This window comes from Eumetopias jubatus, unplaced genomic scaffold (genome assembly GCF_037043125.1).
Source record: "Eumetopias jubatus isolate StellerSeaLion01/CBP00866 unplaced genomic scaffold, mEumJub1_p1.0 scaffold_17, whole genome shotgun sequence".
Taxonomy (NCBI): Eukaryota; Metazoa; Chordata; class Mammalia; order Carnivora; family Otariidae; genus Eumetopias; species Eumetopias jubatus.
Genome location: NW_028274823.1, coordinates 10,605,288 through 10,749,466, shown reverse-complemented (window position 1 = coordinate 10,749,466; position 144,179 = coordinate 10,605,288). Strand labels below are relative to the sequence as shown.

General features: G+C 48.2%; 1 protein-coding gene across 2 annotated transcripts; it reads right to left on the bottom strand.

Moving 5' to 3' along the window:
• Positions 1–34,789: 34,789 nt before the first annotated feature.
• Positions 34,790–130,113, bottom strand: FGFR2 (fibroblast growth factor receptor 2). 2 transcript variants are annotated; one of them, XM_028121757.2, is made up of 17 exons: positions 129,945–130,113; positions 107,933–108,199; positions 106,963–107,040; positions 96,945–97,114; positions 85,575–85,698; positions 69,796–69,986; positions 68,496–68,643; positions 64,865–65,061; positions 55,954–56,105; positions 52,951–53,072; positions 50,570–50,680; positions 48,702–48,892; positions 42,311–42,433; positions 41,684–41,754; positions 39,749–39,886; positions 38,095–38,200; positions 34,790–34,954 (listed from the first exon to the last, which is right to left on the bottom strand). In XM_028121757.2, the coding sequence occupies exons 1-17, from the start codon at positions 130,111–130,113 to the stop codon at positions 34,790–34,792; spliced, it is 2,523 nt and encodes an 840-aa protein (XP_027977558.2). The 2 variants fall into 2 exon arrangements, with proteins under 2 accessions (XP_027977558.2, XP_087876214.1); XM_088020088.1 differs by lacking the exon at positions 107,933–108,199.
• Positions 130,114–144,179: the final 14,066 nt, after the last annotated feature.

The following is a 144,179-nucleotide window of genomic DNA, read 5'->3' as shown; positions in this document are numbered from 1 at the left end:
CCAAATGTTAATCGACAGACAGATGAATGGGGAAGCAAAATGTGGTCTATCCATACAATGGCATGTGATTTGGCATTAAAAGGAAATGAAGTTCAGACACCTGCTACAACATGGGTGAAGCTTGAAAACATTATGCAAGTGAAGAAGCCAGACACAAAGGGCCACGTAGTGTATGATTTCACATATATGAAATGTCTGGAATAGGCAAATCCACGCAGAAGGAAGGAAGATCAAGGGTTGTTGGGGGCTGGGCAGAGTAGGGCTCAGTAGTGACTGCTTAATTGTTATGGAGTTTCATCGTGAGGTGATAAAAATGTTCTGGAATTAGATGGTGGTGATGGTTGCAGAGCTCTGTGAATGTACTAGAAGCCACTGAACTGTATATTGTTAAATGGTTAAAGCAGGACATTTTAATTTATGTAAATAATTAAATTTTTTTTAGTTGAACTAAAAAACTAAAAAAGAGATGAGGAAGTCTCTTATGTACTAAAAAAAGGATGAGGAAGTCTCTTATGTACCAATGGAAATAATCCCCAAGGTATACTTTTAAGTAAAAAAAAAAAAAAAAAAGGCAAGTACTCCACTGCAGAACAGTGGGTATACATTAGGGCTGTGAGTTCAAGCCCTGGATGCAGAGCCTACTAAATAAATAAATAAATAAATAAATAAATAAATAAATAAATAAACGCATTAATTGACCAGGTCTTTTTTATTTGGTTGGTTTCCTTTTTTTTTTTTTTTTAAGTAGGCTCTACACCCAGTGTGGGGCTTGAACTCACAACCCCTAGATCAAGAGTCACATACTCTACTGACTGAGCCAGCGAAGTGCCCCTAAATGACCAAGTTTTACTATAACTTACCTCCCTGGGAGTAGCAACAGAAAAACAGACCCACACCTGGGCCATCTCCAGGCTTCAAAGAGAAACACACCCTCCTCCAAGGGCAATATAGCTGCAGACAGAGGCCTTGCCAAGGCTGGTCGGTCTGGTGTCCGTGGGTGCACCATCAGTCAGGTTGCCCCTGCTCACCCACACTCATGCTGGGCCAAAGCAGGCAGCGCTGACCGGGCCTCACGCCCTCTGATAGAGCCCCAGAGAATCCATCATAACCAGCCAAGCAGAGGGACCTGGCAAGCTAACAAATGTGGAGCCTTGTTGTGTACATTTTCCTTCTCCGAAAGCAAAGCTGACAGCCAGACAGCCAGTCTAAGCCTCCGCAGTTGGCTTCAGCTCGGGAAAGGCACATACAGCTCTGTTATAGATGGCATGTTTTTACCCCCACCCCCAAATTCATATATGGATGCCCCCACCCACAATGGGATGGTTTTAGGATGTGGGGCCTTTGGGAGGTGATTAGGTTTAGATGAGGTTATGAGGATGGGGCCCCATGATGAGATTAGTGGTCTTATAAAGAGAAAGGAGCTAGAGTTGCTCTCTCTACCCCATGAGGACATGGCCAGAAGGCACCTCAGGAAACAGGCCCACACTAAATACAGAACCTGCCATCACCCTGTTCTTGGACCTCTAGGTTCTGGACCAGTGAGAAATAAATGTCTGCTGTTTAAGCCACCCAGCCTATGGCATATTGCATCTCAGCCTGCGTGGACCAAGACAATCTCTAAGAGTGGCCCAGAAAGAGAGCAAAAGGGGCAAAGTTGCACCTGTCCAGCACAGGTGTGGAGTCAGCATGAACTAGGAGCCCCAGCCCTGCCCTCCATTCCTGCGTGTCCCTCTGGTGTGAGCGTCCTACTATGCCAAGTGCCATTTTCATGTCAAAAGAGAAGCATTTTTCATATAGCATGACCCAAAGTGCAAGCCAACAACTTCACCTGGGGCTCAACTGCAAAATGAAAAATTCGATCAGTCCCAACACTGGAGGAAAAACCGGCTAAAGGGAACTTTTTGAGAGGCAGCATAGTACTATACTTTACAGGCACTTTGGGGGTATTTTCAAGGATAATTTTGACCCTATGTGATCCTGCCTTCATGCGATGGCTTTCGAATCCCTGAGTTAGATGTGACTCCCCTGTCATAAGAACAGAGTACAACCAACTTCTCTGCACATGGAAGTTGAGAAGTGGGGACATTTGCTTCTCAAAGTTTCCCCAAACACCTCTCACCAACCCCTCCTACAAGTACCTACTGATCGCTTTCGTCATTCGCGTAGCTCAAAGAAGAGCCTGCAGGTGTTCAAAATTTACTATGTTCCTGGTGATCTATAGACAAATCTCATCCAGATGACAATACCTATCGGAGGGAGGACATATTGTCCTCATCTTATAAATGGGGAAACAGGCTCAAAGAGGCTAAGCCATTAATTGAAGGTAAATGGAAGAGTCAATGATGGTCCCCACTCTGAGAGATCCGAAGCCCTCCTTCTAGCTACTTCACTACTTTGCCTTCTTATGCTGGTCAGATCACACTGATTATCTACTTAGCTGCTTTTTCCCCCTATGCTAATTTACTTCTTCAATTTACATGCAATTTAGCTCCTTCTACTCAGGCAACTTCCTTGTCTGCAAATGCTCACTGGGGAGATCTTAAGACCCCACTTACCCAGAAACTCATTACCATACATACCCAAGCCGACCTGCTGGGTCCCTGAAATGATGCTACTTCGGCATGGATCCCTTTCTCTGGTAGCTTCTAAGCCATCCCACTAACATTTCTAGTCTCCTTCTAACTCCCATGGTATTCCAAATACGGCTCGCTCCCAAGACTACCTGCGACTCTTATTATTTTCCTGTCATTGATTTCATGCTGGGGTTTCTAACTACCCAATACAGATCCCATGCTTTCATTTTTTTCTCTGTCCTTGGAATCTGAAACATCTCCCAATTTACTACCATCTGCTACCTTAATTAATAGGCTGTTTACCTCCCCGGTAAGACCTTGTAGTGATTCTCTTGGACTCCATCCCTAACTTTGTGCACATTGCAGGCTCTCATTAGTCTTGGTTTATAATCCAGCTTTCAGTCTATTTGACAGCTCTCATCTCCAAGCCAATTTGAATTACATTTTTCTCATAAGATTTCATAAGACACAAATACGCCTTTTCAAACCTGGAACAAATTACATCTACTACATTCCCTCTGTCCACTCCTTTTATATTTTGAAGAACACCAAAAAAATAAAAAAATAAAAAACTTCAATCCGGTTTGTTTGATACAAATTCACTGGTTCTTTCTGTTCACTGAAGTCTAGTTTGCATGACTGTCTCTAAGGGGTTCCCTCGGCCGCATAGCATGATGTGGCATCTTCCTCCAGCCCCTCTTTGCCCCGGCACCCTCATCAGCAGATCCGATCACACACAACGCAATTGTACCCAAATGTGTAACCAAAGATATACATGGATAAAGTGGACGATTTTATAACCTGAACTGCCAACACCACTTATAGCCAGAGGTGACTGATCATTTGAATTCTGTTGTTGTCACATGAAATGGTCATTGTTGCATAAAACGCAATCATCCTCTGTCCTTTCTTCATAGGTCCAGGGTCAAGAGGGGGAAGGGAGAAGAAGGGGGATGAGCATTCCTTCCGTTCCTCCTCCATATCAAGTCCTGAGGGAGGGGTTGGGTTCATGCACTTGATTTCAGTGATGTTTGAAATGTGGCTTCGTCAGCATCCCCTGAGGATTTTGGTAAAGATGCAGCCCTCCAGACCTCACTCCCAGATTTTCTAAGTCAGAGGCTCCAGGCCGAGGGTCAGAAACCTGCTTTTCAAAAGTGTTATAGGCACTTTCTTGGTTACTAAGTGAATTTGGGGTGAAGCACCGAATTCTCAAAGCAGCCCAGAAATGTCCACGTCAGCCTTTCTCGTCAGTCAGCTGTTGGCTGAGGAAACTAAAACCCAGCGAGCTTAAATAATGTGCCCCACGTCAGAGACTAGAAACCTTAAAGCCCAACGTTAAAGATGAGTCGATAGGATTCTGGAGCCCATCCTCTCTCCGTGAATCCAGAGAACCTCCATTTGGATGGGAAACTTAATTTTGGGTTGCGTAATTGGAGATACCACAGTCTCATTTTTATGAAAATGAATATTTTTTCAGCACTGCCCAAAGACATTTGGTGTACACGAATGTTCATCGCTGCATTATTCACCACAGCCGAAATGCAAAACAACCCAAGTGCCCCAAGATGAATGGAATATATATATATAATACATTGTATACATATACACATATATATTACATATTGTATATGTTATGTACATAATTCCTCCGCATAAAGGAATTTGTATTGTATATATTATATATATACATATTGTATGTATTATATATATTAAATACATGTAATTCCTCCATATATACATATATATTATATATTGCATATATATTATACATATATAAATTCCTCCATGTAAAGGAATGAAACTCTGAGACATGTTACAACATGGATGAACCTTGAAAACATTATGCTAAGGGAAGTAAGTCAGACACAAAAGGTCAAATATCATATGATTCCACTCCTATGAGGTATCTAGAACGGGCATAATTCATAGAGACAGAGAGAGGTTACTGGGGGCAGGAGGCAGGGGGATGGAGCATTACTACTTAATGGGCACAGAGTTTCTGTTTAGGATCATGAATGGTGGTGATGGTTACACAACACTGTGAATGTACTTAGTGTCATTGAATTTCACACTTAAAAGTGGGAAATTTTATGTGATGTGTATCTTATCACAATTAAAAAGCATATATAAGACATTCAGGAGCAATGGGAGGTGAAGCCATATATTTATGCCCCCTGCAACTTAGACCAAGACTGGGACTATGAAGTAAGCCCCTGAGACTGTCTTCCACTTACCCCTAAAGTTAGATGAAAAACATTTTTCTGGTTAACTGAGGGTTCCAGTTGGTCATGGCACCCCTGTATGTTACTTTTAGCCCATTTTTCCTAAGACAGAGAAAGGCGAGGAGCATTTTGGCACCTAGGGGGTGGAGTTAGCCTGTTCCTGAGGCCCTGAAGCTGCATGGCCCTTCAGTTCTGGGGGTTACCCCCTACCCTTTCGATAGTGTCTCTTTTTGGAGCAGGTTTACGGCACCTGCAACGCAAGGAATCCTGACGACTACGGTACATATTTGCTCAAAGGATTGTTAAAACGTCTTTTTGTAAAAAAAATTTTAGCTTTATTGAGATATAATTGACAAATGAAAATTATACATATTTAAGATGTACAACTTGGTGTTTGATATACATATACATTGTGAAATGATCACCACAATCAAGCTAATTAAAATATTCATCGCTTCCCATAGTTAGGTGTGTGTGTATGTGTGTCTGTGGTGAGAATACGTAGCATCCACCCTCTCAGCAAATGCAAATATACAAAAAAAGTATTAACTCTAGTCACCACATCCTACACTCTATCCCTGGGACTTACTCATCTTGCATAACTAAAAATTTGTACCCTTTGACCAACATCTCCCGATTTTCCCCCATTACACAACCCCTGGCAACCACCTTTCTACTCTGGGCTTCTGTAAGTTTGGCTACTTTAGATTCCACATATGAGTGAAGTCATGAAACATTTGTTGTTCTGTAACTAGTTGATGTCACTCAGCATAATGTCCTCCAGATTCATCCATGTTGTCACAAATGGCAAGATTTCCTTCTTCTATAAGGCAAATAATATTCCGTTGCGTATCCCATTTTCTTTATTCATTTGTCAACAGACATTTTGAAAATTAAAAAAAATATATATTTAAACCCTCTGATCCTGAGGAAAGTCATTCCACACCAATTTAAACCAAGTACAAAGTTTTCCTTTGTGAATGAATTGTCTCCTCTGAGATACAGAGTGGCCAGCACAGAGGATGCTAAGACCCTTTACAGCTCAAGACGAGACCAGGAGATAGAGAAGGGAGAATTATGGGATAATTCAAAATAATTAAATCACATTTTAAATTCAGTTTGAGGAGTTATTTAAGGGCATGTCCTTCTCTTGTTTTTCTAGATGATGTATACTTTCAGGGAAAATGTGATTGCATCCTCCCGATCAAAGCTACTGAAAAAGGATGCCTATAAAGAGGATTTTAGGTATAGGACAGTTACGGCTTGCATGCTTCCACAATCTGTTCTTTCTGAGAAAAAAAGCAAGCAAGAATCTCCTGTGCAGGCCCAGCACTTAGTTCCAGCAGACGCGTATCAAGGTGGAGAAGAAATGCAACGATTATCGGTCCCCATTTATCCTATGGCTGTGAGTCCATTTGGTCATAGTTAACATTGCAGTGAGGGACATCCATCCTTGGGGGTGGGGTGGGACGGAGAATGACCAGGCCATTTTAACATCACACCGAAGCAAAACACCATTAATCTAGGCATGGAATGAATCAACATTAGATCTCCTGAGAGCTGGGAACAGGGGGGCAGGCTCAAACCAGGGCCTGCTCAGGCAGCAGGCATGGCATAGGCTTTAAGTAAACTGCAGGTTTTGTTAGAAATACTTTTGTCCTCTTTTAATAGTTAACCTGACCCCAGCTCAGGAATCCAAGATACTGAGTCGTCTATTGTGCACCTGGACAAAACTTTCAAAACCTTAATTACTTATAATCTTGGTTTCAGCAATAATCTCAGCAATGCTGGTATAACCTTCCTCTTTTACTGCTCCCAGATGCTCCACACCAACATATATATCTTATCTCCCGCAGGAGACTCTGTTTTTTATGATTTTAAAACATGGCTTGAAAATGTCTCCATCTTATCTCGGAGCAGAAGTGGTGTCACTTGCCAGCCCAAATATTCGAGTCAGAGTTTCCCCTCTCACTCAGCTGCCCTGGCTGCTTCTTTCAGCCCAGCCAGACTCCTGCTGAGATAAAAATGCAACTCATTTAGGTCAATGATTAAATTGAAAGTTATAATATTACTAATTAAGTTTGAGCAAAGAGAGAACCCAAAAAAAAAAAAAACCAAACAAATAAACAAACAAGCAAATTCTTTAAGAGGGTCACTGCAGTACCTATCCTCACAAACAGCACCCCGGCCACTCCCCCACCCAAAAGCAGAAAGTATCCTGAAAGCGTTTGAGAAAGCCGCCCCCCCCCATGCCTTGTCACTAGGGTCTCCGCTTTCAAACTCAGAACAACTGCTTATTGTCTCCCAAAGCACATTTTCCCCCGCTCAGAGCCTGTGCGCTCATTGGACTGTGGAAAGAACCTTCCAGAGTCCAGCACATTTCCTGAGACTGCCAGCCTGGAAGGAGCTGGGGAAGGAGGTGGGTGCCGGGTGAAGAAACTGAGATCACACTGAGAAGGATTCATAACGCATGGAACTCAGGTGTGGTGGAGTCATGGGCCGCCTCTGGAGCTGAAAACGGCCATGAAGGTAAGGCGTGGTGTAGGGTCCGGGTCAGCATTCGGGAGCGAAAGCCCCTCACTGCAGATGTCCAGCCTGCCTCGCTGCTCTTCCCCAAAACCGGTGCCCTGGGCGCCTCTCTGGCCTCCCCTTCGGCCCCATCCTGGATCCTCAGATGCCCAGGGAACAAGGACAGCAAAAACAGGTTCCAGTCTCCCAACAACGGCTTGTCTAAAAGAAGACTTGGGGCGGGGGGTGGGGGGTGTCACAGCAAGCCCAGGCCTGTCTGCCTGAGTTGGAGATAAACTAGCAGTTCTCACACTTGGACCAGCCACGTCCTCCAACCCATCCCGCAATCACCCAACACCTTCCCGCTGTTGCCCGCCCCGAGTGGCCTGGAGAGAAGAGAGAGCCGGGCCTCCCCACCCACACCCGCCTCCAGGAGGCTCCCCAGCCGGAGACACAGTGTGCCCACTTCACTGGGCTTTCGAGGGCCCATTATCCCCCATGATGATGAGCTGATAGTTCTCAAGTAATTAAACAACGCCAGGAGTCTTTTACCCAATCCTCTAATTACCAGTCTTACCACCAGAATTACACCCTCCAAAGCCGAGCTGATGCTACTGTAGACTCGTGGGAGCTACAGACGATGGGAGAGAGATCCCAAGAGAACAGCTCATCTGGGGTCAGGATGCATGAGCGGGCGCAGCTTCCCAGCACAGAGCCATGGTCCGGCCGGCAGCCTGGGGGTGTCCATGGGACCCCAGCCCAGCCCCCAAACCACAGAGCCTCTGGCAAAAATCCAGACTGGCAGCGATGTTTTGTTTTCTATTGTGATCAGAAAAATGATCAGAAAGTACAGAGTTCCATATAACCACTGACCCTCCCTCTTTAATTCCCCCTATTATTAATATCTTGCATTAATGTGCTTCATTTGTTATAACTGATGCACTGATTAAGTCATAGTCCATTCACTTTAGGGCTCACTCTTGGTGTTGTATATGGCAAATGTGTCATGACCTATATCCACCACAAGAGAATCATACGGAATACTTTTAGTGCCCTAAAAATCCCCTGTGTTCCACCTATTCATCCGCCTTCCCCCCAAACCAACAGGGATATTTCTTGATTCCAAAGTTACTAGAGGAATGTGTGTATAATTTTCTTTATTTTTCCTTGAAAATAAATGTTGGTGATTCCTTCAGGTCATAGGATCATGATAAAGCTGAGCGGGCAAATTCTCGTGAAGACTGGTCAAGGATGCCCAGTACCTCCCGGGCCCCCTCTACGGCGTGGAGAACGTAGGCTGCTCGTCGGACCAGCGCAGCCTCTCTCCAGGAGCTCCCCAAGCTCCAAGGCTGCCCACATGCTAACCCTCCTGTTACCCAACAACAGACAGGAATACGAGAGGTCCAGACCATGCTGAAGACAAGTTGTACCCAGAGAAGTGAGCATGCCAGCAAGACAGAGCTTCCCAACTTAGAGCAGTGGTTCTTAAAGTATGGCCCAGGCACCCCTGAGGGTCCCAGAGACCTTTCCAGGGGCTCGTGGGTTCCAAATGATGTCCCTAACAACACTCAGAAGTTATCTGCCTTCTTCGCTCTTGTTGTCTCAGAAGCATATGGTGTTTTCCAGAGGCTCTGTGATTTGTGGTATTGTGACAGATTGAAGGCATAAGCAGAGAGAATCCAGCTGTCTTCTGTGGAGGCAGGTACTAAAGAGCTGCACAAATGCTAAATAATGCCACTTTTCACTATCTTTTTGTTTTGGACAACATCGTTCATTTTCACTTTAAAAAGTTACATGTGTTATATGTGGCAGGTTTATTATTGCTCTTTTATGTGAAATAAATACCTTTGTGTCTTTCTCAGTTTTAATTTCTAATATGATAAATATTGATAGCTATACCCCACGCTCACAGGAGTTTTGGGGAACCCTCAATGATTTTTAAGAGAGTATAGGAGTCCTAAGCGAAATAAATCAGAGAAAGACAAATGCCATATGATTTCACTCATATGTGGCACTGAAGCAACAAAACAGAGAACAGAGGGAAAGGGAAGGAAAAATAAAATGAGATAAAAACCGAGAGGGAGGGAAACCATAAGGGGCTCTTAATGATAGAGAACAAATGAGGGCTGCTGGAGGGGAGGTGGGTGGGGGATGGGCTGAAGGGGTGACGGGCGTTAAGGAGGGCACTTGTGACGAGCACAGGGTGTTATATGTCAGTGAGGAATCCCTTAAACTCTACTCCCGAAACCATACTACACTATATGTTAACTAACTTAAACTTAAATAAAAACCTGGAAGAAAAAAAGAGAGAGAGGGAGAGTCTAGGAGTCCTGAGATCAGAGTTTGAGAACCACTGATTTACAGCAAAGGATTCGGAGTCAGACAGACCTGGGCTGCAAACTCAGTTCTGCCATTTGGACGAGTTATTTACCCCCCACCCACCCACTCCCCCACCACCACCCTGCTCCCCACCTAGGGCCTTGGCTGCTTTATCTGTAAATGGTGACGATAATGTTTTACTTCATGGGGAGGTTGCAAAGATTAATGAGCTGACTCATGAAGGAGCACCCTGCCTGGTCCCTGGCATAGATGAGGCTGGCAACAGGCAGTAAAAGGAGGAGGAGGAAGAAAGTTTAAAACTTAGTTCTCATTCTCAGAATGCACACACAGTTCACAGACCACTCACGCTGCGCATGAAACATAACCAAAGGGGCTCTCTCCCTCTCTGGGTGCTACCAGCACTGGCAGGCTGAAGTTGGGGGGCCTTGAGGGACAGCAGGGCTTAAAGAGCCAAAGGGAAGGGTATTTCTCTTCTGCTCTCACGGGGGAATAGCATGATGAAGGCTCAGAAGGAGTGGTGTGTAGAGCCACTCCAGGGGACTTTGAGCGGACTAGCTGGCTAGTCCGCTGATGCACACCCCCAGGCACATCCTTGCACACATGTCCACACTGAATGAGGTGATAGCCATGAAAGTGATCACATCCAAAATCAAGCTTCTCACACAATCATACCATAATTAACAGGAACTTGGTGCACCAGAACCTCATGAACACACGGTTACCAACCCTCCTTTCTGTTGCTTTTCAACCCTTGTATGGAAATCCCTGGTCCCACCCAGAGACCTGGATAAACAGGTCTGAAGCCGAATCCAGGCTTCTGTATTTTTATACATGCTCCAGATGTGCGACCAGAGAAGAGCCTTCCATGCATTCTGGGCAGGCACCCAAGCAAGACCTGAGAGTTTCTGCTTTGGGAGCATATCGGTAACATCACTGGAAAGATGAGGAGGCATCAAGAGAGGTGGCCATGCCACTCTGCTCGGCGTATGGGAGGCTACGGCCACAGGAAGCAAGACTGGCAAGAAAAATCACAGGAAGCAAGAGAGAGAAGAAGAGAGGGCTGTGCATTGAGGCATCCTTGGGATCTCAGGAGGAACGAGATGGCACTCTTAAGATAGGATCATTCCAGAAGGGCTCTGAGCGGCATGAGGGGAACACCAAGGATGGCACAGGAACATGGCAACAGCGCCCCTTACCACCCCCCCCAGGTGTAGTTACTGTACCCCAGGGGAGCCTCATGTGGCGGGGCCACCTTGAGAGGTGCAGGAACCGGGGGTCAAGTGGCAATACCAGCCTAAGGGGACCTCACAAGGAGGGAGCTAGGGATATCAATGGAAGGACTAAGGATCCCAAATTCTTTCTTCCCTTCCTCTGGTCCCAAACTCAGTGGAAGACAATGGCCTGCTTGTGTATCCATACATGTCAGCCTCTGAGGCAGAAACAGGTGGACAGGTTGGGAGTGCTTCCTAGGGAGCTAATGGAAGATGTCAGCCCATCTCCAATGGTGAGAGAAGGATTCTGAGCAATTATTACACGTTTGCCTAGCTCCAGAGGAGGTGATGTGCGGCTACCCGCACTAAGAGGGCTACTAGCAAATCTGATCATGGCCCACAAGTGCGGAACATGCACAACTCATCAGCCTGTCGGGCCGGGCACCTGGAGCCCCACAACCCCAACCAAGTAGAAATTATCATGTGCGGACCCCGAGGCTCTGAGAAATTCAACAGCTTGCCTGAAAATGCAGAGCCAGACAGCCATCAGGTAGGATTCAAACCCAGGTCTGTACAACGAGAGCTTGGGCTCTGTCCATTCTGTCACCTGCCTCCTCCCAGAAGAGAAGGTGCATGAGGGTGAAATAAGGAGAATTTTCCTCGGGCACCGCATCCTAAAGTGGAAATACATTCGATCCACGAGCAACACGGGGATTAGGGGCACTGACGGCCGAGCATTAAAAATATGCATATAACTTCTGACTCCCCCAAAACTTAACTACTAATAGCTTACTGTTTACACGTATTTTGTATGTTATATGCATTATATACTGTATTCTTACAATAAAGTAAGCTAGAGAGAGGAAAATGCTATTAGAAAATTGTAAGAAAGGCGCCTGGGTGGCACAATTGGTGAAGCATCTGACTCTTGATTTCGACTCAGGTCATGATCTCAGGGTCGTGGGGTCGAGCCCCACATCAGGCTCGGCGCTTGGGACAGAGTCTGCTTAAGAGTCTCTCTCCCTCTGCTCCTCCTCCCGGCACGCCACTCTCTCTCTCTCAAGTAAATAAATAAATCTTTTAAAAAAGAAAGAAAATCATAAGGAAGAGAAAATACATTTACAGTACTATACTGTAAAAAATCCACACATAAGTGGATGGACCTGCCCAGTTCAAACCCATGTCGTGCAAGGATCAACAAATTGTTAGTGATTGTAGTCGTCAGGAGTAGTTAGGCTCTGATGCAGTAGAAAACAAACCAACTATTCTAGAGGCTTCACTCCCAAAACTTTAATTCTTGCTTCCATCAGGGGTCTAGTGCAGGGAGGCGGGGGGGGCCTCGGCTCCTTGTAACTACTGGGGAGCCCAGGGATCCATCTCAACAGGGTGCTTCCACAGCTGCTACAGAAAGGGGCAAGGGACCTGGCTACATGAAGACTTCTTACCTGCAGAGTTCTGCACATCACTTCTACACATATTTTATCGGCCAGTCACATGGCCCCACTGGATGTCACAGGTGCCCCTCCTCCCAGCTACGGTGTCCGGATGGCCTCCAGGGTCACTGTGGAGTCTTACTACTACATGTAGGCATTGTGCCGAGCAGGTTGCACGTATCATGACATTTGAACACGATGACCTATGACGTAGTGTATTTTTAGCCCCACTTGACAAGGCACAGAGAGGTTGAGTGATTTGCCAAGGTCACACAGGGAGCAGGAAATTTGAATTTGAACTTGAATCCAAGCAGTCCGACACACTTTACCGCTGGACTCTGATGGTTTAGTGATCACCCAACTGCTAAGGACTGGTGCGCGGCCTGTAGGGGAGGAACAGAGGACCCGGTGGAGGTCCAGAGAGCCAATGGCCCCATGTAGGAGGAACAAGAGTGTGGAGGACCACGGGTTCTGATGGACTTCATCTCTTTAATGCACTGTTAGGATTTGAACCCCAAATCTCAAAGCTGGAAAAAAATGAAGAACCCAAATCTAAATGCCCCCCTATCTCATCTTCATTTGATTTAATGGGGGGGGGCTCTCTGCAGCAGCCCCTCCTCCCCCGGGGGCCTTGCAGTCTCCGTGTTGATACTTCTCTCTGGGGACAGCTCAGTGGTCCATAGCATCGAGCCTTTGGTCTCTGCATCCTGGAGAGCATTATCATGTTCTTTGGATAGAATCAGATCAGGGGACCATGTTTTTGAAGGCCCCATGCTGCTCCAGGAAAGAATGAGTTTCTGTAAAGAAGACAAAGTTTGGCATTTCCCTGGCCTCGTCTGCCTCCACTGCCCAGGATGCCCCTCGGCCTGGTCCCTGCTTCTGTCCTTTGCGGCAGGCACACCCCATAGATGATATCAGTCGGGCCACCCCTCCAGGCTGGGTTTTTCCGTGTGTGGTGGGGGGAACATTCACTGAGAAAGGTCAACACCTTTGTTTGAGCCCTGTGATAACTCGTGCCCGCCCTCCTGGAAAAGGATTACAGACCCCCCCCTCGGTGAATTATCTAATCAGCTCAAGTTTGCCAGCTCTTTCTTCTGGTATTGTAACTGTCTTTAAGAGAAAACAGCCACCGACCACAGGTTACTAGATTTCTTTCTTTTCTTTTCCTTTTTTTTTCCTTCCTTTTTATCATTTGGCCCAGGCACTAAGACTTGAATTATTTTATCTTTCCTCAAACAGATAATATGTGTCAAAATAATAGCTATATTTGCTTAGTGCCCCGAGGTTTGCCTCACCCTTTTATATTTATAGTCTTTTATTTTATTCTCACATCCTCCTGGTGAGAATAGGCATCAGAATTCTATCCATTGCCCAGATCAGTAAACTAAGGCTCAGGGATGTTCCGTAGCTGGCCCAATGTCACACAGCTTTTACATGGGAGGGCTGGGGCTTGAACCTCAAGTTCAAACCAACCATGTTGCCACGGTCACTATGTGCTTGCCAAATTCTACTTCAAGGAAGCATCGTTTCCACTTTTAATGATTTTGTGGCCCTAAATGGAAGCAAGGTGTTTGCTCAACAGGTATACAAAGCATTTCTGGGCCAGTGCTATTTGGGAGTGAGCCTGGAAGGGTTAAGAGGGTGGGCAAACACGGGGGCCCAATGGAGAGAAGGTGCATCACTAGTTATCCTTACTGTGTGCGCAGGGGCCCCACTGAAGAGCTAACCCCCCGAGTGGGCCCTGGGCACTTCACTCTGCGCTTGCAGAGAGAGGGCTCCTGGGACAGGGATGCGGGAAAGGAGCAGGTCAGGCCTTCGAGCGGGGACTTTGGAGGGGCAGGATGAAGGTTCGAACAAGCGTAGAGGAAGGCAAGTGAGCTGCTGGGCAGACAGCAGCCAAGGCCCAGGTGGGAATGGCGCTGCCAGGGAATGTTAAAATTCTTCATTCTTCAAAACTTTGGCCAAGCCAAGAACATGAGAACACGTGACCCCAGAAAGCACCGCGAATATCTTCCGCCCACCCTGGAAACAGGCACTCCGCTGATAACCCCAGCTGCCAACAACACCTGACGGGGGCGGGGGAGAGAAAGAAAGAACTCAAGACCTCAGCCATGCTTGCGCACACGTGCACACACTTGCGCACGTGCACACGCACCAACTTCCTTCAGCCCTCTTCTGCAGGTTCTGTCTCTTTGGAATATTCTAGCTTGACTGTTTATCTTCAAAGATGCAAGGCCTTGGGTCTCTCGGAGGTCAGAGAGGTGCCCACCTGAGTCCCTTCACCCATAGCCTTCCATTGTGCTGTTTTGTGTCCTTGTCTCCTCCCTGTGTGCTGTAAACTCCCTGCTACGGGGAGTAGCTTCCGGAGCCCTGGTGTGACCACAGAGCTGCCATATAGTAAGTGCTTAACACACGGAGGCTGAGGGGCTGAGCGGAAGGGGGGCTGGCGAGAGCAGTGGCTGGGAGGACACCGTGAGTCAGTTGACGGGACCACCTTGGGCTCTGCCTTCCCTTCTCTGGCCTCAATTTCCCTCTCAAAGTAAAAATGTGGCTTGGGTCACCTCTAGGACCCAGCTCAGCTCAGGCCCCGAAGACCCCTCAAGTGTCTTCTTCCCGCTTCATCCCAGAGTGTTTCTTGGCGGGCTGGGGGAGAGTAGTTTTGTTTGGCTCCTACTCACCATCTCTTGGCCTTTTCTGCCCCAGAGCTCCAAAGTTTGGACAGTGGGCAGGGGGCCCTCGGGATTGGCATGAGTGACACCCCCACAGTCCCCACGGGCTGTGGCTTAGCAGGGTGGGGTCTGTGAGCTGAAGGGGGGGCGCCTGAGCTCTGTGAGGCTGCCATCTCCCAGCCCTGTCACCACCATCAGCCTGTCTCTCCATGCCACCTTCCAGGGTGACCGGGCAGCCTGCAACAGACCTGGGGCTTCAGGTCTGCCTACTTAAAAAATGCCTGTGGGCCCCCTGGAGGAGGAAGAGAAAGACCCACCCCACGGCCAGAGGATCAGAGGCCTTTGGGGCTCCCCAACACCCAAGCTGTGTGCTTTTCTGCCTTTCTGGCATCCAACCCAATATCCACCCCCTCGAGGCCCTTTCCTCCAGTGGCAGCGTCCTCTTAACCTCCTTTTGGAAACTTGGATGCAGTCTGATGAGATCTCATTCAAAATGGCCTTCCCTGCCCAAGCCAAGAGAAGGGCACCTGAGCCCAGCAGAGCCCACCGCACAAGTGTTCCTTGGACTCCGAATCATGCACAGAGAGACACAGAGTGGGACAGAGTGGTTCCCTTGGTACGGTGGCAGCACCGAGACAGATCCTCTACCGGCTTCCACCAAGACTCTTGGGGCAGCTCAGGATCCAATCTTTTGCCCTAACTCCTGAATCTTCTGTCTGGTTCTATCCCTCATTCTCAATGTCCTCTCCGGATGCCCCATCCAAACAGCCCTACCTGGTTCACTCTCCAGATCCCAAGGCAAACGGACAGAGGCCACATACCTCCCACTTACCTCGGAGTAGCCGAGCAAGACCCCTGCCTCTTCTGGGAACCAGGACCACCAGTGTGGCAAAACCACCTGCTGCCGCCTCCCAGCTGTGTGGCCTCAAGCTCCAGGCTTGACTTCTCTGAAGCTCGGTTTCCTCACCTCTAAAACGGGGAAGTTTGCCTACCCGGTGGGACTGGGGCAGGGGTCAGTAAAACGCACAGACCGCCTAGCTTGGGACTGGAGGTCAGCAGGACACCCTGGGAGGGGGGTTGTTATCCTCCCTGTCACTCTGATGACAAAGTCTTCTTGCTGCCCATCTGTTAACCCCAGGACATAAATACGGTCAACTTCTCTCTGATTCACGTGCGTGGAGATCATCCCATTTTTCGGTTACACCAATCCGTGGGGCACCCAGAAGAGCCTCCCCAAGTCCCTTTTGGGAAAGCGCTTCTTCTTCTGACTTGAAACAAAAAAGAGTCATTTGCCAAACTGAAATAGCACATAAACCTTAGAACACACAGATTTGAGTGAATTCTAATCTTGGCCAAAACTGGCGAGAGTGAGAGCGTGTGGGGGAGGGGGAGGATGAGTCAGAGATTCCACCCTTCAGAGGGGGCAGCCTAATATGGCATTGGGGAGCCATGAGAGACGCCTTAGGTATGCCTGGACTTTCAGACCGGAGCCACGACGCCGGCCTGGGACCAGCCATGCCCCCAACCCCCACCTACCCTCGCACACGCTTGGAGCGGAGCGTTGGGTGGCAAAGCAGCAGGGGGAGGCCGGAGCAAGCCGGAAGGAGCCAGCCAAGAAACCAGCAGCTTGACCCCAGAAATGACAGTAACCGCCTGTCTCCCAGCACGCCCTTGGTCTTGGACCAAAGGTGGGCCTGTCTCCTTGGGCAGGATGGGGTCCTTGCTGGCTCTAATGTCTCCTAAGTACAACCAATGTTGAGTCTGTGATACGGCACATAAACGTGTGAGTAATAGGGAGCCTTTGCCCCACGTATCCTCAGACTGCATGAAATTTCTTTGCATCTCTGGAGAAAGGGACCGGGTAGGGGAGGACCTTCAGAAGGTGAGGAGTGCTTTCTGGTGCTCCAATAATAGCTTCACAACTTAAGGAAAACACAAATACCTCTTACACGGCCAGCGGGGTAGAAGGCAAGCCCACATTCTCGTCCCAGGCTTGTATCCTTACCAGCTAGGACTTTGGGCAAGTCACCTCGCCTCTTTGAACCTGGTTTTTGTTTATTTTTACTTTTTCAACCATCTGTACATTGAATGAAGTAGAGAAGTGGTTCTCCAATGGGAACGTTCCTCAGAGTTATCTGGAAGGGCTGTCTCCTGGGCTCTGGCTCAGATACTCTGGATAAGGCCTAAGAATTCCAGCAAGCCCCCAGGGTTACAGGATTCCTCAAGTATATTCGGAGGGAAAAGGGAGTCCCACTGTCCTGCGTTCCCAGCGAAAAAAGCTCTCTGATCGGACTTGCTGAAGTCTCACCTCCAACTTGTTGACCAGGGACTGCGTCTGGGGGAGCCAGAATGTGCCAGTTGGCCTGCCTAGATCATGGGCTCCATCTCTGCGGCTAAGAGGTGAATCCATTTCCCTGGAATCACACAGATCATCAGAACAGAAGGTAGGGATCGTTAAGAAGGATCCAGAGTGGGAATTATACCGGAGAGATGCCTACCTTGGTCCTGGAGCCACCACTGAAGCCCAGGTGAGGCCTGCTCCCGTGTCTCTGTTCTTTCCAGCACACCTGGCTATCTACCGCTAGGCCCTCTATTTAAGAGGCCGACGCTTAGCATTGTTTGTCAGATCCAGCTTTCTGTGGCCAGATCTGGGAAAAGTCCAAGTTCAGGTCCCCACCTCCAGGGAATATTGTACCTAAACATTCCAGACAGATGAATCCCATCCAGATCCTTCTGGGAAGGAGGCAATTACCTTGGTTCTCCCGACCAGTGTTCCTAGGGAAACTTCAACCACACCGTATAGTCAGGCCAAGTCATTCATGTATGAGCCTGTGTCCCGGACAAACGTTCAGAAAACTGTCATTCACACTTGGGCAGGCGGACTGGCACCAAGTCTATTTGCTGACCTCAGAAAGACTCCCAAATAATGAGGGTGATGATGAGGACGATGATGAAGGGGTCAGTGTGTCTCTGCCCTTGTTCCTGAGGTTCTGACACTCCCGAGGAGGGTTCGTTCAGATCAGGATTTCAGGCGGGCCAGCAATATATCAACCTTCCTACCCAAGCCTCCTGAGGCCCTGTGGCTCACCCTGGTCTAGTGGCTAAGGAGATAAAGAGCAAAGAGATTAAATCTCAGGGCCAGGAATGGACCCTGGGTTTGAGTGACTACTATGGCCTTCACCTCAAATCTATCCGGTGGTTGATCAGGGCACTCAACTTGGCACTCATTTACCAGAAAACAGAAGAACGTCAGGATTCAGCCAGCAGGCAAGCTCTGTGCGCAGGTTAGCCTGAATTCAATCCAGGCTGGGTGACTTAGGTAACTCACATAACCTCTCTGTGCCCCCAGGCTTCTCATCAGCAAACAGAATTCCAGAGGTGCTTATACCTCAAAGGTGGTTGTGAAAATTGAAATGTGTAAAGCACCTGAAATGGTACCTGGTGCATGCTGAGCGCTTTATAAATATTAGCTCTTATTATTCAATTCACAAGACACTGATGGAGCACCTCCTATAGGCCAGACACTGTATTAAGTGACAGAAACTCAGAGATCAATAAAGATCCGGAACATTATCTTCCAAGGGCTCACAGTCTAGGGGAAGATGAGACCCAAAGAAAGATAACCACAATACGTTATGACAAATGCTGTTGTTGAGCTTTGTAAAAAGTACTAACTCCACCTAGAAGGGACCAGAGAGATTTCCAAGGGGTGTGACATTTGACCTGGGCCTTGAATGTGTCTGAGGGAAGCCATTCTAGATATAGAGAACAGAATGCTGATTTTAGCAAAGGGCCTGGTTCTCCATGGAATGATGGGTTCAGAGTGGTAGGAACAGAAGGTTCCTAAGGAGGGAGTCGTGCATGACAGGCCCGGAAAGTTGGTTAGTACGTCATGCTGCAGTTTGGACTTTATCCTGAGACAGCAGGAGCCAACAAAACCTTTTAAGCAAGAGAATGGAATAGAATGAGATGTGTCTTTTTTAGGATGAAAGCTGGTAGCAGGGCGGAGGTTGGCCTGGCTGGCGAGAGACTGGTACAGCCAGGCTATCAGGAGGCTGAGCCCAGGCAAGAGATGGTGAGGCCAGGAAGAAGGGAGTGGGAAGGAGGGAGACAAAGTCAGGGTGTTTTCATGGAGACAAGGGACAGGAAGCGGTGGCTTACTGGATGCTGGGAGGGAGAGGTGGGAGAAATCAAGGCAGCGTCTAGTCTCCAGCTTGGGAGACTGGGTGGATGGCCTGGACCGAGGTAGGCAACCAAGGAGAGGAGCAGGCTGCAGTGGGTCGGCATGAGTGGAGCAAACGGATACATATGGGGTGAGTTACATACGTAGGCCTCCTCTCCATACTTAAAATGTCAAGTAATCCTTGAAAAAAGAAAGTGACCCGGAGATACAGAGCGGAGTTGCAAAATTTGCCTGAGAACAATCATATGGAGTCTGGAGCCCTATTTCCTGATAATTAAAACAATCAAGAGAATCTTAAGTATCTGCAAGAGGCCGGGCAGGCATCACAACGAGAGCAACAAGCAAAGCCCTGCTAGGAATGCAACCCACCTCTTGATTCACAATTGAATCATGTCCACTTACTTTTGTCGGTTAACGTAAATTAGCACACTTAGGAGACATCCACCCTCGGACTCTGCCAAGGCCTCGTGGCAGTGTGCACCCCGACAAGGAATGAGAGACAAAGTCGCCTTTTATGTAACCCTCCTCCACTAGAAAAAAAAAAAAGAGAGAGAGAGAGAGAGAAAATACCAACTTTAACCAGGGAAATAAATATAGGGCAGGATGGCTTGAAACTTAAAGGTTGGAAAAATGTCATACAGCAAAATCCAAACCCCAGACGTGGTCCAGCGAGCCGCAAACCACACATATTTGCACTTCAAGAGTGAAAGATCTTTTGAAAGCGTCCTTGAAATAAAGAGTCCCAGGTTCCACTGGGGGAGGGCCCATTTTGTCCAAAACACATCTTTATGGCTGGGTTTTAAAGCCCAGGAAAGTGTTCCTAATGGAAATGCTGAGCGGTCTGTCCACACACTGCCGCCCCAGCAAGATCTCAGCTCCTGAAGAAAATAAGACTTTCCTTTACAACTAGGTCAGCTGGGAAAGAAAACAAGAATTTCTTCTGGAACATTTGCAGTTTGCAAATGGACATTAGAGAAATAACTCCATTGGGGAATGGGACGTCTCTTTGCCTTCACTTTTACCTACAGCCAGGTTAACTGCTCGAGAGAACAGAGGCAGAGAAACAGGATCCACCTGTTGTCTGGACGTGATGTCTGATGAGCGGGGAGAATTAACGATGCCGCATCAACACCTTCTATCCAGACGTCAGGGCCTCGGGTCCCCACTGAGCCCCGGTGGGCGCATCCAGCTGCGAGGCCAGGCTGAAGCAGACCGGGTGGAGCCCCTGCGCCTGGTCTGAAGGGAGCGAAAGCAAATCCGCTCCAGGGGCTGTGGCCAGGCAGTGCCAATGCCGCCAGTATCTGACCTTCTAAGAAAAGCTTGGAATATGCATGTTTCGGTGAAATCTTCTGAATTGTTAACATGGAGAAACAATTGCAAAAAATTTTAAAACACAGCCCAGGCCAAACACTGCACAGCTCCCTGGTGCTGAGACCTGTGCTCTGTTGTGCCCGATCACTATCCAGGCAGAATTTCAACATCAAGAGACGGAAGGAGAAGAGAGGACACGTTTGGTATTCACTCTCTCGATGCCTGCCGGAAGTCGGGAAACGTGGGTTCCTGCCTTCGGTCTTTGACCGACTCCGCTGTGTGTCATGGGGCCAGCCGCCTGCCTTCTCTGGGCCTTGACTCCCCCTTCTCTGAAATGAGAGGGTCGGACAACATGCACTCCCAGGCCTCGTCCTGCTACAGCCTAGGATTCTGAGCCCTCGGCTCATAGAAACCATTCAGTGAGTAAGAGGTATTTTCTGGAACGCAGAGGCAACCTTGAGCTAACGGTGAGTTCAGGTAGATGAGGCCCTCTTTATTACCCTCAGGTTTCCGGTGATTTCTTGTGAGGAAGGAAAAAGCCAACATGCTGAAGTCACACTGAGGTGTCAGGGATACGGTGGCCTGCTTTCCCAGGGGTTTCTGTAGGCACTGAGACTCTCCGTTCCACCACCGCACCTCATCCTCACAGTAAGCCCTGGTCCGCTTCTTTGTCTACATTTTTGAAGATGAGGAGAGGGAGGCTCAGAAGTGTTGAGCATCTTACCCAAGGTCACACAGCAAGTAGGAGGTCAGGGCCAACTGAGGCTGGTCTCTGGAAGGAGAGGCTACCCTTTTCTAGGCACTAGGAACCCATATACCGCAGGAGGCAGGAGCATCTGTGTGAAAAAAAACACGGGCCATCATCATCGTCGGTGCCTTCTACACCTGCCCTGGCACGGGAAGACGGCAGTGGGCTGTCAGCCCAATCCTGGGCCACATTCTGTAGCTTCAAAGGACTTTCTTCAGCCAAGTAGCCTGCCCTCCTACGTAACTCCGCTTAAATACAAATCAGATTCGTTACCTGGAAAGAGTTCTTCTCCTTTCTCTTCGATGATATTTTCTTTCAGAAACCCAGATGTGGGAGAAGACATAAGACCGCTGTGTCTCTGTGACGTCTGCAGGGCCCCCCCGCCTTGTCCCTGTGGCGCCCTGGGATCAGAGAAGAGAGAGCAAGGCTGCCTGTGTCTCCAGGGGAAGCAAAAGTCCCCTGGGCCCTGAGACAAGTGGGCTTCTCCAGAACCACGTGCCTCGAACAACCAGAAGGAGCTGGGCGGGCTGCCAGTGCTGTGTCTGCCACAGGAGCCACGGCGCATGGCCTGTGCCCTGCCCGCGCCCCAAGACGCCGCTCCCTCGGGCCCGAAGTTCAGCCATGGGCCTGGGTCTGGGCGGAGGCATCTCCTCTGTGGCCCAGACCCAGGGGCTTCTTATTTATTTACACACACGCTTACAGTTTACCCTTGAGACCCGTACTGTGTTCTGCCCCTTTCCAGGCCTTTCCCAAAGTTACCTGACAACCGCTGTGTCAGGGAGGCGGGGCCAGGGCTTTGAACACGGAGAGACAACCTGAGGCTCAGGGGGACCGAGTCACTTGCCCAGGGCCACGTGGCTGGGCAGGCCTGAGCTGGCTTTCAATGTCTGGCTTCCGATCTTCACTGGGCAGTCTGTCTGGCCACACTGTGACCTCTTCTCACCCCCCACCCCCCCCCGCCCTTGAAGGCCAGGGGCTCCCCCTGTGCTCTGGACAGGGAGGGCGGACATGGAGAGGTCAGGCCTGGCTTTGAAGCCAGTGGCTGCTCAGAGGCCACCCCACCAGCTTGGAGAGACTACGTTGGCGGCGGCCTGAGGAGAAATCCAGCCCTTTCCTCTGTGCTGGACAACGTCTGAGGGCTGCACGTGAGGCCAGGAAGACAAGGAGAGAAAGGGGGAGACAGGAGCTGCTATGGACTGGACTGTGTCCCGCCCAAACTCGTATGTTGACTCCCTGTTCCCTCACATGACTGTATTTGGAAATGGGGACCTTTAGGGAGATAATTAAAGGCAAATGAAGTCATAAGGGTAAGGACCCCCTCCTATAGGATTGGTGGGTTCATATGAAGAGGAAGAGAGTGCATTCTCTCTCACTCACTCTCCTCCCCTCCCCCCAGCTCCCTCCCGCTCTCCCTCCTCCCTCTCCCCCCCAGCTCCCTCCCGCTCTCCCTCCTCCCTCTCCCCCCCAGCTCCCTCCTGCTCTCCCTCCTCCCTCTCCCCCCCAGCTCCCTCCTGCTCTCCCTCCTCCCTCTCCCCCCAGCTCCCTCCCTCCTCCCTCTCCCCCCCAGCTCCCTCCCTCCTCCCTCCTCCCTCTCCCCCCAGCTCCCTCCCACTCTCCCTCCTCCCTCTCCCCCCAGCTCCCTCCCTCCTCCCTCCTCCCTCTCCCCCCAGCTCCCTCCCGCTCTCCCTCCTCCCCTCTCCCCCCAGCTCCCTCCCGCTCTCCCTCCTCCCTCTCCCCCCAGCTCCCTCCTGCTCTCCCTCCTCCCTCTCCCCCCCAGCTCCCTCCTGCTCTCCCTCCTCCCTCTCCCCCCCAGCTCCCTCCTGCTCTCCCTCCTGCTCTCCCTCCTCCCTCTCCCCCCCAGCTCCCTCCCGCTCTCCCTCCTCCCTCTCCCCCCAGCTCCCTCCCGCTCTCCCTCCTCCCTCTCCCCCCCAGCTCCCTCCTGCTCTCCCTCCTCCCTCCTCCCTCCTCCCCCAGCTCCCTCCTGCTCTCCCTCCTCCCTCCTCCCTCCTCCCTCTCCCCACTCTGCACAGGCACTGAGGAAAGGTCCTAGAAGAACATAGTGAGAAGGCTCCCATCGACAAGCCAGAAAGGGAGCTCTCACCAGAATCCGAATCAGCTGAAGCCCTGATCTGGGAGTCCCAGCCTCCAGAACTGCGGGAAATTCCTGTTGTTTAAGCCGCCCAGTCTGTGGTATTTCGTCGTGAAATGAGGTTTCGAGCTAAGATAAGCACAAACTCAGGAGAAGAGGGAGAAAGAGCAGCCTCGCTGGGGCTGGTCACCACCCAGGGTGCATGACGTTGCCCTCAACCCTCAGTTTTCATGCCTAAACACCCTCCCCCCAAAATCTCTTCCACCTTCAGAGGAACACAAGGGATCCTATTCCCATTCCACGGAGACCTGAGCTGAGGTCCATCCCAGTCAGCTCAGGTGACGATTTTTCCTTAAAAACTGACCTTCACATGGGCAGATGTGCTCAGTTTCCCTCCTGTGAGTGTGTATGTGTGTGTGTGGGGGGGGGTTCCTATTGCTGTTGCCCACCAGAGAATGACCCTCAAGTGTTCCTCTGACCTGAGGTCACTTTCGTCAGCGGGTTCTATCCTTTGAGAAAGTCGGGTGTGGGTCACCCCCTCACCCAAATCTCGCCCATGAGGTTAGGGACTGACTGTGGGGCAGTTACCAGAGATGCAGGTATTGAGAAGACTTCCAGATCTGGAATCCGGCCAGCTGGGATCCATACCTCCCTGTGGCGACTGTGATTGTGCACATGTTGGGTGACCCCCTGCATCTGCCTCAGGAGAGTGTTGTGAAGTGTGAGAAGATGCTCAGAAGACACCCTACCCCCACCCCGCCCCCCACAGCTGAGTTCCCTTCTCCTCAGGGCCAGGGAGGCAATGGGCCTTACTGCTCTCGCCTAGCCAGTACCTGGCACACCAGAAAGTGCTTGAATGAAATGGAAGCTCCCAGCAAATTATTTCATGAGTTCCAGCCTTGTTCCCTGCCAACTCGATTGGAACATTATTTGAGAGGGCCAGCAAGCCTCAAATAGCCAGCCCTCCACTTAGGTCGCAGGTTGAGTAGCATCCCCCCCCCCCCCACAAAAGTAGGTCCATGTCCTAACCCCTGAAACCTGTGAATGAGAATTTTGGGGGAAACAGGGCCTTTGCAGATATCATTCAATTAAGGGTCTCAAGATGAGATTCACCTGGATCATGTGGTGGTCCCTAAATCTGCTGACAAGTGTCCTTATCAGAGACACCCGGAGGAGGAGAGCCACCGTGAAGAGGCCACGTGAAGACGGAGACAGAATGACAAGCCACCAGCTAAGGAATTCCTGGAGCTACCAGAAGCTAGAAGAAGCAAAGATAGATTCTTGCCTTGCTGAGACTTTGATGTGGGACCCTGGTCTTCAGAATGGTGACAGAAGACTTCTGTTGCGTTAAGCCACCAAGCTTGTGGCAATTTCTCACAGCAACGACAGGAAAATAGAACACCCTTTAGGACTATTTCAACAATGGATAATAACTAATACATCCTCAAATCCCTAGCTCAGGACTGGCCCCATAGTACATAACTTGGGGCTGGCTGGTTCGGTCAAGAGTGGAAGAATGAGCCTAGAAATTGTCCCAAAGTGACTTCACAACCTGGCTTACAGAGCCATTTCTGAAGGTACTGTCCCCTTTTGTCCTTACCTAATGCCAACTCTACCCAAATGGCCTTTCCTCCCCCGGAAGCAGGGTGTGACTACACATTTCCAGAATGCACTGTGACCCTTGGCTCTGCCAAATGTCAAAACACCTGCCTCACGGGAGCTAAGTTAAACACCCCGCTGGAGCCTCCCTTTGCACAAACTCCGATAGCCTTTCAGCTTTCAGGACAGACGGTGCTCTGTGTTCATCACGTGGAGCTGTATCCAGCAGCCATGGCTCCAGGCAGCAAGAAAGGTGCGGTGCGACTTCTTAAGGGAGGGGGAAAGATACTCCATGTTCCTTCCTACCCGCCAGGGTGGGGGAGGCGGGGTGGTCAGGAGAGGTTAGAACGTGGGGGGTCCGGCGGACTGCTGGGGAGGAGGGCTTGGGAAGGAAACTACTCGGGCTAATAGAACTCTTGGTGGTGGTGGGCCAGCATGGGGTGGCTTGGTAGTTTGGGACACTCTTTGCCAACCTTCAACCCCTCAAATGCAGCAAAAACAACCAAACCACTGGATTTGCATAAAAGCAAGGTACTTGCTATGCATAAGCAGCTCCAAGTCACTTCCCCAGGTCCCCAAGCCCCCTTCCATGCCAACTCCAGACCCTTAACTCATCCGACGATGAAGAAATTCTGGAACCACCCAGGACACCCCCTTCTGTCTTAATAGCCAGCGTGCTCTCCTGTAGGTAAGGGGTTGATCTGAACTCTCCTTCGAAGATGCGCTTGAGTCATGTGGAGATCTTAAATACCCAGGGGGAGTTCTGAATGTTGTTATTGTTCTGAAAAGCTGCGAAAGCCGAGTCTACAAGGGTGCCTGTGCACACACACGCCACCACACGTACCCGCCTGGCTGCTGCCCAGGGGCCCCTTCTGGAGTTCTCCTTGGGTTTACAGGTGCCATGTAAATCAGGCCAGGCCAACAATGTGTACCTTTCAAGGAACACGACTTACACCATTGCCTTCTCCCTCACACTTGTCCCAGTGTTTGCAAAGGGTCTAGGCTTTCACCCTGGGGATCTGCCAGAAGCTCGGCTTGCCCAAAGCTGCTATGCACACCCACGCTGCATTTCCCCCTCATCTCTGTCTCCTGCCCTTGACTAAACTCACCTGCTTTCCGGTCAGAAAAATAACAGCTTAAGTGTTTGATTTGCTTTAACCCTCATTCAGAAGACAAGGGAAAAGCTGAAACCAGATCCACGCATTTTTATTAAAACTCTCCATTACCTGTATGCATGGGATGGCATATGTAGATTTTTCCGCGGATCTGCTTACGTAGGGGAGTTGCGTGCTGATGTACGGGGCGAGTGGCCCTGTCAGGTCAAGCCTGACCTTTAGAAATGTTCTGAGCTCCAGTTCTTGGGAAGCAAATGGAAGTCGTACTCAGGTGGTGTGGGCAGGTGAGCTAAGGCAGCCCCAACATGATCTGTCCGGCAATGGCCTTTGTGTTCAAAGAAGAGTTCGGACAAGGATGTGTGCCTCCCACCTCGTCCATGAAAATCCTACTGCACACAAGAACACCGGAGTGGGGATGCAAAATAAAACCAGGCCAATGAGATTGGGGTCATCCTGCCCCCTGAACTCGGTGTTCCCAGCCCCGCCGAGGAATACAGTGTGACGGTACAAAGGTGCTCCTTCGCTGGAAAAGATCAAATTTACTTCCTGCCAGACGAGCATCATTCAAATCTGAATGTCAACCTCTCACCTTCCCTGCTTCTGGAAGAGCCACACTATTTATTTAGCCTTTGGTTTGCGGATCTCTTTGGCAACCTTGTTTGGAAGAGCACCGGGCATGTTGCTACATGGTGCTCCAGGGGAGAAACGGCGCCAGGAAGGCTGGTTTAGACACATCACATTGGCCACTAACCATCTCCAGAGGATCTTAAAACATCCTGCTTGGCCAAAGGGTGTTGCTCATGACTTTCATCCGCACCCCCAGGCCTCTCTTTCAAGTGGACCCCATTCTCTAATGCGTCACCCATTTTCAGGACCTCTTTTTCTGCTGCTGTCCTTGCCCACAAGCCACCTGCGTGAGAGCCTGGCCTCCCTCTAACTGGTGTCTCATTATCTAAACCAGGGGTCAGCAACTTTTAGTAAAGGGTAACAGAGAGTAAATAGGTTCAGCCTTGTTGGGCCATGCGGCTTCTGTCAAAACTCCTCAATTGCTGTCATAGCGCTAAAGCCCCTATGCATGATGCATAAATGAATGTGTGTGGTGGCGTTCCAATAAAACTACGTATGGACACTGAAATTTAAGTTTAATGTAATTTTCATACGTCATAAGATACATCTTTTTTTTTCTTTTACCCATTCCCCCCATCCTCCTCGCCTCTAAAACCCTCAGTTTGTTTCTCAGAGTCCATTGTCTCTCATGGTTTGTCTCCCCCTCCGATTTCCCCCCCTTCATTTTTCCCTTCCTACTATCTTTCTTTTTTTTAACACATAATATATTATTTGTTTCAGAGGTACAGGTCTGTGATTCAACAGTCTTACACAACTCACAGCGCTCACCATAGCACATACCCGCTCCAGTGTCCATCACCCAGCCACCCCATCCCTCCCGCCCCCCACCACTCCAGCAGCCCTCAGTTTGTTTCCTGAGATTAAGAATTCCTCATATCAGTGAGGTCATAGGATACTTGTCTTTCTCTGATTGACTTATTTTGCTTAGCATAATACCCTCTAGTTCCGTCCGCATCGTTGCAAATGGCAAGATTTCGTTTTTTTGTTGTTGTTGTTGGCTGCATAATATTCCATTGTATCAAGATATATCTTTTTTATTTTCTTTCAACCATTTAAAAATATAAAAGCCAGGGGCACCTGGGTGCCTCAGTCCAAAAGCATCCCACACTTGGTTTCCATTCAGGTCATGATCTCACGGCTTGTGGGATCCAGGCGCATGTCAGGCTCAGTGCTCAGCTGGGAGTCTGCTTGAGATTCTCTCTCCCTCTCTCTCTACCCCTCCCAGCTTGTGCTCTCTCTCTCTCTGTCTAAAATAAATAAATCTTTAACAATACATAAATAAAAAATAAATAAAAATGTAAAAACCTTTCTTATAGCTCATAAGCAGTACAAAAGCAGGTGGTCGGCTGGATTTGGTCTGTGGGCCACCGTTTGTCCACCCCGATCTACTCAAGAGCAGGAAAGCTCTCCCACTAACCACACCCACAACCCTAGTGATATCACTGCCCATTTTGCGATTTAATGTTTTGACTTTGCCTTTTTCCTTCACAGCTCTGGCAGCTACTGGGTGATGGCCAGCAATAAACCAGGAACTTCTGCATTTTGGTTAAATCTAAAATCCAACCCAAAGCAACCACAGGGCTAGCTAGTCTTATGGGGAGTAACAATGATGCCAGGAAGGAAACTAGGTTCTGACTTCCTCTCCCACTGGGTGAGTGTATGCACACTTCACCTTTTTCCAGAAGAGGCAACCAAGTCACAGCATAATTTGAAAGGGTAGCTCTCAGGCTGCATAAACTATCCAGCCATTTTCTCCCATTTCCACTCTCCCAGTACTCACTGCAGGAACGAGATATGCCCATGGTCGACCAGAACGCTTAATGAACTGCCCCACGGAACAGAGCATCTTTCAGCCTCTCCAACCCTGTTGGTAACTTACATTCATGTCACAATTCCCAAAGATTCAGTGGAAGAGCCCCTAAACAATACACAACCCTAACCCTGGGAGAACACTGCGTCAGGCCTCCTCCACTTTTTCCATGTGATATTTCCTTTTGTCACGGAACCCATTTGGATTTGCTTGTAACAACATCACATGCAGAGCTGGAAAGGAGCATCCCTTGCAAAAACCCTCCTGAACTTTTGCTTCTGTTCTGGTCAGCCTTTTAGACCATGGTACTTCAACCATTCAGCAGCATGGTCCATACAGTTCTGAACATGTTGAATTGTCCCTTAAAGCACAGACAGGGCATTGCCTGGCAGTGTTTATAGATCAAATTCTTGTTTAAAAGGGGAACCTAACAGGTTGAATGTCGTAAGCATAATTTCATTTTAAAAATTTTTGAGCACTTTCTTTGACTTAAAACTTCAATGATTTTTTTTTTTTTACAAAAGTAGGAAAAGACATCGCCCTCATGAAAGTCACAGCTATCTAGCAATCTCATGAATCAGTTTCTTCAGTAGTAATTATAAACATATAGGGGGCGCCTGGGTGGCTCAGTCATTAAGCGTCTGCCTTCGGCTCAGGTCATGATCCCAGGGTCCTGGGATCAAGCCCCACATCGGGCTCCCTGCTCAACAGGAGGCCTGCTTCTCCCTTCTCCACTCCCCCTGCTTGTGTTCCCTCTCTTGCTCCATCAAATAAATAAAATCTTTAAAAAAAATAAAAATAAACATATATACACAGGTATACTTTCTGTCTTTAGATCTATATCTGTGTATGTTTACATCTATAAAAAAAAATGATAGATATAGAGAACTACTAAGGTGCTCCCGTGTGGCTCAGTCAGTTAAGCATCTGACTCTTGGTTTCAGCTCAAGTCATGATCTCAGGGTTGTGGGATCGAGCCCCATGTCAGGCTCCATGCTCAGTGGGGAGTCCGCTTGAGATTCTCTCTCTCCCTAATAAATCAAATCTTTAAAAAAATAAATAAACAGCTGTTAATATTTGAGGGCTATGTAGCAGGCACTGTGTTCAGTGTTTCCCAGGTAAAATCTCATTTAATTCAACAATCGTTTGAGAAAGAGATCATTTGTCATCCATTTACAGAATAAGAATATGTTTCCCTCTCTATTCTTAATTTACAAATCCGTAAGTGTTCTCTGTTCCTTTCCAAATACATGGTGCTGCGGACTTTGACCTGAAAGGGATTCAGGCAAGGTTTGGTTAAGTGCTCTCAACTAAGGAATTAGAAGAGAGAAAGAAACTAAAAAGACAGGGCCCAGAAGGAGGCAGTGTTCTGAGCCATAGGAGGAAAGATCACTTACCTGCATATGTATTTTAAGCCCAATTCTGTCACTCAGCTGCTACATACTCTAGGATTCAGCTTTGCAAATTAGAAGAAATCCACAGCCTTTTATTTCCGGCGTCCCTAGATAATGGCAAGGTGGTCAACACTCATGGTTCTTATAGCCACTGTCTTCTTTCTACAGCACCTCGTGTGACCTCTGAGCCAAGACCTTGAGGCAATTTTGAGCAGCTCATCAAAACCCCTGGAGCCCTGAGGGAGCAAGGACACAAGAGGGGCCCCTTCCAGAATGTCTCTTAAGCCGTGGAAGGCTTCTGCAGTCTGTGCCCCACCAAGTCATTTCAAGGCTTCCTGGGGATGAAATGTGAGAGACGATAAACTTGGCTTTCATCTTTAAAAACATCAAAAAATAAATAACATCAAAATGCAGGCTGGATAAGGAGGGCTCTGATGTGCATACGTAAGTAATGGTGCATTAATCAGTCCCAGAGAATTGCTCAAGCTCACCAGACTTCATAAAACTGGGGACACGGGACAGAGATACCCTCAAGGATCCCAGCCAGAAAGCATGTCTGTTCCTTTGCATCACATGTCAGTGCTTCCTTCCTTTCTCGGCCGAGAGGAAATGATCAATCTCAGCCCCCCACTCCACGAGGCTCCGCCGAAGCCCCCTCAGCTATCTTGGCCATTTTCTAAGTGCAAAAGCTGGCCAATTATGTGAAGTTAAGTATTTTGTTCTAGAAAACCCAGTAAGGTATTCTGTATCTTTGATTCATGATCAGCGTGGTATCTCTTCAGCTATTACATTCTTAGGAAGACAGTCCACACCCACTAGGATGGCTATAATAAAAAATACCGACAATAACAAATGCTGGCAAGGATATGTAGAAATTGGAACTCTCCTACATTGCTAGTGAGAATGTACAACAGTGCAACCACTTTGAAACAATGTGGCAGCTCCTCAAAAGGTTAAACACAGCTATCACATGTCCCAGCAATTCCTCTGCCAGGCGTGGACCCGAGAGAAGTGAAAACATATGTCCACACAAAAACTTGTCCGTCAGTGTGCATAGCAGCACTATTCCTAATAGCCACAAAGTGGAGATCCAAATGTCCATCAACCAATGAACAGAAAAACAAAATGTATCTATTTTCACACAATAGAATATAATCTGGCAAAAGAGGAATGAAGTGAGCACCTGGGTGGCTCAGTCAGTTAAGTGTCTGCCTTCGGCTTAGGTCATGATCTGGGGATCCTGCGATCGAGCCCTGTGTCGGGCTCCCTGCTCAACGGGGAGCCTGCTTCTCCCTCTCCCTCTGCCTCCACCGCCCCGCTTGTCCTCTCTCTCTCTCTCTCTCTAATAAATGAATAAACTCTTTTTTAAAAAATGGGAATGAAGTACTAAGAAATACTATAAAATGGGTGAGTCTTGAATACATTAGGCTAAGTGAAGGAATGGCCAAACACAGAAGACCACATATTGTACCATTCCATTTCTGTAAAATGGCTAGAATGGGCCAATCCACAGACGGGAAGCAGAGTGATGGTTTCAGGACTCAAAGGGAAAAGGAAAGTGGGAAGTGATTGCTGATTGGTACAGGGCTTCCTTTTGGAGTAATGAAAATGTTCTGGAATTAGATGGTGGCGATGGTTGCATAACCTTGTGAATATACTAAAAAATCACAAATGTACAAAAACAAATTCTTAGAACACTATTTAGAGTATGGTATGCCAGAGCTGAGCTAAGCTCCTGTAGGTAGTCCTCACTGTTAAGACCAGGAAGCTGGTGATAACTACTTTCGCAAGTGAGGAAAGGCCTGTCCAGATAGAATCTCTGACTTGCCCAACATCACCCAGCTTTAAGAAATAAACCAATCCAAATCTGTCTCCACCCACCATCCTCTACTGCATAAGGCTACATTAGACCATTCCCAGCCACGTGACCCTCAGCAACCTCCAGTTCCTGATCTGTAAGAGCAGAGACCTCTGTTCTCCACCCTTCTGGAGCCTCAACTACAGTACAAGCTCGAACGCAGACCAAGTTCTTGTTTCCCAATTGGTGGTTGGGTCCTCAAATCAGTGGCCCTTCAAGACTACCAGATATTTGATTGTAACTGCCTGTGGGATCAAGGAACTTTCCACAAGATCCGATGGAGGGAAGCTTCCTGAGGTAAAGAGGGATTGAGAGGCTGAGCAGTAGAGAAGGTAAACCCAGTCCAAAGGAATCCACAGAACTCTCTAGAAGGCCCCATTTCTCTGTCCTCCTCCTCCATCCTCCCCAGCCTGCCTGAGCCCATCACCAGCTACTTTCTGCCCGAGCCCATCACCAGCCTCTTGACTACCAACCTTCCCAGATGGAGACGGAAGAGCCAGACACTACCCACTTCTCAGGGAGATGCCTGAGATTTTTGGTTCTTCGTAAATGAACCGATCTCACCTCACAGTGCCAATCGCACTGTGGTTCAACTAATTTCCTTAGGTTTGGTGGGGGGCGGGAGGGGGCATAAGCTCCAGGATCCTATCACACCCTGCTTCCATCTATTTATTTGGGGGCAGGTCTCAAAAAAGAAGTGTTTCTCATTCTTCTTATGCACCTTACTGACTTCTCCCTCTGGGTGTCAAATCTTTCAAAATAATTCAAAAACCCAAACGGCCAACAGCCAGTACGGTATTCTAATCGACATGGTCTCCTAGAAAGCTGCTCCCTCAGTCTCAAAAGCATAAAATGCACACCAGTTATTTTCCCAGGACAATGGGCCACCCTCCAGTTGGCTGGCCAGACTCTCGTTCCACTAATGGCCTCCAACCCAATGAAGAGCCTCAACGTGGCACTTTTTAACCATATGGTTCTGAGAGCATGGACGAATTCGGGCTATTTCTGTCTCCCTTTCCTGGCTGGCAAGAAGATATAATGGGACCCTGAATCATAAATTCACATTGTTAGCAAGCAAAACATCATCTCCCTCTTCAGATTCTTGGTGGCCTGGAAACAGGTCCAATTATTTTAAGATTTGTTCAAGCTCTCTTTTTGAAATGTTGAAGCCAATTCTACTCCCCGTACATCAGGAGGAAGCCAGTCTACAAGGCTTCAAGATCCCTCCCCAATAGCCAGATCATCTGAACCTCTCCACTCATACCACCTGCCATCCGCAGGACACCTCCCTGTTTGCAAAGCTTTGCCCACGCCATCCCACGTTTGCTTTTCCAAAAGCTAAAACCCAGAAAGATACGACACCTTCGGGGTCCCAGGAAGCAACACAGCCAGAGCGGAAACCCACCTCCCCTGACTTCCCACCGGATCCACCTGTCCCAGGTACTGCTGGTCCCGGCCAATCCCTGTGGCAAGTCACCAGTTTGTAGCCAACAACGAACCTTCCCAGCCCTGCCTTTCAGGCCATCACACCAAACAGCACTGAGTCAACACCTCTAAGCACAGGAAACCATTTGGTGAGACACGAGTCTTAAAAAAATAAGCTGCGTGACATTTATTTTGTCTTGTTAACATTAATATCTGTAGAAACATTTTTTATTGTCAGTATAAAAATTAACAGGATTTATTAAATACTTTCTCCAATTTGTAACAAGTAGAATCAGTGTAATCTGCACGTGGCATGACTATAGCAGAGTGAGTAGGTGTTTCCAAAGCAAAACACAATCCTTTCATACAGAACGCACAACATGGCAACGTTGTGTCTGACGCTGGTATGAGGCCCAATCTTTTGGTGAGGTCCTGCCAGAATTAGACAGAAGCAATCCCTTAAAAAGATGGAAGTGTCTCCAAAGACTATCAGTAGAACAACTCAGGGTTTCAATTCTAAAAGCCTTCTCTAACGCCAATGAATCTGGAAGCCATGATCAAAATCCACTGAGGAGAATACAGGCTAATCTGATTAACGTGCAACTCAGCGCAGAAGACCAGCTGCCGGGGAGGACAGTCGGCTATCATCTCAACTAAGGTCCATCCTCAAGGAATGGATTAAGGCATCTTTTTAAGAGAACGCTGGTCCCATTTGTCTTGGGAAGTCCAGTTAAATGTTCCTTGGGCCCAATGACAGAGCTGAACAGCAAAACAAAATACTCTCTTATTAATGGGTTTGTTTCCTCTTGGCATTTTGGTGGTGTAAGAACAACCATCTGACAGCAGGGTTTAAAACAAATAAATCAAAACTTCATTTTCCCCAAATTAGTCATATTCTGTAAATACTCCTCTTTTCAAAGAATCTGATAACTAGTTAAGTCCAAGCAATAGATTGACTAGTCCGAGGTGCTGCTTGCAAAGAAACGCCACTTAAATTACAAAACAAAAACAAAAAAAACCCACAAAACTATAAATGATTAATTGTTTTGTATATTACCAATTCATTAATAAATTAATGTTATACCATTTTCCCTGAAAGCAAAAGTATTCTTCCACCTCTGCTCGGTGAAAATTAAGAAATTCTGTGTAAGAACAGCATTTAGGAAATAGCTATTACAAAAAGAGAGACCAATTTTCTAGGTGCATTGGGACATCCATTTAAAATCAATACAAAAAATAATTCCTTGTAAATATATAATATATATTTATACATAATTTGAATATATTTACATACATCCAGCACTTATATACTGCAGTTGTGCCGTTGTGTGTGCTGACATATATTTTCTCCTATTATTACAAAATTCACAAGGAAGGCAGAACCTAAGTTTGCCTCAAGTCCAGCTGGTCCACAGCCAGTACCCACAGTGGGTCGTGGGCGCGTGGTGGCCCATGGCAGTCCATGGCCCCAGAAACATTCTTCTTCTCCAGGTGAAGATTACAAGTTTCCAACTGTATAAATTCTTTACACGTGTGCCGATTACTTTTCCGATTATTTACTCCTCTGATCCATATATACAAGCGGAGCCAACAAGCTCCTGGAGGCATGGCCTCCCTGCTCGTGTGGCTAGCTCCCTGGTGCTGTCCTGTGTGGGAACGGAAGGACAAGCTCATTCATGTTTTAACTCTGCCGTTTACATGTGGGTACTGAGGAAGGCAGGGTTCGTAAGGCATGGGGTCCGGAGAGAAAACAGAATCGTCTCCTGAAGAACAAGAACTCCTTGTGTCAGGGTAACTAGGTGAATACTGTTCGAGAGGCTGACTGAGGTCCAAGTATTCCTGAAAGAAGGGAAGAGAGACGTTTTATTTCATCTCGGGTCAGGATAACAAGGTGAATACGGTTCGAGAGGTTGACTGAGGTCCAAGTATTCCTGAAAGAAGGGAAGAGAAGACCTTTATTTCAAATGCAGGCTCTCGAGACGCTCTATCGGAGCTGAAGACTCAGAGACCTAGCACCCCCCCGCTCCCATAAAGATCTCCTCGAGACACCCCCCCCTTTTATTGACTCTAGGCTGCCCTTAACCCTTCTCTTACAATCCATCATGAACAAACAAGAGGCAAGGAGGGAATGGGAAAATGCTGAGCACTCCAGTCCACTCACACAGACCCCCAAAAAGCGGCTTGCTACGCGCCTCCTCAAGGGGGAGCACACTGTTCAAATCCGAGCCCCCGCAAAATGAAAAACACGTAACGTGTTATGGATTCCGGGGACCCCTTAAAATAGTTGAGACCATGAATATTTATTTTACGAATTACATTTTACTATTGCAGTTTCTAGGATAATTTAGGGGGAATCTGTCTCCATTCAGCGGGTAATTTCACAGATGTAATTCATTACTCTCAGAAGCTCTCCGAGTGGAAAATGTAAACAGGTTCAGAAAAGGCTCGGAGGTACTCGTGTATGTTAAATCCATAATGGACTGTTAAAGAAGAGTTTGAAATTCAAAAGGGTCTTTTCTGCTCCCTACAGCCTCTGTTGGGGTTGCTATGGAAGAGAGCCCCCTGGATGACCCAGGATAACATCTCCTCCAACTTATGGCAGCGTGAGAGCCCATTGCCTGGTCTTGTGTGGCCCATGAGCAAAAACATGTTTTGAAACATGAGCTAAAATGTTTTAACATTTTTCAACGGGGGGCGGGGGGGGCGGGCAGGGGAATCAAAAGAAGAGTACTATCTCATGGCATTAAAATGACATAAAAGGACATAAAAGTCATACAAAATTTAAATGCTAGGGTCCATCAAGTTTTACCCAGAACATAGACACACTCATTGACATATTGTCCATAACTGTTTTCTCGCCTTGACAGCTGACCTGAATAGTTCAGCTCCCAGAGATAAAAAATGTTTACTATCTGGCCCTTTACTGATGAGGTTCGCAGACCCTTGCTTGGAAACTCTGGCAAGATTTCTAAACCGAGGAACTTCTGGGTGTCGCTGGCCCTACTGGGCTGACACACTGGGGTGGTTCTGCACCCACACCCTGAAGCCAGTGAGAGTCCAGGATGTGTGGTTTTGCTGAGACCACAGCACAGCCAGCCCGGGTGTTATCAGAAAAGAGCCCGCAGAATGTTGGGACCTCAACATTTTAAAAAGACACCCCCCCCAAAAAAAAACTGGAAAAAAAAAAAAACCCACTATAATTCATCACCAGGTTTGGCAAGGGAAAAAGTCCCCATCCAAGAATGGGGGATGTGTCAGTTCCAACAACATCAGCATTAACCGCACAACTGGAAACAAACACGCCCACCACATCAAAAGAGAACTTTTTGCTTACAATGATAAAAATGAAATTTTGTCCTAAATGGAACCATTTTTCTCAAGCATATGGGAATGATTTTCAGAAGGAAAGAAACTTCGATTTTTATATCCGTTAGACAATATGGCATTCTGCTTTTTTATTTTAGGATGCTAGATGTAAATTTCAGTATGAATGGACCCACTTTAAATTTAAATATACAAATAAAGAGCATTGAGCATGGACTTAGGACCAGTAAAATGGAACATTAGTGCTTTCCCAGTTTCTAAATGCAGCCATAAATGTTCAGATCTGATGGGGGGAAAAGAGGTGTATCAGTGGATTCCAAGTCTAGGGTTAAAGGAACTTACACTAGAAACAACAATTTTGGCAGGAGAAGAAAGTTGCTTTTTTTCCCCCTTGAACTGTTCCTTTCCTTTCAACTTCTGAAGGTCAGCTGTATTCATTTAAACGCAATCTCTCCTTTTATCAGCTACAGTTAGACACACAAGATAATGTTGCTGGCTTAAGGCTTCATATCACAACATTTGATTTAAAAAAAATCATTCTGAAACTATTAAATGTATTCAAAAATACATTAAATGTATTATTTTTATTCAAGCAACTTTAACATCTTTTTGTTGTTGTTAAGGTAACTGGGTTTGGGGGAGGTTTTTTTTTTCCTGTTTGAAGGAAGACTGCTTGCTGCACCCTCATTAAATATCTCAAATTCATTCATTAACAATTTTTTGTGGGATTCTTCTGACCTCGATGGGTTTCTCATCATTCCTGCTCAGATCAGACACTCTCTACCAGAGACCACTCTATCTGCATACTGAAGCAAGCACTACCATGACTGAAATCACGCAGTGAGGGACAGAGGAGTGTTTCTCTCGTTGGTACAGATTACAAATATTTTATAGAAAAATATTTTAACAAAAGGTAAAAGCTTTCACTTAAAAATCACAAGTCCCAGGGCGCCTGGGTGGCTCAGTCAGTTAAGCGTCTGACTCTTGATTTCAGCTCAGGTCTTGGTCTCAAGGGTCCTGAGATAGAGACCCGAGTCAGGCGCTGGGCTCAGCAAGGAGTCTCTGCTGGAGATTCATTCTCTCTCTCTCTCTCCCTCTACCCCTCCCCCGGTTCCCTCTCTTGCTCTCTCTCTCTCTCAAATAAATAAATATTAAAAAAAAATATCACAAGTCCCTCATTACACGGAACTGTGTGTATAGAGACCACATGCCCCACGCCATTCCCAAACAGGGTCACAGTGGACACTGCCGTGCGTGTGAAGCTAGACTGGCAGAACCTCACTGCTTCCAGCGAAGCCCGCCAGTTAACAGAACGGCAGCAACTCCTACGTTAGGAGCCGAATCCAAGCAGCACAGAAACCCAAGCTCCTCACATGCAAACCCAAATGCTGCTATTTCTCTTGCCTCCACATTGTCCAGCATACCACAACCTGGACCCACTACCCAAAGGCCACAGAGACGGGGGCAGCCTCAAGTAGGGCCCTCGGTCTGGTTTCATGAGTCAGAACTCTCAAAACTGCACATATTTTAACTCTGTCTGACCCCTGTGGAAAAATGATAATCTCTACCACAGACTCCGACAGGGGAGGTTGCATTGAAAAAGCCGCACTGGCCTCCCAAGAAAGGACCACAGGCTTCTGGAAGAGGGTTCTTACCTCATTGGTTGTGAGAGTGAGAATCCGATCCAAGTCCTCTACCAACTGTTTGAACGTCGGCCTCTGGGAGGGCACCGCATGCCAACAGTCCCTCATCATCATATACCTGGGGAAATGGATTTCCTGGTGAATTCATTTTGTAAGTACTAGGTGCACGGCTATAAGCCAGTGTTAACAGGCACTTGGGAGATAACGTCCTAAATTATGAACATGTATCAGAACTTTCCAAATTAGAAGGCAGTTATTTGCTTTCCCAAAAAATTCACTGCTTGGTTCCTCTGAAAGGCACTTTGAGCTACAAAAACATCACTTCACCCCAAACGTTTTAGGATAGTGGCATAGGCCATCAAGACTTATTTCTACGTCTTTGCTGCTGACTTGCGTCTGTGACAGTGACACACACAGAAGTAGCACATCTTTCTGGCACTTCGAGATGCTGAAGGAAAAACCTTCTAGGAGCAACCCGGTCTCCGGTCTCTCCCCAGCACACCCCGCCCCCCCCGCCCCCAACTCCTCCTCCCGACCAAAACAGCTACACATTCTTCTCCCTGACACTTTGGGTTTTATTTTAATGACTGCAGAGGACAAAGGTTCCTCAGTTTAAAAAAAAATGAAGTTTGGAAACCACAACTTTAAGGTAAGGTTTTTATGAATTAATCTGCTATCCCTGGGCTGCACATTAACTTCCTGATTAACTCCTGGACAGGCCTAGGGTCCCAGGCCTTATCTTGATTATGGGTTTCGACAGACCCTCCATATTAGAAAAGGCAATAGGAATGACAGGCAGCACAATAAATACCTTTATATAATATACTATAAAATGTGGCCATTCATCAGATGTCCACTGTACAGTGAAAAGCACCCATGGGATTACGGATATAAAATCCCCATGAAACGATACACAATAGACCACAGTCTCCGGGACAATCACTCTTCTTAGTTAATCCTGGGGGGGGTTGGGAAGAGAGACTCCCTTTCAAAGCACTGATTCTACTGCACAAGACGCATGTCACAAACACAACATAATTCCACTTGAAGTGTGGGGCAGGCTTTTCTCGAAACGAGCTCATGGTTTTATAGCCAGATCTGGGACCTGGGCACGTTCTTAATTCTCTGTGCTCAACTATGGGTAAAACAGAGGTAACCAGACCCCAGTTTGCTCTGAAGACGTGTGGTCAATTCCAATCTAGAAGAGCAACTTTCAGTGTTCGCCCATGCCCCCTGGCCGTGCTGGGGGCAGGCGTAAGCCGTGAGGAAAGGCCGGGCAGGCCCACGGCTTTCCAGCTTGTGTATGAGAAAAGGCCAGATCTTTCTCCCTGTCCATCTGAGAAGACAATAGCAAAGCACAGCCTGGTGGCCCAGGAAGATTGCTGCGTCTCGCTCTCGAAAGTCAGAAGCCCTCAGCCAGGGGGCCCAATGCCCTGATCAAAGCTCACTCCATACGCCTCGGGATGATGTTCTCTCTTTTGGACGGTTATGGCCATCAGTGTAACCATCCACCCCAGTCCTGGGACTGGGCCCAGAAAGCTTCAGCAGTAAATCTTCTTAGGGCCTGTATGGAAAACCAGGGGCCTTGGGAAACCCGAAATAAGTCAGGAGAAGAGTTAATGGCATGGTGGGTCCGCTGGGTATCAGGAGAGACAACGGTCCTTACAGTTCATTGGTGCAGTTTGCTGGCTTATCCATCCGGTGTCCTTCCTTAAGCAGCTTAAAAAGTTCCTCCACTGGAATCCCTGGGTAGGGTGAGCCCCCTAACGTGAAAATCTCCCACATTAACACCCCGAAGGACCACCTGCAAGGAAGACAGAAAACAGTGTTACCAACCCACCTGAATCCCCAAAACCCAAATGTGCCCAGTGAATAAAGTAAACGCCCACTCACTTCTCATGTTCAAAGACAAATGGACTGAACCCTCCTGCAGTTCATCCCACAGGCCCCTCCCTGCCCCGAAGGAGCATCCTCCCCAAATGCGAACGAGGGGAGGGACGTTCCCATGGAGTTTTCCATCAACAGACAACAGAGTAGGGGTGGGAAACCATCCCTCTTTTTTTCTGGTAGAGATTTGGGGTGGTTGCTTTTTCATTCTGACACTCTCAAATGAGGTGACTTGTCCTTAAATGCGGTGTTAGCAACGTGAGGATGTCAGCTCCTAAGCTGCAGAACTCTTCATGCTCCCGTCCAGCTCTTCCAACAGCCTCTGTGCCCGACGCCCCTGGACCGTGACCCACCAGTATGGGCTGCTGACCGAGTAAGGCCAGCAAGCCAACTCTGCAAGGTAAACAGCCGCCAAGTGTGGCCAGTTGGAGCATCTGAGAGCACAAAAGGTTCATGACTCACTAGGGTCATGGAGGGAGTGGGCATCAGGCTGGGATGGGGATGAAGGAATCCCGTGCCCTGGACGAGTTTCCTACAGCAGAAACTGAAAACCTCTCTCAGGGGACCACGGGTACCTGACCTCACGGAGACCCACGGCTGGACTTTCTGAGCCTCGTTCAGGATACTCACAGTTCCTGGGGTAATGGAGCCAAGACTCCTGCATTTACCTATGTCACTGAGGCTCTCTTGACACACACCCTTCCCGACTCTCTTTGGGTTTGGGGTGAGAAATGAAACTCTTCCCCAGTTTTGTGTGGAGCAAAAGTGGGGGCACAATGCAGGCAGCTGACTCCTGACATAACCGGGACTTGCAACACCTTCCTTCTAGGACTGCTAAAGGGGGCCGGCTGCGACACCAGGCCTATCCTGGGGAGCATCCTGGTCACATAAATAAAAATAGCTCAACTGTTGTTTTTTTTTTTAACTTTTTATTTTGGACTAATTATAGACTCGCAGGACCTTGGGGGAAAAAAGTACAGAAAGATGCTCTGTACCTTCCCCCCAGCTTCCCACCAGGGTGACTTCTTCCAAACTAATTTCCAAACCTAAAATTCTAAAATATCAGTTGGAGCCTGCCCCTCCAGCTGATATTTTAGAATTTTAGGTTTGGAAATGAGTATTTTTAAGTGTATCATAATGAGAATATTATAGAGTTTTCACTGTTCCTGTAATGTCAACAAGGGTGCCGGGCCGAGATCAGATCTTTTCAAAGGATAAACAGAAGAAGCGGGCCCGTGGAGATCACCTGAGCAGACTCTGCCCCACTCAGCCTGTCCCCACGAGGACAAACCTGAGATGGGGGGAGTATGACAAACCACCCTCAAGTAGGAAAAGTTTCAAAATTCCTTCTTTCGGGGAGCAAAGAACATGCCAACGGCCTGGCAAATGAGACAGCAGCTTTGTAGTCGTAGATCCGTGAGTAAGTTGGGGGTGGGGGGTACTTCCACAGCAGGACGAGGTTCGGGGCCGGGGGGGCACTTCCTCCCTGGCAGGACGACGTTCGAAGTTACACCTCCCGTGCACTTTGAAGCCGGGCAGATTAGTAACAGCGCATTGGTTACCAGCCTACCATAAAATCCGTCCTTTCTAAGGCTGGCTCCTGCACCTTCTATCAACGTGTGAAATACAACAGACACCAAAGAATGAAGAAAGATGAACAGTTATTTTCGCAGCTCAACCCGAGGGAGAAGCCGGAGAGAAGGGAGTTACTTACACGTCACTCTGGTGGGTGTACACTCGGTCAAAAAGGGCTTCTGGGGCCATCCACTTGACTGGAAGTCGCCCCTGCAAGTGTGGGGGGAAGAAAAGGTAAAAACCACTAGATTAAAACCAGTTTACTTTTGCTGGCTCGACAGGCTGTGCCCTATTTGAGAGCTGACGCTAATGATTTTCAATGGTCAGTCATTAGAGCAGAAATAAGGTCCAGCAGGGCCGACACGTAACATGCAAGATGCACAGATTTGGGCACATGAGTACAGTGCCGTCTCTTTGGACTCTCATCATCCTCGATCTGCCTCGCACACAGACACACCCTGACCACCTTCTAGGCAAAAATTAATCCAGAAACTCCCAAGCTCTAGTCTTGGCTAGGGAAGTTCTTGACAAAGAGCCTGATGAAGACCAGAGAGGCTGCCGATCATTCTATATACAAGGCTGTTTCACATTTACTAAAAGTATCTTAACTACAGCTGAAATTTGCTTATTGAGAAGTTTGTCAAGAATACAGCAAAAGAACAGAGATAAAGGGCAGAGGAATGAACGCCTATTATCTTTCATCTGGAACATTCCGTGCCACCACCACCCCTCCCTCCCTTCCACCACAGTGCTGCCGTAGACTTACGTTTGTGGTCTTTTTGTAATAGTCTATATTGTTGATATCCCTGGCCAGTCCAAAGTCTGCTATTTTCATGACATTGTTTTCTGTTACCAAAACATTTCTGGCAGCTAAATCCCGATGAATACACTGAAATCAAGAAAGAACTCATTTCAAAATGTTTCAAGAATAAAGAGAAAATATACTCACTTCTTACAATGCAGACAGAAAGTACACCTTAAGTCAAAAAGATGGTATTTCTTTTCTAATTCAAAGTAACTAAAAAACCAAGGCCCCAATCATTTCAAAGAGCAAAGAGACACCAAGCAGCCAATCCTCTTTTACCTGCAAACGACCAACAACACTGGCGTCCTTCCTAGCACGAGATCTGTGCTAGATTAATTCTAAAATCTTTTATCTCAACACTTAACTCTCCCGCCCTTTACAGCCAGACTTTCAGAAGAGCTGGTGGAACTCCCAACACCACAACGACCTCCTGGTCCACCCACAAACATTCTGTTTCCATCCCTGCCCCTCCCAAAAGTATATGAGGAACCTCTTGTCAGACCCAAGTGAGCTCTTCTAATGCCTCAATGTTTCCCTCTGCAGCTCTGGACACTGTTGATTTCGTGCTCCTTTTAAAAAAACGGTCCCCTCCCCCCCAACCCCTTGAGTTCTATCCCCTCCCTTCTCTTGGCTCACCCTCTCAATCCAGCTCCTCTCTTCCCCTATCCCTCAAAATAGGAGAAATGTCCCATTAATTTTGTATATTTCCACATATCCCTGGGGCTTCTATGCTTAGATACACGCAAAAGATTTGCAAATTCCTACCTCTCTCCTGGGACCCTCACTGTCATCTTCCACAGGTTATGGGACATTTCCACTGTGACATCCCTTTGGCTCCTCAAATTCAAGGTCTCTGCTCCCCTAATTCTTACCCTCTTGGGTCTCTCTCAGTGCGAGAAGTATACACCAGAATTCTCGGCACACTCCTCCCAAATTCTGTGGACGCTGACTCCCACCTGCCTCTGTAATTTGTCCACCCTGCTGTGTCCCCACTACTAACCACACTTAGCCCAGGACATCACCACTGCCCACCCCCAGCCCCATGGAGAGCCACAGTGCCTACCTAACCGGTCTCTGTGCTTCCAAACTCGGCCCTACTGCACCTGCTACGCTCCCCACAAGTTGTGTTTCTAAGAACTGACCATGTCCTTTCCCGGCTTATATCACGACCAACGCCTGTCTGTCCAGGCCCAGGCCCGGGCCCAGGCCCAGGCCCGGAGGACACCGGCTCACACAAAATCCCTGGGGGTGGGGGAGGGTGGTGGGGTGGGGAGTGGGGGGGGATGCAGACACGCTCACCAGAGGGCAGCTAATTTATAGTTCTGATACCCTTCGGTCTCAGAAAGGTCTGGTCATTGTAACTCCCATTTTTCCTTTCTACAAATGATACACTTTTGTAAAGTATTATACTTCAATATCACAAGATTTCATCATGACACATGGTAATGAGAATTCCCCAATCAGCAGCCCCTATTTTTGGAAAAGGCAAGGTCTAAGGAAGTGAACAAATATGGCTACGAAATGCTTTGACACAGGCTCATGTGTTAACTACTGGATGAAGGAGAGAGTCTTATCAAGCCACTTGACAAGGGTGAAATGGGGCTGGTTGTAGTTAGGGACTCCACAACATGGCCAATAAAAAGGAGCAAGCCACACTCTCTCTGAAGAATAAATTAGGAGTTATTTTTTCCTGCCCACCGCCCAACGATTCCTTGTTTTTAGACGCTTCTGTGGCCCCCTGGATGGGTGAAGACCAGGAAAGGGAGAGCAGGAAAACCCCACAAGTAGGTGTGCCTGTGCCAGAACGGAAGCAGGAAATGTGAGAGCTTCCAGAAGCCGCCTGGGGATCCGGCCGGGGCGGGAGCCATGTTCCTAGTTTGGAGGCCTCTTCAAATTGAACTTCCAAGCCCTCGGCCAAACTCTCCCGGCGGCGTGCTCCCTGCCGACACGAGCTCTGTGCATTTGGCAAGCTGTGTGGTCACAAGAATCTGGATTCCCACACGCTGGGCTCCCACCACACATGAGTGCTCCACTCAGAGATACCACGACAGTGACCTCCATCATCGTCTTGGCAAGAACCAGGATCGAGCACCAACCTCCCACATCCCATGATGCTAGCAGACACGAACGCCCACCCTCTGGGCTGAACAGTAAGAGACTTGGAACCAACACGCGAGAAAAAGAAAATAATTAACATCAAGCCAAATTCCCATCATCTGCAGAAATCAGAGCTGTTTTCCAGGGCAGAGCTGACCATTTACATAACTAGGGTCCTCAGACCATTTGGTATCCATTTCTTAAGTGGAGATCCATGGGTCACACTAAGGGAAGGAAGACTAACACCCCTATGGCCCAGACGATAGCGTGGCAATCTCATGGGTATGGTTGCACCCATTTCACAGATAGGGAAGCTGGAGCCTGCTTTAAATAACAAAAACAACACCCACTCAGGTTTAACACCTTGGACTGGTTTTGGGATTTGGTAAAAAAGAAAAATTAGTGTACTTTGAACTAAAAACAGCAAAGCTTTCATAATTTGTATAAGGTTCAAATGCCCCATATTACCTTGCTGTATTCTGTATACATCACAGTGTTTCTTTACTTGCCCACCCCCGAGTTCCCCACAAACACACTCGCACACGTGCATGCACGCGTGCACATATTTAAGCGGCTCAAGGACAGGCCCTGCGTGTTCATCTCTATATTCCCGGCACCGAGCACAGAGCCTGACCCAGTCAATGTTTACTGAGCCGAATTCATTATTGCATTCCATCAGTAATGAGCCAGAGAGCTCACTCAACAGTTCTTTAAGCAGGCCTCCAGCAAGCTCATCGCCGGCGGCTGTGAGGCGTGAGTGTGAGCAGGCCCTTGCCCTGCTTCTTCATACTCCACCGTCAGGAATAAGCCCTCTGTCTTTGGAAGCAAGCTCCCCTCAAGGGGACCATTCTTAAGATCTTCATCTACGGCCAGTTTCAAACCTGTTCTAGGTCTTCAACTGCAGGCCATCTTCTGCAAAGGGCTTTGGGACCGTTCAAGGCCCTAATGACATAAAGCTCCCTTTTGGCCCACTCTGTGTCTGTGAGCAACGCCTTGACACAAGGCATCTTGTCGGTCCCCCCCCACCCCATCCACTGAGGCAGGGATTACCTGAGAGCAGGGTGGGGGAGGCTGGGGCACAGGGTGGGTGAGTGGAGAATCAAAGGGCCAGTCTGGGACCAGAGACTTTTCTCTGTGGACCTAGAAGTCCCCATCCTGGAAATGAGCACAATGACTCAGGCACACCTGGCTCAAAGGTGTCCTGGCACCTCCCAACGGTCCTCAGCATCCTTAACCTAAAATCACACCTACTTCAGAAGTGTTCTGAGGTTATGGATGATACTGTACGTAAAACACTCGTCCTGTGCCTGGTAGATGTTGAGCTCTCAAAAACTGGTACTGATTAATAATGAGAATTGCCCCCTTTCACAAAGTTCCCTCTTCACTATTCTGAGTAGTTCCAAAAGAGGAAGGATCTCACAGTCCTTGGGGCTGGGGAGCAATGGGGAGTCCACACGGGCTCCAGGAGCCAGGTGCAAGGCACATTCTTCTCTCCCATTCTGAGGAGAATGACACTCCGCCTTCCTGAAACCCGTCCCGTGGCCTCCGTGAACCACATCCTGCCTTTCCTCTCCCCTCTCTACGTCCCTTCAGCCTCCACCGCCATCAGGTGCTTTGCGCCAAGCTCCAGAAATCGAGAGCTTTTTCTACTCCCCCTCCTCTCTGCCTCTCCCCGGCTAGATGACCTCCCATGCCTTGGAACTACACTTCCTTTGCTGGCTCCCAAGGTCTTAGGCCAGCCCCCAGAGCTTCCTGCCCCGCACTGGCCCTTGAATGGCTCTCACACGTGGTGAAAGTGCATCCTGAATTGTGCACCAGAATCTCTTCCCACCACCCTCTCCCACCACCTCCCACCCCAGAGTCTTCCTCATCCTGATCAGCTGCGCTACCGTCCAATCTCTCAGGCTGGAAATCACCAACCATCCCAAGAGCAAAATCTGTCCAAAATCAATCTTCTTATCCAGTGCCTTGTGGGAGCCAATAAACCCTAGCCCAAAACACCAGCACCAAGCTTGCAACCCACCAGTTGTGAGCAGCACAAGACCGAGGGAGCTTTGTAGCACAAACCTGACCCCATTCCCCCCACCACGGTGGCCTGCCACAGTCCGAGAGCACAGCCTACAGCGCAGTCTAGAGGCCTGGCCTGGGTCCATGAGGCCCCAAATGAGCTCAGCCACATCGCACACCCTGTTCCCGGCACCCTGTGTCCCTCCTTAGAAGCTGCACACAACTGTCCCCCGGCGGGGGTGCTCACCAGCCACCTTTCCCCCTGGACCCCCCACTGACCCCCCACAATTTGTTTCGTGCACAGCACGCCTCTCACCCTTTCCCATCGTTATTTTTATTCCCACGCTTATTGTTGATCTCTCCTGCTGTCATCCGAGGTTCCTGCTCCAAGAGGTCCAAGGACTCTGTCCATTGCAGCCACCCGCTACGGGAGCCTGACCTGGGGCACGAAGCACCAGAGTCAGGAGTGCTCCGGAATATTTGCTTGAAGGATTAATAAAATGACCAAGCCAGCCTTCCTACTGCTTTTGTATTAATAGCAGAGCCATGCTGCGTCCAAAAAACACTTCCCCCCTCCCACACAGGGAAGGGTACAGAGGGGCCGGACCCTGGGGGGTGGCCAGCCCTCCCCCCGCCTCAGCCCTGGGGGTCCCCTCAAGCAGTGCAGGCAGGCCACGCTCCCTAGGGTTTAGTTAGTTAGGAACACTTGAAAGCTACAGCAAAGGTGAAACAGAACAGTGATGGTCCGAGTGTGCTGGGATCGCCTGTCATGCAGGCTCCCTCTTTACACACAATCTCCAGCCCAAAACACATACTTTGTATGCCTGAACCATTTAAAACTGACTGCACACCTCACACCTAAACACATGAGCAAACATCTCCTACCTTAACACAGGACCGCTATCACCACCCCCAGATTTAATATCGATCCAATCATATTATCTAATGTAGACCCGATTCAAGTTTCAGTTGTTCCTAAATGTTCTTTACAAAAGCTGCCCCCCTAACCCTGAACAAGGCTCAGTCCAGGGTCACACATGCACACATGGTTTTCCACCTGTCTCTGAAGCCTCCCTTAATCTGGAACTGTCTCCCCAGTGGTTTTTGTCTCTTGTGACGCAGACATTTTGAAGCGATGTCTTGTCAAATGTCCCACATTCTGGATCTGATCCATTTCCTCACGTCAAAGATTTTTCAGTTGGCCTGTATTCCTGCACCTGTACACAATCTCAGGCACAAAACTGCTTCCTAAAATCTATAGGTTAAGTAAGAGCTTTTACGGGGAAAAAAAAAAAATCTGAAAAAGTCTTCAACTCTGGACTCTCTTGAAAATAAAAAACAAACAAAAAAGAAAATAAAAAGCAAACCAAAAGACAGAATGTTGTGGCAGCCCCCCTCCCTGATTCCTGATGCCCTGTGGTCAGATCCCTTACTCCTGTGACTGGGCAGAGCCATGACCCGGCCTGGGCCCCCCGGTGACAAGGGGTCCACGGCCACAAGAGAATCTCACTTCTCTGGGGACCCAAAGATGGGCATCAAGCTCCACCGCAGGTAGAACGGACCCCACCTCTGCCTAAGGAGGAAGTTATGCAACCCCCCGCCCCCGAAGTGTGAGCTACAGCAGGGTGTCTTGGGTCATCCGAGATGTCCTCTGGGGCATCGGGGCACCTGCCTAACTGCTTTCAGAATAACTCAGATGTTTAAAGTTCCATTGCAAGTGGCACGCCTGGAATGCAGACGGTTCACCTCAGGGGACCTGGCCAACTTCGAGCCAAAGGGTCACCCCGCTAAATGAGACAAAATAAACCCAGATGATATCCAGGACTCAGTGTTACTAAAATACCCCTTTGCCTGATCTTTATTCATAGAATACTGAAGGCCCTTTCAAGCTTAAAACCATAAACACAACACCCAAGTCTATGTCCAAAAACTCATCCCAAAACAAATAAAGCCCCCAAAACTCAGGAGAATTAAAGGCAGCATCCCCTAACCTAGCTGTTCTCTACCGAGAGCAGAATCCCAGGAGAAGAGACAGCTTTTCTGCTCATCTCCGCAGTGTCATGACAGGCTTCTCTGGCTTTTAAAGAGTTCACCAAACCCCAATGTGAATAACGCAATAAGTATTTTCCAGGTTGTACAAGACATGCAAGGGCTTGATTTAGCAAATGAGCACGTCCAAATTGCCTGTTTTCTTCACAGATCTTTTTAACTGGAGTCCACCCAACTGAGGAGAATGTGAAGGACTCACTTTCTGGGAAGCCAAGTACTCCATGCCTCTTGCCAGTTGGTAGGTGCAGGACACCAAGTCCTTGAAGGTCATCTGCTCCTCGGGAACTCGGTTAATGTCATAGGAGTACTCCATCCCGGGCGGCCTTCGGGCTCGGAGGTACTCGCGGAGGTTGCCTTTCGAGGCATACTCGACGATGACGTAGAGAGGCCCTGTGGACGGAGAGGGCAAGCTCACTGAGAAGACGCACCCAGATCTGCCCCGGGGAAGCTCAGCCACATTTTGTTTCTTTCAACCCGCTACTTTTTTTCTTTCTTTCTCTCTTTTTTTTTTTTTAATTGAAACATACAGAAAAGTGCACACAAAAATAGAACACCTACATTCTCATCTCCCCCAAAATGATCATCGACACTCGGGTCAAGACAGCCTCAAAAGTCTTAGAGGAATAGACAGAGATGCAGTGAGTGTTCTTCCCCTGTACCCTCCTGCAGAGCAATGCTTACTATAAATTTTGCCTTTTCCAGTTCATTTTAACCATTTTACATACATATATGTATCAATAAACATTATTATTTTTAATCGCATACATGAATAATAAAGCTACAGCTTTGCAACATTTTCCCCCTACACGTTACCGTCCTGGAACCCAGTCGGGCTGATAAAAATAAATCTAGATCATTCCTTTTAACAGCTACCTATGTTCCATCATGTAAACATGCCACATTTTATTCACTCATTTCCCTATACTTATGGGCATTTACATTGCTTGCAGGTTTGGCCTGTAACAAACTGCACGGGGAACATTCCTGTGTATGTCTCCTTACACACACGTGCAATCCTTTCTCCGTAGCATAGACCAGAGGCTGGCGAACTACAGCCTGCAGGCCAAATCCTGCCCACTGCCTGTTTTTGTAATTAAATGGTATTGGCACACAGCCAGGCCCGTTCACTTCTGTACTGTCTGTGGCTGCTTTCTCACTCCAAAGGCAAAGATGAGTAGTTGCCACAAAGACCCTCAAGGCCACAAGACCAAAACTACTGACAATCACCCTTCACAGAAAGTCTCCCGACTCCTGGTATAGACCTCAAGGAGAAATGGCTGAGGCAAAGACAGGCTTCTTCAAGTTTATTAATTATCATCAAACCGATTCCCGAAGTGTCAGTTAGCTCTCCAGTGAAGAGAAGTCAATGCTCCCTCTCCCCCAAGGAAGTTAACGTGTCCGTTCATTCTACCCTCTCCCTCCCCTGCACTATTCTTGGGAGCTCAGCCATTGCTGTCCATAGCAAGACATGGCTTCTTCAATCCCCATTTTAAGGGATTTGTCAACCATAACACAGGGTCCTTTTTTTTTCTTTAAGACTGTATTTATTTGAGAGAGAGGGAGAAAGAGCATGAGCAGAAGAAGCAGAGGGAGAGGGGCAAGTAGACTCCCCACCAAGCAGGGAGCCCGATGCGGGGCTCGATCCCAGGACCCCGGGATCATGACCTGAGCCGAAGGCAGGCGCTTAACTGACTGAGCCACCCAGGCGCCCCTCCATAGGGTCTTATTTTGAGAAATCCCTCTTAGCACTAGAAAAACAAAAACATAAGGAGACCGTCTTTTCTAAACACCCTCCAGGTTATGCCCTAAAAACAGCAGGACTCTAGAAGGTCCTCCCATCCAAAGCCACCCAACGCCGCCGACCCTTCCCCAGTCCCCCAGTATGGCCACAAAGTCCCCCTTTGTGTTCATGGCCAGGAACATCTTCCTAAGGGGATTTTAAAGAGAACTTTAAACATGCACTTGAGGTGCCCTAGGAGCAAGATCCAAAAGTCCAACCGTTTCTAAAATGATGTTAACATTCAAGTGTAAATTATTTGGATGAAAGCATTTTTTCCTCCTACTCACCGTCCTGAGTACAGGCTCCAAGGAGATTTATGATATTTTTGTGTTTTCCAATCATCTTCATCATCTCCATCTCTGACACTAAATCAGAAAGATCCTTCTCTGTGGCATCATCTACAAACATTAGGTAAATTAAAAACCATTTAGTTTTCTCTAACCCATCGACAGCCACTGCTCGTTGCCAAAAACTTAGTGGAAACAGCATGAAATTGAATTTTAGAAGCAGAAAACACTTTCCAAATCATCTCCCTCATTTTATTGGTAAGGGGGCAAAGGCCCAGACGGGGAACTGCCCTGATCCATGTCAAATAGCTAATTTGGGGTCGATGGGGTCAAAAGTCAAGACGAGAATATAGGTCTCTGATGCTGAGGCCAATTCTTTCCTAGCAACCGTCACGAGCGCGGGGGTGTTTAACTTTATCGTGAAGTCAGTCCATCCTCTGGCAGATCTATGGTGCCTCCAAAAAACCGTATCAAACTTCAAGGTGCCTTTAGCAACCGTGAGTAGAAAACAAAGGAAAAGGAGGAGAATGGGGCATTTCAAATCACTACAGACTTTCTCTGGACCAAATGCCGCTAACCCGAGCCCTTACAGAAGTCACAGACAGGTTCAGGGGGCACCTCGTAAGTGTTTACAAAAGTGTGTGTGTGCGCACGTGCATTTTGAGTGGGCAAAGGTTCATGCCTTTGTAGGCTTCTCCAAGGGGGGGGCTGTGATTTCCAACCTAAAAAACATAAAGTTTTATAAACCTCTGCTCTCTAATTTCAAGAAAAACAGCTTAGGTCTCACATTCGTGGGCTCACAGCTTCGGCAAAGCGGCAAGACTCTTCCCCACGTGCCTCCCTTTGAGTTAACTCGATATGGAAAACTGCATTTACTAAAAAAATGAAATAAGGAAATGCACAGGAGCCACGTGGCAAAAAGCTTTTTAACTTTCACAAGCAGAAGAGCAATGTAATTGGCTGGAAGGTGAGATGCACAGAGAGCCCAGGGAGGGCTGTCCTTCTGCGGTGAGCCACTCACTGGCTATAAAAATCGCCAGGGCCCCCACAGGGCTCTGGGGCTGATGTCCTTCTCCATCCTGAAAGGGAAGGCCAGCCTGTGTATATCCAGAGAAATAAACGCCCAGACTTCCAATTCTGAGCTCCAAAAACCAAACAAAAGTTCTTGCCAAAAGAGGCTGGAAGTCTGGGCCTTCCCCACATTTGCCCTGGTCCATGGCCAGGGGCTGCTGAGGTGGCTGTTTTGGGGCACGCAGCCCCCTACACCTGCCGCACAGGGGGGCGAGGGCACACAGGCAGACCCCGGCCACGCAGGACAAAAGCCAGAGGGCCACCTCTGTTGGTGGGGCACAGGCCTCTCTCCCATCAAATCCCAAGGTGAGGAGCTCAAAACACCCAAGCTTTCCTTGGGAGCCATTCAGATCAACATCTTTAAAAAAAATTTTTTTTTTTTTTTTTGGACTAGTTCCACCCTGCTACCTCTCCACTTGGAGAGCGACAGGACGACCATCGCACAAAGCCCACGAAAGAAAAAGAAAAAGCCTAACTCCGGGAGCATCCACAGTGGTCAGGCACCGGCATCCAAGAACACACAGGCATCTCTGCCCGGACACATGGGGAAAACTCCATCCTTTCTCAGCTCCCTACAATAGGATTTATAACGAAACCATTCCCTTAGAACTCCTCTCCTAAAAGAATACTACGGAGGAGGAAGCTGGCGTTTGAAGTGCTATAAGCTCCTTGGACACTGGCATGAAGCAGGGCTGGGCAGTCATCCCACGAATGCCATGCGATGCTCACATCCCAGGGAAACTGTCCACATGTTCCAGAAGTTTCTGCCCAGCCACCAACCCCACCACTGATCCTGCTCCTTCCCTCTTAGCTTTCTAAGGGCTTCTCCCGGACTAGTGTCAATTCTGCTTTGTTCCTCTTACAAAAGAGAAGGTGTGTCTTCCTCTCCCCACGCCTCCTCCCTCCCTCCCAGAGGCCAACCCTCCTTTATTTGTTAAGTTAAGGCTTGCATCCCAAATTCAGCATACCAGGACTCATCTAAATGAACCAATTATAGGTGAGTTGATATTTCTAAGCACATACAAATATAGAGGGAAAAAAAAAAAATCGCGGTCATCAACAAGGAGCTGACAAAGAACAATCTGGGAGGCTACCCCTTTCTAACCAAACTGGCTTTTCTTTCTTGTAAGTGCACGCAGCTCAAGATAAATCATCTGTCCAGGATGCTGATTTATACTGAAAACTTCTCAACCCCTAGGTCAACTATGTGCTCTCTGACCCCCTGCCACGATAGAGTTCACATGCCACAAAAGGAACATTCTTGATAAGACTTCCCCCACACACACCCACCCGTCCCCCTCCCCACGCACCTTTCAACATCTTCACGGCCACAGTGACTGCTTCCTTGGGCTTCTCTTTGTCAATTCCCACCGCCTCAGCCATGACCACTTGCCCAAAGCAACCTTCCCCCAGAGGTTTGCCCAGCGTCAGCCTAAATGTGTAAATAGGGGATTAGAGCACAGCATCTGGTGAAGGGGAAATTCCAGAACTAAATATAAAAATCTTTCAGCGGCTTGCAAAAGCATGGAGCATTTATCATATGGAACTAATGAGACCGGGGGTACACACGCGCTTGAGTATTTTCTTAGTGACGTTGTAGAGAATGTCAATTACGGGCGGGACAGCTATTAAGTTTCACGTTTGTGTTCACGATTTATTTTCTTTGTGGAAGGTATCCTTGCTAGTGAGGTGGTCAGCTTTCCTAAGTGCTAACAATGAGGAGCTTTTGATCTCGGGCCAGTTGAATATTCGTAATTTAGAATGTCTCAAAGAAAAAATGTTAAAGCCGTTCTTATTTTTTGGTCTCTGTGAAGTGATGTCTTTAAAATCACTATTATTCAAATACCAGTGGATTTTACGGTCACATTCCTGGCCAAGTTACATGATATGAATCTTTAAATGCATTTCAAGGAATCTCTAATTTTTCCCTAAAGGACAAAGAAAATTCTAGAAATTGAGGGGAATCTTTTTTGGCCTAACGGTTTAGAAATCCTTAACTACCCAAAATTAATAATGAAGAAAACCCAGAGTGAACATGATAAACCGTATTTCTAAGCTCAGGAGCTCGGTGCACGTCCTACTAATAGCCACATGTTGTCTTTGGACATTCTAGAAGCCGAAAGAATGGAGAAATCTTTGGCATACTCATGAATGTGGTTTTTTTTTTCCACTTAAGCATAATGCAGCAAAGCATTTAGCAGCCCTGAGTAAATAAACTGTATTTATGGTAAGTACACAATGGTTTACAAAAGCTAAGCAAAGACTGAGGGCAGTGTATATGCTAGGCTGAGGTCATTCTGTTTCTCTCCTGAACTAAAATTAAATTTAATATCTTGGCAGAAAATAAACATTTGCATTGGGAAAATGGCTAATTTATGTCCTACTGCCCTGTTACTACAAGCATAACAATCCTTTCTTTGTGCCACGTCTGCCTCCAATCTAATAAACTGCTTCTAAATAGCCTTCATTCACTGGAAATCTGCCCCACCTACATCTGTGCTCAACTCCGTTCTGAAACGCTTAGCACTCACATTTGCTGCACTGAGGGTGCCCCCCGGGTGGGAGTGGACAGTTAGGCACATACAGACATCCACTGTTGACCGAAGCATCGCGGGGCCCGAACATGAGAGCTGTCATTTCATAACGTGCGATCACAGGAGCCCAAGTCAGTCCTAGACGCACAGGAATGTGTGCCAGAGCCCTCCTACTTGTACCCCCAAAGGCGGGAGCTAGGTGGCTTCGGGAGAAACTACCCCGTTCTCTTTCCACACTCTCCAGGTAAAGAAACCATTCTTTGTGTTTTTCTCTGATGCCTCCCAGTTGTTGTTCAATAAACAAGTCCTGAATGAATGAATGGTCTTTCCACTACGGTGCACAGCTACACTGGAAATGGCCTCCACTAACTCTCCTGACAGAGTGATACCTGCGCAATTCTTTGGTCCTAGCTTATGATGCACATTAGTATCTCCAGACTGGCTCTTGGGGAACAAATCTGGTGTAGAGCTGTGGGATCAAAATCATGGTGCCCTGTAAGCCACCTCTCTTTCCAAATAGAGCTCGTCAGACCCAGGCTCTAGAATAGCTTAGCTTAGTACCTCTACATTTGTGGATGAGTTTCTTCTATTGTAATTAAACACCTCTCTGACCTAATCTCAGGGAGATACTGCCAATGTCAAGACAAATAGGGAGTGGGAGCTACATAGAAGCAAGGCAAGAGCTCATTCCGCTTGCTGTGATGTAGATGGACAGTCCGTGATTTCCACCTTCCACTACTACCAAGGTTCAGGTTCAAGGGACTACAAGTGGTACCCTGGAAGGGAGCTGCTGGCCTTCAAGGACCATCACACTTTATTTCAGAAGGTGGGTCTGGGTGCTGGTTCTGCCCAGAAGACAGAGAGCTGGGAGCACAGGATCTGCCTCACACACTCTCTGCCTAGCACCACCATGTTGTTGGGGTCTGTGGTTCAGAACTCCCAGCTTACCACTCCATGAAGGGAAACACAAGACAGGGAAACTCATGAGCCGAGAACTGCACTCGGTCCTGCGAGGTCTATACCATGGTCATCATTTTATAAACATGAAGTTCAGAGAATCAAGGTTGCCCAGTCGCTGGCTAGCTGAGCCAGGATTCAAATCCCGCCCAAGACAGCCCAAATACATGGACCTGAAGCCAAATCAAGAGATTAAGAGCTCCCAGTAATGCCTTCAACAGAGCCCAAGTGGTCATGCTCTGACTGAACGAACACTTGATTGGAACGCCTCCACATGATCCAGTAAAGAAAATATTATGGACCACAGGAAATGTGATGTCAGCTACCATATTCAAACCTTTGCAGCCCCACAGGACATTAACAACCCTTAAAAAAGAGCAACACTGACTGAAGATTCTTCAGGCAATTTGTATTTTATACCTAATTTCTCCCAAAGAAATGAACTATAGAACAGTCATGTTCTAATAACCAGCAGTTGGAATGTCATATCTGTTTTATCAATGAGATTTAGCCCTACGTTTAGTCCGTGTGACTAGGTTTGAATTATCCAAAAAGTAAAAAAGTGCTAACAAGGTACTATCTTGGTTGGGGACCAGCCGTGCCTAGCAGCTTTTTTAAAAGAACCAGTAAAAGAGAGAGAGAGAGAGAGAGAGAGAAAACCCATTCTTTTCTTTCTCATGAGTTGGTTATATAGAAATAGCATCTCACTCGCTCCTGTTGCATGACCCTTGCAGCTAAGGATCAGAAAAAGAACATGTCAATCCAACATCCCCATTTATGCCTACGATTCCATTCGGGGATGCGTCCAATAGAAGCACTCACTTATCTCTCGGGAACTCCCACTTTGGATCTTCTGGCAATTCATATTCGGAGACCCCTGCCAACATGGGGGTGTCTGCCGTCGAGGAGAGGCGCGTGGTTATCCTTACCAGCGGGGTGTTGGAGTTCATGGAAGAACTGGATTCAGCGGAAACCTGGAGACAAAACGCAAAGATGCAGATGTAATCCTGGCCCTACCTGAGAAGCCTGGCAGCCGGCCAGAGCCCAGCCAGATGTTTAATTCTGAGAAAGGAAAAGAAGTGGGAGCGCTGGCCAAAGTCAAGAATTTAGGACCCAAACCGCTGGATCCCAGCACCTCTGCCCTCCCTTCTTTGCAGTACCAGATTTCACCCATATCCTAGGTCCCTAAGCCCAGGTGTGCAAACATTTTTAGATGCTCCCGGAGCAACGTATGCCAGCCTTCTGACCCAATTCCTCCGAACAAGCACCTGAGGACGGGGCCACCACCCCATGGGCTTCATGACTGCCTTTTTGCCTAGACCTGTCCCAGAGCCCCACGTGGTCAATCTCCCTGCAGACCAGCTCAGACCATGAATCAATTCTGTGCCTACGAAACTCCACGAAACCTTCTGAGAAAATCAGCTCTTCGATATTTTCGTCTGCCTTTTGGAATGAAAAGCTCAGTGTCTCAAGGAACTAACTCGAGGATTCGAGTGTGAAGGGTGTTCCAGTAGCTCTAAGTGCCCTGATGCCAGGTAACCTGAGGCCCAGGCACTGGGGCCATTCTCTGCTTCTCCCCAGTCCTTCTGGGAACTGGCGGATGCCCAGGCCATTCAATGAAAATCCACAGACTCTTGTCAACTTCGCTTTCAGAAGCTAGTGGATTGAACACATGGGACGAAAAGTCAAGGAGCCAAAAAACTACACCCTTGATTCATAATCACATGGGAAAGCTCCTCTTCCACCTGCGGCATGCAAGGGCTTCCCCGAGTTTTCTCATTCACCCTCACCCATTTTGGTCTGCGTCTGATAAAATGGTTACTTCTTAAATATAGCACCTTCCCTGTGCTGGTTTCTGTAAAGGAAAACACACGCAGAGCCCACTTGAAGGCCAAATTTGAGAATAACTACACAATCCTGGAAAACCATGGGCTGCTTGACCACCCCCTTACTCTAAACCATAAACGAGTCTTGGGAATCAAGAAAGTTGGAACATGAGGTTTAACATGGTCCAACAAAGCGGCCTGCCCTCCCACCCTGGTTCTGTCCCCTGCATGACTGCCCAGGTCAACTGTACTCCCCAGCTGTGCTGACCAACACCTTTTAAATTAAGGTGCCAAAGACGGAATGCAGACGAACAAACTCAGTTGGGATGACCATTCACAAAATGGAGCCTGAACCATTCCCTCCGTACTTCCCTGGGAATGTTATTTGGAAAACCTTTATTCTCTCCTTTGTAAGCCCAAATGGCCCTTAAGGCAGACAGAAACCCAAGACGATGCCCAAGAATGGACTGGGAGGCGGAGAAAATCATTTTAGGAATAGGAAGTTGGTTTCAGTATTAAAATCAAGTTGTATGTGATTTTTAACCCAGAATCTCTATTATCTTTTAAAACGTACAAGAGAACGGGCACCTGGGTGGCTCAGTCGGTTAAGCATTTGACTCTTGATTTCAGCTCAGGTACCGATCTCAGGGCCATGGGATCGAGCCCCACACTGGGTTCCCCACTCAGCACAGTCTGCTTGCGGATTCTCCCTCTCCCCCCCAGCCCACTCCCGCTCGCTCTCTCTCTCTCTCTCTAAATACATAAATCTTTAAAAAATAAAAGTAAAACGTACAAAAGAACATTTCTGAGCCTTCTGAGCAATCCTTTGACAGGAAGACTCACTCCTAAATTTTACTATGCGGATAGTATGAGCAGTGCTATCGTGAACACCATAAATAATTTTTTCTTTAAAAGGGAGCTGAAGAATCAATAATTTTGGAGCTGAGAGAACTTCGTGAATAGACTGGGCTCCCAGAGGCTGAGGCCTCACATCCAAGTGCCCGCATGATCGAATGGCAGAAGCAAGGAGGAAAGCCCAAAAGGTAACTGTGTGGACTCCCATGGAACACACCCGTGCTCCCTACTAATGCCAGGGACTAGGCAGGGACCCCACCCTGGCCAAACAGATAACTTGGAACACCCCTCCAGTGTGTGGGGCCCAACACACTGCACTACACTGACTCAAGGCCATGTGCTATGGATACAAAAGGAGGCTGGTGTTTTCAGAGACAAAAAGGTCTTCCGGAAAGTTCTCCCCCACGAAGAGGCAAAAATCACCATTCACTGCAATGGGAACTTGTACTTGAGGATCACAGGCAACAAGTACCGACCACACTAGTAAAAGTCAGCCTCTTGCTGAGATGATACAGGCCCCAAATGGCCGCGGTCTAGCAGATTCTGCCGCCATGACTCTCTGCAAGGTCAGCCAGGTAGCCTGTCACTACCAGCCCCGCAGGATTTCCAGAATTCCACCATCAGTGCCTGGTGTGCTGCCATTGGTAGAGAGGAGTAGAAACCCAACGGGGAAGTAACAGGGGGGCATGGCTCTGAGTGAAGAGGCAGGTCCTCAAAAATCTCTGCTCTTAGTGGCAAGACTTAAGAGTATGATGGAAGAAAGCAGCCTTCCCATGTGGGGTGTGAGAACACAGCACTGTTTTTAAGCTTTCAGGAAGGATACAGAAGAGATTTAAGAGTGGCCACCTTCAAAGAGTGAGACTCAAACAGTGGCGGAATGGGGCAGAATTTGTCTTGCCTCAGAACTTTCCAAGCCATTTGAATTTTATTACCATGCCTATGTCGTTCTCTTACGTTTTAGAAAAAGCACCTTCTTTAACAATAAAAATATGTTTGAAACACGGTGACTTGACTTCTAAAATGAGTTAGAAATGACAAGAACCCTGCCCTTCTCCTTCCCCTGTGCTACCGTGCTGGGTTCTACGGCATCTCTGCACCCTCCCATGTGGGCACCCCACTGACCGGCCCTGGCCAAGCAGTCAACCCTAGCTGGTACCCTTCCCCTGCTAACTGTTCACGACACAGGGCCCGGTCAGTTCCCACCCCACAGAGGTACCACGAGGGTAAAATGAGGTCACACCCATAAGGCAGTTAGTGCTGAGCCTGGCACTTGCTAAGAGCTCAGTTAATATTTGCTACCAACACCACAACAGCTTTTCCTAGCACCTTTTCAGAATCCTGCACTGCCCGGATCCAAGAGAGCTTATGACCAGCACCTTCCTCTGGGGATCCCAGAAGATCTGGAGCCTGCGGTTGTTTTGTGTGGGAGATGCTAGCTTACTGTGTGCTCCGCAAAGAACAAAACCCCACTGGCATTAAGGGCTGAGACTGTCTTACTGGTTTGGACGATGAGACCCTCTGCTCACAGCCAGGATGGGCTGCGGCTCCAGCAAGTGAAAGAGCAAACCCAAGAAATAAAGGATCGCAGAGTCAGGGGTCAGTCCCAGGGCAGGAGGAAAGCTGGAACATAAGAACGTCCTCATGACAAATATGGCTCAGAGGTTGCCTAAGAACAGAAAAACCTAACGTTCAGTCAGACGTTAACTGCTCGGCGGCTAACCTATGACCCGAGAGCGATCTTTGCCCACAAACCCATGGCGAAAGTTCACATACATACACATCCTCCTCCAAACAACCTCGACAAGGTTTTCATGTGAAAGCTTTTAAAACGGAAACCCTTGACAAACTTGGTTGTTATCATTACTATTAAAAACCTGAAAATCGTCGTTTACGAAAAGGATTACTTTATGAAAGTTCTGTCCAGATTAAGCGTGGAGGTTTAGATTCAATGTATAAATCTGGAAAATACTTTTGTAAAAAGCAGAAAGGGGGAAAAGAGGTAAGAAAATGCCAGAAGTATGAGAGACTAGAATTTGGTCACTCTGTCCATGGAGGTGTTATCTTAATTTTACCTCCATGCTTTTTTATTGAGCTTTTAAAATCCCCTCTGCGACTGTAACTATGGCTGGCTTTCTCTTCACGCCATTTCTGCTGTGAGCCAACGTGTTTCCGGGGCTTGGCGATTCCTCCATGAAATGTTGCATCTTGCTGGACCTTCTTTCCTTCAGAACATGCCCCTCAAGTAATTCCCACTGCCCATCTGTGAATCCCTTGACTAACACAGCGCTATTGAATTATCACTGGGTTTGGGTTTTTTTGCACAAAATCATGATCTTCCCTTACCAGATAGCCTATCTAATTTAAAAATATTCCATGGGTGGCGATCATTAAGTCACTGACAAACGATAAATGGGAACACCCTAAAATAAACTGCCTTCCCGCTCCTCAATCCCCACAGGAACGCTTCTAGCGTGTATTTTCAGTCTCTACTCAACTCCCCACTTTCCGGAATCTCTTTAACACGTGCCATAAATCAAGCTTTTAATGAAATGTGCCTTTTGTATCTTTCTACAGTCTATAGGGGAGATTAAGCAAGGAAGTGGTTTTTTTTTTTTTTTCTTTTCTTTTTAAAGGGCCACCAAGAAATAGTGTTACCTCTGCATACTAGAGTAGACTAGATTAGAACCAAGGCAGGGGATCCCACAGAGAAGAAGGCAGGCAGAAGCAAGGAGGGGAGGGGTAATGAATGTGCACGCTAATTCCTGACTCTCAAGCTGTGGATCCACGTTCCCAAGCCAGAAGAGAAGGCCCCAAGTTAACATACTTTTTGCTCTAAGCCCCGCCCACCATTCCCTGATGTCCAAACAAAATGCTTTCACCACCTCGAACCAGGTGGCTGGGATAAAGGTTCAAGGGGTTTCGGGGGTTGGATTCAAAATTTAACTCATCAGACGAGGTGGTTTATCACTCTTCTCCTTTGCCAGGTCTCTGCCTCCCCCATGCTGCTCCCTGGACTCTGTGAATCAACCCATCAGAGCAATGGCTCATGGGTCCTGGACGGGCTGGTTCTTCCTAGAAGATCCCAGTAGCCAAAATCCAAATCAGATCGCACACTGCCCTGTCTTTGGAAGGCTGAGAGGAGAGAACAGCCAATGCGGGCACCCACATGGAAGGGCAGAATCCAGTTGGCCATGCACGGCCACTCTCATTACCCACGTGTGTTCTGGAACCAGGGAGGTCTCACTAGACCACCTGAGGAACCAAAACATGGAGACTATTTCAAGATCATGGTATTTTGCTGCTAGACAGTGAATGAGCTTCTAGGAGTGGAACCCTCCTTCACAGGGTTCATTGTGTTTAATAACCATTAATGCACAGCCCCTACCCAGGAGATGGGTTTATCTGTTTATGGCAAAAGGGAAATCTCCATCCTGCCCTATGGAGACTTTTGGCTCCAGAGAAGGAAGTCGATGTACTCACTGAAAAACTGATCCACCAAAGCCAGCAATAGCACATGCCTCCTGAACAAACCTCCTCAATTTCCCCTGTACCCCTCTCCCCACCAATGCCCCTGATGTGTGCGGCACAGGGAAAGTGAAACCCTCTCTTGAACTCATGGATGTGCAAAGGCTGCCTCCCAATGACTATGGCTATCCACTGGCAGCCCCAGAGACCTACACAAGAGCTGACAAGCTCACGAGGACACCCTCTCTGGGCCGGTCATGACCCCTTGATCATGCTGATTCCAAAGGAGCAGGCGCGCCAGGGGCTGGCATGGTATCCGAGCCCCAGCACTGAAAGCAGGATGAACCCCTGTCAAGGGACACAGGGAGACGCTGTGTGCGACCTGCCTCCCCCAACCAAAAAGTTCTCTTGTCTTTCCTCAAGCACCAAAATGCATAAAGAGCCTCAAAAAACTCCTGCTTACTGGGGCATGAACACAAGGAATTTCTTCTTAGCTACCCGAGAAGAGTATTTTTGACTCAAAAAAATAACAAACTGAAATGTCTGTCTCATAACGGTTAAGTCCAGGACAAATTAGTAAATGTCAAGAAGGAAAAACTCACAGTAGGATTAAAAAAAAAGGGAGAAAGAAAAAAAGAAAGAAAGAAAAGAAGGAAAAGAAAAAACACAACTCTTCTTGTTCTAAACAGAGAACAATGATGGATTGAGTTGAGTGAGATGTTGTGTGTATGTGTGTTGGGGGAGGGGCGAGGGTCAGGGCCAAGAAGATAACACTCGAACTCCATCATGAAGACGCTCAGTGTTACCTGTGTGGTATAGAGGAGGTTGGGCAAATACAGCATGAAAAGTGGCCTTGCAAATAACTAGGAAGGACACATCCTCAAGACATCTGATTACAGGCTCACCTGTCGCCAGGTAAAGGCATGCTTGGCATCCCTGTGGTATTTTCTCTGTCATCAACATATCTGCTGGCCTTTATGGGGCTTTTCATTCCAGCTACAGCCCAATAACCCTCTTTTATCCAGATACCTGATAGGCATCTCCTTCCCCACCAAAGGGGCCATGCTAACTGTCAGAGTGCTCTTTGTAAAGAATCATACATCCATTTTAACATATAAGAGGAGGTGAGGTGTGTCAACATTCCCCCCAATAAATTAATCTCCCAGAGATCTGTTTTTTTTCCAGGGCATTGCTATTTGCCCACCTTCCTCTGCTTCTCTTATTCTACTTGACCCTACTAAAACCCAAGACAACTACATCCCAAACGATGACTGCCAAATAACCTTGGAACCACTGGTGAAGGTGACAGGTCTTATCTTGCATGGAACCTGGGTTAGACCAAGCACTCGGGAAATTATGATAAGAAAAGAAAGAAAGAAAGAAAGAAAGAGAGAGAGAGAGAGAGAGAGAGAGAGAGAAAGAGAGAAAGAGAGAAAGAAAGAGAGAAAGAAAGAGACGAAAGAAAGAAAGAAAGAAAGAGAAAGAGAAAGAGAAAGAGAAAGAGAGAAAGAAAGAAACAAAGAAAGAAAGAAAAAGAAAGAAAGAAAGAAAGAAAGAGAGAGAGAGAAAGAAAAAGAAAGGAAGGAGAAAAAAGGAGAAAAACCTAATGTTCCCCTTTGTTATACAGGGGAGAGTATAACAAGAATGACCAACAGAGGTGGAGACAAAGAAGAAAGGCCAGTCAGTCAAAGAGAAATGATAATAAGATGACTAGGGTTGAGTCAAGGAGATTTTTAAGGGCAGCTATGTCTTTTATATTTAAGTTTAAAAAAAAGAGCATTGTAATAGTGGCGGAAAAAAAGATGATGACGTCATTATGGGCCAATGGTCTAGCTACACCAAATTGCAAGTTTCCTCCAGAAGGTAGCATTTTCCCCTATTAGAAAAAAAAAATTAATAATAGAGATGGGAACACCACTCCCTTTTCCAACTCCCTGAGGTCAGGTTCTCAAGATGGTGGCTGAAGAATGGCCCAGAGGTAAGTGGAAAGAAGGAGGGAGGGGGAAGGGTGGCCACAGCCCCTGAAGGTCACTGAAGGCACCATCCAGCCATGTGAAGAGTCACCTTCAGACTGGACTCTCCCAGAGTCAGGCAAGTGGCCCCATCATTGCTTCTCTAGAAGGCCCCAAGAATGATAGTGGTGTCATTTCAATAACAATAGCATTCTTGGTGGCAAAAGTCACCCCAATGGGCACCTTTATCTCCCTTGCTCTTAACATAATTTGGGCAATCACCTGCACTTGACAACACACTCCAAATGCTATCCTCAGTCTCTAAGAAGAATAAAGAGCTGCCTGATACGTGGCTTCAAAGGAGTCAACAAGGACCCATTCAGCCTGGAGCTTGGAGCTGGGTCGAGAACAGCAAGAGCCATGCCAAAACTGTGGCTGGCCGACTGGTTCCTAATCCGTGCTAACGCCAGATCCAGAAAATGTCATCGCCACCTGAAGTCCCAGGAGGGGCAGGGCTGGGATTAACCCAGAGTTTCTCGGAGTACATTTCAGAATCACCCAAGGACCCACTTAAAATGCAGGTTCTGGGCCCCATTTCAAGATCTACTGGATGAGAATCTCCGGGGCTAAGACTAAGGATTCTGTAATTTTGACAAACGCCCTGTAAATTCTACTAAAGCACATACTGCAATAGAGCCGGTGAGTTAGCCACTTTACTTGGTTGTCTCAAAAGAAATTCCTCGATCGGAACAAAGTTCCCAATACTTATTTGTAAACACTTCCCATTCATACCTGCCTTCCCCTTCCATCTTCACGAACACAGAAGAAAGAGTCAGGGCATACCCTGTCCCACTCGGCTTTGCAGCTTTGGGTTAAGACAAAGGTGTAGAGGCTCTATCTTGCCCTCTCCGCAAAGCAAAATGACACCAATCAGGAGGCACATACAAGCAAAAAGGAACCACCAAAGGCCAGTCACGGGGTTAAGAACAATCTGTTGCTCATTCAATATAAAAATCTTTCTACCACCAAATCCACAGCCACACTTGCGAACGATTAACAGTAACATCATATATGCATACGTTTCTATTTTAAGAATCAGAGAGGTCGAGCCAAAACCCAGTTAAGGAAGACATCATAGTCTGGTCTAAATCAAGCAGTAGTTCACTTTCATCTCCAGGGCATAAGTTTCTGACCTTGATTTAAAATATAAGTCAAAGAGAACTAGAGTCCCGCCCTTTCCAACTAGTGGCATAAGCCTGTCTCAAAAACAGTATTAGATCACAGGGGACAAAAGTGGCCTATGATTCAACAAGACCACTACACTTGAGCCTCAAACACACAAGGGCATTGCTGCCCCGTGTTATTTCCAGTCCTACCGATTAGCTACCAGAGTCTCACACCGTCATGCTTTCTTGTCCTTGGAACTTGACTCAGCTGACCCCACTGATGCACCAGGGCTTGACTCTCCGAGCCCCCAACACTAACTAGAGAGCCACTGAGAGGCATGTCGGGACCGCTCGCACAGCGAAGCTCACAGAAGTAGAGGATATCGTAGCCGAGAAACAGACCCAAGGGCTGGCTGGGGCGTGGGGGGAGGAGTAAATTTCTTCAAACTCTTTATCTACTTTCTGTTACCTGTCTCCGCAAGGGGATGCGCTTGGTCAGCTTGTGCACAGCTGGCTGGCTGCTGAAGTCTGGCTTCTTGGTCGTGGTCTTCATTCGGCACAGGATGACCGTCACCACCATACAGGCAATGAGGAAGACCCCTATGCAGTAAATGGCTATCTCCAGGTAGTCTGGGGAAGCCGTAATCTCCTTTTCTCTTACAGGAGCTAGAGTGTAGACCACAGGGGAGGAACAGATAAGCAGGCCACAGAGTTAGGACATGGGGTTGCTGCATCCCGGCAGAGCTAAACGAATCACAAGGGGATGACCATTCCCAAGGACAGGCTTCCCAATGACTCAATGCTGCAGAATGGCATGGGCTATGGGCCTGCCATGCACCTCTCCCAAATGAAGGTGAGTAACCAAGGGCTCCCCACTCGACCACCGGGGCCCAAGCAGCCACTAGCTCTAGCCTCAATGGGCCTCTGCAATCCAGTGATCGTGATGGATTGGCTGCCTCCAAGGCACAAAGGGCAGGCTACAGGGCCACATTCTGGCAGACATTTGGGCAGAATAGGACAGTTATCCATCCACAACTGCAGGAAAAAAAAAAAAAAAAAAAGGACTGTCTTCCATGGTGGTCTCTGACGCAAACCAAATCAAAAATTCGTAAATATAAACAATGCACACTTATGCATGTGAAGAGATGGTACCTCACTCTTATTTGGGTGAGCTCTTCCAAAGGAACATGTGACAGGGCGATTTACCCCAGATGAACACACTTCCATATGAAATGAAATAAATACTCATCTAGTAGGCTGGTCCAGAAAGGTTTCAAATTTCTTAATACAGTCCAGCATATTATTCAACCAAATAAACAAATTAACTGAATTTAAGGACCAAATTGCCTTTAATATACAATCATTATGTCTGTACCATGGAACGCTTCTAATATCCCTTAATCAATTACCATTTAAGATTTGTGTTCTCTGGTCATACTGAGGTCACTACAACTTTTCTCTCAAAGAAAAAATAGAAACGGTATTGACGTGAGTTTCCACATAATTACTTAAGGTAGCACGTTCTTAGATCAACTTCCAGTAATAGCTGCTCCCTCCTCAGTCCTCAATGGTCATGGAGCTACAAGCAGTGTATTTCCAAACAGTATTTTTCTCGCACTGCATTCTTAGTTAATGTGCTAGTACTGTCAGGCAAATTGGTTAAGAAGTGCCAATTAGGCACCTGCAGAATGCAGTACTACAAGTAAAAAGCAAGCTCAACATAAGAGGCATCTCATTGTTTCGAAGCAAATATCCACAGAGCAGACTCACAACAAAAGGGAAAAATGGATGCAATGGTATTATTTAAAGCTCATACATTTTAATCAGAAAAAATACTTGCAAGATAGTCAAAACTCCCAGCAGCACAGCACAAAATGAAATGATCAATTTCTTTTTACTAGGTATGAAAATAAGCATGCAGGTAGGCACCATACTCTAAAAATAAGGAATTAATAACTGGAGTGGAACATCATGAGCTAGCAAACCAGTCTATGCAGCTTCACAAAGGAAATGACAAAGAGACAGACACATCAGAGTAGATCGTGATTATCAGGAGAAGTTTGACAAGGACAGAGATGTCGGTTAAAGATTCAGACAGAGGCAGTATGTAGGCAACAGGGCTTCGCTGATGTTGATTTCTCCACAGGGAGGAAATAACATCAAGCCCAAGTTGGCGAGAACATGCTTTGCAGGAAAGGCAAACTGAGGGTCCATTTTATTGCAACATGCAGCAAGCCACCGATTCCCGAGGTAGGTAACACACTGCTTCTGTACGTCCTATGTGCCGAGGTGCTTCTCCCCAGGCACCCCAACATACATCCACCTATTTGCATATCATTAAAAAAGAGAGAGTGGAACAACGTAATAAAAGTACATATGGGGTTTTAGTGAAATGGAATCCGAGATGACAAAAAATTACTTTGAATTTTACAAAGTAATTTCCCCTTCTTTTCCTTAAAAGAAATGTGGATGGGTGAATTTATACAATGATTCAATGACTCACTGAAAATATAAGATCCCTTTGGGTTTTAAAGGATGAAATTTCACTTGATCATAAATGGGAGTGGGGGATCTCATTGTAAGTGAATTTCCAAAGGCAACTTTCTTATCCCCGGGGGATAATTTTCAGCATTTTTGAGAATCTTTATGCCAGGATAAAAGGGGCCATTTCTGAGAACAGAAGCTGTGTTAATTTTATAGCAATCAACCCAGAAAAGGGAAAAAACCATGGCGAGAAAGAGCAGTATATACCTGGCAGAACGGTCAACCATGCAGAGTGAAAGGATATCCCAATAGAATTACCCGCCAAGCACGTATATTCCCCAGCATCCTCAAAAGTTACATTCCGAATATAGAGAACCTCAATCTCTTTGTCCGTGGTATTAACACCGGCGGCCTAGAAAACAGGGAAGCAAGAGAAAAGGCTAGACAACACAGGGATGATCGTGGAGGGGGCCGTGGAACCATGAGGCATTGCACCAGGGGCTCCGGCAGGTGCTGGCCACCAGAAGATTCCGATCGCAGCCCGTCCACAAAGCCCACAACCGAGAGACACTGAGCAGCTCGCCTCCACAGGCCCGTCACCACACCGGCTTCACCACCTAGACATGCATGCAATCGGACGCATGGAAAAATCAACCCACAGAGATCCGTTTTCTCTTGGCCTTTGTGTTGCTTTGGATTTAGGGATGGTTTTCCGAAAATGTAAGCACCCAAAAGTCCCAGCTGGGTTCTGGTCCTGTTGGCTGCAGACTCCCACCTTGAGAAAAGGATGATGCTGTCTAAATTATTGTGCTATAAAAAAGCAAAACCCTGGAGACACGCCCAAGTGGACACCTGGCACATCCTTCCAGCCTGGTGGGGACCAACCAGGATGGAATATTGTGTCGGTTACCAGACTCTGATATTCACAGGGAACCATTCTGACTCACACTGCATGAAAGTACAATCTTGGTAGCAAAGAAACTGGGTCTTTTTTTTTTCCTTCGATATAAACATTTGAGTGTGAGTCGTGACAAAGAATGTCAACCGCTGCCTTCAACAGTGTCCACATCCACAAGATGGATTATGCTCCAACTTAGGAGCAAGGTCAAGGACAGTATCTCCTAAGCACCCATTATGTAACCAAGGAAATGATATTCTGTTGGAAAAATTATCGCACGCCAATATTTCTCTATCAATCTGGGGCAGAAGAAGGCATGAATTCTGCTGATGTGTAAATGTCCCAAATTCAACAGGCATGCCTGTGTGTGTTGAAACTGCCGCTGGTGTGCAGAAATGACAGGGAATGTGCAGCCTAAACAAGATAAACCAGAAGGAACGACTTAAAAACTGGGTGGGGGGGTGGTTTGCAGGGGGTGGCAGGTAATCTTTAGAGGAAACGAGAGCAAGCACTTTGAACATTGTGGGCATTTTTCCATGGCTGCTGGTATCCTACCAGCTGCATCACCGAAGAAAGATTATGACGAATATACCAAGGCCACAGAGTCATCCTAGAAGCTGCCTGCAGTCTCCCAAAGCACCAAATCTTTTCAGCTTCTAATTCCAGCCTTCTTTTAAAAAAAACAAAAACAAAAAACAAAAACACAAAACATTGTTACCTTGCTGTTTTGGCAGGACAGTGAGCCAGGCAGACTGGTTGGCCTGCCCTATATAATTGGAGACCTTACATATATACTCCCCAGCATCCGCCTCAGTCACATTGAACAGAGCCAGCACTTCTGCATTGGAACTATTTATCCCCGAGTGCTGGAACAGACACAGGAGAACAATATAACGGCCAACCAGGAAGGACTTTGCACTGTCTTAGGGACCCACCACCAACACATCACCAAAAACAAAAACAAAAACAAAACAAAAAAACAAATCTCCATTAGGTCTAAGGAGCTGCCTTACAGGGTTGTGGGCTTAGACAGAACAAAATAAGCTAACTGGTGAGCCACGGAAGTGACCCAGGGGAGACGGATAGAAGGTGTGATCAACACCGAGCAGAACGCACCCGCAGTTCCCCAGGCTGGTCGTCTTTTTCCAGCTCTTTTGACCACTGGGATTCTCAGCTGGGGAGAACACCTCATCGGCTGAGAGTTCTTAGTGGAGCTACCTATGGTTCTATGGGAAGACTGTTCTTTTTAAGGACGTTCTCCGTGAGCACCTACATGAGAGAGACGTGGTAGGCCGTGGCTAGGGAGAGGCTGTACAGACTTAGTTACCACTTGCTATCACCGTCCTGAAGAGCAAGACAGATCTAAAAATTAAAGAGGCCGATGCTATCACCAAGTCCCCTCTTGGAAGGAACCAAACACGAAATACAAGGAGAAAGGAAGTCTCCTTGTTCAACCTTTCACTGGTGCAGAAGCATTTTCTGAAGTTTGTTGTCTAAACCACATGCGAATGAATTTCAAAGGCCAAAGCCTTCTTTTAAAAGTAAAATGTAAATTGCCTCTGACAGATGGCTACTCCAATTTGATCCTAACGTCGTATTAAGAGAAGTCGACATCGGCGTTAACCGTAAACACTGGTACCACGCGAGTTCACAAAGCTCTTTCAGTGCACGCCATCGCATGGATTCTGCACAACCGCCCCGTAGGGGAGACGGCATCATGATCCCCACTTTTACGGTTGTGCAGCTAAGCCTCAATATCTCATATGAGATCTCAGGGCCAATAAGTAGCCGAATTATTCTGACCCCCACTTGAATAGCCCTTCCCTCCCCTCTCCCCCTCCCCCCCATCCCCTTCTGCAATTTTACTAGCAAGCCTAATAATCTGCTAATTCCCTACCACACTCTCTTCTGGCCGGTCAAGTGAGACCAACAGATCCAACGGGAAATCAAAGAACCTGTCCCCACGTCCACGACGGAGACCCCAGGTGTGGGTCCCTTCAGATTCAGAAAGTCCTCACCTTCAGCACCTTGAGGTAAGGCAGCCCGTCAGGCCCGTATTTGCTGCCATTCTTTTCCACATGTTTGATCCACTGAATGTGGGGCTGGGCGTCGCTGTAAACTTTGCAGACAAACTCCACGTCGCCTCCGACCACAGTGGAGGCGTTCGCTGGCAGTCCAGCTTGGAGGATGGGCCGGTGTGGCGATCGCTCTGAGGGAGAGAGGGAGCAGAGGGGAGAGCCGAATAAATAAGTTGTGTTGTCCAGAAGGCTGCTCATGAACACAAGCCAAAAAGGCCTCAAGTCTGCTGGCTGACTCCTTTGAAATAACACTGCGGCCCAATGCATAACAAAACCGACTTCAAAGGAGACTGTTGGAGCGCAACCCTTGTAAAAAGAATACTTATTTAGAAAACAGAGAGAAGAAACTTCTGATATCTCAAGTTATCGGTTGTCCGTGGCCACCTACCGAACAAGGGGTAAGATTTTATGTTGACAATCGAAAGGACAAACGGCAGGGGACGGGGGCCTCTTCACTTGTCCCACTTGGGATAATATCAGAGACTCACTCTGACCATAAGCTTAACACCACAGGCAAGGGACAGGCCTAAGGTCACCCGGAACACCAAAATGGCTCCCATACACAGTGTCTCCCGAAAATTCTCTAAGGTGCTCTGAGGAAACCTCCATTTCTCATTTTGGAAAGAAAAACCGAAAGCAGGAGCTCAGAGTGAAGAACAGACTGAATGAATAACTGGGTTCATCCCTTTACTCTGGACTTCACTCCTTTTATTCAACATCCATCCATTGATTACCTCGATATATATTAAGTGTTACCGTCTGCCAAACGCTAGATGCACCAGCAGACATTCCTTCTTCAGATGTGGCACCAAAAGAACCATAGACAGACACCAGTTCCCCAATCCTGGCGATGTTCTAGGCCGTGTTCAAGGAAGCCCCAGGGAGGGTATGCTAGCCATCACTCCCCACCCTCACTTGCCTTGCCTCTCTCTCTCTAGGCAAAAAGTTCTCAACAAAAGACACACTTCATTTTATGCCTGGAAAAGTTCCTCTCCCGTTTAGAGGGGGTCTCTACAGAAATCATATAGAGACAACCAGGTCAAGGTATATGAGAAACTGTAGGCAAAAGTCCTCAAGAATCTGGTAACACACCAGCCCGTTGTGTGATCCAGTCCACAAAGGCCCTAGAACCCCAGGCGGACTGCCATCTTACTACGTGACAATTCGGTCAAGAGTACATACCCAGTCATCCAGCCAGCCATCCACAAACATATCACCCCACCCCCACGTACCTGCACGTACAAGCCAGCCTCCCCCTCTGTCTCCCCACACTGTAGATACCACTGTCTTTAACTCCCAGCTTAAAAAATGGCCAAGGGAAAGAAGGAGATCCCAGCCAACCCAACACACCAAAGATGCCTCCACCCTACACCTGAGTATCCCTGTGCACTGGATTGGAAATAGCAAATTAGAATGATAGATATCTAAACCCTTCTATATTTGGGCCTTTCAGATTAAAATATCATTTGCTGGAATTTGTTGGACACAAGCCAAACCATGTGCAAATTGATTTTACTGCACAAGTCTGCTGGTCTTTAAAAATTAAAAAAAAAAGAAAGAAAGAAAGAAAGGAAAGGAAAGGAAAGGAAAAAAGTGCTAGTGGGTTACTCTTAACACATTTCATTCCAGAATCTTCCATCACTTCACAGACACCTACACTTTCACATTAAAAAGATAAGGATTTCAGAGCCTCCAAAGAAGTCATTTATTTCCCAACATTACGCTGTAGGCTGAGCGAAGAACCCAGAAGTCCTACTTTTGCGGACAGAAAATCTCAAAGCTAGGACCCCTTCAAACATAACCAGAAAGCCTCACCCTTCGGCTGACACACCATCCCTGTGATGCGCCACGGCCAGCCTCCCCGTCAGGTGTGGCAGCCAGCTGGATGCCACGGTCACCCGGCTTGCAGCTGGAAGGGGCAGGGCTGGTTTAATCCCAGCTAGCCCCATCCACGTGAGAAGAGCAGTCAAGTATACACACACACACACACACACACACACACACACTGTCCTCTGGACTGGATACTGCCAGCCAAGCTCACAAAATCCACTCCTTTACACATATCTCATATTGAGGGAGTTTACTCTTTCCTGCAGAGAAGTGCATTTTAGGTATCCATTCATTCCCTGGCTTGGTTTTCCAGTTTTGTGTGCGTGTGTTTGTGTGTTTTAAGATAAATATTTACAGTGGATCTAAATATTTATTCTTAGAAACAAAGGTCCTATAAAATCTTAAATGTCATAAGCCAGATCAACTGAATTTCAAACCAAATTCTCCTTCTTAAACATACTTGTTTCCAATAAATCGTTTCACAAGCAAACATTGTGCATGTAATACCAAATAATGATGCCCTGGGAACAATGAGTGCTTTCATAAGGCCGCCTTCTCCGGCCGGCGCCAGCCTTCAGCAGAGAACGTAGTCACTGGGGCAACACGGGCAGGGCCCGCTGCAGAGGTGCAGCCTTGTTTTACTTGTGGTCAACGTGCTGCTACGTTCCAGTTGTTAAGTTATTCCATTGCTATCCCGACTATTTTCACCAAGACGGGGAAAAAAAAAAAAAGCCCTTGCAATGGTTTAATGTTATTGCATTTGCAAATTACGGCGTACCAAATGTTACCACTTGCAGTCCTGAATGTATCCTTTCAAATTTTCTCACCTTATACAAAATAACCTCTTAACCACCCCCGCATACCTCCACCCTTTCTCACTTTGGGTACAAAAACTGCAAGTCGGGATCTCTCTGTAATCGAAACCTTACACCGTCTTCCAAAACTTATTACAGCTGCCTTCAGTATAAAATGAAACCTTAGAGAATGTTATTTAAAATGTTTTTAAAAAGTCAGTAGGCCTCATGTTTCGTTCTCCACATCAGGCTTTGATTTCCTTTGCAACCTTATTCTCTGCCCTTAAACAAGTCAGAGACCAGGCCCCAAACATCTTGGGAAAGGTCCCGGATGCCGGCATCCCCCGAACTGTGCCTCCTCTCAAATCCTTCAGCGATCGCTCTTCCCTGGTGTCTGTCAGACCCGAAAGAACAGGGACCAGCAGGAAGGGGGTGACAGAAGGTAGAACTCCTGTTCTAACTTCCGAAACACAGGGGTGAGAGCAGGGTGCAGGCAACAGCTCCCGCAGAGATGGGACCTCTGTGGCCAGCTCCCCAGGGGGCCCCGGGAACAAGGCAGTGATGGTGGGCACGAGGACCGCCCCCCAAAGGCTAATGTGCTCTCCCTGGAACCTCACCAGGCCCCAGGCAGAGCAAATCCCCCAGGTTCCCAACGCTTTGGGCAACAGGCCGATATAAAAAGAAGTCAATGAAATATCTCTGGGTCACGGACTAAAACTCAGAGCTGGCCCATCTCTCAGTCTTCTATGGGATAACAAAAATCACAGCCTCTCTACCAGGAAGGTTTTACAGTTTTAGGCAAGGTTCTCTTACTGCATGTTTAACTCTCAGATCTTACAGAAAACAGATTTTTCTCTTTCCAGGGGCAGTGAAATAAATATAAGGAAAACCGAAAAGCTGATGAGCAGCTCAACCCCTGTGTCCTTAGTGCGAAATACACATTCTGAGCACAACAGGTGGCAGAAGGTCACTGCGCAGACCCGAACCAGGTCGCGTACCTTTAAAGGAGTGACCCTCGGGCCTCTATGCGAATTCCAACTTGAGACAGAAGGGAACGAAGCCCGGAGGGTGCGGTTGCTGCCGATGGGGCACGGGCTGCCCGGCTGGAAGGAGGTTCCACCAAATTGATGCGTAGTAAACAGAGACTGAAGTGCTTTAAAAAATACATGCTCTCCCTCACGAGTTCTCTCTCTCTCTCACTCCCTTTTGTCAAGAGCTCCAAGTGAGTCCACTTTCCTCAAGCAGAACACCCAGCAGCTACGAGTCTGAATTTCGAGACTGACCCTCCCAAGTCCTGCTCTGACGCTGGGAGTCACAATCAGAAAGAACAGGCGGAAAACAGCCTGCTTCGTTCCAAGACATAATTATTGAGAAAAAGAAAATACCTGAGTGACAAAGAATAAATCTTTGTTAATTGACCACTGAAACTTTATAACATGCCAGTCCTCCTCTGGACATAATAATATGCTTGGCTCATAAGAGAGCTACAACTTTTGCTCTGACATAGCCAAGGCCATAAAAAACGTCCACGGAGAAGAGAGGCCTCATGCCTACAGGCTCAGTAAATACGCATCCCGGGGATCAGAAGGAGACCAGGTTCTTAAATTACACCTATAAATTAATCAAGCCCAGAGTTGCTGGTTTCCCAGCACACACTGGTCTCTGAGTATTTCTCCCCAAAAGTTCAGCAGTACTTGCCACAAAGAACCATTTCAAAGCTGTTCTCTCGGCAGCAAAACACCCAGAGACTCGAATCACACCGAGTGCCCAGTATTGATCTGGAGACAGCATGTTCCCTGGTCTGGGGCACCCATTCATGTAAGGAGTGTAGAGAACCTTGCCTGCTCTGTCCTTAAATTGAAATCAAAATTTAATTACCCTTCCTCTTAAATGGCAGTTTCTTAGCAACTCCAAGGGCCTGAATAGAGAAAGAACGTTCTACACGATTTGGAGGACAAGTGAAAACAACGGAGAATTCTTTTTCTAAAGCCCAGCCTCGCTTGTTTTCTAAAGAGTAGGTAGTGGTTGCTTTTGTTGCATAAAAAACGCATTAAACCAGTTAGCAAGAGGCGATCAAAGCCCTCTGAAGTCTGAGGAGCCCAATAACCTGCCAAAGACCTCACACTAATTACAATTAGTAGAATGAGTTCATTGCCTTGTCAAGACTCTACCTAATGCATTCAACACAGTCAGGAGAAATCAAGTTGGGTTCTGAGTTTTGTTTTCCCTACGTTTTCTCCAGCCTCTAGAAATCAGCACTGATCAGTAGGACTGATCTCTTTTAGACATTGGACTGTTTTAAAAAGAGCCCAAGTACCGGTAGCTGGTATTCTGACTTGTCATCTTCTAGAACAGATGCAGTGGCCTGGGGTACTGAGCACCCAGAATAACTTAAAAAAAAAAAAAAGGAAAAATGCCTTTTCGTAGAAGGTGACTGGTGTGTTGCTCTCTCTCTCTGTCCCAAGCTTAGCTGAGCCTCATTTTCCTCCCGCCTGGACATCTGACCCTGAAAGTCTTGCAGAACCGGGCTGAGTGGGGATCCAGCTTCCTCCAAAACATACACATTTTTCCTGCAGAAAGAGAGCAAAAAAGTCTGCAGACCAGGCCTGTTTGGGGAAAGCCACAGGGTCTCCCCTCTGGTGCTGAAGTCCCTTGGTGACTTAAGGAGGCTGCACCATGTGAAATGCTAGAAGCAAAACACCACTAATTCCTTTGTGCTTGCTCGATGAGGTGGAGAGCGGAGTGAAGTGCTTGCCGGGGCGGGGCGGCCTGGGAAGACCAAAGCAGGTGAAGGCAAAGTGCCTTCCCTAATTAATGTCATCGACTGCATTATGTGGCTGGGGGCTGAGTGGCTTCTACCAGCTGGGTGTCAATTTAGGTCTTCTTGGGCAAATTACCGAAGCCGGGCAGTGTGTTACTTACACCCCAAATGTTTACGATACCCTGAGCTCTGTGCCTTCAAAAGGTAAACCGGAACTGAAGACTCTTAGGTGACCACAAAGTTATGTCCAAGTGAGTTTCAAAAATGCCCTTCCTTTAGTTAAAGAGAGACATGGCTTCGGGGCGATGGAAAGTTCTGGGGATAGACGGTGGTGATCGTTGCAGAACCACGTGAATGTATATTTCATGCCACTAAAGTGCACGTTCAAAATTGACTAAAATGGTACATTTTGTTATACAGCCTTTATTTTTTTTTTTTAGACTTAGCCACCATTTTTTTTAAAAGGGAGACACGGCAAAGGTGACTACTATCAGAGAGCGAACAAGATCTATTTCTAGGGTCATGGAAAACCTGCCTTCTCAATTAGTTAAGTGTATTTACCTTGTCGAGTTTACTGAGAGCTTTTCTCTGTTCTGACACAAAGACTCCGCACAAGGGCCCTCCCTGTCTTGTGCTTGGTTTTCACGCTGATGTAAAACTCAGACGTCAGTCTCCCCAAGCTCGCTCCAGTGGCGCTGGGGTAAACACAGCTGAGAGTGGTCATGCTGGGAGCCACATCACAGAGCCTCAGCACCCCGCCACTCGCCATAGGGGGTGCAACATCCTTCAGGAATGTAAGATTATCAGCTGGTGTCCGCATAGCTGGGTTTTCTCCATGGAAAGAGCATGCTGGAGATGTTTTTTCAAAGTCCCGGAATGAAACATACCTTTCTGCTGAACTCCAAATCAGAATGCCTTCTCTCAAATGACTTGCAGAGAAGCTAAAAATCAAATCACCGGGGAGCCCCCAAAGACAGCAGCACACAAAATGAAGCTCTTTAGGTTGGAGATGTTTCAGTGACATCAAAGAGATCAGCTAGTCCAGCTCTAGAAATCCATCCCAGAAAAAGAGTCACCCAGGTGCCCAACAAAGGTGTGCACAAAACTTGCCTCTTTTGTAACTGGAAAACAAGCTAAACACCCACTCGGGGGCGGGGGGGGGAATGATGAAATAAATTATACACTATCCATGACAGAAGAGCATATGGGTCACGAATAAGAATGAAATCATCGATATGTACAGGCATGGAAAGAGGTCTACATTTATAATGTTCACAGGTTAATCAACTCCCACCATGAAAAGGCCTTCATTCTAGAGGAAGTCTAGAAAAATCTATCACACTAATCTCTTCGAAGCTTTATTTTGCTCCTGGGGTGGTTCAAGCAGAAGTTAAAGCTTTCAGCCCATCTGAGCAAACAAATACTTCCCCTCTTTGGTACAAACCACATGAGAAGTTAAATGATAAAACCTCATTCGTTTTCTTAGAGGCAAACTCAGACACTGAACCTAGAAGTGATTCTCGATACTCCTTACTGTCAGCGTCACCTACAGAGAAGTATCCAGATAGTCACCCAGCTCATGAGAGGCTCCACTTCTCATCATCTGAGCCTGCTGGGACGTCTCAAGCCAGCCTGCAACCCAGCCTATTCCCCACTGAACATTCGCTGATGGTTTCACACCCAGAATGGTTTTGTTTCTATTGGCCAAAACGTAAAACGCAAAGGACTGAATCTTTTACTTTTCAGGCCCAGTCCAGAGTGTATACTGAACCCAATAAAATGAGGACTTCCTTGGGGCGCCTGGGTGGCTCAGTCAGTTAAGTGTCCAACTCTTGATTTCGGCTCAGGTCATCATCTCAGGGTCGGGAGATTGAGCCCCATTTTGGGCTCCGTGCTGGGCACGGAGCCTGCTTAAGATTCTCTCTCCCTGGGGTGCCTGAGTGGCTCAGTTGGTTAAGCAACTGTCTTCGGATCAGGTCATGATCCCAGGGTCCTGGGGTTAAGCCCCACGTCGAGCTCCCTGCTCAGCGGGGAGCTTGCTTCTCTCTCACTCTCTTTCTCTCATTCTGTCTCTCTCTCTCTCTTTCAAATAAATAAATAAATAAAATCTTTAAAACAAACAAACAAAAAAGATTCTCTCTCCCTCTTCCTCTGCCCCTTCACCTAACCCCAACCGGCTCAAGTGCACTCTGTAAAAAAAAAAAAAAAAAAAAAAAAAAAAGGACTTCCTTTTTCAAAGAAGGCACAACTGTCAAATGATCCTTCTGGAATAATATCCAATACCTGTCTTGCAAAATATCACTTTCAACCTGATATGAGGGGAAATAGGTCTGATGCACAGTCTGACCTGTTGATTTGTATACTTACTTGATCTGTATACTTATGCGTGAAAGAACCCTCTTGAGGGGGATGCTCTGGGAGAAAGAAAAAGTAGTTCTAGCAACTTCCAGAAACCTCCATCCCTATCTATCATCATCCCACTGTGGCAGTTTTGGGGTCTTCTGTGTTATGACATGAGAACTCCAACAGGGCAGAGCCCGTGTCTCAGTCAACTGACTTCCACCCCCGTCCTAAGGGAGGTGGTGGCCATAAAGGCGCTCTGGTGGAAGTATCATTTGAAACGTGAAGAAAGCTCATGGCATTTCTATATTGACACTTCAATGACAGTTGACTTAATACTTCCCAACCGGGGTCTTTTGGTTTATAAAGGTGACTGGAAATCGAAGCTGTATTAAGTGTTTGGAGAGAAGCTCTGAAGAGGACTTGCTTGAGAACTCACCGTGCTAAGAACCAAACTCCAAATAGAACTCACGCGTTAGGGGCGCCTGGGTGGCTCAGTGGTTAAGCGTCTGCCTTTGGCCCAGGTTATGATCCTGGGGGTCCTGGGATCGAGCCCCGCGTCGGGCTCCCTGCTCAGCAGGGAGTCTGCTTCTCCCTCTCCCCCTGCCCCTCCCCCTCCCCCTTGCTCATGCTCTCTCTCACACTCTCAAATAAATAAATAAAATCTTTAAAAACCAAAGTCACCCATTAAACTGCTTTTCTTCTATTATTCCAATTCGGCACGCACCACCGGAGCTCTTACGAAGTTCTAGCCCATTCCTGGGCACTGTGACTGCCAGCAGTGCACTTAGATCCTCATGCCAGGACCACTTGCCCACACCCGGACAGCATCAGCTTTCTCCCCACCCCCTGCCCTGACCCATCCTACCACCAGGTATGTGAGGAGACCGTCTTCTTACGAAAAGCTGTAAGACCGTAACTTGTCTGTGACACTTCCACATCCTCTTTGCCCACACCATAGACTCAATGCCAAAGATGAGACAAGACATCAAATATTAGCCTAGCCTTCTCCCCGGCCACCTCAGCCAGGACCCCTGCCAGAATCTAAAGCAATCAATAAGGCTTCCTTCCTCAACTATGGGGCAGAGGGCAACGGATGGCTTGCAGAGAACACGGCAAAAATGCTGACGCTGTGAAGTCCTAACATGCTCCAACCCCGGCAGCGAGCACACAAGACACCACCTGCCTGGTGCCTGGAAGGACTAACTTCCGGCTGGTCTTGGTCCTGCGGGAAAGCACTCATATGCCCGTCAGTACCTTTGGAGTGACATAGCTACGCACTGACCAGCTTCTGCCCCCCAGAATCCCGGTTGTGAAACAGGTATAAAAATCTGCTCTGTAGTAACCCAAAGCCCATTAAACAGTAGCTCAAAGGATGTTTTGAAATCTCTGTCCCGGAGGAACGAAGAGGACAAACCAGACCACTCCTTTAACCAGGGCTGCGCTGAGTGCCTCACGATCCAAGAGGAGGTGTGAGACCACGTAAGGATAGTGACTAACAATCAAGCACGTGGTTCTATTATTTAGAAGCTCTGCCCCCTCCAAACCCCCCCCCGCCCCAGCTTTACAGACAAGGGAACTGAGGGTCAGAGGTTCCATGCCTTCCAAGGCCACAGAGCTCCCCAAGCTGGAAATGGAATGTGAAGCCCTCCACCATGTAACTCCCACGAGGACCTCCAGGGGCGCCTCCAGGCAGCGGGGGGAGTCCCAGGAGCATTGACACAGGAGCCCTGGTAGAGAAGGAAAGGGGGAAATGGCTCTGGAGCCACAAAAGCAGCGCAGGACTTTGCTTCCTACACAACCCTGCCCAGTTCCAGGATTCTATGGTAACTGAACAAGCTTACTTATTAAGGCGCTCGCTGTGACCTATTACCGAGCGTGGCACCCCAACCCACTGTCAACGGGTGGGGGGGGGGGCTTCCTATCTCTCCCGGGGTGCGATTTCACCACTCCAGAGCTGGCATGCAGGACCAATATCAGGGTAAACACACCAAGTCTTAAACCCAGAGCAAGAAAAGGAAAGAATTAGTTGGCAGCAAGAAGATGAAGATGGAAAATCAAACGGGGCCTGGCCAAGAAGCCTCTAGGTCGAGATGCTTTGAGTTCAGAACCACCACGGGCTCTGTGGAGCCAAGGCTGGTGGATGCCAGGGAAATGCACGAGTGTGGCAACTCTTGAACATGAGAGTCAAGTGTTTAAGGCGTTAAAAATCTCTAGATGTATGGTTTCATGTGGTTTAACGCAACCTACCACGACAGCCACCCCTTATCAGACAGAGAAACAAAAGCTTTGTCTAGAAGCCCTGGTGTAATGGAAACGAGGACAGACAGGGGGTCTTCCGTTAGGAGCAAGTGAGCAGGAATGATCCCAATTTTGACAGTTTCAGTAAGAAACCAACCAGTTAATTAACGAGGCCACCACTTCTTCATTTACTTAAATTCTACTTTGTTCCAACCCCCCCCCCGCCCCCATCAAAAAAAAAAAAAAAGAGTCCAAAATTCACCCTGGAGAAGTGTGGCTTGAGGGACTCTCACCTGCCTCAGTCCGTCTTCTGCTCAGGGATCATACTGGACGCTTTGTCCTCCCAGGACAGAGGCCACCCTGAGCAGTAAACAATTTATGCAATTTCTCCTTCTCCTGCTGGGGATGGGCTGCCAAAAGCTCAGTGCCAGGTGTCAACCCCACAGCCAGGCTTATCAGTCAGTGCCTGGAATAAAAGACTCTTCATTCCTCCTGAACACACACCAGAGGGGGGTTAGCACCAGGACAGATTCCTTCGTGCTTTCGGGCTCCGTCCCATCATGTCTGGAGCCCAGTTAGAGCAGATTTATGTCAAGGACTAGTCGACAGCACCATTCTGCTCTGCCGCTGAGCAAGTCAGGGCTGGTGAGGAGGCCTGAGTGACCCCCACCCAGCCAGAGGTGTGCTTGGCCGCTGACTGGCTCCCAACCATCCACTGAGACCCTGTCTGGAGCTTACAGCTCTTGTTTCAGGGGCGGACAAAACTCTAGAAAGTCAGATTGACAGAGGACAAGGCATGGCTGACCTCAGCAAATCCAGAGGCACTGTTTCCAACCTCCCCTGCACTCTGCCCCGCAAGTAGCCAACGCCACGTGAAAAGCTCAAAACTTATCTCATGGCCTCTGAGATTGCAGAATTGGGACACGCAAAGGGAGAAAAAGTTCATAAATCAAAGCCGATGGTCTCTACGAGCGAGGAGGACCAACTGGTCCATTAAATACTTTCATCTCTCTCTCTCTCTCTCTCTTTCTCTCTCTCTCTCTCTCTCTCTCACCTTGTTGTTTTGAACATGGGGCGGGGGTAATAGCAGCACCTTTCCAGAGTTTTGCAGTGGTCCCTGCTGGTCCACACCATGGGACAACTAAAACCGAGACCCCCATGTGCAGTGCATGGAGCATTAATCCAGGTTTCCAGAACACCTAGATGGAGGCCCCCGCTCTGGAGTTCTTTTAAGTCATTGGCAAATAAATCCCTCATCACCTCAACTATCAGCGGGGTGGAGAGGTGAGGGTGGACGCCACCTTCAGGAACTTAGAGCTCTCAAACACCACGATCCTCTCCTGCAACTGGACCAGTCCTGGGACGGCCGTGACGACTGCATTAACCAAAGGTATAAAGCCAGCAGGACGGCCCCCACAGAAGGGCCCCAACATGGCATTCAGTTTATTTAATAAAACTTCTGATGGAGTCTAATGAAAGCTATTAAAAATGCCTTCTAGGGGCGCCTGGGTGGCTCAGTCGGTTAAACACCTACCTTCGGCTCAGGTCATGATCACAGGGTCCTGGGATCGAGCCCCACGTCAGGCTCCCCACTCAGCCTGCTTCTCCCTCTCCCTCCGCTCTCTCTCATGCTCTCTCTCCCTCAAATAAATAAAATCTTTTAAAAAAATAAAAATAGCTAAAAATGCCCTCTAACTCTCCAGAAAGTCCAGGTTTGAAGGAAGAAAATCAGCATTTGTTGCTGGCCACCTGATGCCAATTTGGTGGAGGGTTTTTGTTTTGTTTAATCTGTTAACCCAAACAGATTCCTCATAACCACTGTAGTGGGTTGAACTTGGCCCCCCCCAAAAGATAAGTCCATGTCCTCACCCCTGGAACCTGTGAATGTGACCCTATTTGGAAACAAGGTCTTCGTAATTAAGTTAAGGATCTTGAGATGAGACCATCCCGGATGGAGGGCGGGCCCTCAATCCAATGACAGGTGTCCCTGTAGGCGACACATGGGAGGGTATCTGAGACGCAGAGACCAAAGCCACAAGAAGACAGAGGCCAAGACGAGAGTGACATGTCCACAAGACGAGGGCGGCCAGCAGCCACCAGAAGCTGGGGAGAGGCGTGAAACTGATGCCCCCTCAGAGTCTCCAGAAGGAACGAACCCCACCGACACCCTGACTTCAAATGTCTGGCTTCCAGAATGGAGACGGAATCACCTTCCGTTGTGTTAAGCCACCCAGTTTGTGCTCGTCACAGCAGCCCCTAGGAGACGGACAGAACTATCACGCGAATGAGCAAGTACCATCATTCCAACTCCCCCGATGAGGCCGGAGAGGCTCAGGAAAGGCTAAGGGACTTGCGACAATTCCCTCGGGGCCCTGCTGCTCTCTCCACACCACCCGGCTGCCTTTTGAGGACGTAAGTGGGTCTCGGCTCCTTCATTCGCAGACACAAGGGCTGCGAAACCCAAGGTTACGGGATCTGTCCCAGGCTGCGGCTTCTTGGTGGCAGAGCCATCAGAACCCGGTGCTTCAGCCTCATTTCGCTGATGAACGAGGGCCAAGACCCGCCACCTCCCAGAGCCAGCCCTGTGAGGGGAGCCTGGTTTCCGAGAGTCACAATTACCGAGATGCGGAGTCTCGTGCTAATTTTCCCTCGCAAGTAAATGGCTGAAAAGTAATGGTGTCAATTTTAATGAGGATCAAGCAAGGCTCCTAAAAGGGCTCCCCTACACGAGAGCATTTCCCTCACACACAACAATGGCTGGCTGTTTAATTCCAGAACACAAGAATGTCACTTAAATTACACGGCTTTTACGTGAAAGTGCTTATGGGAATGCCTTTCTGAGGAAGAGTTTCAATAAAAAGATCTCGCCCATTTTGATGCTTCGTAATATCTGAACCACAAACCTATGTATCATAGCAACAAAAATAAACCCTCGAAGAATGTGAATGAGGACAGGACTTCACTTTCACTGGGACAGAGTCTCCGATTTTTCTGAGACGCAGCTGTAGCTGGGAAGCTTGTTATCACGTGGCGGTATATTACACTTGGACTATGGGCCTCCAGAAAATCGTTGTTCAAGCCTGAATCCCTTTTGTTGCCTCTTGCTGAGATGTTCAGAACGCCTGCCTGCCAACCCCATAAGTCTACATGAGACTCTCGAGCTGACTCAATTCTTACTTTATTAGTGCTTCTCAAAGCAATTACTGGGGTTTTGAGCAAAGATGAGAGTATTTCACACCTCCATCTTTCCTGAAAATGTCTTATACTCCACTGACTTTTGGCTTCTATTTATAAAGAAGGTTCAAGGCTTGGAAAATTATTAGGGGTTGAGCTTTAATGGATATTCCCAACCAGCATTGTGTCATTATTGGCCCACGTCTGGCTGGGCAATCTCCCAAATTTGTGACATAATCGGGCCTTTCTCTGCATTACTCCATACGCTCTATGCTCCCTCTACATTACACCACTGAATCATACGCTCTTTTCAACAAGACTGATTGCCAGGGGATTAACATTAGACAGCACAATTCCATTATTCAGCAGCCCAATTCAAATCCAGCCCTAAACTGTAAGAGAGATTGCAGGGCTTCACAGAGATGAGCTGCCAGAAAGCTCAAAGGAGAGGTGGGGTGAGGGGCTTTTGAATGTTTTACATAACAACTCAACCTAAAACCTGCTAGGAGCGAGACAGCCCATGGCTGAGGTGGCCAAGCTGACTCCTGATGCCTAGACGGGTCTCCAGCCAATCCCAGCGAACAATCTGTGGACCTATGCAAAGCCAGAATCCCCCGCAGACTGCTACAACACAATTATTTTATTCACACAACTACTTAGTTTCAAAATTAAGTATTGAAGAACTTGTAGCCCCAAATCTTTCTTTCCTTAAATAGAAACACTCTCATGTCAAATTCAGGAGATGTGAGGCCCAACGTGAACTCCACATTGTGTGCTTAATCAACAGGTTTATGGTGCATCAATGCCACAATAAATGCTCGCCATTCTCTTCTCATATTTGAGTGTTACTTCTTTCTGTTTGATCTATAAGATATCTGTACATAGTAATTCCCACTAAAAAAACCTCCCCCGAATACCTCTGTGAGAAAAGAGGGTTCTGAAACTCAGTCTCTTATGAATGTCCACAGGATATACATTATGTAAAAGCTACCAAATTTCACATTAAGGCTTCTGAATAATAAAATGTCACAAATACTTTCTTTCACTGAATTCTAACATACATGTGGAAATAAACACTATCTCATGCTAAGGCAGAGTTTCTTATGGATTTATTTTAACTTGATAGAAAATCAAAATGGTTTTCTGTTTCATTTTCAGTTAACCTAAAAACTTCAACTAACCAAAATCTATGTAATTTGGTTAATCAAGCTTTTGGAAGGTGTTTTCATGGTTCTTTGGGCACTTCAAATCGCTATGGAGCCTTTCTTCAAAGAGTTTCTAGTTTCTTAAAGGAGAAGAAATGCCCACATATGAAATAATACTAGGGACACATGCATAGGAAATGATGGAGGAAAGCCTTTGTTCATAGACACAGAGGGTGGGGGCATGAGTCTGTGGAGTTACATAGGGTCACATTAAGGCAAAAATCCATCAGGGAGAGCCTGGAGTTGAGACCTCTTGCAGGCGCCAGCAATCCGCAAGAGAAGGGCAAACTGGTTAGCTGACCCTCAGCCAGGACTCAAGGCCAGGTGGTGATCCTGAGTGTCCAGGTAGATGACACGACAGAGAAAAGATGGATCACATAAAGAAAGGATCTTAGCACACCATCCCTGCAGCAATGACACACATCCTCGGCATCTCCAATCCTCCAACAAGACAGAGAAACCCTATTTCCTCATCAGTTACAACACAACCCATCACAACAGGCAAGACGGGAAGAAATTGAAATTCCAGGACAACAGGCTCATGGTCTTAAGATACTTATTTAAAATAGCCTACCTATCTGAGCACCTAAGAGATTTACAAGCCCATACACAGTTCCCTTTTCACAGAAGAAATCATTTCTAGGAACAAACGCTGAACCTACAATATCGAATGACTTTCTCCTGATGCAAGTGAAGGGTGCCTTGACCCCGACCTGCCCCAGCCAGCCATCAGCTCAGTCTTCGTGATACCTTTTCCTTTACTCTTCAGCTGGCATAATACAATTGCCCTTCTTTAGATCATGTTGCCTCTCTTTTAAAAACAAAGTTCTAGGGGCACCTGGGTGGCTCAGTCAGTTAAGCATCCAACTCTTGGTTTCAGCTCAGGTCGTGATGTCAGGGTCCTGGCATCGAGCCCCGCATCAGGCTCCACGCTGAGCGTGGAGTCTGCTTGAGATCCTCCCTCTCTCTCTCTCTCTCCCTCTGCCCTTCCACCCCCTGCACTCACTCCTGCTCTCTCTCTAAAATAAATAAATCTTTAAAAGTCCTCCTAGAGCGTATCTGTACCCTTTCCCTGAACACACTAACGTTCTTCAGAGTAATCTCAGCTTCCGGAATATCAGCGCCTTTCCTACTATGTCCATTTTGCACAAGATGCAAGGGAACCAAGACGATCACACAAAATACATAAAACATGGCTCATCAGGAAAAAGCACACTGTCAAATGATAGAAGAACCCTTCTCCAACGACAGCATGTATTTAGAAAGAAGAATGCATCAACTCTCCTTAAACCATGGGGAGAAACGGGACTTGTTTTCATGATGCCACGATGGCAAGGTGCTATACACCTGCCCCTCAGGGAGAAGCACACTCACCAACAACATCGAGGTGGTACGTGTGATTGATGGAACCATACTCGTTCTCTACCACACAGGTGTAATTTCCTTTGTCGGACGGGACCACGCTCTCCATAATAAGGCTCCAATGTTGGTTTCGCACCTGAAAAGATCAAAGTAAAGGTGCTTATTTAACAGTCTTTTAGCACAGAATACCAGGCACTTTGCCTTCTTGATTTAAAAAGAAGTTGAGGGAGACAAGGAAGGTAAAGAAGAATCACCTGAATTCTACATTTCCCATATAGTAAGGACTCAGAATGGAGACAAATGAAAACAATCATTACCATCAAGGTGACTGTCTGGCAACAGGATATGGACGTGTTCAGATCTGCAAGTGTGCGGGGTGGGTCTGTCTGTCACTGTCGTGGTGTGAGGGTTCCTCCAGGAGCTACCAAATGGCCGGGGGAACCTGCACATTAGCCTGCGACCCTATCAGTGCCCCAGAGCAGAGGGGTGGAAAGGCTGCTCATCCACTAGGAACCCTCAGGCCCCACGGCACCCACGGACCACTTAGGGCCAACGCCAATGAGCACTTACTATATGCCAGGCACTGCTCTGAGCACTCCATCCCGCCTTAGCTAATGCAATTCTCCCAAGGAGCCCACAAGCTAGATTCTCCATTGTTCCTGGAGCCTTCCAGTTCCTTTCCCCACGGCCCTCAGATGCTGTCTGGCGGTCTCAAGAGGTTTCAACTGGGAACACAGGTCTGCCCACCCCCCCCATCTCTGGCAGTGGCCAAATAGATGCTACATACTCCTGAGAGACATACCCAGAATTCCAAATATGGGAGCAATGAATCCTCAGGAAACCTAAGTTGTATATCCATCTGCTTACAAACTCCTTGAGACTTTTCAAAGATAAGCAGCACATGTGAAAATAAGCTATTGTGATTCCTACCCACAGTTCTGTCAACATGCAAACAGACTAGACTCTAACATTCCCACCTTGCTTTTAAAATATTTTCACCGACTCAAACTTTCAAGCAAGCATGACTTTTCCTTACTAAGACCAAAATACAGATTTTATCGGGGCGCCTGGATGGCTCAGTCAGTTAAGCACCTGCCTTCAGCTCAGGTAATGATCCCAGGGTCCTGGGATAGAGCCCCACATCGGGCTCCCTGCTCGGCAGGAGCCTGCTTCTCCCTCTCCCTCTGCCCCTCCCCCTGCTTCGCTCATCTGTGTGTGTATGTGTGTGTGTGTGTGTGTGTGTGTGTGTGTCAAATAAATAAAATCTTTTTTATAAAATGCAGATTTTATCTTGCAGGTTCAAGGCTTTAACCTTTTTCTCCAAATCCAAATCATGTTGTAAAGGTATTTTGGGCCAGGCACTCTAAAGACATGGAGAAAAAATAAATAAATAAAAAGCCAGGGCCCTACCAGTCTTAACTATGATTTCAGGAATCTCAACTGACCTTCTGAATGATTCCCTGAGCACTGCAAGTGTTTTCTGCCTTAATCACATAAAAAAACCGATAATACCCGCAGAGCCTCTGCAAGCACATGAGTGAGTCAAGGAACTAGAGAATAAAGAAAATCATCTCATGAATGCTCCATTATAAAAACAGGAGGGCAGAGCAGCTGTCCGCTTTGAAAAGCAGCGCCAACAGAGGTAAGAGGCTATCAGAGTCTGTTCCCACCCAACGCGTGTCACATCAGATGTTTAGCCTTGTTGCGAGCCACTCTCTGAGAGAGCAGCTAGACACCGAGTTCAAAAAACGAGCCCCCTGCTCATCACAGACAGTCTCATGCAGGATCCCGCGGGTGAGGGCTGGGCTCTTCCTCACTGAGTACAAGCAATGAAGTAAGAGTGAGTTCTGAGCAGACAGTCCCTCTGTTCTAGCTGCTGCCCTCTCACCAGCTCCCCTGTATAATCCTGAAGACTCTTTCAATCTACTGTCATGGAGCTGACGAAGGGACGTTGATTCTCACTGTCCCAGGCGAAGAGTCTGGCAGTAAAATGAATCTGAAGGCATCGGACCCCAGTGGAGAGAGTCTGTCTCCTCCCCTGGAGAAGACCTGCCTTCTGCTCTTGGCTGGGCCATAGACTTATAGGAGAACCCAAACAGGCTAGGTCTCCTCTTAGGAGAGATAGGCCTTCCGTGCACGGTGTGTAGAGGGAATGCTATGAAGAAGAAGAGGCGGTTGCTAAGGTTTCCAGGGCAATGAGAACTCTCTCCCGAAATCCTGGCCCCCTGGGTGTTAACCCTGGAGCTGTGTGCTAAAGAGCATGGAAGACTCCGGTACTAACTTCTTGATTTAACTTGAGGCAGATGGGCCCACGCGGAGACCCTCCCTCTCCCCAAGCTCTCAGGGGGTATCAGAAATGGGACTTTCCTGGACTCTGAAAAACTAATCACACGGAGGGTAACTTGGGGATGAAGCCATAGGCCCTGACGTCACCAAGCCACGTAATCCAGCATTTAGCCCTGCTGTAAATATTCAGTTCTTTGAGCCCCCGCTCAAATGTCATGCGCATAAGCCCTTAATCATGACTAGTGCCTGTCTCTGGACCCCGTCCAAACTGTCAATGTCTTTCTTGCGCCTGGATCCAGATTTGGCACACAGCACATTCCAAATGGAGCTGAACCTGAACTGCACAGGGAGGGCATCATCTGCCTCTGCCCAAGACATTAAATCTTGGCATATGCAGCTCGGCATACCACTGCCGTTTTTAACCCCCGGGCATATGGTCAGATCCAGTCTCTCGTCGGGGCTATGGCATTCCACGTAAGATCCCTCGTCAAGAGCCTGTGCTCCCTGAATATTTACTTCCTGGAGATGCACGACAAATATTAACAAGTTAACATTTATCAAATGCTTTCACAATGAGAAACACATTGACCAGACAAGGTGCTTCTGCCCTTTCCGAGACCTTGGTACTCAATCAATAGTGCCCCATGCAGGGCGGTTAATTTTTATTTTCTTACACCATTGCTCCAGTATTTGATTCCTTGACATACCACCAATCCCAAATTTTATGAGCTGTGGCATTTTCCAAATGGACGCCCTTAGAAGCTGCCAACAAGTGGGAACGTCTGACACTTTCATAGGGGATATCCCACCATTAATTAGTGGTTGCCTAATGACAAGCTGAGAGAGGACAAACAGTAACTATCAAGATGGGGAGCAAAGGCACAAAGACTTTTGTGTTTCTTTCCTAAGCACTGCAATTCTACACCCCGATTCAGGGTCAACCTAAAGACACTGCCCTTCCAACAAAAATGTCAGATGTCCTCTTCACAGTGTTTTTCTAATATTCCTCATCTTTTTAGAGCTACCATCCTTCTGCCAGTTAGATCAAATGTACATCTCTACTTTCACAGAAAAGGGAATGTAAATACCCAATAAACATAGGAAAAGACACTTAACCTCATTAACAATCAGGGAAATGCAAATTAAAACAATAATGAGACACTGTTATTCCCCAGCTGATTAACAAAAATTAGGTAAAGCCACCGCACGGAGTACTGAGTGAGAGTGGAGGGAAAGAGAGGCTCAAACTGAGAACAGGAACATGGAGAAAAACCTTTCTGTAAAATAATCTGGTAGCGCCTATTAAAATTAGCAGCACATTTTTTCTTTTTACCCAGTGAATTCCACTTCTGGAAATCTAGCCTACACAGAAAACAGCAGGATGACTTCAAGGCACATGAACAAGACTGTTGCTTCGAGCACCGTTCATAACAGCAAAACTGAACCCCTCAGGAAGAGAGTCATTAATAATACACAGTTCATCCTATGTGAACTAACGTAGAGTTAATTCATTCCAACAAAAGAGCATAGGGTCACTAAAAAGAATGAGGTATCCTTAAGTTCGGACCAGGTAAGATATCATGAACAGCTACTGATAAATGGGGGGGCAAAAAGTAGGTGGGATAAAAATATGTATATTCAGGATTCCATTGCATAGAAATACCACACGCACGCACACACAACCCTACCACTGCCTAAGGTACAGCCCCGAATCTATAAGCATGACCGTATAAACATAGCTAAAATCAGAATGAAACTGTACTAAATTGTTAGCAGGACATTTTGTATAAGTAGGTGGAGTTATGCACGTTGCTGCCTTTTTTCTCATTTTTGCTTTTCAAATTTAAACTGAAATCGCAGACATTTGACCCACAAAGTGAAATAAAACCGCTCCCCCTGCCTCCCCCTTCAGTGGTAGCTGCTCTTGTTGCAAAACCACCGCGGCTGTAAGTCTCTGGCAGCCTGAGCGACAGGGCTGGGGAGGACAGGAATCCTGCACCGGCAGACACACGCACAACCCTTTCTTCTCATTCCTGCCCATGGCCAAATCTTTGTGGAATTCACCATTATTTTTCGTCTGCCAAGGAACAGAATTAGACAGCATGAGGCTTCAAAACTATGTTCACTAAAAACTTGTAAAAATAACATTTCCATACTGAAACAAAGCAGATTGAAGCTAATGGCCTAAACTCTTTTACTCCTAATACAAAAAAGTGGATTCCACAAACATTCCACGCCCGTGGTCACAAAGACAAAAGATGGCCCAGACAGGTTTTTTCAGAATTCCTCTGCTACCTAAGTCTTCCGAGGTGCATGTTTAAAGCCGCAGCTATCTTCAGGTGACAACTGGGAATGTAGATTTAGTCTGTTACGATACTGAAACACGTAGGGGAAAGGGGAAAGGCCAAAGACCCAGGCTGTCACCTGGATGTTTGGTTTCCACACTGCAAAAAAAAAACAACTGGACATTTCCAAATAGCTAGGTGTTCGATAACAAGCAGAATAAACAACCAGAAGCTGGATGGAAAGTTTTGCTCTACGCCAAGTCAATGAATACTGTGTCCATGTGATGGCAAATACCCCCAACACTTCCTTCCACCCGTATCAGGGCCCAGTTTAAGGAGAAAGGCAGCAATCCCTTTGAACCCTGGCCTTCACAAAGGCAGCCCATGAACTACAGCTCACCATAAGCCAATTGTCATTAGGATGCACAGAGCCTTACCATCCCATGCCAGACCCCCTTTTCCGGCAGGTTCCTGGGTCTCTAAGCCAGGCCTCTGGAGGTGTGCACAAACTGAGCTTCCACATGTCAAGGGCTGTGGCACTCACGGCTGCTTAGCACCACGAAGATGTGGAGGCAAATGCCTGATTAATGCTTAAACTCCTTAAGTTTGCTTTTCAGGAGGTGTCCAGAGAACAGGGCGAGGCAAGCTCTGATCCCACCTAGCATGCAACTGCAGCAACTCTTCCCTCCAGTCCGTGAACAGTGCATGGATCTCCCAGGGCAGGGAAGAGAAAATGAGAAAATTCAAGGCTGTCCTCAGGCGCTGGAAGGGGCTCAGAAAGGCACTCTGGGGGCCGACTGACAGCAGGGTCACTGCCTTTCGAATTTCACTCTTTTAAAAATCTCATGACCTTCCTCAAAAAGCTGAATGAAAAATCATCAGATGACCCAGCAGTCACACTGCTCGGTTTATACCCAAAGGAACCGCAAGCAAGGACTCAAAACAGATACTTGCACACGCCATGCTCGAAGCTGCTTCATTCACAAGAGCCAAAAGGTGGAAACATCCCAGGGCCCATCAACAGATGAAGAGATACACAAAATGGGGCCTATCCATATAATGGAATATTATCCAGCCCTAAAAAGCAGTAACAACACATCCGAACCCAGGCAGCAAGACAAATATCCTATGATTCCACTTACACGCAATACCTACAACAGGAAATGCACACACAGAAAAAGATTAGAGGTTACTAGGGCCTGGGGGATGGGGGGGCAGGAGAGAGGAAAGGAGAATTATTGCCTAACGGATACACAGTTTCTGTTTGGGGTGATGAAAAATAAACGACAACTTTTATATTCTGTATATTTTACCACAATTTTGAAAAATCCCACGGATCATATGCCCAACTTTGCTCTCAACAGTATACCTTGGGCTGACTGATACTTACATGTTCTTGGGATGCCCTTACTACCTCCATGTTTCTGACTTTTCAAGTGTTTTTTATAAAAACACGGGACCACATTTGAAGAAAACAGTTTAGTAAGAGCATGAACTTTGGAGGAAAACCACCTGGGTCCAAATGGCGGCTCTGCCACCGAGGAGCCACGTGACAAGCCTCATCTATAAAAGGGGCGAAATGACAGTCCCCCTCTTTGGGCAGCACAGGGGACCCAGTGCAGTAACACGGGTGAGCAGTCACTGCATGCTGGCTGATGGCAACATACACCTGCTTCCTCATCACAGATGGCCCGATCTGGGATGAAAGCTGAAATGCCTTGGCTGAGAAAGAGGTCCGCAAAATATAAATGTATGAAGGACATTAGTCGCGATTTTTCCAAAGAAACGTACTTTGGGATTAAGCATAACATTTAATCAAAAGTCTCTCATATGACATCTAAGTAACCTGGAAAATGTAAACCTAATGAACCTACCCAGCAAAACCACCAGTTTCGTTGTGATTATGAAAAACAAGTTTTACCTCATCTTTTCTTGGGCCTGAAACATACCAGGAAATTGACAGTCCAGACCGGGTGATGCTTCGCCCTGCTCAGGGGTCCACAGGATCTCTCCCCTCCAGGAGGCCTGAGGCCATGTCCTCCGGTGCCCGTCCGCTAGCCAGATGGAGGGGAGTGCTGGATCCTGTGATCTCTCTTGGTTCTTTGGCAGTTACTAAGCGGCATGAAAGGCAGTTTTTTAAGAATACTCTTCCCCTCTACGCTTGAGTCACTACCTAGGAATGAAGTCGGGAACTGAGGTGGTCTATTTCTTTTTTAATTTTTTTAATATTTTATTTATTTATTTGACAGAGAGAGAGAGAGAGACACAGCAAGAGAGGGAACACAAGCAGGGGGAGTGGGAGAGGGAGAAGCAGGCTTCCCGCGGAGCAAGGAGCCCGATGCAGGGCTCGATCCCAGGACCCTGAGACCATGACCTGAGCCGAAGGCAGACGCCTAAGGACTGAGCCACCCAGGCGCCCCTGAGGTGGTCTATTAATTACCTCGGTCCTCTTGCTTTTCTGCATTAAATGGTAATTACTGTTCAGAGCCCTTTGAAATATCTAGCCTTTTGGTAACCTCCTCCTAAAAAAAAAAAAAAATCTGTGCTATTGTTTAGGATAAAAAAATGGTTGGTAGTTATGCTACTAAATCACAGTTGGAAGGGATCAGATGTTCAAGACTATCCATTCAAACTTCATCTTAAGGATAGGTGACCTAAAAGAAGAGCTTCAACAACTTGCCCAAGTCAAGATTGATGAAAGAGCGAGCCCAGGCAGGAGTACAATTAGGGAGATATAGTTATGCTTCAGGTCAACCTTTATCACCATAAATAATAACATCCACCCAGCCTTTGCCCACATACTAAGAAAAACAATAATATGACTCTTAAATCACCTAAGGAAGGCTCAGCATGAGTTCTTTGATAAATAAGACTGAACAACAGCATACCAAAGAGCTCTCTTGGTCATTTTAATTAAAAGGAGCTTTCTGTCCCATTTCATAATTCTCTTTGATTTTGTTTTGGGTTTTTTCAGGTTCCCTTCGCCCTTCACTGGCCACCATTTCAAAACAAGCTGTAACACAGTGGACGAGAGCCAAGGTGCCTGATCCATAAACAGGTAGAAAGAGCTAGACCGACAGCTGAGCTAGGCAGACAGAGCGACCATGGTTTATGGAATGAGATTTATGAAGGGAAAAAAAAAAAAAAATCACAGAAATAACACATATTTGTTTGCGGAAACTTTCAGGTCTTGCTTTCTGGAAAAACACATCTTGGAAAACTTGACACTTCGCTTCTTCATTATATACAGTGGCAAAGGGATGCAAGTCAGGGGAGAGGGACATTTGGACATGGGGCTGTCCACATGTCAATGGGGTCTCTGCTTTGCAGCGGCGGGGGGGGGGTTCCCTCAGACCGAATGTTGGAGAAGCACCAGCCAGGGGGCTTGGACTCGTGGTGGGGGCGGGGCTGCTGGCCTCTGTGACCACCCAGGACTTCATGACCTGGGGGCCTGGGTTGCGTCTAACACATCATTAGCAAGGCTTATGCTGTAGGTAACTATGTTTTCCCAGGAGATGAGAGATCTCTTTCCCTTTCAAATCCCAGAAGCCCGTGGGGCTCGACAGAATTCCTGAGGGAACGAGTATCCCCCAAATCAATGTCCTATACCACAACTGCTGTAAAAACTCCTTACTCAACCCAGGTTGACCACCTTTGCGCTTGATGGACTGACACCCCCACCACACCCCAGGGCACTCAGGCATGGCCACGGTCTCTTCTCCAGAGGAAGTCCAACAGGACCAGAAATGTGCACTCCTCACTGCCGGCCAGCACACCGCCTTCCAAACGTTCCGATGCTCTCCCCCCTCCTTGATCTTTGTTTTTTTAACAGCAAAATATATTTTATCTTTTTACAAGATCTTGTTTTTTAAGGAATCTTTACACTCAATGTGGGCCTCGAACCCACACCCCCAGTCAAGCATTACATGCTCTACCGATTGAGCCAGCCAGGCACCCCTATAGCAAAATATACTTCAGATTTTTTGTTCCCATGCACTCAAATCCCCACTCTCTTTCACTCCAGAAATGGCTCCAACATGAAATGACAATCCTTTGGTCTATGCCTCCACTCGAACAGGTTAAAGGTACTCTGCGAAAGGTTTCCCCACTTTGCTTTTAGAACCCGGGCGCTCTTCGGTTAGTGGAATGTTGCCCTCAGTGATTAAAACTGAACTGCACCTGCTAAAAATCAAGCAGTTTTTCCTCATCAGGCACCCTTAGTCTTCTAGCTCATTTATAATCACTAATTCAGATTTGCAAAAAGCTCCTTACCCATAATAATGATGTTGGTCCTATTTATTTTGAGACCAGGAGTTTCTGGAGGCTCATCAACTCTTTTTACTTTTTTCCAAGGCTGTCTTAAATGAGGAAACTCGTTAACCGCCAGGATTTTGACCACCACTCTTATACTTTGGTTGTATTGAAATGAAATCATTAGAACTGCATCAATTACGTTCCCGGAGAGCGTTTGGTGGTTAGAACAATCCCCAGGGCCACAACTGTAGTGGTTTTAACTCCTCCTTTCCAACCAGCACCCACGTAAGGAAATCTTTGTCTTATCAGCCTTTACAAAAAAAAGCAAGCCAATCTTCCCAGCTCATGGTGCCTGGTGTAAGCACTGACCTCAGAGCAAAGAGACAAAGCACCTTTCTGCCTTCTGCTCCCACCAACAAACAGGAGTCGTGAAAGACAGGCCAAGCGTGTCTATTTCCACAGCTTCCAAGGCACCCACCTCACAGCAGATAAACCTCACACCTGTCGCACACGCAAATTGCCCCACGTCCACGCTTAGAAATTCACTCCTAGGCTTTCCCCGTTGTTGTCCTCTGGGTTTTGGCTTCTGGATATTTTTAAATGTTAAAACAAAAGTCAACCATTTTTTAGAAGAAAACAACCCTTTTAAAGATGAGAATTGGGTAGGGTATTTCAGAAAAGGGCTCCGGGGCACTTTTTTATAGAGAGGAGGCCCAATGAACCACAGCAGTGATGAGATCGGGGCTCACGTGCCCTCTCAAGTGTCGTCGGGGTGTTGTGGACACAGCTGTAGCAGAAAAGTCCATCTACCAAGAAACCCTCTTTGACCTGGTTCTTCAGAACCTGGGGTCCAGTCTAGAGCGTCCCCCTGAAGGTTGCCCAGATGGCTCGGCTGATCCCAGGTCTCCTGATGTCCACGCCCTTGGGGAATTCATCTCCTTCCCTAATGATCTGCTGAATAACAGAAAACAGCCAAAGTGGTCGGAGGTCACTTCCATGATTAGGTTACCAAAGGCTGTGACTCTTTTCTTCTTCACACGCTACCTCTTCTCGTCTGCCCTCCCTGAGGGGGGCCAGCTACCACATGAAGAGGCCCACTGGGCAAGGAACTGAGGGCAGCCTCCAGCCCACAGCCAGTGAGGAACTGAGGCCCTCAGCCCAACAACCTGCAAAGAAGTGAGTCCAACAGCCCCGGGAATGAGACTGGGAGCAGGTCCGTCCCCACAGCTGATCTTACAAATGAGACTCCAGACATAACTGAAATCTTAGTCCTACGAGAGACCTCGCCGTGGAAGGCCCAACTAAGCCACACCTGGAAAACTGTGATAAAAAAATGTTGTTTAAAGCTACTGCACTTTGGGAGAATTTGTTACACAGTAATAAGTAACCAATGCACCGACTCACAGACTCATGCTATCCAAACGGACCAAAGAATGTCATAGTCAAATTCCTCCAGCCTTCCTCATACACTACATTCCTCAAGGCCTCCCCTTTCATAGTAAATAGTGCAGAGAGACTCCCATGTCTCTCTTCCCGAGACACCCTTCCTTCAAACTCAGCCCAGGTTCCCTTCCTGACCTCTGTTATCCTTAGCCATCCCAAGAGCCAACATCCTCTCTCCCTGCACGCCCACAGGACCACATGCTCTTCTGACTTTGGCCCACTCGGATCACGGCTCTCTGGTCTGTCTTCCCTTCAGGACGAGGAAGCCCCGTGAGCTAAGGCTGTGTGCTGTCCAGCCCTCCGAGGGTGCCTGCCCCCAAGGATGCTCATCAACGTCCACTGACTGGATGAACAAGAGCCTGAACGGGCATTTACAGGCCTCTTTAGGGAGACGGCTGTCAAGCTCCACCTCCCCCAGAGGGGGGAGACTACACTTCACCACCTTCTGTGATGGGCTCTCCAGAGCCTTGTAGACGGAGGACAGAGATGGCCTGTCACCATGGAAGCATTCTCTCTTCATAAACACTATTTCATACCCAGCGTCTGAGCCAAGTCCATCCATACTCACACAACCCTGCTCAAACAGGGCAAGTATACTGACGCTTCTCCGATTCTGCTTCAGTTTTAGTTTTATAGACTATAAAGCATATAGAAAACAGACTCTCAACTTTCTACCCTCCTGTTATTAAACTCTTCTCGCATAAAGAACAATGCCAACGGGGACTGTGCTTTTAAAGCATGTGCAAGTCCAGGAAAACAGTTTTAAAAGATCAACTGTGGAAATGACCGATGAGGAGAACGACTGATTTATTTTTTTTTAAGATTTTATTTATTTACTTGACAGGAGGGGGGAACACAAGCAGGTGGAATGGGAGAGGGAGAAGCAGGCTTCCCACAGAGCAGGGAGCCCGACATGGGGCCCGATTCCAGGACCCTGGGATCATGACTTGAGCCGAAGGCAGACGCTTAACCGACTGAGCCACCCAGGCACCCCGAGAACAACTGATTTAAAAATATATATATATTTCCATCCGGTTCCTGCTACCTTTCAACTACTTAAAAAAGAGATTCATAAAAACGTAAGAAAGAGAACATTTTGAAAACTTCATTCTACCTTATAGCCTCCAATGCGATGTTCCTGCTTAAAATCCTTTCCATTCTTCAGCCACCGCATAGTTGGTGCTGGATTTCCCCCAGCCGGACAGCGAAACTTGACAGTATTGGCTGCAGGGACGGCATGAAGTCGCTTTTCCATCTTTTCTGTGTTGGTCCAGTACGGGGCTCCTGGGGTGGAAAACACGGTTAAAATGTACAGAGGACAGCTTCATTTCCATAACAGGGAAGATAATGTTACTTTGTAAGTGAGCGAGCTAACATTCTCAAAAATCTTTGGGTAGTATTTACATTAGGAAAAAAGTTTTCTGAAGTCTAGCAGATGGCCTAGCAGAAGGTCCCTGGAGATGGACTGCTTATTAGTTTGTGTCTCTTAATGGGGGAAAAAGTGTTTGAGGTACCTTCTCTCCCTTGTTCCTAGGGCCAGAATATAAATTCATGGCGAATCATGTTTTCAAATGCTACTTTATACAGTAACTAACAACAGCTAAGTCCTCCAAAATGAATCATTTTAGATCACCACACCTAGCAAATGATCACATACACATACAAGGTGTGCTCGAAGCCTGATCAGTTCAGCCACGGAAGCTGTAAAGAATAATCAATAATACAACTTACCATCCTAAGATGATAAATTATTCAGGGAGGCATCATTAATTTCCCAGTACCTTATATGACAAACCAGAAAGCCCTATCACTAACTATGTTTTAATTTTTTAAATGGACAAAAGATTTTTCAGTGGTTGTGAATGCCATAATTCTACCACCGCGTCTAAACAGGTAAAACTTAACAGAAGGCTATCAATTACGTGTTATGTGAAGGTGAGCCCTCTAAATGGCCCGCAAAGTCATGGATACAAGTGATTCTTTAAACTCAAGAGAAGAGATAACTTTTTAAATTGCCAAACGAAGGACATTTTATCTAAGTAGGAACCACAGCATCGATCCAGAATACCACTGTAAATTCTTCATGCCTGCCAACAGCGGCTAATGAGCACTATTGACTGAGGGCTTCTTATTTGCCAAACCAAGCTCTAAAAACTCTTACATGTTTAGCATATTAATCCTGACACCAATCTGATGAGAAAAGCATTATTATAACCCTTGTTCACAGACAAGGAAACTGAGGCACAGAGAAGATACAAAGCTAGGAAGAAGGGCAGGCAGATCTGAGCCAAGGCGGTCTGATTCCAGAGCCCACTGTCTTTGCCCCTACTCTCCATGGCTGGTAAGAACCAGCTTCTCCAAGGGGTCGAAATCCATACCTTCAACCACTCTGATGTTAAAGACCGGAGTCCAGGACAGCCAGCCCTTGCCAAAGGCACACTGCCTTCTTGATTACTGCCCAAAAGTTTCACTCAAATGTCGTACAGCTATTTAACTTTTCACATGTATGTTTCTGTCTTAGCAAACTGGCAGCCAAAATTTCCCTAAAGCATCCATCAACAGGGCCTTGCACCTTCTAGAACATTCTATAACACTGAAATTCTAGAAGACTGATTCATAACTGTGTTTACCACTGATGAGGGTTAGACTGAGCAGCGGCACACACATTTCACAAACCAGAGACAAACGGGTCCAGGCAGGGGTTTTGTCTCTGATGTGGATTTACAGGTCTCCTCCTCTATTGTGTGTCTGACAGAGCTCGCTCCCGGGCGGGGGTTAACAATCCCCTTCACTTAACAGCCAGACTCTCATGGCAGAATGAGGAATTGGAAAAACTGCGTTCAAAACACCTACCCTTGTTTGCCTCACCCTTGCTCTTGAAACCTGACTATAAAAGGTGGAGCTGAGATTTCTTAACAAGGGCATGCTGAATCTTCTTTATCCTTGTTTATCTAAGTATCAGTGTAGATGTAGATGGTGTCTACACAATGCCAAGACCTTGCAGGCAAGGCAAAACTGAGGCGGTCATGTGTACCAGAGAAAGAAAGGCCAGAGCAGGGGCAGGAGGAGAGCCAAGGGAATAAGAACGGGGTTGCACGCTTTCCTCTGAATCCAGTTGTATCTGCAATGAGTAGGCAACTTGGTGGCCATTTGGCTTTGGGTGTCGAATGCCCATAAACACACCCATTCTTTTGAGGGCTCACTGGGGAGTACTTGATTGCTATTCATCACAAGACTCCCAGAGCCTGGCATATACTGGAACAATTTCAATAATCTTTCATTTTAAAAGCTTCTACTTAGAAAAATCCATCCACAGCACAGCCACTAAAAAGAAACCATTAAGAGCACAAAATAAATAATGAGCTTTGTCGCTACACAAAGACTTTTATAAATCTGACCTAAATGAAAAGCATACCTCATGCTGTCAGGTGTCTATACTCATGTCATTTGTTTAAGTAAACACAATGGCCTATTCATACGAATTAGCTAAATATTAATGTAGTAACTCTTTGAGATAGCATCAATTACAGCTGAGCTGATCCTCTGGAATGTCTTTCCATTTTCATATAAAAGAAATCAACAGATACGTGCTTACATTCCATTAGGCATGATTTGTACGTTCCCTAAAATGTTAAAAAGTAAGATTTAGTTGAAGGAACTAGGAATGTTGCCGGAGCGAAGCTGTCAGGGAGGCTGTAACCCACACAGGGATCACCCCAGACTACATGAGCCCGCACGGTCATGGCCTGTGGCAACATCACACTGACAGCCGGCACCTTTGTCTTGGCACCTAAGGAATGATTTAAGGACAAGGGCGAAAAGAATTTTGCTGGAATTTCTGGCAGGAAGCCACTTCCCTGGGGTAAAATTTCAATCGTCAAAACTGCACCTATAAAATCTGCTCGTGCAAAATAGATGCACGGCCACGAAGCAGGGTATGGGCGCCCAGCTTGTCATCTAAAATCGCAGGGATGCCAGGTGGGCGGGGCACTGTGAAATCTAATCAACAGAGTAGAAAATGGTCACCTACACGGCTACCCCCTTGAAACCTACATCTGCAACACTCTTTTCCTGAATACCTGTAAATAGTGACTCGACAGAAAAGCCGTTGAGCCAAGTTTTCCAGGTTGTCTGTGTGGCAGTGGTGGGCCACCCCAATGCTCTGCCCAGTCCCACTCACGTCACACAGGACAACACACTTCTGTGACCAGACTTTCCTTGAAGATTTTGGCTCATGAATTTTTTTAATGCGCATGATGCTAGAGGGGAGGAATTCTTATTTTATAACGGCTCCTCCTGAAATAACCTAGTTTTATGTGGAGCCTGAAAGGTCTAGAAAAATAATGAGACTGTAGGACTAGCCCTAGCTGCACTTTCTTCATCGGTGGCCTCATGTCCTCCACGAACTTTGCATTCAATATTTCCTGCCATTTTTGCAGTCTGGACACACGGAAATGCCAGCCACTACCCCCCCCAACACACCCCCCCAAGAACAACAACGCAGCTGGTGGGAGACCAGGACCAGGCTCCTCTTTTCATATGGTGGGTTAACTTTCACTTGCAGAAGGAACTCACCTAACAAATTAATGATTTACAAAAGCAAAATGGCCCTTGCACATAGTAGGTGTTCAGTACAAACCTTTCCTCAACAATTTTATAAAAGATGAAACCTGCAGGCCAAGGCTACATCACATTTCAAAGAAGTCTCTGAGTCTCTGAGCATCTACTTAATGGATCCTCCCTGGCATAATCTTAGGGGTGTAGGAGGGGTGAGTTTAAAGTCAATCCACAGAAAAGGAATGGTGACAGAAATCTCGGAGGGCGTGAAGAAATGAACTCTACTAAATCGGAGGGAAGCAAGTTGACCTACAGGATAGGGGGGTCCCTTCTGCTCCGATATTCTCGGATCTTCTGATGTAACAGGTAGCAAAAGAATGATGCTCTCTTAGTCATTAAATACTAACAATGAGCTTAAAGGAACAGTAAAATCCAGGCAAAAAATAAATAAGTAAAATCCCGTCAAGGAATACTACACCTACTCAGTATCATTTTCTACACTGAAACAGTTATTGTATATTAGTGAAAATGCTAATAAAATTTTACTTTAATACAGCAGTATTCTCTTAAGATGTGCTGGTTAAACAGAGATGGATAACCCCACAAAAACTTCCCTCAATGTTCCTTCAACCTACCACCTCCATCCCACAGTGAAGATTCATCACATTCCTTTGCTAGGCCTCCTTTTTGTCATTTACGTATTTCCATCACCAGGGGGTCTCCATAGTGAGATGTATCCTTTTCAATGTCTGCTGACCAGTAAGAGTAGAGCACCTGAAGGGTACAGCTTGAGTCGCCTTCAGCCCATGGAGTAGGCACTCAAGTGTTTATTGGATGGATGGATGGATGGATGGATGGACGGATGGACGGATGGACATACAGAGAGATGGACAAATGTACCAGATGGACAACTACTAAAAGCTTGAGCTATAAAATGAGGGAGTTGAACTGAATGTTCTGGTATGGTAAGGTCCCTCCATGTCCTAACATTCCGTCAGGTATTCTAGGCAGATAATGATTTTGTCAACACATGGGAGGATTAGAGGGTTTCTTTTGACCATGCAATCAAAAACATGGGCTGCCCCTACAGAAGCCCTTACATGCCCCAGTATGTATCTCAACATGGACACCTAAGGTCTATGGTCTCCTCTCTTTCTGAAATCAAAAACAGAATACAGCCCAGTGGTTTAAAGGAAACATGGAATCATATTATCCCTGTACCAATAAGCCTCAGTCACCATCTGGTCCAACGGCTGATGTGATCAATGTCACCCAGAAAGGTCAAGTGATCTGATCAAGGTTGCATGGCCAAGGCCAGGCTGAGGCAAGACCCAGGCCTCCAGCTCTCTGGGCAATGCTCTTTCAACCACTCCAGGCTGCCCTTTGAACTCTCCCATGGTAATTAAGTCAAAAGTTCAAGATTTATGTGAGCTGTGGACCCTGATGACTGCCAACTGTATTTTTATTGATGCAAAAATAAAAAAACACAGCCTGTTTCAGCTCCTAGATTAAGTCTCACAAACTCCCTAAAGCCCCACTAAGGCCTCTGTCTTAAGTCTATAATTAGGGCCTTTAAAAATACCACTAATCAGGACATTTGAATGCTTTGACCCTGACTGGGGTGGGGGTGGGAAGATGTCTCTGAGCTCCACCCCCATCCTTCCAGTAGACTGAGGTTCATCTGTTTTCAGTTTTGCATAAATTAAGAGAAAACAAATCTAACAAAATACAGCGATGTGAGTGTGTGCATGATTATGGGGGCAGCGGGCTTTATTTGAGAATCTCATTAAAAACAACAACTTGCTGACCAGTGAGGCATTTGATAAGAAACACATTAAAACAAGCCAGGCAAGTGACCCTCATTTGAAATGCCTGAGTCCACCGGGAGACCAGCTGCCCCGTGGGAGGTTCCTAGGATCTGCCTTCAAAAGAAAACCCTCCACTTACTCGTTATGCTGGTTGACCACAGTGGAGGCCAAGAAAGAGATAATTCAATCCAACCTTCCGGACAGAACACCATCCCTGGCTTTTGTGATAAAACACCCAAACCAATTTAGGATGAGGTTTTCATTATGAAGGAATGTCAAAAAAATTCAGGAAGCCTGTGTGCTTTGGGTTTATTATTATTATTATTACTATTATTTTTAATTCCTGGAAACTGCAACACAACATTTACCAACTTAGATATAATCTCTACTAAGTAAAAATCCCAATTAGACCAAAGGTGACGGTAAACTGTTGTTATCAGCAGGTTAATCAACAAAAGGAGTATGGAATCTCAGGCCAAGTTCCTTCATTTTCCCTAGCCAGTTCCAAAAAAATTGCCTTTCTCCCTGACACAGAGTATGGGTACTTGCAGGTCTCAACAGGAATGAAACCAAAATAGAAAACTGCCTTGTCTCTCTCTTCACTCAAGAGAAAGAACCACTCCGGGAGCAAAAATCTTGATAAAGCTGCCTTGCTGTGATTATCCCTCTAGTTTAGCAGTTAACCTGAATTTTGTCAATCATGATCTTCCCGAGAACTAAGTCTCAAGCTTTTCAGAAATATTAATCACTTAAACACAAGCTTGAGGTAATAAAAAATCACTCGAGAAAAAAAAATGGACATGCATGTCTACTTATTAGTTGCCAGATAACCCATTAAGACACCTGTACCTAGGGGAGGCAAGGACTAATTAAGTTATGCTTTCTCTGCTGAAGTAGAAACTCTGAACCTTTCAAAACCCTCAACCTGGATGCATTTCAAAAATTAGCATTTGAAATCGCAACTTTCTGTCCCAGAAAGTCTGTTTCACTAAAGGGCATATGTAAGCAGCATTATTTCCTGGCAGCCAGGCTTGCAATGACATCACAGGATTGTTCCGCTCAGGGAAACGTCTAGCGCTGGTAAGGTGTGAGGTCATCAGCTAGTCAGCTGCTAAAATATGACCTGAGAATGCCCTTCACATCTGTGAGGGAAGGACTTGACTTAAAAGGCAAGAGAAAAGTCAGGTCAATCAAATCAGCCCATTGCAGGGATTTTCAAAGCATGTGCAACAGGATATGTGAATGAACGCTGTATTTTAAAGAAGGTCTTAGGGTCAGTAAGTTTGGAAAACCCTGGGAAAGGCCAAAATTAAACGGATGTTTTACCATTGAACACTGCAGAGTTTAGTATGCTGACTGACGGACACTGTAAGTCTGAGAAAAGGGTCCTAGGAGGAGGTATTTCTCAAATTCATTTCAAAATACAACTCCTTGGCACAGAATTAGTCTGGACTAGGGTTCCAAAGGGATATACTTTGGGAAACACCAGCTTATTCTCTTAAGGCACTAAGGCACAGACCAGACCTGAGCATTACCGCTTCTCATGAGACCCATGAAAGATGTACATGAGGACTGTAATTTCACAGAATACTCCCTCAACATCCAGGCTAGTCCTTGCCTCCCAAAGTGGTCTACCTGGAAAGGCGGGTCTGAGACACGATGCGATACGGCCCGTGATGTCAGAGAACGGAACACGTGAACTTTCAAAATCAAGCCACTCAATCTACTTATGTGAGCGAGGAAATCTCTACAGGGGAGCTCACTTTTGAGCTGAGCTGGGTCTTGTATGATGGTGTGAGAGTTAAAGTCAACCCTGAATATTGTGAAACATCCCTGTAAAAAAATCAGATCAGACCTACTTCCATGGCCAAACTTCAACAATCTTGCCTTAATTTTGGACTTATTTTTGCCCTTGTATTTGCCTGCCATGCTTTTTGTACTCTGTACAAAATTTAAGAACTCTACCAGGCAGATAAGCTTGCCGCCTTATAGCTAACTACAAAATCAAATAAACAAAAATCTAGCATACCAGCAGAGAGAACGACCTGCAATATATTTTTCAAGCCATCGGCTACAGAACTAACATCTACCAACCCAAGAAGAAAAAAAAACTTCAGACAAGCCCAGAAATGTGACTGTCAGCAGAAGATCACTGGAGCATCATTTGTTAACTTCACTGAAGAGGAACTTTCAAACACCCCCCAGTGGCATTTCCAGACAATCAGAAGGCACCAGAGGAATCAATCCGGACACATGGGTGTTTTCCAGGTGGCTGAAAATGCATGGAATTCGGCGTTTCTACAATTTTCCCTATTAATCAGGTCAGGCATTTGACACTGGAGGTGGCAAAAAATTGTTTTAATGACAACATCCCATTCCCCGCCTTGCCAATTACCCTGGCCATGGCATTCCTCTGTCCACACAGGCCACAGCTGCTTAATCTCCGCTGCCCCAGGCTGCACCTGTGAATCAGACCAGCCTAATCACACTAACAGATGGCAGAGGCCAAGTAGCCAGCTAAGAACCGCTATCACTTTAAATCGCATCTAATGTTTCACAGGCACCAAACAGAGGCAGTTCCCGACAGCAGTATCTCCCTGGTACAGCTAACACCAGCCCTTAATCACTGCAGAGCACCCATCGTGGGGCAGACTTGGTGTCATTCAAGAGCTAATTACAAAGAACCCTGGGCCCAGGGTGAAGGCACGGCATTCATTAAATGCACTCCACTCCCTGGTCCGTCTGCACAGGCACTGGGAAGATGGGACTAGTGTTCAGGAGGAAAACCTGGAGGTTTGTGGCAGGTAATCCTTCCCAATCATCAGAAAGAGGTTCAATTCACTCGGTCTACTTGTTACATAACCTATACCTTGCTGTTACATTGTACTGCTTCCCAGGTATTCCTGGCAACATGCTATGAGACTTGGTTCAGCAGGACAATGCAGCTTGCAGACATGTCAGCACAACCCAGATGCCGCCGGAGTCTGAGATCCCACGTGGGGGCACCACTTGAGGGCTGTAAACAACACTGCACCCTCTTCACCACCCTGGGGACTGGGAGAGGGGCGCTGTGATTCAACATGCAACAGGCCTACAAGTGAATGGCAGTTTTGCCTTTTGCTCACTGAATCATGAATTTCCGATCAATAACACAGGAATAATACTTTTCTCTACCTTATGTGGCTTGGGGGGGGGGGGGGGCATTGCCTGAGCCAGCAACCAGCACAGAGCTTGCCCAAAGCAGGACTCCAAAGCAGGGTCTTTTATTGCCTCCCCTGCTAAAGCCAAAGAACTAATAGTAGGGAATGAGTGATGTCTTCTGATGTACCAGGGTTTTATTACTAAATAGTAATAACTTTGTTAGAAGGTTGGCATGAATCACAGCAGAAGACAGTTTCATTCACCCACTGTTTTATAAATAAGAGCTCTAACAGTAAACCCCTGCTCAAGGCATATCGACGTGTCGATTTTCATTTCTAGTAAGTTCTTAGAGCTGATGCTGACGCTAGTGGTCCAGGCCCTAAGTTTTCTCTTGCCAAAACAGTGAAAACTATAGCCCAAAACATTTGCCTTCTTGCCGAAGCTGCTAGGAGACTCAGGGACAAATGCATTTCCCCACTTAACACATTATCCCAGGTCCCTAACAGCATTGATTTTCTCGTCTTCCCTTAAAGAGCCCCAGGCCTCTTTTAATAACTAATTGCTTATTATTTAGGCCTTGTTTAAATTTATTAAACTGATGAAACCCTTCTGAAAACACGTAGAATATAACACCTGAGCAAAGAATGCCAGTGACCAGTCTAAAATCAATTTGGGAACACAACAAGCCATGTTACCGGAAAGACAGAAGGCTCTATTTTATCTTCTTTCTCGAACAAACAAACACACTCTTCTGAGCGCTGTACAAACTCATCTAATCCTCGTTAACAACCCCAACGGACACTGTAACTATTCCCATTTTATAGCTGAAGAAACTGAGGCACAGAAGTTAAATTACTTGCCCAAGTGACGGAGGTAGAGAGGCCACGTGCTTCTACACCAAGGCCACCCATGTGTCACTGCTCAGTGTTAACTGCCTTTACAAAAAGCCAGCGGCACCTGCTGGCCCCCTTCCCTATCGCTGCCTGCAAAGTAAGGCACACTACTCCCCGTATTTCCTCTCGGCACACAGCAGTGTTTAAAACGGCCCCGGTTTCTCAACCTCAACACTTTTGACATCTTGGACCAGATCCTTCTTTGTTATGGGCTGTCCTGTACATTGCAGGATGTTTATTAGCAGCACCCTGGTTCCTCCCGCTGGATGCTCCTGGCATCCCTCCTTCCCCTGGTGAGACAACCAAACATTGCCCAATGTCCCCCAGGGGAGGGAGAAGGAGGAGAATCCCCCCCCCCAGCGGAGAACCCCAGAGTTAAGCCCCGCACTGTCAAAGCAAACCAGGAGATGGTATGCGGTTCGACTCGGGTGACGTCTCCAAACCGTGAGAAACCAAAGAGAAAAAGAAAATCAAGGAAAGGAAAATCGTGACCGCTTCCCAGAGAGAGTGGCTTCTGACACAATAAGAAAGGACCGACAGTAGAGAAGGGTGTACAGGAGCACTGGTTTATTCTCAGATTCGAAAGTCAGGAGAGTAGACACAGCGGAGAAAGGCAAGGGTTGTGGGTTGTAGGCCACGGTATCCCGAAGAACGGACGAGATGACAGGTTAGAGTCCAGACTCCCCACCAGGCTCTGCTTGCTCCGGAAACTTCCGAGGTGGTCACTACTTACTCTTGTTGTTACTGTTCTCACTGACAAAATCCTCGGAACCATCCGTGTCGTCCTCGTCATCTCCGGATGAGATGGCATCTGTATTCAAAAGAATATAGCCATGGATGTGGTTTGTGCAAAGCAAAAGGCTGCAATCACGTACAACTCAGTCCTTCTGGAGAGGGCCTTCCGCAACCCGGGAGGAGCCCACGCAAAAAGTCCGAGACCGTGTTTAGCAAAGATGGTTTTAATGGCTTAAATTTTCTCTCCGTGATGACAGTTGGTCTGTATTATGATTCTCAAAGCTTTCTGCTTTCACGTTATTTAAACATGCTGTCAAGTTGGATATATCGAAACTGGATTTTAAGCTTCAAACAGCATTCAAGTCCCCAACAGATTTACTGATTGTGTTGTGACCCATCCAAAGATTCTTTCCAACACCGCCTTTCAGTTCTCAGGACCCCCTTCAAGAAGGGAATTCGTCCCTAGCCAAACTTAGCCCCTGTGTGGCCTTCCATCCGTTTACTAACTTCTGAAAGCAAACCTTTAAACTCGGCCACAAAGGGGGTCCGTGCAGTTCCCCCTAACTGCACGGAAGAAAAATAAAGGAGAGACACTCTCATTTTAATAAAAGGAATCCAAAATCTTCCACATCAAAAATTTCAGTCCTGGATTCTAAATGCCAAGGATGCCAGCAGTATGGGTGGCGGAGGGAAGGGGGTTGAAGATGTGTTTTTACTTCTATAAAAGTGGACTGTCTTAAGAGGAAAATATTACTTTGCACATGAGAATCCTGTCATTTTTAACGACCAGCCTCTCTGGTTGAGCTGGTCCCATGGAAGAACTTCAAAAACAGATCAATAACAAACTACGAAGCTCTGTGCGTGGCATCCAATTAGCAGCTCCCACTATGATTTCGCTTGTCCAATACAATTTGACCCAGAAAACGGCTACAGAGGGGAGAGCGCGGAGGGCTCGCAGGCCAACTCACCTGTGACATTCACCATGAAGTAGACAGCCTCGCTGTCTACCGGCCTAGCCGCCGTGCAAGCATAGAGGCCGGAGTCTCTAGGTGTGGCACCTTTTATCTGCAAGTATTCCCCAATAAGCACTGTCCTATTGTTGGGCCCCAAGTGTACCCCATCCTTAGTCCAAATGATCGTGGCGGCATCTCTCAACGGACAGCGCAACTCTAGCGACTCCCCGGGCGCGGCCACGTAAACTTCAGGTTGGGAGATTTGGTATTTGGTTGGTGGCTCTGCAGAAAGGTAGGAGAGAGAAGATGGAGACAGATGGGAAGGAGGAAAAGGAGAGAACGTCCAACAAAGGTCAGTGGCGGCCCGTTCATTCCTGGGAGAGGCCATTGTTGGTTTGCAAATGGCCCCAGCGGGCGTTCGCCTCTGCCCATGCCCGGGAACCCAGGAAGCAGCCTCATGCACAGAGGAGACTGAGTGTCCGAGATGTGGACCGGAGGAAGCACCCAGCGGAAGCTGCCCCGCTGAGTCTGCGCAAGCTGGGGGGCTGTAAACACACACCCGAACCCCAGCATTGAACAATATCGTACAAAAAAACTTTTCAGTCGATTGCCAATCCAAAGTCTGCTTGCAACTATCACACCCCGGCAATTCTACTGTGGCATTTTATTTGTAGGGACGTGTGTTTTATCATCTTTTTCATACAATGCGACTGCATGGCTGTGTGTCTACACCTACACACACACACACACACACACACACACACACACACCTATTTATTTTTGTTAAGACTTTTGTTGTCACAAAGCCGAGCTTCTTAAAATGAAATGCCTCAAACTCAAGGGAAACTAATGAGTCCTTCTGCAAAGCTGTAAGGCTCAGATCACTTTGCCGGTCTGGAGACCCAATTGTGTGCTGGGCAAGCTGAACACCCTGTTTTTCTTCACACCAAAAAGAACGAAATGCCCCCAGACAGCCGAGAGGTGGTCTTCATATTGCACTGAAAAGGATCTGGAAATGAAGCCGCTGAGCACTGTGCACCTTACCCTCTGACACAGTCACAGCTGGGACCCTCCCTGCCCACCAGCCCCCACCACACGTCCTGGGTTCCAGCCCCCTCAGACCTGTAGCTCTATGTCCTTTTAGAGGTATGCCTTCCTCCCTCACCTCCCCATTTACCCAATTCATCCTTCCAGGCCCAACTCATCCTGCTGGATGTGGGCTTGCCATCCATCCCCCAGGCCTGGGGTGACATGGATCTCCCCTCCTTGTTCACCTGCCCACTTCGCCCGCTTCTGGGGAAGCACCACAGATCCCGTGGCCATGTCCTGTCTCCCAGGGAGACAGCAAGATCTAGACGGAGGGCTCAGGTCCCCTTGGGCGTCCCGCCCCACCCCCAAGCATACACATGGAAGGGCCCCGTGCTGAACAGGATTGCAGTCCCCAGACATGCAGGGCAAGAGGGGACCCGTGCAACGTGTGCAAGCAGAGATGAGAGGGAGCCACAGGTCTGTAAGGAGAGCAGCCGGAGCTGCTGGCTGGGACCCACGAGGACCCGTGAATGGGCTTTCATCCCTCACAATGGGAACTGTGAATGGTACCCAGAGTCCCAGACCCAAGAAACATCAAGCTTCCCAGCTCTGGGATGGCTCCAAATCTGGGCAGCATCACAAGGCAATTGTTTTGCCCTTTTGAGTGTAGTCTGGACAAATCTCCCATATAACAATGGAATAAAGTCACTTCGTGCCTTGGTCCCACTACTGAAGGAACAGGGAGGACCGTGTGCCTCTGGTTCTAGAAATCCTCCACAGCACCATCATCAATGGCAAACATGGGAGGGCCAGGACTCCCCAAAGGGGCATCTCCAAAGGCACACATGCCAAGATGGGCCCAGATGCTGAAGAGGACGTGGACATAAAGAGCTAACCACAACAACAAGTAAGAAAAAAGTCAAATTTAACATGACAAACATACCCGGGAACAAGGGCAGAAAACCCCAACTCACAGACAGTTTACATTTCCCAAATAAGTTTGTTTTTCTCATTCAACACCTCCTGAACACCTACCACAGGCCACGCTTTACTCTGGATGCTCAGGAAGCAACAGGTCACCATGAAATCCTTGCAACACTGGCGGGACTTTAATTACAGTGGAGGTGACCGACAATAAATAAAAAATCAGCCAAAAATACAAAGTACGCGAGGTGGTCTTAAGTGTCAGGAAGCCAAACACAGCAAGACGGCAGCACCAGCACAGACCACGGGGGAGGACTCATTCTAGAGCGGGCGCTGGGAAACTATGGTCCCCAGGCCAAACCCAGCCTTCGCCCGTTTTTGTAAACAGAGCCACACTCGTTCCTTAAGTATGGTCTGGGGCCACTGTTGTTACAGTGGCAGAGCTGACTAGTTGTAACAGATGCCCTATGTCCTGCAAAGCCTTGCCCTTTACAAAAAGTTTGCCAACCCCCGCTGAATGGGCTGTTCAGGGAAGGCTTCCCTAGTGGTGAAGGGCACAGTGATGTTTGAGAAACACGGCGCTGGGAACTTAGCTGGAAGGTCCTCAGGCCACTTCTGAGGTTGTTCAGGTCCCCTAATGCAACTGAATTGGGGGACTAAGAGAAAGATCCTGAACTCTGAAGCCTGGGCACAAAAGGGAGAGGAGGAAATATGTGGGCAAGAGCGGGAGGAAGAAGAGGAGAAAAAGGAATTCAGTTTGGCCCCAAATCTCAGACCTTGCCCCACTTCCAGAGGCCTGGAGTCACCTCAGTACTCATGGTGCCCCGAAGGACACCTGGCCCAACCCCTTTCACAGCTGGTTAAACTAAGGATCAGATGCCATTTGGGTCCCCTACAACTGACAAATAATTACTGAAACAGCACCCATAATGTTAGAATGAATTTACACCGGGTTGGCCCGGATCATAAAATAATATTTATGAGGCCCACATGGCATCATCATCATCATGTCACTAAGAATATTACAACATTGGCTTTCCTCTGAGTCAGAGTCGGTCATCAAGAGATGACCGAGGAGGAGTAGCTGGACCCAAACCACAGTACTCCCCTCTCTCTTTAGGAGAGACGGGGACCCATGCAGCCAGCCTGCTTCTACCCTGGCCCTCAGATCAGGAGAACCACGTCCCTACTTCACACAGGCAGCGGGACACGCTCACACTGCTTTAAAAAATAATAATAATAAGCAAGATACTTGCACTTATGACGCAGAAAAATCTCTCCCCTGACCAAGGCAGAGCCGTGATTTCCCTGTTTTTAAAGGAACGCATGTTCACTGAGAAACCTTTGCCTCACCTGAAATAGGTAAACCACTAAGTCTCACTGAAACCAGAGGTGCCTGGACCCATGTCACCAAAGACACCACCACCTGCCAGTTGTAGAAGGAGGAACCGGGCACAATGAGGCCTCAAGGGCAGGGACCACGTCCTGTTTGGGGCTGGACACACAGGAACTGCTTGATAAATGGGGGCCATCCTGCACGAGAAGAGGATGGAGCCCTGAGGCCCAATTCCACTCCATTCCTGCTTGATCTCTCCACCCCCAGCCCCTCATCCACTGAAGAGCAAGAAGGCCCAAATAACACGGTGTCCCTTGTGAGGACCCAATGAGCCAACCACCAGGAACCCCATCGTCCCATCCCTAGCTTGCTGGGCGCCCACGACCGGCACTGCTGCCGTCGTTCTTCAAGGCTGAAAATGCTCACGGGGACTTGAGCACCGCTCTTTCCAGAGGACACTCAAGAGAAAACCTGGATTGGTGGATCTCCACAGAATGCAGGACAGTTTAATGACAGGCTCCCAACTCGGTGTAACATGACTTATACTAAAAGCGGGTTTTTATTTCTAGTAAAACCAGGTCAAAACCGTCACCCCATTTTCCAGTCAGACGATAAGCTTCAAGGACAGTAAAATAACTCCCCCAAATACATCAATAAGGATGTTCATCCATAAGACGAAGCCACCTGACTCCAAGTCTGAACCCGTAACTACAGCATGGGAAATTCAGAAAGCGTGAGCTCCTCCCTCACCTGAGCGACCCCTTCACAGAAAGCTCACCCGGGCTGTGTGAAGCCCAGGAAGACCGGGGTGCATGCCAGGAGGAGCACCCTCAGGGAGGGCAGCTCAGGAAGAAGGGCAAACAGGCGAATAAAAAGAAGGGGAGGGCGGAAGAGAGGGACAGTGGTGGAGGGAGGGGGACTGAGTGGGAGGTGAGTGGGAGGAGGGAAGGGAAGCCACACCGGTCCACTGCCACGCCACCCGGGAGCACCCCCACCCAGCTTGCGGGTTCCGGCATCAGACACCTCGGGACAAGGGGCAAGGACATGGGTGCTTTGCCTGGAACCCCAACAGCTGGCTCCGTGGAGGCCACTCCGGGCTTGGGTTTCTCTTCTGCACCCGACTCCCTGCAAACACGCTCCCCGAGGAGGGAAGGGAAGCCACACCGGTCCACTGCCACGCCACCCGGGAGCACCCCCACCCAGCTTGTGGGTTCCGGCATCAGACACCTCGGGACAAGGGGCAAGGACATGGGTGCTTTGCCTGGAACCCCAACAGCTGGCTCCGTGGAGGCCACTCCGGGCTTGGGTTTCTCTTCTGCACCCGACTCCCTGCAAACACGCTCCCCGACTGCTCTGCCCACACCTGCACAGGTATCTCCCTCACACGGAGCCAAGAAGATAGAGCCAAGTCCTCTGACACCAGCGACGAAGCGTCTGCCATGGCCCCGCAGCCTCCCTGAGGTCGGTCTGCCTCCACGGACACGGCCGGTGCCCGCCCCCCCCCCCCCCCCGCCCTGCCCCGACTCCAACAAGCTGCTCGGCCTGCTCTGTAACACCCGACGGTTGACACAGGGCAAAGTATTCCCCGGGAGATTTAAACAATACCTTTTATAGCGATATTAACATTTCCTGGATTTTTTCTTTCCTGGTGCTACAGCTTACTTTTAACCTTTCTTGTGCAGAGCGGGGCTGAAATCCACGTGGAGCGCACAGTCCAACACTGTCCCTCATCTGATCTCGCCAAAACACAACCAAGGGGAAGCTTCCTGAAGCCCCTCTGCTCCACACCAAATACTCTTTTCAGGGACATCCGCAGACGGACACCGAATGTGCCCACCTATCGCTCATAATGTAAGTTCACAAAGAGGTGAGAAAGCTAGCACCGACGGACACTACCGTCGGACAGTGTCGCCGTGACCCAAAACAGCTAAGCGGGCCAGCAGGTGAGGTGACGGCCGGGGAGGGCTCTCCATGCTGGTTCGGCACACCACACGCACACAGTGGGCGCGCGGAATTCAACTCTCTCCCCAGAAGTTCCAAACCCTGAGAAGTGCCAGCAGCAGAAGGTCTCACTGCTTCTTCTCCCTAAAGTGACTCCTGGGAGGTTAGGAAATGAAAGAGTGAGCACGCAGGCAGGGTACCCCGCATACAGTCTGTGCAATCCCCGCCGTGGGCCACCCTCCCCTCCCCTCCCCTCCCCTCCCCTCCCCTCCCCTCAGGAAGGCCTCGTGCCCTCATTCCTGGGGAGCGGAGGGGCCTCATCTGGGCAGAGAAGGAAACTGAGGCAGGGACCACGGACTCTTGGAGGGACACTGCGTGATGTCAGCGGCTGCAGGGTAAACAAGCCCAGGGAAGCAAATCCTGGCTGGCTGTTTCCAGAGCCCAGGGGAGGGCGGCGGGGGGGGGGGAACGGGACATCCCGTGAAAGTCAGAAAAGGGCCGTGACTTACGCATCCTGGCCAGGGTCACCAGCAGGACCGCCTGGCGACAACTGAAGCGGGGAGGGCGCTGGGAACAGTAAGCTATTTCAGGTAATGCTTTACGTTGCCAAACCAGCCATAGCAGCACTTCAGACTGTCACTTTTTATAACGTTTGCCTATAAACTTTCCCGTGCGGTTTTTGAAATGGCGCCCAAATGCAAAGAGAGAACAGATGGGAAGCCCGCGTGTCGCCCCGTCCAATCGCTTGCAGAGGGTGGACGACAGATTTAAACCCTTCCGGACGAACAAAGCAGCCTGTGCCTGCAGGACAACTACGTCACACGGCACAGATTCAGCCTTTCCCGGGGTTTCCTCGGGACGGTGGCTTTTCACGAGTCGAGACGACCACGGCGAAGAAACAGGAGCCCCAGCTTCGAGGATGCAGTGGGGTGGCCACTGGAAGGCAGCCTCCGACGCCCCTCCCTCTCAGATAGGCAGGGGCATCCAAGCCCCAAACACATTCCGCCAGAAAGGGTTAAAAGGGGAGAAAGCGAGAGAATAGGAGAAACAGATCACGCACTACCGGGGCCTGGCGGGGGGTGGGGGGCAGGGTGTGGGGACCAACCTGCACCCCTCGGCGCAGCTCAGGGCCCCCACGGGAACTGTCGCACCAACCCAGGGGCAAGAGTAGTAAAACAGCCTGGGTTTCCTGGTGCCCTCCCTGATATTGCACCGCCCTGTACAAGAGAAATAAATATCACCGCTGTGGGGCTGCCCACGTCTGGACAGAAACAGCCCACAGACCAAAGCTGCAAATGTCACCGCAATGTCACAGCGCGGGTGACACTTCGAAGTCCGCGGCGGCTGATCCTGTCTGTTCGGTTAGCCTCGACTCACCCTCCTGGTCTGAGATGGCCTGAAGCGGCCGCGCCATGCTCCAGGTACAAAGATTTACCTGGCCGATACCCAATTTTCTGTCCATGGGGCTAGAATACAAAACCCCCTCATCGCACACAGGACTCCTGAAGTATTTTTACAAGCGTGAGTTGAGGGAGTCTGGACAGTCGAGACCCTGGGCATTACGGCCCAGCTTCTCCGTAACCCACAGATGGCACCGGATCAGCCTGCTGGTACCGGAACTCACCAACGGAAAGACATAAAGGCACCAGGGTCCCCCCCCCCCCCCAGTGACATCAGAAATGACCGCCCCTGCGGGCCCTACCCCGGGGCCTCTGCAGACACACAGCCAGTGAAGGCGACGGCAGAGCTGGCTCTCTCAGCTCAGACATCCTCCAAGCTTCCCCTCTGCAAGAGCAGACTTGCAGAAGACAAAAATCCTGACATCAAACGGACACCTTATAAGGCACGGGTACTACTTGTTCTTTAAGAGGCAAGAGGCAGGAGGGAGAGACAAATACGCTGCACAATATAAAGATGAAAGCTCCCTGCCTCAAGAAATACTGCCAACATAAAAACGGGGGGACACAAAGGAGTCAAAGCGATGGAATGCAGATACGTAAACAGTCTGAGAGGCTGCAGATTTCTCTTTCCGACCAATTGTCGGGGTGTCTTATAGACACACGTCAGCACTTAAAACTCTCCTTGTCTGTTCCACAGGGGCCGTAACAACCACTAATAGCTACCTCTGCCACAGTAGCTTGCCTGTTCCAGAAATTCTGGACTGGCTCACATTCCTCATGATCAGACGGGATAATGGCATATGGTTCCAATATGGTAACCATTAAAAATTACATATTTAGGCACACCCCTCGTATAATTTAGGTCTATCTTGGAGATACATGGCGAACAGCCTTCCAAGTTTGAAAAAGAAATGATGCTGCTGCCCATGAGAAAATCAAACTGTAGAAACAGCCAAGTACCTAGGAATGCTCATCCAAGGAGCCATCACTATCACCCGAGATCTGGACCCGACGTGGAAATATTCACCCCCTGTCTTTTGTCAGCATCTCCTTTCCTTCTGATCCTGATGTTCCAGGCTGTTAATTATCACATTCTCCAAAAGGGGAGAGGGGGACACCAAAAGGAAGGTTTACTCCCCGTTCACGACACCTGCATCAAACTCTTATGTCCAGGAGAGCAGACTTTCCACCGGACCCCCAGGACGCAGGTAGCGAAGAGCCCCGTCTGCCTCAAGTCCCCAGCAGCTCTGCCTGAACAAGAACCTCAAAAGTCAGCCCTCTGTTCAAACGGCATTTCCCAAACACGCCATTAGATTATCTGAAGCAAAAACTAGCACTACAAGTTCTGTCACAGTGGTCTGCAGCCCCGGTCGGATACAGAACGAGGGGTCCATGTGCTCGACTGCCTGCTCACCCAGGCCCGAGCCTCCTGCCTTCTGGAAACACACTTGCCAGACATGGGAGGAAGCTGGTGCTTCTCAAGACCTTCAGGGCTTCCTTGGGCACACTGCCGGTGGCCCCAGCGACTGACCCAGTCTCTCCCGGTGGGAAGGTTCTGCGCTCCCTGTATCAGGAAGGGAACTGGGGGGGGGGGGGGGGGGGAGGGACATGGCTGCACGAGCACGTAAAGGAATGAAGGAATGAACGGGATTTGCCTGACCTTTAGCAACACACTCTTTAAGATCAAGAGTGGCCTTGCAGAGGTGTCTCCTCTAAAACGAACACATCATCTCCGGCTCTGAAAACCTCATCTGCCCCCAAAATGTTTTCAGGCCCCCGAGTCCTGACAATGGCACGGCCCTCTTCCTCATTATGAAGGGGTTAAGCCACTTTCCTAATCGGATGCTCCTTCGGTTCCCACAGCTGGTCCCTGAGCCCTTCCCGGTGCCCTCACGTTAAGGCTCTGGTCCCATCTCTGTCCCCGCCCTGGTGACTCTTCTGAAAAGGACATTCTGGAGACGTTAACACACTGAAAACAGACCTAAGTCCCAACGTGCCCGCTTACAACCTGTGCGACCGGAAACAAGCCTCTCAGCTTTTGTCATCACTTCTTGTTTCTTCACCTGCAAGCCAGGAACGTAATAAAAGAGAGAGTGGGCAAAAAGCAGCTAGCTCCGGCCCAGCCCTCCGCAGAAACACGAAGGTATCCGCCAGCAGGAAGACCTTCCGGCCGAAAGCACTGCTCCTCAGCGGCGGCAGACAAAGCACGAAAGAAAGAAAAGCCCCCACCCAGGTGCACTCAACACGGAAGGATGGGGATGCAGCACACCAGAGGGGACCCCTCTATTATATTCCTAGCACCCCTAACACACAGGTTAGTCTTAATCATCTCTAGTGTCATTCTGTTTTCTGCTTGTGCACGTGTGTGAGTTCTAACCACAGAGCCCTGTGGTGGAGTTCTTGCCTTCCTGGGACCTCCCCCTCCTTCCACACCCTCTGCATCTGCAAACAGGTGCCGAATCCCACCCCTGGCTCTGGTGCTCCCTTCCCGGCACTCTGTTCCCCTCCGTCTCAGGGGCTCTTCCCATCCATTCCAGGGCAATGCGGCTCAAGACCCTGCTCACAGGCTTCCCCTTCCAGCTGCCCAGCTATGGAGATGCTACCCCAAACCCGCACGTGCCCTTCCTTCCACGGCTTCCCCACCTGCAGCCTCTCGCTGAGTGGAATCACCAGCTCCAAGTCCGCCCCAAAGCCCTGCTTCTCCCTCCTGCCTCCCATCGGATCAGCCCCTGCATCTGCACCCCTGTGAATTCTCTCCAAAACAGCTCTGAAAAGAGAGCAAAGACAAGACCTCACTCGTGCAGGTTCACTCTGAGCCCCTAACTTTTCTCCAAAAGACCTCTACGATGCCCCCAACCCACCGCCACAGTCCACCCTATGTATCCACCACGGACCACGGGAGCAAGCTTCTGAAAAGCAAATCTGATCTTGACTTAAAAAAAAAAAAAAAAAAAAAGGCAGAGACCACTCCCTACTCTGAGAGGGTAAAACCCAAGGAACATCACCCACATTCAGGCCTTCGTTGCTCCAGGCCCCAGGTCCCTCTCCACCCTCTCCCTCACACCCTAGACTTGTCTGTTCTAATGGGCACTCTTTCCTCTACCTGGAAACCCTGTCCCACTCTGCCTGGCAAGCTCCTATTCAGCCTTCAAAGCCCAGCTCAAATATCATCTCCTCTGTGAAAATGCCTGATTCCCATTATCACTGCTCTCATCTCCAAGACACTACAGCCTCTGTTTATACATCTAGTACATACACAGCCAAATATAGTCCGCCTCCCCCATCCATCCCCTCCAACTGAGCTTCTTGAGGAGGGGATCAGCACAGTGCTTCTCAGACTTTATTTTGCATAAAGACCACCTGGACAGTTTATTAAAACACAGCCCCTTGGGCCCTACTTCCAAAGTTTCGGCATCAGTAGAGTGGGGTCTGAGAGTCTGAACCTCCCACAAGCTCCCAGAGCCCACACTGGAAGAAGTTCAGTGTCAGTGTCCAAGGGCAGTCTGAGACCTGGTTTTGCAGTGGTGAACCCACATCAACTTGGGCGGCCCCTTCCCAGCGCTGAGCCTGAGTCCTGGTTTATAGAACAGGAAAAACACCTCCGGGCTAGCCTGCTGCTGGTCAAGGTCATCATGAGGACAAACCAAGAGGCTGCCTAGGAAGGCCTTTGTCAACCCTGAAGTGGGGGACACGTCTGAGAAAAAGCACCCCTCACCCCAGCTCGGGCCTCCGTTCCTCTGTGCGGGTTGTAGCTTAATGCTAACTAAGCAGATTTTTTTTTTTTTTTTTGCCCCAACCACATGGGAACCTTGATTTGCATTCCTCTGACTTTAAGACAGGGTCTTCTTTCAAATGTGCAAATCTGTCACATTCTATCTATGTAAGTTACCTAAGTGGGGATTTCTGGAATGTTCGCAAATGGAACTAAACATCCCAGGATCTTGCCAGAGTTGTTATCAACACCGATGACACCTGTTTGATGAATTTAGTTGAGGGAAGAGGCCTGTGGCTTATTAAAATAGCATCTACTGTTCATCCATCCAACAAATCAGGGTTACCTGATATTTATATGTGGAGCATAGAAACCCCAGCAGAGTTCCCTTGACAGGACGCCTCATCACAACCCCACAGCATGCCGGGAGTAACCCTGAACACCAAATCCCTCGGGCAAGGGGCTCAACCCATGCCCTGCACAGGTCCCAAGCTCGAGGAGCCAGGCTACAGCAAGTGGGGTAACCGGCCTGCTTTCCAGAGACCATGTCCCAAAGCCAGTCCTCAGACTACACTCCAGAAGCAAGTTTTCAGGGGTGGCAAGTCACCTTTCCACACTTACTGTTACCCCTGGCTCCTCGAAGCTGCCCAGGACCAGCTCACCCCCTGACGTGGACATAAACAGTCCACAGTGCATACTCAAGGGGGTAGGTACATTTGCCCTACGAGTCCCTGAAAGGTCAGATGGTGTCCAGATCCTCTGTGACATCTTCCCCCGGTCCTTCCCTCAGTAAGTACTTTCGGAACATGTGAATATAGTACCCCCAGGGACAAAAGAAAAGGGAAAGGGGGTGGGCCAAGAGTTAGGCAAGGCCGCCTCCTGCACTTCAACTCGGGGCCCTTTGCCGGTACCCATCGGCAAGTTTACTTAAAGGGCTGGACCTTTCTACTCTCAGCAGGACCCCAGCTCCAACACTTGTTCAGAGTCTGCAGCTGTGTCCCAGGACTGCCCCCCCCCCCCCCCCCCCGCCCCACCAGCAGCATCCCAGCCATTTACAAATGAAGGGACAGCAGCTGGATACTGGGAAACAGATGGCCCTCCTCATTTGAATGGGTTTGATCTGGCAACGCAGGCCTCAGCAAGTTCAGGCCTGGCCGGGGCAGAAATCATGTTCAGGCTGAAGGCACAGATTCGTAGCCCGAGGGGTCTTTAGCAAGGAGCTGGGTCAGGATGGCCTCTTGGGGAGGTTTCCTAAGGTCGGAGGGGGCAGGGAGCCTCTGCGGTGGGAGGGGCATATCCCCAGCTGGCTTTGCCCCCCAAGACCAAGAAAGGCAGGTCCAAGCCCCAGGGATCACTTTTCTCCCATGACTTACAGAGAAAAGGAAATTTTCCCCCTGGGCGATCCCGTGCCCCAGGACTGAAACCACATTCATTCAGGAAATTCCAAATTAAGCAAGGTGCCTCCAGGGTTAAACCCTAACCTTTCTCCTAGGCCCTAAGCCGCCTATTTGCATAGAAATAAAACCTTCTTGAAAACAAACTTTGCAGAGATCCCGCTTCTCCAGGCAGAGACCCTTGCAAAAGCCACCAGAGCATCTCATCTTGGAAGGGGCTGTGCTGGGCCCCCAAGCATCCGGGCCTGCTGTGGAGGACATACCTGCCCTTTTTAACCCAAGACTGTGCCACACCCCACTCCAGGGAAAAGGAGGGAGCCTTACTTGAACCCCCAGGTCCTCGAGTGAGGCCCCACAAATCGGTGTTCACTACCCAGGCCAGGTCCACCGGGCTCCCGGGCCCTGCACCATCCCCCTGCCTCCATGGTAACCTGGTAAACAACTGCAGCTCCCGAAAAAAGAGACAGTCGAGGAGGAGGGTGAGAGCTACCCCTGACCACCTGTCCACAGGCCACACCTTTAAGGGTGGGCACCTCTGGGCAACAAGTGAACGCGGACAGAGGCCAGCAGAGGGGCCAAGCCCTGAACAGTTCCCAAGAGGCGCAGGAAGCCACCTGGCCCTCACATCTGGCTGGTCATGACTAGGGCCCATGCAGGGGGTCAGCTGATCCATCAAGGTGGGTGCCCACCACCCTGTGAAGAGCGGCCTCGGGAAGCTGCCTAGTTGGAGTACCCAGAAAAATCCTCAACGTGGCCCACAGGCCTCCCAGGCTGGCGCGGCCCACTTCTCTAGCCTCCCGGAGGCCCCTGGCCCCTGTCACCGCAGCACTCTGGCCTCCTCGGGGCTCTGCCTCCCTGTGAGCCCGCCACGCTGCTCCTTCAGAGCACCTGCACCCTGCATGGGAGCTGGAGCCTCATTGTTGTAGCTCTGTGACAAAGGTCCGTGGCTACCCACTCAACAGCACTTGAGGCTGTTTTTGGCTTGCCATGCTATCCCCACAGAACCTAGCGCATAGTAGGGTTCCAAAAAACAGACCTGGGGGAACAAAGTCAAAGTCAATAACGCTGCAGCGTGAAAAGTGTGCGGACAATCTGCTGTCTCTGCCAAGCTCTGCAAGTTGTCACCACACAGAGCTGTGAGGCTTCGAGAGAAAGAGCAGGGTCTTCTGCGGCCAAGTATTCAACACCCTCTGCCCAGCCCTGAGCGCCCCCTTCTCAACACCTGCGACCCCTGGGCATTCTGCAATCACTGTCCAAGTTCAGCACAGAGTCCAGCAGACTAAACCAGCCCCGATTCACCTCCATGACCAGGCAGCTCCACTCAGAAATTACTTGTAGCCACCCAAAATGAACTTTGTTTGCTTTCAAAATGCTCTACTCCCCAGCCTCTCCCCCCCCCCTTGGGATGCCCCTCCTAGCCAAGAGGAGGTAAAGGTATTGTTCCTTCTGACATTTCCCTCCCCACTATTTTTTCTTCTTTCTTAGTCTCTGACATCATAAGGGCCAGGTATTTATCACTCCCATGGCATCTGTCACTGCCATGACCGTAGGCTGCAAGAGCCCCAGGTACACCAGTCTGCGCAGGTGGGTCTTGACCCCACCGAAAATCAGACATGCTGAAGAAAAGCTTGACATACTATCAGAGTGACAACCCACAAGGCAAACACTTTGGAGTGCCAGAGCAAACTGCCAGAAAATGGGCAAATACCAGACTAATCAGCCCTACCTGCCCGAACTCCCGCCGGGTGACTTAGCCTGGGTCACTAACTGGGACTCACAGCATCTCCCTCCCGTCCACTGGGCAGGAGAAGGGTTAGCTCCTTACTAATAAACTACATACCGCCTACCGCCGGAGGCCATTCTAGAAGAATCACAAAGGGGTAATTCTTGGTGTGGTTTTATTGCCCGGTGACTTTTCTTCAAACAGCTTTAGGAAAATAGGTGTGGATATGTGGGGAAGAGACAGAATCACCCGGCAGCGTCCTTACAGGTTTAAGAGTCAAACGACGGATTTAGGGCAGAATGAGGGGGCCACCACAGTACTCCACAAAAGACCCTCCTGCTCAGGAAAGAGAAGGAATCAACTGATAAATCTCTGTCATACCAGTAAATTCACCCAAACGCCTGGACCCATGCTAACTGTGGGGTCTTGGAGGAAACATTTCAACTCCAGGAGTCTCGGTCAAGAGTCTCCTCCACAAAATGGGACTATGAGTACCTAGAGTCAAATCATCATGCTGTATATCCTACGCTCTTACCAGTGCTCTGTGTCTACCATATCTCAATTAAACATGGGGAGAAAAAGATTAGAGATAATACAGGCCAAGGTACACCTGTCTGGTATGTAGCAGGCACTTACTAAATGGTAATGAGCTCCTGTTAGTTACCATCTTCATCCCCATCCTCTCAAGGAATGGGCTAAAGAATATGACCCCATCCATCCACCCTATCGAGTGACCCCACAAGGTTATAACACGCAAAGCATTGCTCAGCTACTCGCCCTCAGTTGTGTGGGTCCCCTCACAATTTCCTTCCCTTCCCTAAATTCTGGAAGCCCAGCTACCTGTGCCCCGAGGAACTCCCAGCAGGCTGCCCAGGGGAAGTCACTAGGGGCAAACTTGACCAGGATGTCCATAACATGCTATGGCGCTCCCCTCACTGGCCTGGACAAAAGCGGAGCCCACTACACCCCAACCGCTCCCCCCACCCCCCAAACCCAGTCTCCCATCATTCTTCACAGGGCCTGATGACAATCCTTTGGAAGCCTCCAACAGAAAACCCTTTCCCTGCCAAAAATACACTGCTCTCCACGAAGTGCGTGTCCCACCGTGACCGCAGGGCTGCAACCGCGTTTCTTCAATGGGGAAAAATAGGTTAACCCTGAACCGTCTGGACTGCAACCAGCAAGGCGATGAGAGCACGTTTCTGAAGTCCAGACTTATAGAGACCAAAGATAATAAAAAGGGTTGGACAAACCAGGGCCTAGACACCCTTTCTATTTTAATTAATGTAAATGCCTCTCATTAGAAAATTTATCATTGTACGTTGTAGGGTAAATATACCTGAAATACTAGTTTTAAATTCTCTCTCAGGGCACATAGGTGGCTCAGTCAGATGTTAACCATCTGACTCTTGGTCTCAGCTCAGGTCATGATTTCAGGGTCATGAGATCAAGGCCCACATCATCAGGCTCCATGCTGCTTAAGAGTCTCTTCCTCTGCCTGCCCCCCCGCCACACACTTTAAAAATAGAAAAATGAAAAAAAAATTTCAATCATGTATCAGGTTTTTACATTGACAAGAAGCAGGGATGGGTAGAGAGAAAAGTAGCATCTACTGAGCACCTCTTCTAGGCCAAGAACTACAGTAAGGGCTCTGTCTACATACATTTGCATTTAATCTTCATATCCCCCCCTTCACATAGATATTATCAGCCCCATTTTAGATAAAGGGAGGCTCAGAAAGATTATCTATCCTATCCAAGGTCGCAGCACCAGAAGATAGGAGAGTGATTCAAGCCTGACTTGCCTAACTCTCAAGGCTAAGTTCCTTCTGTCTGTCTCCAGAAAGCACATGACATGCCATTCAGAATTATTTTATTCATCTTTATGGGGAAAAAAATAGATGAAAAATTTAAGTTAATTTTATAGGGGCTTTTTGGTCTTTTAAAGATTTGAGTGATATTAAATTTGAAACATTTAGAACATTTAGGATCCATACTCGATTGTGTACCTACCACCCGTCAGTTAAGAATGCAATGTGTTTTGGTGGAAACCCAGGAGGCTTTGGCAGACAAGGAGGAGGCTCTTCAAGGCAGCCAGCCACACTCCTACGGGGCAATCTCACCATCAACTGAGAATCTCAAGTTTGAGGGTTTTCCAAAAAGTTTAAACCCAAAACTTGTCACCGCAAAGATCCTTATTTTCACTCTAAGGCCCCTCCCCACCTTGCTCCCCACCCAACAAGCCAAGTTGGCCTTTATGATGTCTACATATCCTTAAAACATTACACCTGGTTATGTATGGAAAACCTTAACAGTCAACATCACGTGTAAAGAAAGACCACATAGAATCACAAAGAAGGAGTTCTCATGTTAGAAAATAAACATGACAATTCATGCAGAGTTTCTCAGTGTCAGAGCTCAGGACTGAGTTCCTTTCTTTCCAGGAAAGGTGATACATAAATCATACAAATAAATACATCCCTTGTCCTCATTCCTGAATATATCAGAACTTTCCTTATAAGCTGGTTTTGACCTCCTCATAAAACATACTCACTATAACCTGAAATTCCATATAAGTTCATTCCATTTGTACAGGACTTGGAATTTACCAGTCTTTAGCTGGACATTGAGTTAAAGGAAAGAATATGCCACAGCTTAGCTCCCTGACTCAGTACAAAAAGAATCTGAAATTTACAATATTCCCATGAAGTGGCAAAAATCCAGAATGGGGCGTAATTACTTAGGTATTCCGAAGTGGAATAAATGACAACAGTTCACACGCCCAACATCTTACAACTCCGTCATGGTGCAAGTTTCCCGAAACCAAAAATCACTGAAAACCTAAAGCATGCCCATTTTACATAACGTACTCTCTTCAACGACAGCCACAGTCTGTCCTGAGAATTAAATATCCTTTTGCATGAATACAGAAGTAGTAAAAGCTTGAAGTTACATAAATGAAGCCTAGTGAAAGCTACCACTTTGGGTTTTCTATCATGCCCTGTTAAAAAGGGGTAGTCACAGATCAGAGCAAGAAAGGGGAAAAGAAAAGAAAACAAAACAAAACAAAAACACTTGGGAAAAGCGTTAACCTTTGTTAATTTCAGAAGGAGCCATCTCCAAGACACACAGGATCATCATGGTAAAGTGGCCAACAGCTTGTTCAACCAAACTCATAAAAGAGCCTGGCCTCAGGCTCCTTTCCCTACCTCCTTTACACATTCCCTAATTCAAGACGGCCAGAGCTGAACCAGCTGGGTCACTCCAGGTCTACCTGGATAAGGAGAAGGAGGTGGCTGTGTTGCGGAGACTCTACGGTTTCCAGAAAGCCTCAAGGCTATGCATGAAGATAAAACATTTTCCCCAAAATGGAACACAAGTTATACATAGCTTTAAAATCTCACATCCAGGGCCCTTAGCTGGCTCAGTCTGTAGCGCATGTGACTCTTGATCTCAGGGTCATGAATTCAAGCCCCACTTTGGGTATAGAGCTTACATTAAAAAAACAATAAAATAAATAAAAATAAAAATAGTAAAATCTCAAGTCCAAGAGCCTCTAAAAAGTTCAAGCTGTGTTCTTAGGAATTTGCTCAGCTTGGATACAATGACGCTGAAACGTTAACTGCTCAGACCCCTGGCCCACTTCAGCTAAGGCCAAAGGTTCAGCCCCTACATCAGGTTCACTGTTCAGCCACATACAGCCTTGAACATGGGTCACCACCAGTTAAAAGAAACTACACTAAAGAGGCAGGTCAGAGAGAAGGACGTGAGGCAAAGGTGTGGCATGGTGAGCAGAGTCAAGCATGTCCATGCCATTAACGCTGAAAAAGCAGAGCCATTGCTAAGCCTCACTAAGTGGACACAGCAAATGGATAAAAAAAGAATACAAAACTAACAATACAAAGCTAACGTCATCCCTCCTCAAGGAAAACGAATACTAAAGATAACGGGCATTTCCGCACAGCAGCAGAAAACCCACTGGATCCGAATCATTTGTGGGATCGCCTGAAAAACTTCCCCCAAATAATTTCGGAGTTGCCTACCGAGCCAAGTCACCATGCTAGGAATCCAATCAGGACCGTGGAAAGTAGCACACCAGCTTTACTTCCTACTTGGCGCCAAAAACCAATTTCCCACGTTCTCCCTGAAAGACTAAAATCAGACAGCTTCCATGGAAATGGAAAATCAGGCCAGACTCTGCTGAGAAAGGGTGGTAGCCTTTTAACAATTACCGGGGATAAGTCAACACCCAAACAACAGACTTCAGGCTGCAAGGCTACTGGATACATTTTATGGAGAATGTCAACACCGAACAAGACTCTTCCTGTGGAAACACTACCCTAGGTATTGCATAACTGCATAATTCTTCCTTCAGTCCCATACTGGAAACATCTCTTATTGGATTGCTCTGGTTATCTGAATTCTCACCCTCAGCTGGGTCAGAAGGACTTGGAAAGAACCGCTTCTGGTTCCTTGAGGGGTGGCTCATCCCATAGTAGGTACTCAGTGTTTTGACTGGTTAAAATGAACAGGCAGAACACACACAACATACACGCTGAATTCCGATCAGAGGGAGTGGGTACAGAAACTAACTACACAAACGCCAAGTCTCTCAGCTTGCCAAATTGTCACTCTCAATGTAATATTAAGCACAGTTCTTTGTCTCTGAATTGTGAAATACTTTATATACTAATAAAGAATGTGTACTTCATTGTGTATTTAACTGCATAAGCCTGCATTTGGTTTAATTGAGCAAGAGTAAGTCCTTGTTCCTAAGCGAACTCTCAAGTTCCAGTCAACTCTTAAATATTAACACTAGTATTGAGGAACAAAGATGCAGATAATACAAAACAGATTATTTTAAATCATTCACTCTTGGTATGCAGATATATTCTTTTTTTTTTCTTTTCTTTTAACTTGCAATTAAATGCGTATGGCTGATGTTGTGGCATTCACAATACTTCTAACAAAGGACTTAAACCACGCTGGAAAAATCTGACTTTGAAAGTTCTCCCTGTGCATCCTTCACTCACCGGCTCTGCTACTGAGTTTTGCACCAACTCAACATCGGTCCAGGACAGCATCACCTCTTAGAAGGTTGCCAAAAAAACTGGTTTAAAAAAAAAGGCAAACTACATTCTTCCCAGGTTGTTGCTTTCCAGAATCACACTTTCTGGAGGGTGGGAAAGTAATTAGGGTTTTGGGGCTGGAAAAGCCCTTTTATTTTAGCTCCTACTGGGCTGGTGTAAACAAAGATATCATTAATGTCAACAATGACTTAATTAACCAGAGTAGGTGACAAGAACTTAAAAGAGTCACCTCCTCCCCCAGGATAATCAAGCTTGACTACACTTTAAATAATTAGAATATTAATCAACGGAACAGTACTTGGCATTGAGGACTGCCCCCCCTTTGAGTCAATAACTGAATTTATAGCCTTCAGCCATTCCTCTACAACAATGAATGACCAACTGGAAATATTCTTTTTTTATCTGGGATATTAACTAAAACCTCCTAGAGATTATTTGCTTCTCAAGTCAGCTGAGTAGATCCAACCCTACTGTTTGTTACCACTTCATCGTGTCCAGAAGACAAATGGTATGTGACAGATGATGTGATAGGATGATATAGGGTAATATTGTACAAAGCCAAGAAGCCTGGCAAAGGATCCTCCAGTCTTAGGGCTCAGGCTTCTTCCTGGAACTTACTCGCATTTTTCCCTGGATACATTTTCCTCTGGTCCAGCCCAAGAGACCTCATCTAATCTGAGCCTCCGAATTAACAAACCAGAAAGTCTTCCAAGATGGGGCCTGGTGCGATAGAAGGTTAAGGTTGAATTTATATTAACCAAAGCTATAGTTATACTAACCACGGAGGACAGCCTGGGACTAGCACACACTCATCCATCCATAGTTCCTCCTTCTCGCCCACCCTCCCTTTTTCCCCCCAGTTCGGCAAGGGGACCATGGCTTAAGCTGGAGCTGTCCCAATCAGTCAGTTGGCATCCAGTTAACTCCTTTTTCGTCTAGAATTAGATTAGATGACCTTCCTAATAACCTCTGACACCAAAGCTAAACTACCTGCAATGGAAGAATTCACATCGGTTGCCAATATGGTACTGACCGACCAGGGCAGCCCAGATGCTCCAGAAAGCAAACACAGCCGCCTGGAATCACACAGGGCCTTCTCTGTGACACAGCAACTTCCTTCTCAACTGTCCCCAAAAGCCTCCACATTTCCTGACACTGTGGCACCCGGCAGGGCCAGCTCACATGGGACAGAGCAGACACGTGTGCCCATCTCATGGGCAACAAGGAGGCTATCATGTCCTGGATGCTCAGGAGGTACCAGGCCACGTGCCGACTGCTCTCTGCTCCCAGGATCGCTGAAATCTCCCGGTGACCTTCTAATGTAAGGAACCAGAAGCCTCCTGAGGACATTAATACACACTTAACATTAATCAAGACCTTCAAGGTCATCTTATCAAACCATCAGACAACAGAAAGGGAAACAGAGGGCAGGGGTTCGCATGCTTTTCCACCCCTCTGTTGGTCTGCACCTTCCATTTAAAACATCTCACAACCCTGGACACAAACTTCAAAGAAGCTGTGAGCCCAGAAAAATGCATGAAACGACTTTGGCAAAGTATTTCTTATAATTTTGGGGAATTCGCGAACCACCCCACCCGAAACCCCAAGAGGATCCCCAGATCCCAGGTTGGGAAGACCTGCTTTCAACAATACTCCCATTGTTGGATATAAATTTTTACACAAAGAACCACTGGGGGCACTTTATCGCTGTCCATGGTTTCTTCCCCCTCTCTGCCCCACCTCTTTCTTCCTGCATATTTTAAACTGCCTTCAGTAATTAAGGACGAGAAAAGAAGTCCTCCAGGACCGTTTTACACTTTCTGTTGAGATAAACTGCCAAGAATATGCTGTCCTGAAAGTCGAAATGAAAAATGACAGTTTCTTCCTAACCTGGGCCATTCCGGGGCTCATCCGGTAGGAAATCCTGGCTCAGCTGCCTCACTGCGTGCTGAGCCATGCACTCAAGGGAAAACCAGCAATTAGGAAACACATCTATTTTAATTATTAGCAAAATTAAAGTAGTACAGGCCTGACTTTCAGAAACCAGGACCCTTTTCTCTCTCGTTAAGCCCTTTAGAAACACAATGCCTTTGCAAATCACACGCATGCTTACGTCACATCACAGGTCACAAGGAGCCTGTCCCCTCTAAGTGCCACAGACACGAACTCTCACCAGACTCCCCCTCCCCGAGACGTAGAAGCCACTGTGACGTCACTGCACCTGTTCTCATGAGGCCTCCATGCCTCTCCATGAGACAGGGCACTGGCCTTCGGGTAAAATCCAGGGCATTTTAGAAAAACTGTTGCCCTTACCTACCTATCCTTTCATGACCCGTGCACAGGGTCCCACTGGGAGCCCCTCTCTCAGCGCGGTCATATTGGGCAGGGACGCAGCCCTCCTTCCCATGTTATCCTGACCAGGCTCTCTGTCCTTTGCCAGTCTGTGGCACCGGGTGCTTTTCCAGAACAGCTGAGCTGACCCCAGACCACTCAGGACCACGGCAGGCCCCCAAAGCTAAGCAAGCACCAGGTGGGCTCTCAGCAAACAGGTTCATTAAGTGGCGATGAGTGCTGGGATCTGCCATTTTATTCTCGGATTACCACTCGAAAAATAACTCAGCTACCAATATTCCCGGCTGATGACAGATTTCAATGCCGCCCCAAGTGGAGGCTTGGCTACTGTCGTCTCGGAAGGACCCGGGAAAAAGGTTCCAGAACTGCCCAGCTGAGTAATGCAGCACCATTTAGTGTTCACAACTGGCTTTCTGCCTTTAAAATTAAATTTCCAAAGCTGAAACACCAGTGTGTGGCCTGTTTGACCTGGAAGTTCTCATAGAGGTGGGAGACACCCAGGTACCTTCACTTTCAAATTTACCTAAAATAGACTAGCAGCTTCTGTGACATATTGCTTAGGTATTAGGAATCACAACGGCTTAAAAAAAAAAAAAAAGGTAACACGTCAAGCATCTCTGTGAACTCCAGAAGCTTCTTTTTCTCCTTAGACAATGAAAATAAAGCGTCAGCGTTTCAGATATTGGCAATTTCCCTCCGTGGCTCCTTTTGTCAGCAAACAGCCAATCCTTCACATCCTAGGCAAGACTCTCCCTCCAGTAAGAATGCTCCTGCTTGGAAGGCTCTAGATGGCATTCACCTACAGGCTCCCCTCCCACAGCTCTCCTGGGTCGCTGCCTCCTCCCTCGCCCAGCACAGAAAAACGCACACACCAAGAAACCACCAAACCGGACCATTCTGCCTGCAGTGTCACAGCAAGGAACCTTCTCTCGACATCTCGGACTTGGGGGGACGGGGTGCCAATCTCTGACCTGGGAGGGAGCGGAGAGCCCACTCTCCTTGCTCTTGAAGACTCACTTACAATGCAAGGGCAGCTGATTCAAAAACAGGACTTAACCTCAGCGCCACTTCCCCAGACACATCCCCCAACAAACTCGGTGCCCTGGAAGGTGAGACAAACAACTTACCTTCCGTCTCTAATGTGGTATCCTCCACTAAATTGAAGGAGGGCCGGGCCAGGGACAAGGTTGCCATGGTGACCGCGACCAGGCAGCCCCAGCGGGCCCAGCTGAGCACGGCCGTGGCCGTGCCAGTCCCCCGTCCTCTTCCATATCTCCATGTGGACGTCACTCCCATCTGCACACCTCGTCTTCGAGCATGGACTGCCAGCAATGCCTCCAGCCTGCGGCGCGTTCCGGAGCCAAGGTGCCGCCGAAGCCGCTGCAGCCCCTAGGGGAGACAGATGCAGCAAGTCAGTGCAATCCTTCCCGATGCCAATTCGTGGAAACCCAAGTGGGCTACAGCCTCTTCAAAGAGGCACCAACAGCTCCTCTGCATTATCTGCAAACGCCCTGCGTGGGCACCTCAGGGTCCCAGGTGTTCCTGCCAGACCGGTCCCCGACGAGCCGTGCCGGGCTGACCGTGAGGACGCACACTTCTAAGAACCGGAGATGAAAGAGTGGCTATGGGACATAGCTCCGTGCGGCCACTCTCTTCTGCCATCCACTGTCACCTCTACAGCCCTCAAAACACAGAAGCAACGTGCCCTTAGTTTCAAGGGCAAGTACAAAAGCAAGTTAACAGTGCCCGGGTCCTTGTTGACTTCTCTTAGGCCAACGGGGCTTTAGACAGCTGGATGGTGGAGGCGGCTGCGTGCACACTTATTTCTGGGGCCGCGGCTGAGCGGCTGGCTCCACCCTCACTGTAGTACTCGGCAAGAAAGGAGACCCGCAAAATAAAAGGAACCCCAGGAAGGCTACCAAAAAGCCCTCACCAGTTTACACTTGTCAGGATTCATTTTCCAATATGGAAATGTATTTCTCGATCTTGCGCCAAGCAGCCACTTACGGGAGAATGAAAGGAACTGCAAACACATTCAAAGCGGCGGATCCAAAAAGAGGTTCAAAGCCTGAATCCCCTTCCACTTCGACTACTGGCAGCCCCCTCCTGGTCAATGTCTTCAGCCCACACAGCGGATGCAAACTCTGAGGAATAACGCGGGTGTTGATTAACAACGATGGTGATATGTAAACTACTGTCATGGTATGTGATTGGACCAATAACTTGCAATACGCTAACCTATTGGCTAAAACTTCAGAAGTTACAGGGGGTGCTCTACTCACTGGTCTGTTCACCCATGTGACCCAAAGGCAAAGAGAATTGTCCAAGCTTAACTATTCTAAATAACTTTAAATGTACTCATTATCCTCAATGACTAAGTGCAGAACCGAAATGCACAAACTTGAGAAAATTTGCAACGACCACAGATTCGGTGAACCAAATAAACGAACCACACTTTAAGGACTGGGGGTGAGGGTGAGACCTTTAATATAAAAATCTCTAAAGCCTGGGCTTTTGGCATGCCAACTTGATGTTTCAAACATGTCAAAGATTCAAAGATTTCAACACTGCCTGAGCCTCTCCAAAGCTACATCAGAAAAACTGTTCCTCTTAGCCTTGACGAAGGATTAAAATGGGAAAAGAGAATGCTGCAGTTCCTGAGACGGAAAAAGGAAAACCTCTGCTTCAAAAGAAAGCACATACGAAACGGTGTGATTCACAGCAAAAGCAAGAAAAGCATGTGCCTGTGAGCACACCCTCTATTTTCAGGTTGCTTGAAGGATGTTTTCTCCCCCCTCGATCTTCTTTCCTCTTGAAGTTAAGAGCCTCAAAAGATAACCCGGTATCTATTTCTACATACGTGTGGGAGGAAAGTACACAAGCATTCTCATTGATTTACTAAGCATTTCCAGAATGCATGGGAATGTTCCTCCTCTGACACAACTTTAGGAACAATCTTAAATCCGAGCAGATTTCATCCCAGGCTGCTTCCCTGGCTTCATCACCCACCTGTCCCAGCCCAGAAGGGTTTCCTTTGCTCCAGGCAGAGAAAGCTGGCCAGGGACCTAAATCAGCTAAATCTCAGACCATTCATTCATCCCATCAGCTTGCACGAGAAGCCTGAATTTTAGCCATTACCAGGTCTAGGCCCCAGGCCGCCCCCTGCCCAAATCTCTGGAACGCAGAGGCCTAAGGCAGCCCGTCTGCACAACCCCTCACCAGAGTGGACGCAAGTGTGGAGGGACCTCCTAGGCAGGATAATTAGGTCCCGAGGCTCGGTGTTGGGAACACAGGCCCAGCAGGCTGCTGGCGGCCACAATCCCGGCTTCCTGCCTTCAATACCATAATCCTTCCTGGAGTCTGAGCCTCAGTGAAAGCCCCAGCGTGTTTATTTTTCCCCTTGAAAGGGAACTCTCTTCTCGGCCCTGGGAAGAGCTGTCACCCTCCCTATGACGGACGGCTCTTCACGGCCACCCGCTCCCCGGGTCTGTTTTCACCTGGGCACAAGCCTGCCCCCAAAGTCAGGCAAAGTGACAAGCAAGAGAGCCTGACTGGCGAGTGGTCCCTATGCCAGGTTCGTGCTGGGCTCCTCAATTAACCAAAATATTCCCAATCCCACCCCACCCCACCCCCACGCTCCAAGAAGGCAAACCAACGCAGTGCCTACCTTAATTGAGCTTCTACCACTGAGTGGTTATCTGTCCTCTGCCGGCTCACCCATGCTGAGCACTTGGGCGCTTTGTTTCTGGTAGATTTTACATCAGGAAAGTCAACAGTGCCAGGCAAATTTGGGATGCCTGGGTTCCCCCCCCCAGGGGGGCCGACCTATCTCTGAGCTCAAAGCCTCCCTACTGTTCCCCTTGTCTTCCGAGCTGAGTAATGGAGAGAGCTATCAGGGGTCAAATCTGGGCGGGGGGGGGGGCGGATAGAGAGGAAGTTCCTCAACAAACTGAAATCTCCAAAAACACAAAATAAGGCTGACCCAGGACGACAATCCATGCCCTGGTTAACGCTACCAAGCCAGTGAGAACTTGCAGCAGCTTTGGGGAACTCCTAACCACCTCCAGCCCGGTTCCATTGTAGCATTTCTTTCATTTGTTTGCCTGGAATATCCTGTTTTTCTCCCCCTTCTTGGGGCGCTAAAGAGCTCAGAGAAATCTGCATTTTAATTGACATTCCAGGGAGAGGGGCGCCTGATTGCTTTTCTATTCAAACTAAACAGGCTTTTCAGATGAAAATGAGTCGCGGCCAGTGGAAGATTTACAGGGATTTGGGACCAGGGGGACAATGGGGTTTTAAATGTTGATAGCGTTTCACACCAAACACATAATGGGTGCCCCGAGTGTGAAAGCAGGTTTGCTTTCAAGGGTAGGTTTTATTGAATTGGGCCGGAGGAAGGCAGGCCCGTAGAAGGGTCTGGCAAGAGCCGGGCTTCGAGGGGAGCGGCGGCGATTGCGCGCGCCCGACCGGGACCCCTGAGCCCGGCCCTGTGGCCGCGAGGGTGGGAGCCAGCGCCTCGCAGGGCCCTGGGCTGACTCCCCGGCGCGGCCCCGGCGCTGAAAGAATGAGCGCGCAAGTTAGAACTCGCCTGCGCTTTCGACATCCCCGAGCTGCTGCCGGCTGAGCAGGCGGCGAGCTAGAAAAAGTCGGTCCAGTTCGCCCCCTAGCCCCGGCGCGCTGCGCTCCCTCCAGCACCGACGGCGGCAGCGGGAGAGGGGCGCCGGTTACTGAAATCGGGGAACACGAGCAGCCTCCTCCCCCAGGGTGCCACCCCCGAGCACAGCCAGCCCTACGGAGAGGTCGCCGGTCCCATCCAGCGGCTCCCTCCCGGGGAAGGGTCTCCACCGCCCGGCCTGGATGGGACAGGGCGCGCGCCGCCCGGGCCCCGGAATGAGGCACCCCGAAGATGCCCCTGCGAACCCCGGACCTGCGGGGCCAAGCCACGGTTGAGGCAGCCCCGCCACTCGCCCCACCGCCCTGGGGTCGGAGGATCGCGCCGGCCGGTGGGATGGCGCCGGCCGGAGTTTGACAGAGACCGGGTGTCAATGCCAGAAGCAGATGTCAGCATCTGGATGGGGGCGATAAGTAGAGGCCGAGCTTCCCAAGCGGCCGCCGTCAGCACGCACCCCGCTCCCCCATCACCTATGCAGCCAAAGAGGGAGGACAGGGAACAGCCTCGACCGTGCCAGGCCCCCGCGCCCTCCGCTCGGGGGACGGTGCACCCGGCGTCCCGGACTCCCGCGGCGCCAGCTTTCCCGGCTGGCGAGGCTCCCCGAGGCACCCGACACGGCGATTACCTTGAATGGCAACGCTCCTCGGCCGCCGGTCTGTCCCCGCGCCCGGCGTGAGTCGGGATGGAGCAAGCGACGAACTCGGGGGAAACTCCAAAACAGAGTGGTCCTCGGGTCCTGCCTGCGCCAAGGCTCCGAGGCTTCAGGCGCGCCCCAGGCTGAGGAGGAGCGCGGGCATGACGCCCGCCGGCTGCCCTCGGGTTTGCGGAGCGAGGGGAAGAAAGGACTCAGGCTCGGCGTCTCCTCCACCAAACTTTGCTCGCAACTTGCGAACGCACAGGGCGCCCTGGAAAGCCGCGGCCTCGGGGCGCCCGGGCCCCGCCAGCCCGGAGAGCAGTCGCCGCGCCAGGCCAGCTACGCCGCGCGCACACCCCGCGGCGCCCGAGCTTTGTGGCGGCCGCGCTCGCTCGCTCGCCCGCTCTGCACCCGCCGCCCTCCCGCTCGGCTCTCCGCGGCGCTCTCCGCCGCCGCCGCCGCCGCCCGAGCCGCCGCCGCCCGAGCCGCCGCCGCCCCCTCCCCGCGGGTCACGCCCCCGCTGAAACCCGAGCCGTTTCCTGGACGGCGGCGCCGGCTCTGCCAATCAGCGCCGCGCGCCCGGCTGCCCGGACTCCGCGCGGCTCCCGACGCCCGCGAGCTGCCCGAGACCCTGGCCACCCCCGGCCCGGAGAGGTACGGCGACGGTCTCGCCCCGCGCCACCGCCCCCTTCCTTCCCTGGGGGCTTAGGCAGACGGCTCGCTGGCTGATCGCTGATCGCTCATCGCGTTGCGTTGTTTTAGTTCAAGTCAGTAAAACAAATGACGGACTGCCTGCCCTACCCCTGAAGCGACTGCACTGGGGCGGGGGGGTGGTTAATGCAAGTGAAACTTCTGGAGGAGAATGTCCTGCAAAACAATAGCGGTGAGAGAAGAAACCAGTATCTATGGAGGCCCTACTCTGGACAGGGCACACCGAACACGATCTTTTTCCTCGGCATCACCGCCCTGCAGAAAGTAATATTGCCAGTTTCTGATAAGGAAACAGGAGGAGAGAGGTTAAGCAATTTGTCCAGGGCCACACAGCCGCTTATTGGCAGAGCCTGACTTTGAATCTGGCCTCTCCTAGAGAAAGTCAAAAACGGCAACGACAAAAAATGTGTTGTTTAGTAATATATATCTGGAGTAATAAAAAGAAATTGGAAAGATTCTAAAGACAACTCCGCTATAAATAGCTATGTGGCCTTGAGCAAAGCAGTTCCTCCTGAATCTTAAATTCTTCAACCGCAAAATCAGATTCTAAAACTGAATGCCAGGCTGCAACTGGTTAAAGTTCGTATTTTCCATTTACCTTTCTCGGGAGGCTGTGTCTACGGGATAATTTATTTTTTAATATACTTTCTCTCCTCCTCACTCATCCAGGTCCTAAGCTTTTGTGCTTAAGTCCAAGACAACATAGATAAAAACCTTAATTATTTTTCCTTAGAAAAGGTCATTAAACCCCGAAGTGCTTCAAAATGCTTTTGAGGCCTGAAGATAGATGGAGCAGTGAGTACAAAACTGACCTGGAAAATCGACTTTTCCAGCATTTAGAAATGCAGTTGCTCCTGGGTCACCAACATAGCACACTTCAATAACATTTACGAAAAAAAATTTTTTTGAAGGTGCCACACATCATGAGAAAATCATTTTGCTTCACAATACATCACAGAAAACTTTTATGTAAATAACTTACATGCTGGGAGTATCAAATCCATTGAAATGCTTCAGGCAAATGGCTGTGAAATTCTATTTTGGAAATTTGACCGCAAAAAGAATAGATTCTCAAGCCAAATGATTGGTCCATATGCTTGGGTGTGTTTTTGGTCACGTCTTTTTTTTTTTTTTAAGTTTTATTTATTTATTTATTTGACGGACAGAGAGGGAACACAAGCAGGGAGAGTGGGAGAGGGAGAAGCAGGCTTCCCGCGGAGCAGGGAGCCAGATGCGGGGCTCAATGCAGGGCTCCATCCCAGAACCCTGGGACCATAACCTGAGCCGAAGGCAGACGCTTAACGACTGAGCCACCCAGGTGCTCCTTTGGTCAAGTCTTAACCTGGATCAGTCCTAAGGCCTTTCATGAACTGACACCTCAGCGGTCCACTCACACCTGGATGGTTCTGAACACACCAATACCTTTTCCAGGTCCTCAGACCTGTGATCATAAAAAGAGAGGTGCCTGCATGTCTGCCTCCTCGGGCCCTGGCACTTAATATCTTTATATTCCCCACCAATGGGAAACTCAAGTGTCTCAGGACGGATCCCCTTCCCATCCTGCAACATATCCGTCAGCCATTGAAAATGCTGTTAACACATTCTCACATAAATTACTGGTGCAGGAAGCCATCGTCCCTAACCCCATTCATCAATAGCTTGATGTACACTGAATAAAAAGGCAGGCTTCCACTGAAAATGACAAATCAGAACACCTACTTTCATGACCAGATGCAGTTTGCAGAATTTATTCTTTACAGGGCTGAAAAGACACCCATCCATCACAAGACCCTTATTCCCCTAGAGTGTTCCTTTTTTAAGGGAGCAAAGCCCACAGGCCCACAGCAGCAAACTTCTTCAGTTCTGAAAGAAGCAAAAGCATGTTTGGAATTTTTTTTTTTTTTTTTTTTTTACAAAAACCGATTCTGTCATCATATTTAGGCTTCAAGTGACCTCAGAGGGTCTAGGAAAGCTTTCACACCAGTGAGGCTTCTGAATGAGAAAATAATCTCTGGACAGTTTTTTTTCTCTTCCCTCTTCAAGTGGCTGGAACCCCTTTTGTCAATGGCCTCCCGTGAATGGTGTTGCTAATAAGCCTATTAATGAGCTTCCCCGGCCGAGTGTGAATAGGTAAATAAGCCCCAATCTGTTGAGGTTCAGGGCCGAGGGCAGAAAAGCCAGCAAGAACTAAAGGTGACAGTTTGCACTGAACTACCAGCGCCAGCACCAGGTTTCTGCTGAAAGAACCGCCAGACAAGGCCACATTCACCACCCCTCCGCCCCCCACTGGGGGCCCTTTTCTTCACAATTTTCCCCCCTTCACAAAATGTCTTGAGTAGCCACCTTTTTTTTTTTTTTTTCAAAAGCCCTCGAGACGCCCTTCTTTCTTTCACTCTAGTAATGATACATCAATGGAAGGAAGAAAAATGAGGACACCAGAACTCCCTTGCCCTATGACTTTCAAGAAACAAATTGTGTCGCTGGCCCATCGGTGATTGGAGGGGAGGGGAGGAGAGGGGAGGGTGTGGTGGGAGCCCTCGCAGCCACGGGCCTTTCTCCTCTAAAGATTCAGAATTTTTTTTAATAATTCGTTTTTTAATGGGTGGCTATTCCTTCACCCTATAGAAAAGTTAGATGAATAAAGGCCGCTGACGTTAAGTGCTAATGAGCCCTTCTAATGTTGTTCTGAGCTCCCTACAAAACTATGAATCTCATTCTTTAGGCTACATCTCAATAATGTCCGGAGCATAAAAGAAGCGTTTGAGGGGCGCCTGGGTGGCTCAGATGGTTGAGCGTCTGCCTTCGGCTCAGGTCATGATCCCAGGGCCCTGGGATCGAGTCCCGCATCGGGCTCCCTGCTCCTTGGGAGCCTGCTTCTCCCTCTGCCTCTCTCTCTCTCTCTCTCTCTGTCTCTCATGAATAAATAAATAAAATCTTAAAAAAAAAAGAAACTTTAAAAAAAAAAAAAAAGAAGCGTTTGAAAGGCGAAATATAGAAGAGTCCAAGGACTGTGGTTAGCCTAGTTAACTCCTGGGATGAGGGGAGGGGCCCCATCCTCTGACAGCTCCGTCCCATCTTCAGGGAGTTTAGGGCATTTAACTGAAGCGACATCATAAATCCCAGCACCACACATCGAACATCCAAGACGATGCTAAACTTAGAATGGAATCTCAAAGCCAGGACGTCCCTGGAGACAAAGTCCTTCCAGAATTCCTGCCTCGCTTTGAGGCGAAGGGGCTTTGGTTCCAACAGGCAAGGTGTGGCTCTCTTCACGCAATGGCTGTGTGGCCTCGGGCAGGTTAATTAAATTCTCTGGGTTTTCCATTTTCTCAGATAAATGAGGACAATCGTGGTACCTATCTTGTAGTCATTTAATAGGGTCACTAAGAAGATTAAGTGAATGAAAGTGTGACAAAACCTGTTTTTATCCAGATACTCCTCATGGTTCTGGAAATGCAATGTTGTCTGCTATGATTATTATTAGCTGTTCTTAATATTCCTACCCCCTGGGTCTATTGGAAGGATCCAAGTGTTTCAGTGAAGAGCCTAGAACCAACTGGCACCACCCAGATATTATTATGGACCTGGTTTTAACAGAGTCTGGAGCCAGGACTTCTGAATTCCCCGTGCCCACGCTCTGCCCCAGCTGAAGGACCTGGCGATGCCCACCCAAAGCCCACCTGAGATGGAATGTCGCCTGTGCAGGCAGCCTGAGTCATACAAATGATTATCCAAATGGAAGGCAACGCAGTGCTTATTGGTACCCACTGCTCCCCAGCAGCAGTCCCTGGGGGTGGCAAGAGAGGCAGGGGTAAGTTCAGATAGAAGTTATTTTAGCACTGGTGAACAATTCAGCCCCAAAGGAAGAATTTTTTTTACAAACATGAGAAGCACCGGAATTAAAATTGCCACTATGTTCTGCTCTTGCGGTTTATCGGATTTCCAAGTGGCTCAAGTGACCTGCATAAGTCTTCCTAAGGAGGCTAGACCCAAAGGTGAGGAAGTGTGTGTTAAAACATCATGCTGACACCCCACATTTGACAGGGGAGGGGAGTGGAGCACAGAGAGGGGAAGTGGTGGGCTCAAGGTCACACCACGGGTTAAGGGCAGGGAAGCCAAAAGTCTGGTCTCCTGATGGGGCTGGGATTCATTCTGGTGGCCACCAGAGCAAGTCAACCATTTTCACCTATCCATGCCACCTGAGGGATCCTTATAGGTGGTTCAACTCAGTGCAGAGTTGAAACATGTTGAGTAGAATTCATTGCCTCCCCAAATGTTAATATTTCAAGAGAACAGTTGTCCACTCACCATGGGTTCATCCTACTTCTTCAAGTGCTCCAAGAATTTGGTGAGGGTCGTTGTTGCTGTCAATGTTTCCAAGAACCTTCAAGTTCAGGTACATAAGATTGTTAGACCTCTTTCACGTACCTACAGTTCATCAGCTGAATTTGTAGTCTTCAAAATAGGGGAAGAGGTAAGGGCCAACGTTTGTGGTTCATAAAATGACTCTTAACAGCGATATAATGAAAACAAATAGAAATGGACAATTCTGAAGAATTGTGTTTGAGAAATTAAGGCTTAAAAATCTGCTACACGTTTGCTATTTAAAACTGGGCAACCAGGTCTGTCACTCAAAAGGCAATGAACAGGCAATTCGACCCCATTCTCGTTCAAGAAAAGCAAAAATTGCTATAAAAGTAGTAGGAGGGGGAATAATTGGGGAAATTTTACTCTGGCCTCAACACTATCCCTTCCACCACCACCACCCCCCCCCACCGCCGGGCTGCAAGTTCCTACCAGGCACCTGCCCATTTGTGAAGGAAAATTGATGAGTCAGTTCGCTGGTTGGCCGAACCAGCCAGATGTAATGTCTACACTGCCCAAAGTCACAAGGTACCTGACCAGCCACGTTGTGCAGTAGAAACAGCGCCAGGCCAGGGCATCCCAGACCTGGGGTTCTATCCCAACATTGCCAAGAACCATATGATTCTGGGAAAGTCATTGAACATGCCCCCACCCCTTGGCCTCACCCTCTTTTGCATAATGTCTCCCCTTAAAAAATAAATGTGTCTAAGAGCTCCAACCCCTACCATCCCTGAACATTCGCTGCCTCCAGAGACACTAAAAGTTGTCATTGACCCATCACCAAAGAGCGACCAGGTTTAGAGGAAGTCAACATCCTCTTTAAAGTATTTTGAAACCACAGTCTAGGAACCCTGCTGTTGACCCCTGTCTACTGGTAACAGTATCTACCGGGAAAGTCCTCTAATCCGTGGCCCATTGCTGCTTAAGGACAATTTATGGCATGTCATTGCTTGACTACAAGACTCCATGCCTTCCCGACACCCTTGGCCTGCACTCAGCCACCACCACCTCTGCCACAATGGCTCCCAGCAGACTAGAGAGAAAATATGCAGGGGCTTTTAGCAGGGGGTGGGGTGGGGTGCAATTAGGTCTTATTGTCAACTTTTGCTCCATCCCTGCTCCCTGCCCACCATCACTGCCTAGAGCTGTCCTGGCACCATCTGATATGGTAGCCATTAGCCAGTATGATTATTTCAAGTCAAATTAATTAAAACTAAATAAAACTTACACGTCAGCCCTTCAGGAGCGCCAACCACATTTCACGAGCTCAATAGCCACCCGTGGCTCTGGCTACCAAATTGGGGGATGCTGGTATGACAGATGGTCACTGGAGAGTGACCCTGTCTTCCTCTTTTCCTCCGAGGTCTCCTTAGCCGGGGGAGTCCCCAGGAACTGCTTCTGCCTCCCCCAACCCCAACTCCCGTATATTCTCGCTCGTGTCATGCTACCAGAGGAGTTTAGGGGTGGGAACTCCGCACCTCAGCATGGAAAGAGCGCAGGAGATTCCCAGGAAAGGTCTTCGTTGGACAACTGCAATATTACTGTTGACTGAACATAAGTGATATGGTGTCTATAGCATCATCTCCTGATTCTGGGGCCTACTCAAAGCAGACCCCGGTCTCAGTAGGGTTTTCTGTGGGTTCTGGTTCTCTCTGGGAGGCCTCCTGCTCCCCCAAGTCCTCAAGAACTCACAGCTGTGCGCTCAGAGCCGTGAACCCAGAGGGAGAAAGGCTGGCTGAACCAAGATGGCGATGCCCTTGGAAAACACCCCGCTGAATGTGACCATGGGCATCAGTTTGGGGGGAGAGGGGTTAATCGGGGACCACTAAATTAGAACACCCAGAAAGCTTAGCCTGCCTCCCCCATCTTGCAGTTGCGGGCCCGGGCTCACTGCCTGGCCAGCCTCTGGCAGTTTATTACAGGCCCTTTGTGCTCACAGGCCCTCAATAGATACTTGATTGATGGTGATTGTAACTTAGCCTCTTTTGGGGTTTCCCAATTAAGGCATCCGGGTACATTATTAGCACAGGGGTTTGCACCTTAGTCGATGAGGTATATTTCGAAGTTAGGGCACAGAAGCCATGTTAGGGCAAGGCCGACGCAGCTGTGTGGTGCAAGTGAACCTTCCTTGCAATGACCCGATTTCCACGGTGCCTTCCCCTTGATTTCTGTGTTTAGTTTGTTACACCATTTCCCCCGAGTGCGTGTCTACGTCGTCCAAACGTGAAAGGAAGTTCACTTTAATAAACCAAAGGGGAGAAAAATGATGCTGCCAGGATCCTGGTAAACCCCGGGAAGGAGACGGAGAACACAGGGCAGGACACATCGTAAAACCACAAACCCAGTAACCCTTTTAGAGTCCCAGAGCTCTTATATTTTGTCCCCAAGCTGGGGAGAAAGGCCATCAAGGGAGGAGCGATTTCTTTAACAGATTTCTAAGAGCAGCGTTGAGCAAAAAACTTAACTCCTTCGCGGGGGCCAGATGCCGGGGGAGCAGGTGGCTCCGGGTGAAGGAGGCCAAGGTCCCCAGGGCTCCCTTTGTTCTCGCGGCTCCGCGCAGGTACGCGCGCGGCGGGCGCCAGCGCCCCCGTGTGGCCGCGGGCGTCCGGAGAGGCGCAGGGTGGATGCGGGGGCGGCCGGCGCCCCGGGCAAGAGGTTGCGGGGCTGGACCAGTGAAGCGGGCGGGAGGCCCGGCGCGGAGGAGGGGCGATCCGTCTGCACCAGGCCTCACCCCGAACTCGTTCGGGCTGTGCAGGTGTTGAGCGATCAATGTCGAGGCGTGTCTGCGGCAGGAATCCTGGTGCTTGCTGAAGCACCGCCGGGAGGGGATCCTGCAGCGACGTGGGGTGGCAACTGTCTCCACCACCCGGGCCTGGCCTGGCCTGAAGCTATCTCCGGCTGCTTCTCTGTCCACAGCTTGGGGCGGCATCTCTCCACCTGGATCCTCAAGCCAGAGAGCTACGTTTCCCGGCTTCAACTTCGGACCCCCTGTCTGAGCTTCCGGCCGCAGTCTCCACCAACGCCGCCTCCCTCCAGGCTGAGCATTGCCCGCTCCCTTCCCACCAAGGCCAGTCCATGCCGAGATCTGGGCTATCTTTTGAAAGCCACGCACCCGCATTCTTCTTGGCTTTTTCCCTAGTATCATTGAAGCTGTCCTGGCTCCCTGGGGACGGTCATTCAGGATCCTCGGGCAGCTTCTGTCTCTAATCTCTCTTCCTTGCCAGCCACTCTGCCCAGAGGTGGGGACCGCTGCCCTGCTCCTCCTCCATCAGGTCGCCCAGAGCCTTGGTGGCTCCCCATTTGCAAGGACCATGGCAACTGCCTTCTTGGCACTGACATTTATTGCGTTCTTATTATGTTCCAAACAACTGTGACCATGGCCTTTAATGAATTATCACATATTGATTACAAGGACCCTGTGAGGTGGATACCACTATGACCCCGACTTTACAAATTGGGCAGTGGAAACACTGAGAGCTTGCCCAAGGTCACAGGGTCATGAGGGAGCCTGGCTTCAAAGCCTCACTTCTGCTGCCCCTATTGGTGAGCAGGTGGTGTGGGCCCGGTGGGGGAGGGCCCAGGGTGGTGCAGCTGCGGGGGACTGGGAATGTAGGCCAGCGGGGCCCATTCTTCTGATCCTTCCAGAGAAGCTGGCTATCCCATCCAGATTATGGTAATTGTCACAATTTTTATTTTTTTAAAGATTTTATTTATTTATCTGACAGGAAGACGGAGAGAAAGCACAAGCAGTGGGGGCCGCAGAGGGAGAGGGAGCCCAGTGCGGGACTCGATCCCAGGACCCTCGGATCATGACCTGAGCCGAAGGCCGACGCTTAACCGACTCAGCCAACCAGGCGCCCCTAACTGTCTCAATTTTTAGACATTAGCTCCTTTGTTGGGTTGGCCTGTGGGTCTGCAGGTCATATCCTCTGCTGTCTGGAAGTGGCTAAGAAAATGGGATCTGTAGGCCAGTTCTGCCTGCAAAGGGCCTCATGTCTGCCCCTTCTTACTACATCTTCCTCTCTAAATTGGAGTAATGCTTGCTTAACGTGCTTACCAGAGTTTTTGTGGATTGAATGGGAAGCTTCACGTAAGGTGCTCGGTTCACTGCAAATGATCAGTGTGTGTTAGCTAATTTTACTATTTCCAGACTAGAGGCATTCAGACCTCCCTCTTTGCAGCCCTGTCCCAACCCTGGCCTTACTTCCCTGATTATCTCTGCTGTGTGACTCTGGGCAAGTTACTCAGCCTTTCTGGCTCTCTGCGTCCTTATTTGTAGGTTGTGAATATTGGGTGTAACCATATTCCAGATTCACCTCTAAGAGTCTTGATTCCAGCAGAAGCTGGAGCTTTTGAGGGCAGAGCATTTGCTCACTTTCTTCTAAAGGTCTTCTTGATATCACGCAGATTTGTTCCAGAGTTAGCTCATCATGACGTTGGGCAGATTCTGCATTTATCCAACTGAAGCGTTGTTTTGTCCCATTCTCTTTTTCTTTGTAAAAAGCCCTCCGTGTGCTTCAAAAGACATATGGTCGCCTTGTCTCCTCCAAAGAAGACAAGATACCACTTCAGAACACTGCTGGTTTGGGGTACCAAATTTATCTAATAAAAATGCAGGACACCCAGTTAAAGTAGAATTTCAGATAAACACAGGCACCTTTTTTTTTTTAGTAGAAGCATTCCCCAATATTGTATGAACAAATAGCCCATGAGACATACTTACCTCAAAAATTACTGTTTTTCTGAAATTCAGATTGAACTTTGTGTTCTGTATTTTCTATGGCAACCTGATACTGGGTAGAAGCCGCTCGCACAGGTTGACTGGTTGGGACAAGTCCAAGAGAGGTGGGCATTCTTTCCAGAGACCACTGGGAATTACCTGCCTTTTCCTGCCATCCTGGGCTCACACTGGAAAAGTCAGGCCTGATCAGAAACATAATGCTTTCCCCAGGCTTGGTTTCTGGGGCCATTGTATGGTAC

Bases quoted from the DNA above. Each gene is read 5' to 3' on its own strand.
- FGFR2 (XM_028121757.2), bottom strand. From the start codon at position 130,113: ATGGGAGTGACGTCCACATGGAGATATGGAAGAGGACGGGGGACTGGC. The intron at 108,200-129,944 runs GTAAGTTGTTTG...ACCTTTCTGCAG, and splicing joins TACCACATTAGAGACGGAAG to AGCCACCAACCAAATACCAA. The intron at 53,073-55,953 runs GTGAGTGCTTCT...TTACACATTTAG, and splicing joins TGGGAGTTCCCGAGAGATAA to GCTGACGCTGGGCAAACCTC.